Source organism: Lynx canadensis, chromosome A2 (assembly GCF_007474595.2).
Source record: "Lynx canadensis isolate LIC74 chromosome A2, mLynCan4.pri.v2, whole genome shotgun sequence".
In the NCBI taxonomy this organism is placed as follows: Eukaryota; Metazoa; Chordata; class Mammalia; order Carnivora; family Felidae; genus Lynx; species Lynx canadensis.
This window is the reverse complement of record NC_044304.2, coordinates 120,865,028-120,980,054: the sequence shown is the minus strand read 5'-3', so window position 1 is coordinate 120,980,054 and position 115,027 is coordinate 120,865,028. Positions and strand designations below refer to the sequence as shown.

Genomic DNA, 115,027 nt, shown 5'->3' with positions numbered 1-115,027 from the left:
TGTTCAGTGGGGAGCCTGACGTGGGGCTCCGTCCATTGCACGATCCTGGGATCATGACCTGAGTCCATATCAAGAGTCAGATGCTCGACTGACTGAGCCACCCAAGGCGCCCTTGTCTGCTCTGTTTAGAGATACGTGTAAGAAAAACTGTGCTTTGGTTTCAATTGTTTTGAAATAAGCATGAAACATTGAGAATCGCGGGCAACAGCTGCTAGTGAATTTTGGTACCAGAGAAAGTGTATGTGTTGGGTTTTATTCAGTGTGGTTTGGGTGGTAGTTCTCACTATTGTTTTCGTTTGGGATTTTACTTTGTCACAGGTAGACATTATGATGATTAATGCCTAGTGAGTGAGTGAGTGAGCACTGTAAAATGTAATTAAATGAAATGCTGGGTTGTCATAAAAATAACAAGAAACAATGATTTCTGATTCAGAAGGGGAATCAGCCATTTGAATCTTTGCTTGTGGAAATGAATTTGTACCCCTTCATGATATATAGGAAATTCTTTACATCTACAGCGCTGTTAGATATGAGCATGCTGTCTGTCCCTACTGAATTGAGCGTATGGATGATTTCTCAGCGTTGTTTGGAAACTGCAAGAGGAGAAAAAGGGACTTGGTGGAATGCTATGGAAAAAAATACATCTCTCACCCTTTTATTAAAAAAGGGACTTATCATCGTAATAATAACCCTGGGAAAAAAATAACAAGCAACTTATTTTCCAGAGTTGCAGAACACTTGGTCATAAGGGTGTTTTGATTTATTTTCTTTTTGTCTCTTACCCACTTCTGTTTGAAATGAAACCTAAAATGTCAAGCGTGATTATACATTCCTATGCCCATTTGGAAACATGAAAATTGTGGTACTTTTCTCTCTTAATATCTGTAGCATTCTATTTAGGAAGATTTGCATATTCTTTTCAGTACGATGAAATCCATACATTCTTCCATAAGGGTTTGGAGTCTATTTGAAGGGTAAATTCTTTTCTCTGTTTAAAACACTGCTTTGCCTTTGCTTTCAGCCTTGCCTCTGCTGCCTTCAGCTCCTTGCTCCAGGCTGACAGAAGACAAAGACCTTATAAACACTGGTTTCCTAGTGCCATCCTCAAATACAATGAGAGGCTTGCTTTGCTTCCTAAATGTTGCAGAAATGTAGCAGTGACTCAAAATTAGCATACACCAGAGATGCATGGTATATGTGTGAAATATGCAGATTCCTGACCCCTTTCCCCAGCAATGCTGATTCATTCTTGGGTTGGGCCCATGGTTCTGCATTTTAGCCCACTTGCTAGATGATGACACTGATGCAGGTGGTCTAAGATTCTTAATTTGAGAGATGATTCACGTCACCAATTCCCTGCCCTTGAATATACGATCTTCTATATTTTTCTTTGAATATTCTTTCTTGTTTTCTGTAAAGCATTGGTCATTGGGAAAACGAATTGTGCCTAAAACTGAATGTACAGTCAAAAGGGTAAGTTGTCTGGAGATACTATTTTCCCCAGGGTTAGGAATTTTTTATGACTCTAAATTCTCACAGCAAAAAGTTAGATCATCAGTAAGTATGTTTTTGTGAACATCTTCCCTACCAGAAGAGAGAAAAGAGACCCAAACTTTCCCAAATTATTGTTCTTTATTATTTTTTCAGAATTATCTATAGCCCACATGTTTAGAAGAATATACAGTCAAGAGATTGCCTTTAAAAAATAAATATATGTATGTGTTGTATATAGTGTATAAACTATGTGCCATGTATAATATATACATATATTATGAATAGATTATATACATATATATGAATATGTATATATATAGTTTCGTATCAAAGATTGAAATGTTCTCTCTAGTACATGATTTCCCTTCTCTGAAAACTTGTCTATACCATGCAGTTAAATTTCCTTTTGGTTGATTTGGAATCTGTCTTTCTGTACTTTGCCTATATTTCTATGTTTCACTTATAATTTAGGTAAAATTTCCTAGTAGTTCTCCATGTAAAACCAACAATAATCTTTTTTTCATTCCTTCAGCTTTGGTTTACCCAAGGGATTAAGTGGCTCATTTTGATATACATAGGTTATTGTTAAGGAAAAGAAAAGCATACAAACAGTTGGGAGATTCTGGAGATCTGAAAACACCTAGCACACTAATCAAGGATTCTTTTGTTTACCATTTCTTTGTGTTCCTGTACTGCTAATAAAGCCTCTGGCATAAAATGGATGACTGTAGTGAGTATGAGTCAGCCAATAATTTACAAAGCCAATCTAAGTGCCAAGGACCTAGACTAACAATTTTATTTTATGATCTAAAAACAGGGGCGCCTGGGTGGCGCAGTCAGTCAAGCGTCCGACTTCAGCCAGGTCAGGATCTCGCGGTCCGTGAGTTCCAGCCCCGCGTCAGGCTCTGGGCTGATGGCTCAGAGCCTGGAGCCTGTTTCCGATTCTGTGTCTCCCTCTCTCTCTGCCCCTCCCCCGTTCATGCTTTGTCTCTCTCTGTCCCAAAAATAAATAAAAAATGTTGAAAAAAAATTAAAAAAAAAAAAAACAAATTACATGAGATGTTTGCTGAGGTTTTTTACTCTAAAAATCTAGAGTAAAGTGAATGCTGTCCCCTTGGTCTTTATATCTCACTTGGGGATTTCTGGGAATTTACAAGTCATTTCTTTAATTTAAAATTCCACACTGCTGTAGGGATAGAGGTAATTTCTTTTCTGGTGAACAGTTGCAGTGAAAACATTTCACACGCAATGTGAATTGAGGTATTGGGGGACAGTTCTCGTTATTATAAAGAATGAAGTAAAGGTAGGGAGACCCTTTGGGCTTTAATTCCAGTTTCTCAGAACATTTTCTCATTCGTTGGCCTTGCTCTGCTGGAATGTATTTTATGTTAATATAACTGATAATAATTTTACCTCTGGGCAGGAGACTAGGATATTACAACATTCAACCATATACAGGTGTTTTTTTTTTTCTTTTCCCTTTATAATCGTATCTTGTATTGTTGTGTAGCTATTTTGTGCAGAAAACATTTTGAAACAGTCTAAATTTGTTTATTTTATATATTTTTTAAAGTTTATGTATTTATTTTGAGAGAGAGAGAGCAGGGGAGGGGAAGAGAGAGAGAATCCTAAGCAGACTCTGTACTGTCAGCACAGAGTCCAATGCGGGGCTCAAACTCACAAACCGTGAGATCAAGGCCTGAGCTGAAATCTAGAGTCAGTTGCTTTACCAACTGAGCTACCCAGGCACTCCTAGATTTTTTTTTAAAGTAGCTCTTAAGTTAGAAGCTAAATTAAATTAAATTGAATGGGTAAGGTACTTGTGTAGAATAACCAAGAAGAGGACTGATATTCATACAGGAGATTTGCCTTAAAGTAAGAAACATTTTTAAGAAAATTAAGCAGCCTACTAAAGTTAATTGATTCTTGCTCACATTAAGACTGAACGGTAAACCAACTCTGCTCCTTGGATTCTTTTTTCCTAACATTTTCCTACTATGGCAATAATTCTTCAAAACTATTCACTCTTTATCATTGACCTATATTTACTCTGAGCTGGGCAATGTTCAATGGTTGTTTTTTTTTGTTTTTTTTTTTTTCTTCTTCTTGAGGTAGGGCATTTTTAAAAAATAAAACCATGTAATACGGTGATTTTTTTTTTTTTTTACAATTCAATAAATTGTAGCATACAGAGTTGTGCAGCCATCACCACAATCCATTTTAGAATGTTTTTCTTATCCAAAAGAAACTCCCACACCCAAGTAGTCAATCCCCTCTTTTCCCCAACTCCCGAAGCAACCACCAATCTGCTTTATTTGCCTGTCCTAGAAATTCACTGGTAATTCTTAAAGCTCAATCCTTTCTTTATATTCACAGTCAAGAAAGATTGACTATCTGAGAAATTCATAGGACAGTAAAACAATTCCTGCTCAATTTTCGTTTCAAAAAAATATGATAAGATGCTTTTTGAAAATCAAAATGAACCAGACACAGATTCCAACTCCAAGGAATAAATCACTCTTTGTACACAAAAAGTTAAATCCTTTGCGCGTGTAAGAGCTGGTATGAGGGATGTAATAGTAAAAACCTAGGGCCTGGATTTTGACTGAAAAGTAGAAAGTCAATGGAAAGGAGAGTGAAGAATAATTAGGAATTTAAACACTCAAGTCTCTCCATATGTTAGATTATTTCCAATTATCTGAAAGCCAGGTAATTAGTCCAATAGGAAACAAAATGATACCAATCTTCTGCTCTTTCATGAAAGTTAGATGCATGTCCAAAACAACATACTCTTCCTCTGGAGTCAGAAATTTTATACATTCTCTCAATAGGTAGGGTGATTGCTGAATCACTGATAGCATGAAATAAGTCTTCCTTTAACTGAACCCAAAATTCCTACAGCAATTTAGACAAGACTTTGTTTAGTTCTCGGGAAGATTGGAAAATAATAACTTTTTTTTTTTAAGTTTATTTATTTATTTTGAGAAAGAGAGGGAGAGGGTGCACTAAAGCAGGGGAGGGGCAGAGGGAGACAGAATCCCAAGCAGGCTCCGTGCTGTCAGCGCGAGTCCAGTTTGGAGCCAGACCCCACAAACCACAAGATCGTGACCTGAGCCGAAACCAAGAGTCGGTCGCTTAGCCAACTGAGCCACCCAGGCGCCCCACTAATAATAGCTTCTGTTGAAAGTCCTGTATTATCTCGAGGGAACAGTGGTGTTAACATTGCAGATCTAAGAGGCTCAACGTCTACAATTCTGGATAAGCTTTCATCCATTAAAAGGTGGCCTCAGGTATCACCAGGATATTAAAAACAAGTTCTGTTTTAAAACTGTGGGTAGCATGGGGTGGACCTTTTCCACACACGTAAACTAGGAAAACATCAGGGGGACAGGATTAGGTTGAAGCTCCCAGTCTGGTCATAGAATCTTTTAGTCTGTTCTTTGATGATGACAAGACAAGGTCTTAGCGATTCTCCTTTAAATCATCTGTATGGTGGCTAAACCCATGAATGACTCCTACAGGCACAGAGCATGTGAAGCATACATAATTTGTTTTTAAAACCAGATCCAGAACATTTAGGAGCTGTTATTTCAAATTAAATAGAAGACATTCACTGAAATGACACACTTGAGTAATTGAATTTATAAGCCCATCACCTAGTTACAATAAATACAATTTTATACCTTTTGCCAAAGGATAATTTATGGCCGTCCAAATTACATATTCAAAGGGCTCGATGGATCATTTAAATTCTAAAGATAATTTAAAAATAGATTTCAGTACTTAAAATCTCTCAGTGTTGCTTATACTCGATATGGGCAGTAATTCTGTAAATTGATTTAAGGGCATTCAAAAGGTTTGTTTCTATGGTAACCAAATTCAGAAAACTAACCTCCTAAACATGGTTGTCATAGAATTAAGACAGGTGGCTGACTAATCTTCACTAGCTTTCTTTCTCATTTTCTGATGGCTTTGCTCTCAGCACCTCTTTTGATTCTCATAAGATTGCATACAAAGCAATTACACGGGCTTTCTTACCCTTATGTGAGTGTCTCGTTCACGTAATACTGACTGTTCATCCCCATGAGATCTGCCCAGTGACAGATCTTTTTCTTCCTGCTACAATTATACACCAGAAGAAGCACTAAGTGGAAAACACCTCTATAAGTAATGTGTTAAAGGCATTTCTCAATTACACACGTACTTCAGCTCCTCGAAATCATTGTATGGGGTTCTTCAGACAGTAACACTGCTTAGAAGAAAAGGCAACATTGTCATCGATAATATTTTTAGATGGTCTGTGTTCGGGTAACCCTCATTTATGATCACCTTTCATACTTGTTTACATTTCCCAATATGCTAGATCCACATATTTATCTGTGCCTAATTCTTATGTTACCCTGACGGGAACGTGGAATATATGCATATATTACCTTTCTACTTAATTTCTAATTAATTTCCTTGCCTGCCTCTGACTTCCTGAGAGGAGGGGCTACGATGCCTTTTACATCTTTGTAGCAGAAGTACAATTCCTGCTACAAGCGTTCCATAAATGTTTCTTGTTAAATTAGACGTGTTGAAGAACTTCTGGAAGTATAAATAAACTATGCATTTATAGTTTATTAAATAATGGGCCAGCTGATTCTGTATCAGTCCATTTGGTTCCTCAGAGGTATGAAGATTAGTGTTCCTGGCCTTCCACATCTTCCTAGGAAGGAAAATGTGCTATGGCACTTGCTATCCTGTTGTAAGCAACTAGAAAACTGGGCAAAATAGATGAGACAACGTGGGTCAGACATTGGTCAGCAGGCAGAGCGGGATTGTGATTCTCAAGAGAAAGGAAACAAATGAGAAGAGACCTACAATCGCCTTAGCCTTCTGTGTGGAGGCAATTCCTGAACCAGACATGGCAAAGACAAGGGGAAACAAAAACAGAGCCCAGTTGTTTTGCGCGGTTGAGGAAAGAGTGATCAGAGTCCAGGAAGGTCAAAGCAGTTGGAATATGTGGGGCAGAGTTCTGCAGAAAACTAAATGGAAAAGAAATTTAGAAATTTGCATTTTAGTCATCGACTGAATACCAGTTTATGCATGCAAATGATGAATCTCCACAAGGCTGAGGAAGAAACAACTACTGGGAGCTGTGCACCAAAAACTTTGCAGAGCTCACACAAAACTGGGAATTGTTCACGTTTCTACCAGCCAGGATCACCTTATCGATTGCATGGAACATTTATTAGAGACCCTATGTGAGTCATACCTTAGTAGAAGGGCTAAAGTAGCCATAGAGTTAAAGCTACCCCAGGGGCGCCTGGGTGGCTCAGTCGGTTGAGTGTCCGACTTTGGCTCAGGTCATGATCTCACGGTTTGTGAGTTCGAGCCCCGCGTCAGGCTCTGTGCTGACAGCTCAGAGCCTGGAGCCTGCTTCAGATTCTGTCTCTCTCTCTCTCTTTCTCTTTCTCTGCCCCTCCCTCTCCCCCACTCTCTCTCTCTCTTTCTCTTGCTCTCTCTCAAAAATAAACATTAAAAAAATTGAAAAAAAAAGTAAAACACACAGTATGATTAGGAAACCAATAATGGATTTAAAAATGGAATACTAAAAAGAATCTCAGTTCTTCAACGTTTATTTATTTTTGGGACAGAGAGAGACAGAGCATGAACGAGGGAGGGGCAGAGAGAGAGGGAGACACAGAATCAGAAACAGGCTCCAGGCTCCGAGCCGTCAGCACAGAGCCCAACGCGGGGCTTGAACTCACGGACCGCGAGATCATGACCTGGCTGAACTCGGACGCTTAACCGACTGCGCCACCCAGGCGCCCCAAATCTCAGTTCTTCAAAAGAAGGCAAGTAAAAAGCACCTGGCTGGCTCAGTTGAGTGACTGACTCCTGGTTTCAGCCCATGAGCTCATGGTTTCATGAGTTTGAGCCCTGCATTGGGCTCCGCGCTGGCAGCATGGAGCTTGCTTGGGATTCTCTCTCTCTCCCTCTCTCTCTGCCCCTCCCCCACTCACACTGTCTCTGTCTCTCTCAGATAAATAAATAAATTTAAACAAACAAACAAAAAACAGATGGGACAAATGGAAGTATCAAGATGTTACATTTATAACTCACCATACTGATAATTACATTAAATATAGATGGTCTGAATCAGAGTTTCTCAACCTCAGTACTATTGACATTTAGGGCCAGATAATTCTTAGTTTTGGGAGATCGTGCTCTGCATCCTAGGGTGTTTAATAGCACCCTTGACCTCCATGCACTAGATACCAGCAGAGACCTCCTCCACCTCTGCCATTTTGACAACCAAAAATATCTCCAGACTTTGCCAAATGTTAACAGCCGCTGATGGAAACACTCCAATTCAAAGGCAGAGGGTGTCTGAATGAAAAACAAGATCCAACTATGTTACGTCTTTGAAAAAAAACAAAACCCCAAACACCGACTCTAATCTAAAGACAGAAATAGGTTAACAGTAAAAGGACAGTTTCCTTGGTTGGCCTAAATGTGCAATAAGGTCCCTTTGTGCTCCAAGAGTATATGACCACTGCTCTGTCCTGCAGTACTTCCACGGATTCCCTCAGCCTTCTCCTACACTCCATTCACTCTTGGGGCAAACCACAAGCATAGGAATAACATTCAAAAGACATGAGAAAAGAATCTCCCTCCCTTCCCTGCGTTCTGTCACTCAGTTCTCTTTCCTGATGGCATCTACTATTACAGTTTATGATTCCTTCCAAAGATATTCCATGCATTTACAAATATGAGTACAAGCATATTTCTTGCCCACAGATAATAACACGTGATATTCTGCACATGGTCCTGACCCCCCACCTCCCTTGGTATAGGTTGCAAATCTTTCATATCAGTACATATAGACCGTCCCCATTAAAAAAAGAAAAAATTATTTGGGGGGGGGATGTGCAAGCAGGGGAGAGGGGCAGAAGGAGAGAGAGAGAGAGAGAGAGAGAGAGAGAGAGAGAGAGAGAGAGAGAGAGAATCTCAAGCAGGCTCCATGCTAGGCGTGGAGCCCTATTCGGGGACTGGATCTCATGACCCTGGGATCATAACCTGAGCCGAAATCAAGAGTCTGTTGCTCGACTGACTGAGTCACCCAGGTGTCCCAGATCCTCCCCATTTAAAAAATTTTTATAGCTGGTTTGCATTCCATTGTACTGATGTGCTGTAATATATTTAACAGTCCTTTATTGATGGACATTTGCTTCCAGTCTTTGCTAGCACAAATAATGTAGCAATGGGTAACCTTGTACTCATATCATTTCACACCTGTATCAGTGTCTCTATAGGATAAATTACAGAAGTGGAATCCTTAAAGACTATATATACATATTTGTTATTTGAGAAGATATTGCAAAATTGTCCCCCGTTGAGGTTATAAAATTTTATTTTTGCGAATCTGATGGATGGAAAATTCTGCCTTGTGTATTTGATTTGCAGTTAAGTGAACTTGAATTATCTTTTCATGTGCTGAGTGTGCGTTTGTTTTCTTCTCGTGAATTCTCTCTTCGTAGCCTTTGAGTTGCGCTTTTCTTGTCAATTTATAAAAGCGTCTCTATTCTGGTAACAGACGATGCTCAGGTCCTGACCATCAACACATCTGTCACCTGTCTGTGGATCTATTAACCCTGGGATGGAATCTGGGCTTTACTACTGCCTTGTGACCTTGGGCGAATTCCTTAACCTCTTTGGGTTTCCATGTCCAAGGACCCAGGGTAGGGTCTCGTTTATCAACATGACGCGGGACGGCACCTTTAAAACCGGGGAGTCGGCTAGGACATGTTTGTCAACAAAGTACAGGGCACGTTTTTCCGCGGGGAAATTTTGCTTGGGCACCGAGGCCCGCACGTAGCAACCCAACCGCCGAGTCCGGGAGTGCGCTGCGAGGGAGGGGGGGGGGCTGGCTCCGTAAAGCCCGAGTTCCCCCCTTTCGAGAGAGCCGCAACCCCGGACGTGACCGAGAAATAAAAATCGAGCAAAGAAGGAGCCACTTTCTGCGGCGACAGTCGCCCTCTCGGCCGCTCCCCTGCTCCCAGGCGCCCTCCCCTATCGGGCCGAGCGCGGCGCTGCAGCCCCGGCGGCCCAGACGCAGCGGGTGCGGCGCGGCCCCGGGGCCCGGGTGGGGGAGGCGGGGGTGGGCCCCGCGGTCACGTGAGCCGGGCCAGCTGTTAGCGGGGGGCGGCGGGCCCAGGCGCCGGGAGTCTGGGGAGGGGGAAGCGCCCGACGGCCGCCTCCGCCACTGCAGCTGCAGCCCCCGATGTCGCCGCAGTAATCGCGGCCGCGGCAGCACGCGTACCCTCGGCGGCCGCAGCATCCGCGCCGCAGAGCAGAGCCCGGAGCCCGCCGCCCCGCAGGTAAGCCGCGGCGGGCACGGCTGCGAGCGCAGGGCGTCCGCAGCCCCTTCTCCCCGAGCGTTTCGGCCGCGTCCGCCATCGCCGTCCCCTGTGCCTCGTCGCCAGCCCCGGCCCCTCCGAACCTGCGGGAAGCGCTACTCCGGGCGGCATTCCGGCGGGTGGTGGCAAGGGCCGGCTGGAGGCTCGGGGGTGGGGGACGGAATCAGGGGAGAGATGGCCTCTGCCCGGGTGGTGGATGACTCGGGCTAGTAGGTTGAGGGGGCGCCGGAGAGGGACGCCCCACCCCGGGGCGCGGGCAGTGCCGCTTAGTTTGAGTCCGTCCCCCCGCTCTACGCCCCAGCCCCATCCTTTGCCCCGACCTCCGGGCGCTTTTCCTGTTTCCATTTCCTGAGAGCCAAGTTGCTGCCCCGCTGGGGTCTGTGCCCGCACCCCCCCACACACACCCCTGCCACCCCTCGGGCTGCTCCCGGGGTTCGCAGCTCGCTCGGTGGTGGAGTGGGCCTGGCACCTTCCCGGGAGGTAAGGCACCTGCTACCCGGGTAGCGCGAACATGGCTGCCTGGTGGGGCCCGCTGTCCTTGACCTGGCTCTGCGCCCACGTCTACCCGGTTTGTGATCACGAATCAGGTCCAGGGCACTGCCCCCCCCCCCCCCCATTTAGGGCAAACGCGCAGGCTGTTGCTGTCTGTGCGGGCTGCAGGACTTGCCACAACTCCCCTCCCCCTCCCCAAGCCACCTCGGGGAGGTTCTTGGGGGTGGGGGGTGTCAGGGTAGGTACGCCGCGGCGCCGGGACACTTATTGGTAGAAGGCATCCTTGTATTTCTGCTACGGTTATACACTTCAGCCCTCGCTTCGCTTGTCCGTCCTGGAGCCGTTTACTTGGCGACATCACTGGTGAGGTCTGAGACGAGGGTGGTTTGCAGAGCAGGAGGGACGCTTGAACTTTAGAGAATTGATGAGAACTCGGATTGAGGGGTTTAAAATGTCCATCAAACCCAAGTGCATCCAGGGAAGCTGTCATTTGCTGTGACTCAAAACCGACTTGGTAAGGGTTCTTTCTGGATTTGCTGTTTAATTCTGACTTGCAGTTGTCTTGAATTACACTTGTGTCCAGCCACCCGGTGGCCTCCTGTGTTCCCAGCCTGACCAGAAGATGTCATGGGTTGCAGAAGAGACCTATGTTAATTTAAAATGGCAGCATGAAAAATCAGGCCAGGCAGCAGCAGTACAGACAGACCACAGCTAACATCAGCTACCCCTGACTGATGCCTTGGTGGGGAAATCTGCAGCAGGGAAGGCTCTCCGGGGTGTCGCTGTGGCTGGTCCTAAGGGGTAGGGACTGATTCTTGCAGCAGGCTAAATTTTAGCGGGCGGCGGGGTCCTGGGGAGGTGAAGTGGCAAGTTTAGGGAGCTGTAAGTATCTTCTCTAACGTACCAAATGTGGTGCAAAGACCCAATTAAAACTCCGTGATTTTGATCTGATTTTCTCCAGGCTCCACTAAGGACGATTTATGTGGCTGCTTATGTCTGTTCGATGCATAACTTCTGTGTGTTTTGTACCTACAAGTGGCTCTTAAACGAGATGACTGTCTAGTGTAAACATCATCCAAGAACAGTACATAACAAATGCCAGGTTCTTCAGAGCAAATTGCATTGGAAGTACTGATACAGCTCCATGAGCGAGCACCCAGGCACCAGAGAATGATACATTCTTGAAAGGTGACTCATTTTAAGATTTTTTTTTTTTTTTTTAAACAGCGTTTCTTTCCGGTTTCACTGCTGTGCCGTCAGCCATCTTCTCATTTAGGAAGGAGGGGATGCCTGAGAAGGCAAGTGTTTTCAGGGGTAACGGAATAGATGAAGATTAGTGCTCAGGTCAGGAATGGCGAGCTGGAAGCCACCTAAGAGAGCACTCTCCTGTCACCCCCCCCCCCCTTTTTACAGCCTGGGAGGCTGATTCCAGCAGGGTGATTGGGCTGTGCCCAAGGTCAGATGGCTGGTTGGCAACTGGCAGTGAGGATCGAACTCCAGGTCTCATAACTGCCCAGGTCATATTTAAGCACCAAAAACATAAGTTAGGCATATTCTTTAAGGGGAGAGATGCGTTCTCGGATGAAAAACATGAGTGGCTTTGTTTGTGGAGAACGATTAGGTGAACTGCTTTTTAAAAGAAACCAAAGTGGGATATGTGATAGCTTTTGAATACGTCTCATTTTAAGTAAAAGGTAAATAACGAGCCTGTTTTAAAAGAATGTTGAAACGGCACTGGGTACAGAGGGTTTTCTAGAATCTGAATTTGAATTCTCTTGGTCATATACCAGTCGCCACATCGGGAAGTGTGCATGGGTAAGTATTTGCGCAGAGGTGGTGAGGATATGAAAAATACTTCTGGGCATTCCGTAACGTTAACCCAAAGATCTGCAGAAGGAGGGGGTGCGTGTGTTGGGAACAGGGAGAATAGTTTGGGATGGTGAAGTGGATAGGAGCTAGGTATGGATAGATATGTGGAAGTGAAGACTGATGATGATGCCATGCATGCTGTTTAAAAAAGAATAACTTGGGGCGCCTGGGTGGCGCAGTCGGTTAAGCGTCCAACTTCAGCCAGGTCACGATCTCGCAGTCCGTGAGTTCGAGCCCCGCGTCGGGCTCTGGGCTGATGGCTCAGAGCCTGGAGCCTGTTTCCGATTCTGTGTCTCCCTCTCTCTCTGCCCCTCCCCCGTTCATGCTCTGTCTCTCTCTGTCCCAAAAATAAATAAATGTTGAAAAAAAAAATTAAAAAAAAAAAAAAAGAATAACTTGCATTAGAGCATGGTTGTCAAGATTCATTCACTTAAATTCCCCTGGTATGTCAAAGATATTTAAAGTCAAGCATTTCAGAAGTACGTAAACATGTGCGGTTTGTGTTTGTTGGAGAACAGTAAGCCAAAGTTATTTTATTTTATTTTTTTAAGTTTACGTATTTATTCTGAGGGGGAGAGGGGCAGAGAGAGAGGCAGAGAGAGCATCTCAAGGAGGGTCTGCCCCAACAGCGGGGAGCCCGAACCCATAAACTGTGAGATGGTGACCAGAGCCGAAACCAAGAGTCGGACGCTTAACCTACTAAGCCACACAGGCACCCCCGCCAAAGTGATTTTTTAAAAATTCACTCATGATCTCTTTATCCAGCAATAATCAGTCCTTAGGAAAGTTTGGGGCCATTTTCGTTGGAATGAGAGTCTAGGTCTGTGCTGTCCAATTCAATAACTACTAACCACTAGCTACTACCCACATGTGGCTGTTGAGCGCTTGAAATGTGGCTAGTCCAAACTGAGATGTGTGAACTATGTGCCAGATTTCAAAATTTATATGAAAAAAAAATTTAAAATACCTCATTAATAATTTGTATATTGATTATATATTAATTTTTTTTAAGTTTATTCTTGAGAGATAGAGATAGAGCGCAAGCAGGGGAGGGGGAGAGGGTGAGGGAGACGCAGAATCCGAAGCAGGTTCCAGGCTCTGAGCTGTCAGCACAGCTCAGACACAGGCTCTGTGTCCAGCACAGAGCTGGACACGGGGCTCGAACTCGTGAACTGAGAGATCATGACCTGAGCTGAAGCTGGACGCTTAACCAACTGAGCTACCCCTGAGCCCCTTGATTATACATTAAAATAATATTTTAGGTATATTCCAGAGGGACTCTGGAAACATTTTGCCGAATTTTTAAAAAGTTCAACTGAACTTGGGAAACAAATGGATGGAAGAGCCAAGAAATGTAAAAGAGTTATTGGGAATGAGATAGGATCTGTACTTGCTTTACCTCTGAGGTAGATTGTCCACAACCCTGTAGCACTTTGCACCTTCCCTGTACCAAGGATAGACACGTCCTTTTCCATCATTCTGTGTGTCTCTTCTACCCTCACTGTCATCCTTACCCCCAGTTGGGGTCTTATATGGAATTCTCTTCTCTGCAACTCTTAGGGATGGTTACAAAGCTCTTGTCAGTGGAAGGGATGGCTAAGATCAAGTGATCCCATTCCCGTTGTGACAGGGAAGCGACCTGGCATCCAAGATGGCAAGAGGGATGTAGCCATCAGTCACACCCTCCCATAGAAGCTCCCCACGTCACCAACCCAGTCTGGGATGGCGGTGCACCACACTGGATGGAATGTCACATCGCTCAGTCAGGGTGGCTGGAAGGGGAGGGAGGTGAGAGCCTCCCGGCTCGAGCCTTACCTAGAGAGAGGGAGCTTGAGAAGGTCAGTGTTCCCTTCTTCTGTTCTTAATAGTTATATGTTTAGCCTAAGTCTATCAGTGCTTGATATCCTCCTCTAAAGTGAACTGCACCTGCTTGAAAACTCCCGTAAGCATCTGCAGTCATTATTTTAATTTGGGTTGCTGCCCTTCTCTCTCGGTTGTGTTTAGGAGCCCCTCTTCTAGGTGATAAAGATCTTGAAAACATCACTTTAGTTCCATTTTCCCTTGGGTTGGGCGTAGTGCTTGTAGGTGGTTAGGGGCTCAAGATGCATCTTGGTAATTCATCCGACTTCTTAAGTATTCTAATTAAAATAATGTAGCGACCCAGGCTCTTCTGAATATTTTTGTCCTCTCAAAGTAAAATCTTAGTGTATTTTGAAATTGCGCTCAGAAGCGCCCTAGTGACCTGAAAGAATTAAATGAAATGTCTTTGTTAAGCACTAAAGGAATCAGATTTTTTAAAGAATGAAAAACCCAATAAAGTAATATGAGCTTGCTATAAATTTAAAATGACATAACTAGATAAAGTAAAATTTAAAGCTTCTTACTCTGTATCCCATCTTTATTTTCACTGCCAATTCTTAGGTTAAAAAATTTTTTTTTTTAGAGAGAGCAGGAGAGAGGCAGAGGGAGAGAGTCTTAAGCAGGCTGCATGCTGCGCATAGAGCCTGATGCGGGGCTTGATCCTACGACCTGGGGACCATGACCCGGGTTGAAATCAAGAGTCAGATGCTAAACTGACTGAGCCACCCAGGCACCCCTGTTAGTGACATATTAATCCATTAATCCTGGTCCTTTCCTTCATTCTTTCTTTCTTCCCTTCCTTCCTCTCTCCCTCTTTTGTATATACTTATATTTATATAAATGTATGTGTATACATATACATGTATATACACATCCATGCATATATTCACATATAAGAATATAAGTTTCTTTTGATAATAAAATGGGATACATTCCCTAATGGTAAAACAGAGCAAATGGCTCTAGCATTAACGGGTATTTACAAAGTAGTTTTAATTTTTTTTAATGTTTATTTTATTTTTGAGAGAGAGAGAGCACGAGCAGGGGAGAGGCAAAGACAGAGGGAGACAGAAAATCCCAAGCAATCTCCGTGCTGTCAGCGCAGAGCCCAGTGTGGGGCTCGAACTCATGAACCATGAGATCGTGACTTGAGCCGAAAGCAAGAGTTGGACTCTTAACCAACTGAGCCACCCAGGCGCCCCTACAAAGTAGTTTTTAAATCAAATTTTGCTAGACCTAAAAAAAAGTAATCTCTGGTTACTAGCAAGATTTAACTCTTATTACTTTATGCCTTCTGTAGAAAAGGAATAGTTAGCTAATTTGTTTTACAGGGACAGAGTGTAAATCACCATTTTAAGAATGATTGAGAAGAGTTTTTAAATCCCAGTTTGCAGAGTTAACAGGTACATATCAAATTACATTAATGGGAAAAGATCAGAAGAGACAATGCATTATTTAGATGGGAGAAGAAAACAGATGGTGGGAATAGGAAGGTCATAATTCAAAGCAACCTTGCCAAATTAGTGGACACAATGGCAGCAATGTTAGAAATGAGAACAGAAGCAAATGACAGGATCCTAGATGCGGCTTGCTTAGTAGCTTCTAGGTCTTTCCCACGGAGAGTGCTTTTGGCAGCTCACCGGATACCTGCCTATCTCGCACACGTTTTTCTTCCTCCATCTCCCTTATCATTATGTTTCAAGAACACTGTTCTTTAAGAACAAGTTAAAGGACCAAACCTTGAGTGTTTCTCTCTTCTAGATAGGCTGCATATATTATCTCATTTAATCTCATACCAGCTCATCTACATTTTATAGATGAAGACTTTTATAGACAAGAACTCCACTTTTAAATGGAAGAACTGTACCTGGAATTGGGGTCTGCCTGATCCTTTCTTAAAAAGCTATAACGTAACCTCTTAGAGAGTTTATCCTAACTGCACAGTCTCACCTGTATTGTTCATGCGATGCAAGCCATTTTCTTTCTTTATGTTACTATGAAAGATGGAAAACTTCTTCCAACCTATCATGTATTGGAAAACATCTTCTTTACCATGAACTCGATCTGACTATCTTTTTCTAACTTGGCTAGCTTGAGCGGAAAATTAATCTCTCTTGTGCCGCTTATCTACTCTTTCTTGCAATTAAAAAAAAAATTGTTGTATCCATGAGAAATAGATGCCATTCAACTAATCTCTCCTCTTTCCTTCCCTCTAAAATCCCTAAACGGGTTCTTCTTTTTTCTAGCTCAGATTTTCACTTAGTATCCAAGGTAGAGGAGTCATGATAGCCGCCAATCTTGCAGCCTGAGTTTTCTTTTAAGTGGTACCATATTTTAAATGCACTAGAGTGACGGACAGACCACTGGATGTGGTGCAGTTTTTGCAGATGGTCCTTGAATTCACGTGTGTCCCAACCTTGAAGGTACACAGACTAAATAATGAGCCATATATATCTGCACCACTGTTTTTCAAACATGTAAGGATTCTGTTGCCATTTAGTACATACAAATCCCTTGGAAGTGTTATTGAATTCGTAACATATATTCATTATGTCTTTCCCAGCCAACTGCAATGACTGTTAGGTGAGAGTTTCCATGAACATTTCTTGACATTTAAAAGTCGGAAAACATCATATTAGAATATTTTCTATTATAGAAAAATTCTGGAAGGATTTGAAGAATAATTTTGTAAAGTGACCATTTTACCACCTAACTTACCTTATGGATAAATGCAGGTTTTGATGTACAGCGTTCTAATTGACTATGGGTAGAAAGCTCTGCATTTCCTTAGTTATCAGTCTGTCACGTGAATCATTACGTTAGGCATTTTGCTTTATTCATATTTCTCATTGTGACCATATATCGCAAATGAAGCAGAATCAGATGTGGCCCAAAGTTAAAATGAGTTCATTGGCCATGACTGAGCTGTAGAGTTCTCCCTAATTCCCAAGCCTCGGCCCTATTGTAGTATCATATTTATTAGCTGCAGTGAGCTAGGATAATAGATTATTCTGATTGCCACTCTTCCTTTTCTTTTTTCAAAAAAATATTTTCGTTACAAATTCTATACTTTTACATGGGAAATTTGAAAATGCCTGAATATATAGAGGTTAAGAAACTGTGATTCTTGGGGCACCTGGGCGGCTCAGTCAGTTAAGCGTCTGACTTCAGCTCAGCTCATGATCTCACAGTTTGTGAGTTCGAGTCCCGCATCGGGCTCACTGCTGTCAGCAAGGGGCCTGTTTTGGATCATGTGTCCCCCTTTCTGTCTACCCCTCCCCAGCTCGCACTCTGTCTCTCCCAAAAATAAACAAATAAGCATTAAAAGAAAACGAATTGTGATTCTACAACCCAGAGATACTGCTACTCTTAAAATTTTTGTTACATTTCCTTATGATCTTCTTGCAACACCTGTCTAGATAATACACGTAACTTGAATGATACCGTATGTAATTTGCGTGACCTCTTCCCTTTCACCAGCTTGATTCTGTGTACTTATATGTTTTCCAGCTTTCTATGATATGTATAGATAGCCATTTACATGTCCTGCATCTGTTTTGTTTTGTTTTTTGATTCTTAAGATCATCTAAGCGGCTGTATTTTGGGGGAGGGGAATGCAGCAGGGGCGGTCCATTAAATTATTAGCCACCCAGGCACCCCGTGTCTGACTCTTGCACTCCAATTATTAGGGGTTAGGATGAAGTCGAAAAGTCATTAATTACCTGAACATTTGGTTTTACAGGTTTTAAAAAAAAAATTTTAATACATTTATTTATTTTTGAGAGACAGAGCACAAGTGGGGGAGGGGCAGAGAGAGAGAGGGAGACACAGAATCCGAAGCAGGCTCCAGGATCCCGGCTGTCAGCACAGAGCCCGACATGGGGCTCAAACTCACTAACCTTGAGATCATGACCTGAGCCGAAGTCAGATGCTTAACCGACTGAGCCACCCAGGCGCCCCAGGTTTTACAGCTTTTAAATAGACACTCTTTTCATTTTTTCTAGCTAGTCGCCTTTATTGCAGTATTTTTGGAACGGATAACAAGTAAGTGTGTTTGGAAAAAACCATCCAGGAGATATTTCTTAGCCATCTTACCGACTTAGAAATATTCCGTTACTTGAAATGACATTTAATTCTTCTTTTTTTCTGGCTCAGATTCTCACTTTCTGTCCAAGGCAGAGGAGTCCTCCAATCTTGCATCTATGTTAAATGAAGAACACTTTTTTTTTTTTTAAAGGCATTTTCATTTTTTAAATTAAAAAATTTTTTTACGTATTTTATTTTGAGAGGGAGGGTGGAGAGGAGCAGAGAAAGAGGGAGAGAGAGAATCCTCAGCAGGTCCCCCACTGACAGGCTCCACTACCCCCGGGATCATGACCTGAGTGGAAATCAAGAGTGGGACGCCTAACCGGCTGAGCCACTCAGGCGCCCCTAAAGGCCTTTTTAAAGAATTGGATGAAACTTTACTTCTTGAAAGTAGTAAAAATTGCAGGGGTGCCCGGGTGGCTCAGTTAGTTGAGGGTACAACTTGGGCTCAGGTCATGATCTCACAGTTGGTGAGTTCGAGCCCCACGTCCAGCTCTGTGCTGACAGCTCCGAGCCTGGAGCCTGCTTCGGATTCTGTGTCTCCCTCTCGCTCTCTGTCCCTTTCCCACTCATGCTCTGTCTCTCTCAAAAATAAAAAAAAATAAGAATGTTAAAAAAATTAAAGTGGTAAAAATTGTAAAACAGAACAGTTAACCATCCAGGTCTTCCTGATGATCATGTATTCTTATTTTATTATTTATTTACTTTATTTTTAGTTTTATTATTTATTTTATTTATTATTTATTTATTTATTATTTATTTTATTATTTATTATTATTTACTTTTTATTTTTTAACATTTTTTTTTTTTTATTTTTGAGAGACAGAGAGACAAAGCATGAGTGGGAGAGGGGTGGAGAGGGAGACACAGAATCTGAAAGCAGGCTCCAGGAGGCTCTGAGCTGACAGCACAGAGCCCGACGTGGGGCTCAAACCCACGAACCGAGAGATCATGACCCGAGGTGAAGTTGGACGCTTAACTGACCGAGCCACCCAGGCGCCCCTGATTTCTCCGTTTTAAAGCTAGAGACCAAGAAACGTAGCCTCCCATACCTCTGTTTGTCATACTAGGGAAGAGGAAATCCTGCTCTCGCAAGTTAACCAGGGATGGGTTTCACCCACCTTCTGCCCGAAGGCGGAGCGTATGGCCACCATTGATGTGGCTGAATTCAGCAACATGCGATTAAAGTTAAGTGGTTTCCTTAAAACTAAAATTGAGAAGCAAGAAGGCAGCAGGCTGATGGCCTTTGAGGCTGGTGGATGCCTTCAGGGGCTTTGCTGCACTGTTCTGTGTGTGCTGAAACACATGGTCAAAGAACCAGGCACAAGAAATGACGAATCCTTTTGAGGAGCACAGAGGTGAAGTAACCTGTACCAGTGGGTTTTGCACACCCGTTCTGGACTGGCTGCACCAGAATCACTGGGGCATTGGTTAGAAATACGCTTCCTGTGATCTCATACAGATGCACTGAACAGAATCTACAAGGAGGGGGGTGTCTAGGAATCTGCCATTTTAACAAACTCCCCAGATGATTTGGATGCGTGGTTAAATATGGATACCATGGATTGAACCACAGCATGGGAGCACCTCGGCCAAATTACGTTTTCCTGCTCTTTTTCTCTCACTGAAGATTAAAATACAGCTCTGTCCCTTCCCCTTCGTTCATTCAACGGACATTTATTGAGGTCTTATTAGGTGCCAAAGTGCCAGGGAAATGAGGGCTTATGTAAGAGTCCTTGCCTCATGGGTCTTACAGTCTGACAGGTATTTTGAAACTTGAGGGAGAGAAATAAAGCAAGGTAGTGGGATCCAGGGGCTCACTCCCCCCACTAATATACCTTGCACTTATATACCATGGCAAACTAAGCTCCCTCCCCAACCCCCTGCTCCAGTAATCCTTCCTCAAAGAGGTATTTGAGCCTCAAACAAGTTACGAGTAATAACTCCAAGAAAATATTCCGTCTTTGATCAGTCCAGTGCTATTTCTAACCTTAACAGAATTTTAAACATCTTATCATGTGCTTTACTTTAAAAAGTTATTTATTATATGGGGCACCTGAGTGGCTCAGTCAATTAAGCATCTGACTCTTCTTAAAAATAAAAAAAATTTTTTTTAATGTTTATTCATTTTTGAAAGACAGAGAGAGACAGAGCACAAGCAGGGGTGGGGTGGAGAGAGAGGGACACAGAATCTGAAGCGGGCTCCAGGCTCTGAGCTGTCAGCACAGAGCCCAACACAAGGCTCAAACTCACGAACCGTGAGATCACGACCGGAGGTAAAGTCAGACGCTCAACTGACTGAGCCACCCAGGCACCCCGGGTCTGACTCTTGATTTCAGCTCAGGTCATGATCTCATGGTTCGTGAGTTTGAGCCCCAAGTTGGGCTCTGTGCTGACAGTGTGGAACCGGCTTGGAATTCTCTGTCTCCCTCCCTGTCAGCCCCTCCCCCACTCGTGTGTGTGTATGTGTGTGTGTGCGCGCGCGCGCGTGTGTGCGCGCGCGCGCGCGCGCTCTCTCTCTCTCAAGATAAATAAACATTTAAAAAGTTACTTATTATACAAAGTTACAAACATATACAAAAGTAAAGAGAACAGTATAGTAAATCACTGTGTACCCATCACCCCGTTTCAGCCATTTTTGTTATATAGCCAAACTTGTGACATCTGAATGTTCACCCTTCCTTCCCACCTTGGATTACTTTCATCCTATCATTTCACAGGGAAATACCCCAGATTGTATCTCTAAAAGATTTGGGCTCTTTTTTCAGACATAACCAGTGTTATACTGTCTAAAACCAGAATTCCTTAATGACATCAAATATCCAGTCAGTGTTCACATTTCCCCAATTGTCTTATAAAGTTTTTGTATCATTTATTTAAATCAGGATCCAAATAAATTCCAGTCAGTGCAGTTGGCTGATACATCTCTTAAGTAACTTTGTCTCTTAATCTTTTTTTTTTCCCTTGCAGTTTTTGTTGTTGTTATAGAAGAAGTCAGATTTGTCCTGTAATTTCTCATAGTCTAGACTTTCCTGATTGCATCCCTAAGATGTTATCTGCATTCTCTGTAAACTGATGGTTAGATCTGGAGGCTCTATCATCCTAATTTGGTTTTTTTTTATAAGCTTATTTACTTAGAGAAAGAGAGAGAATGAGCTGGGGAGGGGCAGAGAGAAAGAGAGAGAATCCCAAGCAGGTTCCACACTGCCAGCATTGAGCCTGATGCAGGGCTCGAACTCATGAACCGTGAGATAGGATCTGAGCTGGAAAGCTAGAGTCGGCTGCCTGTCCGACTGAGCCACCCAGACTCCCCCTGGCCCGATTCTCTAAGCACATTTTAGTTACACCATGGAACGTGTATCTGATGTGCCAGGGTGCAAACCACTGAGGGATTGGCGTAATGGTGGCACACCATCACCAGTGAGTAAGAGCGAGGAAAGTAAACGTTTATTTGTAAATAAAAGTAAGCTGTGTACAGCCACAGGCCCCGGTGCCTTCTGTATGCTTGCACATAAATTGGAGTGCTGTGTTGTATGTGGGGTATTAGTCCCATTTTCACATGTGGAAACTCTGTTTCAGAGAGCTCATGACCTGCTTGTCTCTTACAGGTAGTGGGTGGATTCAGGATATAAACAAGGGCCTATTTATCTTAAAGTGTATCATTTTCTTGCCTGTGTACACATGGGGCTGCAGGGCCAAGCGGGCATTGTAAAGGAGGACAACTGACCTGACAATGAAAAAAGAAAGAACAAAAAAAGCAATAGCCCGTGGGTGATGCTAAGTGGCACTTTCATTGGCCTCCGTGTCAGGGAGTGGAGGGGACAATGGAGAGGACCCCCTCCTCAGCTCCAGTCTTGATGTCACACGGGAATGTGTGCCCAGTGTTGGCAGATCTTTTCTGAGATTTCAGAAGTGTCTGAATTTCTATGAAAAATCTCTAGAATTGAAAATGTTCTATTTTTTAGTTGTTTTTTTTTTTTTTTTGAGAGAGAGAGAGGGCACGAGTGAGTGAGGAGAAGAGAGAGAGGGAGAGAGAGAGAGAGAGAGAGAGAGAGAGAGAGAGAGAGAGACTTCCACGCAGGCTCCTGCCTGTGAACATAGAGCCCGACGTGGGGCTCAAGCTCACAAACCGCGGGATCATGACCTAAGCCAAAGTCGGATGCTTAGCCGATTGAGCCACCCAGGCGCCCCCAGAATCAAACATGTTAGCTGCTAATTCAGATTAAACAAACAAACAAACAAAACAAAACACTATCTAGGACAACACCCTGGGCCAAACCAAACAAATGTGCCGCCTGCCGCCCCTGTCCCTCCTCATGCTGCCCTAAGTTATGTCGGTTGAAGATTGGTTCTGCAGACCGCAGCGGGCAAGTGTGGCAGGGACGAGTTGCCCCTGAAATTAAAGAAAGGGGATATTAAGTAGCTCTTAAAAGGCATCCACTGGCAACGAGGCAAATCTTCAAAAGATGACAGAGCATTTAATACTTCAAGGAAAAAGCCAGTTTCTGAAGCCTGAACAGATCAGACGTTAACAAAGGAACAGCCCTCCTCATCCGTGTACCTTTTTCTCATCCTCGTGAGGCTCGAGCCCGTGCGGTGGCCCACATGGTGTTCTGAGCATTTGGTAAGTATTTGCAAGTCTCTGCTCATTTCAGCCCTCACCATAAATAACCCTGTCGTTACCCGGTCAGAGAAAGGTGACACGGGCCTGAGATTCACACCAAGCTTGGCCCCGAAGCCTGCTTACTTAACAACCTATATGGTCTTTCTTTTGTTAAATCGTTCCTCATTCAAAGCACAGAGTATTAGAAGCTGGGATTTCCTGGCTCTGGACTCCCAAAGCATATGCCCCACTATCTTGAGCTTTCAACAAAACACTTAGTAGGGTATTTCTTTCAGGCAGAGCTCGATGAGCCTTTCATCAGCTTCTGTTAGCATTTACATCCAATGTCTAGCTAGAGAATTCCTTTCCCGAACACCGTATCTATTCTTTACCATTCCCACAGTAGATACCCGACAGAAAAACCAATTTGTAAGCGATTATTAGCATTTGTCCTGTTTTCAGTTCAGCAAGAATGTCGATCATTTAAAAAATGAATTTATCAGTCTGTGAGTTCGAGCCCCGCGTTGGGCTCTGTGCTGACAGCTCAGAGCCTGGAGCCTGCTTCATATTCTGTGTCTCCCTCTCTCTGACCCTCCCCTGTTCATGCTCTGTCTCTCCCTGTCTCAAAAATAAATAAACGTTAAAAAAAAAATAAAAAAAATAAAAATGAATTTATCAGGAAATAAAATAACATCATAAAATAAGGTCTTCTTGGCTTTTCTGGAAGCCGGTAATTCACAGACGCCAGATTTAAGCCTACCCGGTCCGTTCGGGAAAGCTGGGAGCTTGGGGAGTAAGGAAGCCTGGCCGGACATTTGGGTTTCGTTTCTGTGTGCAAGTAAAGGCACCTTGTCACAGTTACTTGCGAGACAGTTAATAAGCTTCTAGCTTGTAGAGGTAGTCATTTTCTTCCTCTCAGGCAGTTTAAGCCTCTCTTATTACTGGGTAAGGTGACTGATGAGGGACACTCAGGAGCTTCATTGGGATAAAAGGGCAGGGCAGTCTGGCAGTCAGGCGAAGAAAACCCCTACCCGGGCTCAGAGCATTCATGCCCTTCAGTAACAACTCCCTGAACTTGAGGACAAAGACCTCTTCTCGCTTGCGGCTTCCTCCCTCCTTGTCTAGACATTCTGCAAGTGGTCTCCTAGTTACAGGGGTGCGGTGCGCCAGCCCTGCATGCCTGTACCCAGCCTGTGGGCACCAGCCAGAGGGTGAAGGTGCAGATTCCGCCCCCCCCCCCGCCCCCACCCCCTTCTTGTGCAGTGAACTCCAAGGAAGCTCAAATATCTTGTTCCCACGAGGAAGTCGGGACTCCTAAGAAAAGTTTGATAAGGAGGACAATGGTGGTTAGAAATTGAGCTCTGGGGGACCTCACCACAGCTGACAGCAGCAATCTCTAAAGCTGTGCACCTGCAGTACTGTGGCCTCTAGCCACATACGACCGTTTAATTAAATTTTTTTAATTGTGGTAAGATACACAGAGCATGAAGTTACCATCTTAACCATGCTGTTTAAGCGCACAGTTCAGTCGTGTTAAGGATATTCGCATTGTCGTGCAACCAGTCTCCAGAATTTTTTGTCTTGCGGGGCTGAAACCCTGAAACCCTATACCCATTCCCCCTCCCCCCACCCCTGGTAACCACCTTTCTCTATGAATATGACTACTCTAGGGCCTCATATAAGTGAGATTATATAGTGTGTGTGTGTGTGTGTGTGTGTGTGTGTGTGTGTGTGACGGGCTTATTTCACTTAGGGTAACATGGGCTATCTTAATTTTAAGTTAATTAAAAATTCAGTTCCTGACTTGCACTGGCCATATTTCAAGTACTCAGTAGCCCCATCTGGCTAGTGGCCACTGGATTGGACAGCACAAATACAGAACATTTCCATTATCACAGAAATTTTTTACTGGACAGGGCTCGTCTGAAAGAAGACAAGTGGCTTATACAGAGAAGTGGCTGGAGGCGGGGGCTGGGAGAAGGAAAAGTACCGGCTATTTTTTTTTCTTACCATTCCAGCTGATGAATAACCCGACTCCTTTTCTCCCCCACAGAAACAATAGCAGCTACCTTCTGTTTTAATAGTTGCAACTTGTATCCTTAGCCCAGCCTCCAGTCTTCCTGTAGCATAGGACATGAAGAATAATCCAGTTTGAGAAAATACACAATACAGACTACAGATAAATGTACTTTAAAACATTCTTAGCAAGTACGTTTTAGGAAGCACCTGTCAGTTTAACTATCCATGGGAGTTAAATTGCAGTGTTTCATTAATCGGAACTATTAGTTTATCGCTTACTTGGCAAGAATCCTAATTGGTATTTACCACAAAGAAGCCTTATTCAGTAGACCTACCCTTTAAGCCTGTTGCTTTTAAAGATTTTTGCTTGAGACCCGCAGTAAGAAAGAGAAATATTGTATCTCCTCCCAGTTTATGCACACACTTACATGTTTACATGTATATACCTGAACTTAAAGTTTCTTGTAACAACACTTACCCTTATTAAGTGTGATGCATATATTGTTTTATTAAAAAATGTTTGTCTATTAAAAAAAAACAAAAAACAAAAAACCACTGATCCTATCCACTGAGTCGATTTTGTAACCCTCAAAAGGGCCGCAACATGCCGTTTGGAAAACACGGCTTTAGGTACAGCTAGGTTCCATTTCAGGCCTGGGGTGAATGCTGCTCCCCATCTCTCATGGGATGACTCAGAAAGTGGCTAAGAATTGCATCTCAAGGGGCGCCTGGGGGCTCAGCCCGTTGAGTATCCGGCTTCAGCTCAGGTCATGATCTCACGGCTCGTGAGTTCGAGCCCGGCGTCGGGCTCACTGCTGTCAGCACAGAGCCCACTTAGGATCCTCTGTCCCTCCCCCCACCCCCGCCCCTCCCCACTCCTCCCCGCTCACGGTCTCTCTCCCAAAAGTGAAAAAACATTTATAATAATAATAATCATAATAATAAAAAGAATTGCATCTCAAAACAAGCAAGATTTTTTTTAAAAGCCATCAATCAGGCTTTATTTCTGAGGAACCTCTGTCCACTCATTTTAATGCCGGTTTAAGTAGAGAGTAGTTATGATAAAAAAAACCCGTTTTCAAATGGTTATACTGTTTTTTAAAGCCAAACATAAACAAATGAACACTTTTTCATGCAGTAAATTTCTATATTAGCATGTGCGATTGGGAGTTCATTGAATTTTAGTTTACTTTTCTTTGTGGAGGGGAATATCACATCATAATACTATATAAGGTTATTGAGGGGAAAGGCAAAAAAAAAAAAACCCTTAGTTTCTGGTGTCATGCATGAAAAATTGAATAGTTTATAAAAAATCTTGTAAACACAGATGTCAAAACGCATGTTTTATACGGTATGTAGACGAGTTAACTTGTCCGATTTTTTTTCTTTCATCGTGTAACTCTCCGGTATGTTAACTAGTGTTTTTGACAGATAATAGGGACAAAATGGAGTTTCCTTGAATCAAGTCCAGAAGCATTTCATCTCAGGGTCGGCAGAGAATTGGCTTCCTGAAGAGCCCGTTTTTCTTTTCGCCTCAACAGAGGGGCAACGCCGCGAGAGGCCTCCCCACTATTTGTGTGAATAATAGTAATGAAAATTTGTGTGCTCCTTGAGGAATTCTGAATTAGGCAGGCTGTAGAAAAAAGTGAAAGAAAGTATCAGAGAATAATTATGATAATGCCGAATAAAAGGTATCATCCTTAGGGGATGAGGGATGGGCAAAATGGGTGAAGGGGGTCAAAGGCATGAACTTCCAGTTATAAAATAGATAACTCCTGGGAATATAAGATACGTCATAGCAACTATAGTTAACACTATATATTATACAGTATTGCATATTTGAAACTTGCTAAGAGAGTAGATCTTAAAAGTCCTCATCACAAGCAAAAAAAATTCTATGTATGGTGACAGATGTCACCGAGATTTATTGTGGTGATCGTTTTATAATGTGTCCACATACTGAATCATTATGTCGTATACCTGAAGCTAATATAATGAACGTCAATTGCACCTCAATAAAAAAATGTCGTCCTGGGGTGCTTGGGTGGCTTAGTCGGTTGACCATTCGACTTCGGCTCAGGTCATGATCTCATGGTTTGTGAGTTCGAGCCCCACCCTGGACTGACTGCTGTCAGCCCAGAGCCTGCTTCAGATCCTCTGTCCCCCTCTCTCACTTCCCCTCCCCTGCTTGTGCTCTCTGTCTCTCAAAAATAAATAACATTTCTTAAAAATGTCATCCTGATAAGAATGTCATAACTGATAAGAATTTGCCAGTTTTGAAATTTTAGATGTGTCAGGACACAGAAGTAGAGACAAAGTGTTTTCTTTAAAATAAAATTCTAAAATCGGTACTGTCCCTTGGATTTATTTTTTAAAAACTCATTTTTGTGTGTGTATATAAAGTGTAAATACTTGTAGGAAAATTAGAAATTAAGGGAAAATATGAAAAAATTAGAAAGAATTCAGTGGTCAGGCTCCTACCTGGGCACATTTCCTTTTAGTCTTTTCTATGCATAGTTTTACATAATTAAAATAATTTATTTTGGATCTCCCTCCCCAGCCATTTCTCCATGCAGTTAAAAATTCTTCGGGGCGCCTGGGTGGCTCAGTCGGTTAAGTGTCCTACTTTGGCTCAGGTCATGATCCCGCCGTCTGTGAGTTTAAGCCCCATGTCAAGCTCTGTGCTGACAGCTCGAAGCCTGGAGCCTGCTTTGGATTCTGTGTCTCCCTCGCTCTCTGCCCTGCTTGTGCTCTGTCTCTCTGTCTCTCTCTCTCTTAAAAATCAATGAACATTGAAAAACTTCACAAACATTTGTAATGGCATTGATGTAGCATGAGTTTTCAGCTACTGTGATGCTGGACACTTAAGTTTCAGTTTTACACCTGTATAAGTACTGCTGTGTTGAACATTTTTGTGCATAAACCTTGTCCGTGTTCCTGATCGTTCCTTAGGGTGAATATATGGAAATAGAATTACTTGTCAACCCCTTCATTTACATCTAAGGAGCTCTTTCTGTCACAGCCAACTTCTTTGAAAAATTGCCAATGTGCCCTGGCTCTACCTTCTACCTAAAACTCGGCCTAAAAGCCTCCAGTGGGTTAGACATCCGTGTCTATCATGGGATAGACACTGAAATCCTTGCCGTGGTCTTCAAGGCTTAACATGGACTGGCCTGTCTCCCTGCTTCTCCAGCCTCTTCCCCATTCTCTCTGGCCTCAGCTCTGGCTTTTTGATTTATTAGCTCCTTGCCCTTTCTCCGGCCGCAGGACCTTAAAAGCTGCTTATCATATATCTGACACCGTCTTCCTCCCCCAGCCATCTCTTCTTTGTGGAGGAGGAGGTGAGATGTCTGCTCAGAGGAGGTGGTTGGAGGTTTGAAAAGAAGTGAAAGTCTCAAAAGTTCATTTAGGAGATAAAAAGTGGAATTGTTCATTTAGTTCATTTGGCGGATAAAAAGTGGAATTGACCAGAGAAGTATCCAAAAGATTTCTAGGCAGTAATGGGAACACACACATGGTGTTTTCAGGGTTAGGAATATGAGACTCACATCAAGGGAAATGAATTGGTACCCAGGGCTTTGATCACCTTCAGCTTCTTGAGAGCAAGTTTGCTTAAACTCAGTCCGCCAGGTGAGTTCGGTAGCTACTTCCTAATGTTTGTTTTCTGGGGTCTTCTCGAAGCGTGCTATCTCCTCTTTGGTAATTCAGTTTATATGGATGAGAGCGTATTTTGTCATTAGAATATGTGGAGTGCTTCCCAAGGAAGCACTTAAGGGATTATTGGAAGGCTTAATGTGAAAATCTTCATTTCTGGGTTTATTGCGAGGTTATGGTGACGCTCTGTCCAATAGCATTCCTATTACTTGGTAATGAGATGTGTGGCTAATTACATTTAAACTAATTAAGGTTGTTAATAAAAATTCATTTCCTTAATCACACTAACTATGAGGCTAATGGCCACCATATTGGACGCTGGAGGTAGAACATTTCCACCAATGTAGAACGTTCTTCCGGACAGCATTGATCTAGAGAGTGGAAAAGGATCCAGCAGAGTCATCTCTGGGGCTAGTAAGTGTCTAGAATGGTGATCCAGGAAAAATAAATGGACAATTACCCTTGGCTGGTTTGCTACTGGGTGTGTTACACAGTTTGCTGGTTCATTTAGCATTAAAAAAAAAAAAATAGGCATTACAATTCTGCTCCCTTCTGGCATTCCCAGTCTTTCACAAGATTCAGTGGAAAAGCCAGCCTCTCTGGGCCCACATACCCATGGGCTTGTGTTGCCTACAGCCAGGTCATGGTCACGTGACCCATACATCTCGCTGACCAAGCAGATGTCCTGACAGAAGAATAGAATAGGTGCTTGTCAAAGCCCTGTTTTATTTATTTCCTACAGATACAGCTGATAAATGCAAGACCAGTGCATTGCTACCATTTTTAAGGACCCCTGCTCATAGGGGAGACACCAGCACTTTTGAAATGACCCAATGATAGGGGAGGAAGGGGAGTCCTGTCACATAGGAGAGGCATTACAAACGCAGGTAAATACACCCCTTCTCCATCTTATCTTCCGGATTTGTTTCACTTTATCTGGCTCAGCCAGCAATTCTTCCCACCCTCAAATTCTAGCAACTCGCTATTGAAGCATTTTGTCTTCGAATTATTCTAGGTCTTTCTTACACATACGGACTTTTGGTTAACTTCTCCCTGCTTCTCAAGTCTGAAGATAATGCAGTTCTTGTGAAAATAGAAAAGGATAATTGGAGAAGGAACTGGAATTTTTTTTTTTTTTTTTTCATCTCCCCGCCGGTTCTGTCTCACAGCGTGAGCGGGGTAGTGTTCTGAGCTCGGAGGGGATTATTTTAGAGCTCTGGGCTCCTCCACTTGTCGGTGCCCTCGGGTGCCCAGTGCAGGGAAGGACTTTGGACAGCCCAGGGTGTGCACGTACAGACGAATCTGAAGCAGCCTGGATGCAGACATAGCAATACGGTCCCTCACAGAGACGTTGCCGACTCTGCGACTGGGTAACTGCCCCAGTTATGAGTGAGGTAGATTTGACTGGCTTGACTTGTAGAAGTTTTGAGATGCCGCTCTGTTTGAACAGTCAACACCCAAAGAAAATAGCTTATGCTCACGTAGCTTTCACAGCTTGTGAAGTATGTTCTCAAGCATCACGTCATTTGATACTCACGATAACCTTATGGCCTGGGGCAAAACAGTTGCAGAAGGGAAAACCTAGGCCCAGAGAGGGAAAGTGACTTGCTCAAGCTCACGCAGTAGTAGGTGGTGCGGCTGAGTTTTGAATCCCAGCGGCTTTGCTGGGATCATTGCTTTACTTCTCACTTGCATTTGGAATCATTAAATAAAACACATTGACGACACACATATGACGGTTGGCTTAATAGATAATGTTTGTCGAGGGCCTATAGTAGGGGTTTGGGAAAGGGGCTGCTGGGATTGGGTGGCCTGCGTCCTGCCCTCAGGCATCTTTATTTGAAACATTTGAAGCAGTACATTTACAGACAAATGCACATCATCTTAGAACAGACTGGAGGCCTTATGGATGCTGAGGAAATGAGAGTCCTTTGTAGAAGGCATCCTGAAAGGAAGGGATTTTGAATCAGATCCTGAAGGAAAGGCACAGACCCGGGCAGGGAGTCCCAGCCAGGTGCAGAGGCATGGTGGTGAGAAAAAGCTGTAGAGAGTTGGCTTCGGTTTTAAAAAAGACGAAAAGAGCACTTGTTTCTTATTTTTTGAAAATCTACCCTGCAGAAGACATTGCGCACAGCTGGGTTTACGGCGCTGCAAGAGAGACGTGGTTTCCCTGCCTTCATATTGCTTAGCCTTTGGGTGGAAAGACCAAGTGTTGATTGTTGGTAGTAAAATCATTACATAAAGATTTCAGGTGGAGATTTGCTATAAAGGAAAAGGAGGGGATTCTGCGAGAGCATACAATACAGCGATGTAAATTCGACTGATGTTTGGTGCGCGAAGGAGTAGGAGTTCACTAGGCAAATGGTTTTGGTATAAGGAACAGAGAGAGGAGTGCTCAGGAACAGGGGTGAAGCATGTGCAAAGGCCGTGGGAGGATCAGAGGGGCTGGAAAAGGGTCTGTGTGCTGGAGTTGAGAGAACAGAGTGGCGAGTGGCATGAGACGGGGCTGGGGAGGAGGCATGAGCTTGATCAGATTTTGGTTCTTTATTCTAGGAACCATGGGAAATCACTGAAGCATTTTAAGCAGGGTGACACAACTGACATGATCAAATCTTCCTTTTAAAAAACCACTTTGGGAAGCCCGGGTGGCTCAGTCGGTTAAGCGTCCGACTTCGGCTCAGGTCATGATCTCACGGTCCGTGAGTTCGAGCCCCGTGTCGGGCTCTGAGCTGACAGCTCGGAGCCTGGAGCCTGTTTCAGATTCTGTGTCTCCCTCTCTCTCTGACCCTCCCCCACTCCCACTCTGTCTCTCTCTCTCTCTCAAAAATAAACATTAAAAAAAAATAATAAAAAGATCACTTTGTCTGGCACGTGCCAGTGTTTTGGAGGAGGAATAATGGTGGCTATGCAATAACTTCTTACTACTGGTGGGGATCCAGGCTAGTATTGGAGGCTTGGTGCAGAGTGGTGGTAGTGGAGATGGGGAGAAGTGGATACTTTCCAAAGAGATTTACAAGATCGAATCTACAGGTGGAATTTAGTGGTATGTTAGATAACAGAGAAGCAGATGATAAGGATAGTTCTTGAGCTCCAGATGTTCCAGTGACATGGATAGTTCATTGGATGGCCAATGAGATAGAGATCTGTGGGAAGGGACCCAGTTTAGGGAATAAGAGGATGAAGCCAGCTTTGGGTATCAGGGAGGCATTGGGCCTATGGGTCAGGAGCTCAAGGAGAGAACGTGGCTGGAGTCAGATGTGCAGGTCATGGGCACCTAAGTGACCAATGGTCATGGATGAGTTTTTCCAGGAAGAAAAGAGCATTAAATGAGGAAGGAAGAATCAAGCAGTGAGGACGCTCAGTGGCCAGGTAGAAGCGCACAAGCCAGCCCAGAAACACTGGAGAGGTTGGAGGAAAACCAAGAGATCCTGGACTGTTATGTCATGGAGGTAGAGTAAAAATATACAAAACAGGGGGAGTATCTTTCACTTTATCTCTAGACCCATTTCCCCATCACCACCCCGAAGTCCGTTACATCCCGAGAAGCCACACATCTCGAGCTCCAAGACAGTTGGGGAGGACACTGTTACGAGTGCATTTAATGATTTTTCTATTACTGGGACAGATTGCCCTGTGTGGTTTCTGCCGGGAACAATAGCCTCCTTTCCGTTCTCTTACATCATTGCCCTTTGGCTGCCACTGCGGATTGTTGCAAAACTGAGCTAGTTTAATCCCACGGAGCACTAACCACTATCTGGTCTCCGCAGTTCTGCTCCAGGCGCCCTACCTTCCTGTGCCAGCTGGGATCTCTTAATGAACTAGCCGCACACAGTTCGACACTAAAACTGCTTTCACTGGTGAAACTGTCGAATGTTCCACCTTAGGGCTGTTTCCATTCTCTCCCTTTGCAGGATGGCTGTCGCTCCTCCAAGTTACTGTTTTGTGGCCTTCCCACCACGTGCTAAGGACGGTCTGGTGGTATTTGGGAAAAACTCAGCTCGGCCCAGGGATGAAGTACAGGAGGTTGTGTATTTCTCGGCTGCTGATCATGAACCCGAGAGCAAGGTTGAGGTAAGTCCTGTGCTACAGTCTCTCGTTACCACTCACTCTTGCCTCTGGCTTCGCCCAGCACACTTTCCTTAAGCCTGCTCACCGGTCAGGACTGTCCTGTTAGTTCTGTTGATTCCTGTTCCCACGTGGCTTTGTTCATAGCCTTAGAAACCGGATCGCGTGGAGAATACCACGTTCATTGCTGTGACCCTTGTTAAGTAAAATATTTACATGGCTCCAAAGTCGAATGTACAAAATAAGGTATATTCGTAGAAGTCCAGTATCTATCTTTGTCTCATTTACTCTACTTCCTTTTTCTCCTATAGATGTTCCACGTTTTGAAAAATATTTTCATTTGCGCATCTGAAAAACTACATATGGGGGCACCTTGGTGGCTCAGTCAAGTCCCACTCTTTGATTTCTGCTCAGGTCACGATCTCGTGGTTTGTGGGGTAGAGCCCCATGTCGGGCTCTGCGTTGACCGCACGGAGCCTGCTTGGGATTCTCTCCCTCTCCTCCTCCCTCACTTGTGCATGCTCTCTCTCTTGAAATAAGTAAATAAATTTTTAAAAATTTAAAAGAAATTATCTGTGTACACAGTTGTGCACGCGTGCTTGCACGTGCGTGTGCGCACACACACACACACACACACACACACAATTATCCCAGTTCCTCTCCTTTCTTGAATGGGTAGCATGCCCTGTACACTTTTCCCCACTTTGCTTTTTTTTAACTTAAATCATATCTTGGAGATCACTCCATATGGTAACTGGGGGTAGTATTCATTACTCACTTAGAGCTGTGGAGTGTTGGAGTCTATGGATGTATCATAGTTTAATCAGTCCCATGTTGCTGGACACTTGGGTTGCTTTCCAGCCTTTTGTTATTGCAAATATTTTCTTGTATTTTGAAGTGAATAATAGCCCGGTGTATCTGTCACAGTATCTGGTCTTGGTTTGTGTATGTGTATCGTTGTTAAAAAATGATCTATCCATTCCTGCCTTGAGTGCTGAAAAATCAGTTTTTGTCAGTCCTTCTTTGGGATACGTGCCTAGAAATGGGACTGTTGGATCACATAGTAGATAAGTCTGTAATTGTTTGGTTATTATCACATTGCCTTCCCTAGGTGGAGTACTTGCATTTCTCCTAGGAGGGTGACAGTGCACTTCTCCATATGCTCAGAGTGCATCGTCAAGCTTTCGTGATGGCTATTTTAGTCTGCTGTTTCACTACATTCTTTCACTGGTTGTCTCAGCTTTTATCGTGCATTCTCTTGGGTGTTCCAGGTTGATTGTTATCAGCACCTGCGAATAGAGTCTGAGTGTTCTTACATCTCTGCTTTCTTGTCTGATGGATTGGCTGAGCTTGGATCCGACGTTAATATTTAGTGGAGATAGTGGGTATCTTTGCCTTTGTTCGTGACCTGAGTGAGGCAGCCTTCAGTGTCTCTCCAGTCACTAAAGGGCTGGCTTTAGGACAGAGATTTACACAGTTTTATTTTAAGTATTTTAGAAAGTATACATCAGTTTCTGTTTTTAGTGGTTAAAAAGAACCCCTCAGGAGCAGGTGTTGAATTTTGTTAAAGGTTTTTTGTTTTTTTCCAGTAACATGGATTTTTTTCTTTCAACTTATATGACAAATGGAACCATCTTGTGTTCACGGAATAAACTTCTTGGTTATGGTATGTTTATTTGCGTGTGTGTGTGTGTTTTAATGGTAGGTTTTTTTTTAATTTTTTTTTTTTTGAGAGAGAGAGGGAGAGAGAGAGAGAGAGAGAGAGAGAGAGAGAGAGAGAATCTTAAACAGTCTCCATGCTTAGCATGGAGCCCAATGCAGGGATGTATCTCACAACTCGAGAGATCATGACTTGAGCCGAAATCACGAGTCAGAGGCTTAACCGACTGAGCCACCCTGGTCCCCCAAGGGTGAAGAATTTAGAGAAAAAACTTTGGGTGAGTAAATTAACAAGCTGTTTCCACTGACACAACTTCTGCTCTTTGGTGTTCTGGGTCTTGGAAAATAAACTGATTTTTCTGCTAACTGTGCTGGGTTTTAAATGGGCATCCGTCAATGCGTATTTTATTTTCTTACCTGAATCTTTGTCTGTTTCAGTCCTTTAAAAACAGCTAAGCAGCACCGGACAGCAACAGAACTTTACAAGGAGCTGCTTATGTTGGGTGAATGGAAAAGGGGCGAAGAAGCGGCCAGGCAGCATGGGGCATGACTTGGCATGGGTTGTGTGCCGTGGGGGAGGTGTAGACTGTGTCCCCAGGACATTCACCAGAACCACTCGCCTCTCCTCTCGCGCCACTAACTGGGTCCAAGCATCTAAGCTTCAGTAGGACATTTCTTTTATATAGGCGGAGAAAAACACTGGGTTCTCTGGCGACCATGCTAGGTTTTTCGATTCCTGAATGTTTGACTGTCCGTGTCATTTGGATTTGAATGTTTCTCTCTTCCTGGAACAGAGTGGACTCTGCGTGGATGAAGTTTGCAGGTTTGAGTTGTGACAGGTTTGACTTATTAGTGACCTTCCCTGCCTGTCTTCCCTAAATGTTTCTTTTTTTCCAAAGAGTCATACAGACTGAAACAATACTTGGATTTTCACGTGGGCAGATTTAATTTCCCAGAGATAGCTGCACCAAATCCCATCCTACACGCACTTCTTACGGTGTCATGAACACTCCTCCGTGGAGAGGTGAGGCTGATGCCCCCCTCCCCTGCCATGAGTCTGGGTGAGGGCTTGCGTTTGCTCTGACCTGCGTGGCATGCTGGAAGTGAGTCTTTGTGACCTCCAGGGCTGGGTCACGAAAGGATTTGGCGCCTACACGTGTCTCTGTCTCTTGGGATCTGGCCCTGAGAATCCAGGCACCAGACTGGAAGGAACCCAAAACCAGCCCACATACAGAGAGCACAGGGAGGGGCCCACATGGAGAGGAACCGGAGTCCTTCAGCCAGCGACCAGCGTCGGCTGCCAGATGTGCGAGTGAATGGCCCTTCAGACGGGTCCAGCCTCAGACAGTGTGGAATGGAGAGTGTCGTCTCTGTCGTGCCCTGTCCGATCTCCTGACCCATCGAGCTCGTGAGCATAATAAATGCTTGTTTTACACCACTGCATTTGGGGATCACTTGTCAGTAGCCATAGTAACCACAGCATCACACAAAAGCCACTTATAAATATGTCTGAAATAGAGGTTTTAGAAAAATTTGTTTTCTTTTGGGAGGGATAGGCTAAATAAAGCAATATTTTCCTTTCACGGGCACCGTCAAGTTTAGAAAATAGGCTAGATTTCTTTCCCTTGTTGACTCAGAGTATATTGTCACTCCCATGTGCTGGAGGTTACGTGATGTGGTTCGACGCACATCAGAATCAGTTTCGAAGGCAGCCTGACCTCTTTTCTGTGCTGCCCACCTGTGTCTGGAGCTGCCTCTGTGCGTTTCCACATCCGTATCCTGTGAGTAATAAAATAACGTCACGGTCAAAAACCAAGCTCATCTTCCCCATCTCCTCTGTTCTTCTTCCTCTGTCAGCACCACCATTGTCTGCCCCATAGTTTAATGTAGAAACCAGAGGGAAACGTTGACCCTCATTTCCCCACACACCTCTGGATGCATGGGGACTGCTGTCGCCAAGTCCTGTGGCTTCCTCTGCTGTGTCCCCATCCCCTCCCCACGGCCCCTAGCTCATTCGGACCCACCCCCACCTCTCTGCTGCTATAATCTGCTTCTTCATCCCTGGCTCTCTTTTTCCTAGATTCTTCAGCCTGCAGGGTCACCAGAATTTTCTTTTCAGAGCAAAACTCTGTCCCTGCCTTGTTTCAAAAACGGTTGTGTTTACAGGATGAGAGTCCAGGCTGATTTGTATGCATTTCAGAACTCTCTCTGACTGGCACCCGGCTCACTTTCCCTTTGTGTCCTTTTCTTTTAAATTGGTAGACTTAATTTTTTTTTTTTTTTTTTTACTGCAGTTCGCAGAAAAATGAACAGAAAGGACAGAGAGTTCCCATATAACCCTTCACCCTTTCACCTCCTAGTTTTCCTTATTATTAACATGTTGCATCCGTGTGGTCCAGTGTTATAACCCATGAGCCAAGACTGATACATTATTACTAACCAACGTCTATCATTTGCCTTAGGGTTGGCTTTTCGTGTTGTGTATTTCCATGGGTTTCGACAGATGTAGACAATGACGTGTATCCACCATTATAGCCGGCATAAGGTATAGAAAATATTGTCTACAGAATACTTTCTCAGCCCCAAACATCCTCTGCGCTCCCCCGATTCATTCCTCTCTTCCTGACCCCTGGCAACCCCTGATGTATTCACTGTCTCCACAGTCTTTGCCCTTCCTGGAATGTCATATATTTGGAATCCTACAGTCTGTAGCCTTGCAGATTCTTTCGCTTAGTCGTACTCATTGAAGGTTCATCCATACCGTTTCCAGGCTTGATAGTGCAAGTTTAGTTCTGAAAAGTATCCCCCTGTCTGGATACACAACAGCTTAGCCTTCCGCTCATCTGGTGAAGGACATTTTGGCTGCTTCCAACACTGGGCAAGTATGAACAAAGGTGCTATAAACATTTATGTGCACGTTGTGCTTTGTTTTGCCTTTTAGCCCTGCTCCCCTCCTATGTGCGGGTTTTTATACGGACATAAGGCTTTTAACTCCTTTGGGATACTTTTAACAAGTAAAGATGCTTTTTAATGTAATTTTACATTTTGAATCGGTAATGTATCCGTGTGGTATTAAAAAAGTTTACTCTCGGGCGCCTGGGTGGCTCAGTCGGTTAAGTGTCCGACTTCGGCTCAGGTCATGATCTCATAGTTTGTGGGTTCGAGCCCCGCATGGGGCTCTGTGCTACCAGCTCAGAGCCTGGAGCCTGCTACGGATTCTATGTCTCCCTCTCTGTCTGACCCCTCCCCTGCTCATTCCCTCTCTCTCTCTCTCTCTCTCAAAAATAAATAATAAAAAAAAGATTTAAAAAAATAAAAAAAGGTTTACTCTCCCGTATTGCTACTCAGTCTGATTCCCATCCCGCATCACCCTTTTTAGTAATTACTTGCACATCCTTCCACTGTTTCATGCAAATGCAAACAAGTGTGAATACTTAGCCTTATCTTCTTACTTTTTGCCACAAAAGTAGCACATTATATATACTATTCTGAAACTTGATTTAAAACAATTTTTTTAAATGTTTATTTATTTTTGAGAGAGAGAGAGTGTGAGTGGGGGCAGAGCAGAGAGAGAGGCAGACACAGAATCCGAAGCAGGCTCCGGGCTCCGAGCTGTCGACACAGAGCCCGACGCTCACAAACTGTGAGATCATGGCCTGAGCCGAAGTCGGATGCTTAACCGACTGAGCCACCCAGGCGCCCCTGAAACTTGATTTTTAAATATAAAATTTCAAATGCACAAAAAAGGTCTACATTTTTTAAGTTTAGTAAATCTTTTCTAAAGATTCTTCTACATTTGTACACAGAGATCATCTTATTATTATTTGTTAAGGATGCATAGTGTCCATTGTGGAGATATTCCGTAATTTTTCAATCAGTCCTCTATTGGTGGACACTGGGCCTGTTTTCTAGTCCAGAAGTCAGTCATGAAGAACCTTGTATGTAAGTCATTCTGTACATGTGCGGGTATAGTCTCTAGATACACCTGGCAGATGTAGGATCGCTGGGTCGTGGGGTAAAGTTTTTGTACTAATAGCCCTCCAGAAGGGTTGTACAATTTCCTGCTTGCTTTTCTGCCCTCCTTCTTAGTCTTCCTCTCCCAGCTTGCACCATAGGCTCCAGCTACATTGAGCTGCTCGTCATTTCTTGAACAAGTAACAGATTTGCATTTCTTTGTGCTTTTGTTAAGAATGCCCTTCCTGTCCTCTCCTCTCCTTGGTAGATGCATCCTTCAGGGCCCACATACCAATATCCTCACCTCCCACTGGCCTGCCCTCCTTCTGTGAACATGTACTTTGTGCCTGTTCTGCCATTATAAATCAATGGAAATTTACAATTGCCTGAAACCGGTGGGATGAGTCTGGCCTCAGACACAAGGGTCTTGGCTTCCAGTCTTGTCTTCCCCATTTCCTGCATCTTGGGTCTTTGAGTCGCTTTGAGACTCAGTTTACTCATTTGCCAGATGGAGATCATAACATCCACTGTGTCTGCCTTACAGATTTTTTGGTGAAACACATGGGAGCTGATATTTGAAAGTACTTTATAAACTCTAAGGAGAACATTGTAAAAAGAGATTTTTTTTTTTTTTTTTTAAAGAATTGACTAGTGCTGAGAGCTTCTGTGACTCCAGGTCTCAGTTCCCAGACTATCTTTAGCATTTGGTTCTGAATCTGCTTTTCAATTTTACTCTTGCCTTCTCTCCGCCCCCTTTTTAAAGTAAGCTCTACGCCCAACATGGAGCCCAACATGGGGCTTGAACTCAAGACCCTGAGATCGAGACCTAAGCTGAGATCAAGAGTCAATCGCCTAACCAGCTGAGCCACCGAGGTGCCTCTACTCTTACCCCTTTAATTCCTTCTGTTACTTTCCCAAGTACAGAATGGTGGGCTCTTTTCCATAGGTGGGGTTATGAGCCCAACAACTATCATGCAACTTTCATAAAAGCTCTCATTGGCATACAGAAATTATTTTTCTAAACTGTGAAGAGTGAGAACTTCCTATAAACTCCCATGTATTTCTTAGCCATTTCACGACATTTTAAACGTATATATTCTGCAGTTTCCCTAGAAACCTCATACTTGAGTTTTGAGGTTCCAGGAATTCATTTTCTGAGAATAACTGTGCACTAAAAGTCATCCTGATTACTCATCCACTGACCCGCCTACCCTTCCAGCTGGCCCGTCCTTCCAGGCGGTCCTCCCGTCCAAGTTGTCCACTCACGCACCCGTCCTCCTTCCTTCTGTCTGTCCATCAGTCTACTCAGCCACCATCTACTCTCCGTCACATTCTCTTTGCTTGAGACAAAGGATAAATGAATAAAGAATAGGATCCTTTAACAGAGTTCCTCCATTTCTAAAATTACACTGCATGTTTTTGTTTAGCTCCACAGTTGAAAGATTGGAGCATTTTTTAAGTGTTCTTTAGTTTCTCTCTCTCTCTCTCTTTTTTTTTTTTAACAATTTCACTTTGGATGCAGAGTAGCATGGATCCGTGTATATCCATTTGTGCTCTCTGAGGATGCTATACCACTACGCATCACAGAGCACATCTCGACTTTTCCTCAAGCCCTGCTCCTTTCCGTAGATAGGAGTGTTGAGGAAGCAGATGAGTAATTTCCTGGATCATGATGTTCTCTGTGTGTATGGGATGTGTGTGTGTGTGTGTGTGTGTGTGTGTGTGCGCGCGCGCGTGCCTGTAGGTGGGTATGTATGCCTATTTTCATATGGTTGGATTTTCAATTTTTTTTTTTCAACGTTCATTTATTTTTGGGACAGAGAGAGAGCATGAACGGGGGAGGGTCAGAGAGAGAGGGAGACACAGAATCAGAAGCAGGCTCCAGGCTCCGAGCCATCAGCCCAGAGCCTGACGCGGGGCTCGAACTCACGGACCGCGAGATCGTGACCTGGCTGAAGTCGGACGCTTAACCGACTGCGCCACCCAGGCGCCCCATGGATTTTCTATTTAGGAAAAAATGGATCCAACATTAGAATACTGCTCCAAAAACCAATGCGTTTCTTTGTTTAAAAAAATGTTTATTTTATTTTTCAGAGAGAGAGAGAGCGCCAGCGTAAGTGGGGGAGGGGCAGAGAGAGAAGTGGACAGAGGCTCTGAAGCAGTCTCTGTGCTGACAGCAAAGAGCCTGATGCAGGGCTCCGGTTCGCGAACTGCAGGATCACGACCTGAGCCTAAGTTGGACGCTTAAGTGACTGAGCCACCTAGGTGCCCCATACAAAAACCAGTGAATTTCAATTAAAGTTGACCTGATTTATATTTGGTGCCCAGAGAATAATTATGTCACCATTCGTGGAGACAGAATTCTTGACAGCCAAGTCAGATTTGGCACATCATGCTTTTTGAAAGAGTCTCATTATTATTATTATTATTATTATTATATAATAACCCTCTTCTCCATTTTCCCCCTTCCTTTAAAGTTTAAAGTCTTCATTGTTTCTTTCTCTCTTTTTTGAAGTTAGGTTTAATTTATTTATATTTTCCTCTTTATAAAGTTCTGTTTGGGTTCAGGACCCCCAGTGAGATTATACAACTTCCGCAGTTTGGGGCAGGCTTTTGGTAGATCACTTCCTTTTTTTCTTGCCCAATGAAAATACTTTCAAGAAGAATAGAAAATTACCCATTAATGATAGCTGGTAACATTGTTAGTAACATTGTCCAGATGGCAGCTATATTTGTGGTTCGTGGGATGTGTGTGTGTTTTGCGGGGGAGAGTGTCTGAATTTCATTTCCGAAGATTCCCTCTTACGGTGGGAAAGCACGAGTTATTCTGGAATCAAAGAGAGCTGAACAAAGCTCCATGTGGCCACCGGGGGGACTGGGTGCCGGTCTTCCTATCTGCTCTTTGTCCCCAGAGCAGGAGCCTCCAGCCTTGTGTAGAGCAGGCGCGTCCCCCTCACCTCAGGGGAGCGTGGCTTAGCAGGGAACTTCCTTCCACCAGTCCCCTGTCCCAAGCCTGTTTCCGACCCCAGGCCTTTGCATTTGCCCATTCTCAAAGATCTTACGTCCTCAAGGGAGTATAAGGCCCTGCTTCTAAAATGTGGCCGACACTCTGTTTGGTCATTATTTAGAGTCCTATGAACCTTAAGGGCACATTTTCAAAAAACGGGCCAAGTAGCCGGCAAGACACTGGGCTAAAGAAGATAAAAACAAACCCCAAGAACCTCAGTGATCATGAGCAGTGCTGCTTTAGAGTTGCAAATTTTCTAAACCTAAAAATATTCCTCCAAAGCGTCCCATTTTCCCTGCATCCCCCCCCCCCCCACCCTGGGAAGTCTGGCTGAGTCATCAGCTCATTTCAGAGTGCTTTTTCACTGGTGGTGCCAGGGCTGTGTTCACCATCTGAGTACAGTAGGAAAGCACAATGGTTGCATTTCATTAATTGAAACGTCTATTGTGTGAGTGTCTCTGTTCCCCTTTCACTGGGTGATATCCAGGAAGGGTGTGCACCGGAATGTGCAAGGGGTAGGCACCAGCGTGAAGCTGATTTTGCTTTTTCGTTTTTGACCCAATCACAGAAAATAATAAAGGGCTTGCCCTGCAGGGGAATTGTCTTTTGTCGCCGTCCCCAGGGCTTTGTCAGGCAAGGCTCATCTTTTCTATCCTCCAACCTGGCACGTGTCCCCTGGAGCCACCTGAAAGAGCGACAGGCTCAGTGCAGACACTACCTTTAAAACCTCAGTGATCAACAGCAGACAGTGCCGACATTTACAAGCCTGCCTCACCGTGCTCCCCGCTCCAGGCAGCCTTATACTGTTATGTGGCCTTGGCACCCAGAAGTCACACAGCTGACAGATTTGTTTTATGAGAGGCTGGTTGGGAGTGGCCGTGGGCAGCAAGACAATTTGCTCATCTCTCTCTCTCTCTCTGCAAACCTCTTAAGCGGCTTAATCACCGAAGCTGAGGCCAGAACCATCCCTGTAAAGATTGAGCTTTTGCGTGGTGAACGTGTTCTTTCCCCTTTTTGTGTTGGGTAGGAATTCTGGCTAGGAATTTTGACTTGAGGAGCGAAACTGCTTTTGTCACACTGAAAGAACATGTCAGGTGCATTTAGGATTTTTTTTTTTTTTTTTTTTTGGTGAGACCTTCCCTGCTGCCTGAGATCCCACTCCCGCTTACCGTCTGCCTCCTCAATAGTGATGTGGCCGTTGTGAAGATGAGTGAATTTTATTAAAAAAAAAAAGAAAAACGGTGACGGGGGCACCTGGGTGGCTCAGTCGGCTAAGCGTCTGAGTCTTGGTTTTGGCTCAGGCCATGAACTTGCGGTTTGTGAGTTCAAGCCCTGCGTCAGGCTCTGTGCTGACAGTGCAGAGCCTGCTTGGAATTCTCTCTCTCCCTCTCTTTCTGCCCCTCCCTGCTCTCTCTCTCTCTCTCAAAATAAATAAATAAACTTAAAAATAAAAAAGAAATGACTGCCTGCAGAGTTCATGTTCTAGATGGCTGACTTTACACAGTTTAGCTAATTATATCTTGTGTTAACGTTCCCTATTTACGAGGTTTGCTCCCAGATAAGGATTTTAGATAAGCAATCGTGACCATCCTCTTTGATCTGGGTGTGATTCGTCAGATTTCAAACACAATGGAGTGTGTGTGAATTGTAGCCACAGAAGGGTCCTTGTTAGGCCCAGGCTGCTGCAGTCCGTGACAGAGATGCCCTAAGGGTGTGTGTGTTACAGGCTCCGTAGGGCTTGGTGCACCCCCCCCCCCATCTCCATAACCCCTTTGCTCTGTAGCATATGAGGGGGATCTGTCTGGTGCATTGGCTTTCTGCCTGGTGTTTAGGAGGGGCCGATTCGGCCCATCTGGCTACTTGGGTATCTCTTTTCTTCCTCCTCCTTCCGAGTTTGGCTAAAAAGTGTCAAGTTGGCTGCAAATATTTTGAACTCCCACGAAGACCATATGGTCTTTTGGATTCAGTTTTCAACATTTTTATCAGTCAATACTTAACTGAGCTTTTGCAGTGCTGTTACTCAATGCCTTCGCAATAGCTTCTGTGAGTGGCACAGAGGGGGGAATGTTCCTGGCCCCGTCTCTGTCTCTCTTCCCTGGCTGTTACCTCTCTGTCAGGAGCATCTCGATATCTGGCCCGTTTTTTCAAGATCAACTCAAATGTCACTCATTTGATAAATCCTCTGGCCACTTAGATAATTTCCCTCTTTCTGTTGAACCTGTATTGTGTCCCTCTGTTCTTTGTTATTCACTTGTTCCTTCCTTCCTTCCTTCCTTCCTTCCTTCCTTCCTCCCTTCCTCCCTCCCTCCCTCCCTCCCTCCCTCCCTCCCTCCCTCCCTTGAAAAAAGATCTGTTGATGCCTAGTGTGTACCAGATTTGGGATATATCACTGAACTAAACCACAAATATATCTCCTTGTCCGTATGGAGCTTACCTTGTGGCTGGGGGAGATAACATACATAAACAGTATATGCAGTACATAAGCCAATTATACAGTATTTGGAAGGGGATAAATGGAATGGAATGTGGAAGAAAAAAGCAGGAATGGATTGCTCAGATGTACAAGGTTGAGGAGGGGGAAAGATGGATTACACATTAACTTGACAGGCCTCGGTGATACCTGCTGAGGTTGGCCTGGTGGTCATGGTAATTTGCATGTGTGCTTTCTCCTTGTTTCCCAACTGAAAGAACAGGGATTAGGCATCCTTCCTGATTTATCTGCAAACAGTGCTAAGCACAAAATGCCTTCTGTGTGGTTGGTGCTCTGTAAATAATTGGCGAAATGGAAACGAATGTGTAAAAACGAATTTGAGAACAGATAAATAAACCCATTCTTCTTTTTGCCCCCTTCTTGCCCGTAAAAATAACTTTATGATACATCTGCGCTTAAGAATCTTAAATTCCTGGGGCGCCTGGGTGGCTCAGTCGGTTAAGCAACTGACTTCGGCTCAGGTCATGATCTCGCGGTCCGTGGGTTCGAGCCCCGCGTCAGGTTCTGTGCTGACAGCTCGGAGCCTGGAGCCTGCTTCGGATTCTGCATCTTCCTCTCTCTGTTCCTCCCCTGCTCGTTCTCTGTCTCTCAAAAATGAACGTTAAAAAAAAAATGTTTTTTTTAAAGAATCTTAAATTCCTTCCATATTTACTCATTCTTTTCAAGACGGAATTTATCACTGGAACTGACTCAGTGTACACAGAGGGGTTTGGAAAACGTTGGTCGATGCCTGAACTGCTTTTTACTTGAAGAATACAATTTTAAGATATAAACTGCTATCACATTTAGAGGAGCACAGAGGACCGTAGTTTGTTCATGGCTCTGGCTAGGTTTTTGCTGTAAAAGAAGCGTTTTTCAAAGTAAACAACGTTCAGGAACTAGGGAAAACATTTCAAGAGTGCATTTCATTATCAATTTGCCGTGAAAAACTCAAGAGCCTCTTGACAGCCTCTGGATTTAATTAGCTTTCAGTCTTACCAGGATTTATCCAGTGAAATAACATCATCCCAGTGCAGAGCAGCACCTTCCATGGATTATGAAGATACATATGTCACCTGACCAATGAGTGTGCATGCTGCCCGCGTTTTAGCTCTTACCCGAGGCTTAGACGTTATGGAAAATCAATGCAGAGTAACGTCCCGGGCTGTGTTCAGTCGATACAACTGGGTCGCGAGTCAGAAAAAGATCCGAGGCCACAGTTGAGCCGATGCTTTCAGTGCCCAATTTAAAATGTAAATGGTTGCTGCAGGTGACGAATTTCTCCCTTGAGAGCCAAATAGCGCTGTGCAGCTTAGAGCCCTGGATTCCATGCCAGAGTCAGCAGGCGCCTTATGGGCCACCCAGGTTAACGTCTTTCTCATTTCTCCAAGGGAGCTGTCTGTGCCGTGGGCCCATCGTGGGGCCCACACTAAGCGTAGGCTTAGTGTGAGAATCAGATGGGACAGACAGGGAGGCACAGTGTATAAGAGAGCATTTAATGCATTAGTTAAACGTAAAGTTTTATCATCACGTTCCCTTTTCTACCACTAGAGCAAACGTGAAGGTTATGAAACTAGGTTCCAGGGAGCCCTAGGGATCATTGCCAGGAGCATAGGGACCCCCCCGGCCCCACCCCCATCTTCATCAGGCAACACATTTTCCTTTAATCTGCTTTCTATGTTAGGCCTCTGAGTAAAGTTTCTTCTATAGTAAGGTTCAATAACTTTAAAGAAGTTTGAAAGCCACTGATCTGGAAGGAATTTTGCAGATGAGAATAAATGGTTATGTTTGTGTGAAATGCTTGTGCCCTGAAGCATCTGTGCCTGCTGAAATGACCAGACAGTGTATTCAGGGCACAGATGGGCTGCATACCTGGTTCAAGAAGCTGATTGCTGGGGCGCGTGGGTGGCTCGGTCAGTTAAGCGTCCGACTTCGGCTCAGGTCATGATCTCACGGTCCGTGAGTTCGAGCCCCGCGTCGGGCTCTGTGCTGACAGCTCAGAGCCTGGAGCCTGTTTCAGATTCTGTGTCTCCCTGTCTTTCTGCTCCTCCCCTGTTCATGCTCTGTCTCTCTCTGTCTCAAAAATAAATAAACATTAAAAAAAAATTAAAAAAAAAAAGAAGCTGATTGCTATAAATGCGAGAGCACTGTGGATAAACTGGGCTTGAACCGGAGACTGAAACCTGATTGGCACAACTGCACCTCACTCTAGAGACCTCTGAGCTTGCGTTGAGACCTGGGGTATCTTTTAAGTCTTGTGTTCCCAAGGCCTTTCATTTTCTGGCTCTGTTTGCAACTGATGTAGTGGTTCCGCTTAAGTACCAAGATGGAAACTGAGTGGCTCCTGACAGGTGATGGTCCTTTCTTTCCTGTCTTTGTTTTCTAGTGCACGTACATTTCAATCGACCAAGTTCCCAGGACCCATGCTATTGTGCTAAGCAGACCTGCCTGGCTTTGGGGGGCAGAAATGGGAGCCAATGAGCATGGAGTGTGCATAGCCAATGAAGCCATCAATGCCAGAGAACCAGCAGCTGAGACCGAAGCCTTATTGGGAATGGATCTGGTCAGGTACCACACAGTCATTCTTTGAAACAACCGCTCAGAACAGGTGGGGGAATGGGAACGGGATTTATTTCCCTCCAAACCTCATATTTTTGTAACACGGTCCTCCCAAAGGAGACATGTGTCTTTTGATAAGTTTGAGGTGATAGGAAAAAACAAAAAAGGTGGATTACAGTGGAATATTATTAAGCAATAAAAAATAACCGAGTGCTTACACATGCTTCAACATGGTGGGTTTTGAAAACATGGTGCTAGGGGCGCCTGGGTGGCTCAGTCGGTGGAGCGACCGACTTCGGCTCAGGTCATGATCTCACGGTTTGTGAGTTCGAGCCCCGCGTCGGGCTCTGTGCTGACAGCTCAGAGCCTGGAGCCTGCTTCGGATTCTGTGTCTCCCTCTCTCTCTGCCCCTCCCCCACTCATGCTCTGTCTCTCTCTGTCTCAGAAATAAATAAATATTAAAAAAAGAAAGAAAGAAAGAAAGAAAGAAAACATCGTGCTAAGTAACAAAGCCAGACAGCGAGGTCGCATGTTGTGTGATTGCATTTACATGAAATGTCCAGAACAGGCAAATCCATAGTAGCAGAAAATAGATTAGTGATTGCCTGTGGCGGGGGTGGGAAAATGGGGAGTGATTCCTTATGGATATGGGGCTTCTTTTTGGGGTGTTGAAAATGTCCCAATTAGGTTGTGGTGGTAGATGTGTGAATGTACTAAAAATCACCGAACGGTGTATTTTAAGTGGGTGGTTCATGGTTTGAAATGTAGCTAAAATATACGAAAGAGGGAAGGCTACATATAAAATACATAACATATCAAGGAAGAAAGAAGAGATATATGCCCCTCCTGTCCTTCTTCATCTCACTTGTCCTCTTCCCTTTTCCTTCTCTACCGGCCACTACATAACAGGAGGCAGCAGGCGCGTTGTGGGCTCGGTGGGATGGGGGCCTCTCCTTGGTCACCACAATGCCGTGAGCACTGGGACTTGTGTGCCTGGCCTGCGGTGGCTGATCAATGACCGAGTTTGGAGTGAACCACCAAAGGCGAGGGTGGGTGGGACCGAAACGACACTGCGAACTGGCTTTCTTTTTTTCGGAGATCGTGAAATGCAACAGACTCATGGCCTCGTTGAAAGAATATTGGGCTGGGAGCCAGGGACCTTGGTTTTCCGTGTGAGTTCACCCAAGTTACAGCACCCCTCGGGGCCACAGTCTCCGCATTTATTCGAGGGGAGGCCTTAGATCGGATGACCTCTAAAGAACCTCCCAGAGCCAACATCTTACACCAAGCAATCGCGGTTTTGACGCTTTGTAGGACTTGCAGGGAGAAAGTGTGTATTTACACAGAGACCTCTGTGGTCCGTAGCTTCCGCCAACCGATGGATAGGTCTATTGACCTTCCAGGAATGGGCACAGTGGGCTTGACATACCTGCGTGAAAGTCATGGGCTGCAAGTAGGGATCCTTACAAGTAGTTTTCATAAAACAAGAATTTGAACTTGGGTGCATCTGACTCCAAGATCCAGAAAAACGTGGACCGAGCTCATATGTTCAAAGGATCTGAACTGCACTGAAGGTAGATGTCAGAGTGAGACTCTAACCTTGGCCCAGCTAATTCCATCCCTTTTCCTGCCCCGGTCATGCCCATAGTGAGGTGACGCAGCCAAAGGGAAAGTAGACATGGGACCAGGAAGATGCTGTTCTCATTTGGAGTCGTGTGAATTTGCCCCATCTATGGGGCCAGAGCACTGTGAAAGGCTTTGGAACGGGTCTCTTGATATCGGGTAACTTGTGGCCCTAGACTACTGTGGCCCGGGTGCACCTGTCCCCTCAGTCTTCCTGTTGTTTGCGTCCCGATACAGTGGAGCAGGCTGTCCTGTCCTTGGCCCATGGCACAGAGGCTGCCAGGTGTATCGTTTTCCTTGGTCCTGGCACAGAGGGTAGGAGGGTCTGATCAGAGTGGTGTCTGTGGATGAGTGCTGAGGTCCCGCTGCCGACGCCATACGCAGAGGGCACTAAGGAACCTCCCGGAGCCAAGGTTCTTGGCTTGTGGGAGGGCAAGTGCGCGTACTGGCGCCTCAGTGTGGAATGCAGCGGGCAGAACGGCAGGAGAATGAGCTAGAAGCTGCAAAAGAGAAGTCACGGCTTCCAAAGGTGGTGTGCCCCTGGCTAGGTATTCCCACGCTCCTAGCACGTGTTTGCCTGGGCAGATTGGAGCCCTGTGAAGGCCCCGGGACAAGGCTTCTGCCTGGAATGCATGCATGAGGCAATGTGACCAGAGGCTGCTAGGCATCTGTGAAAGGAAGAAGGGGGCCCTCCTCGGGGCACAGCTCGGGCAGATCAGAGAGGTGCTCATATCGCATGCTTGTTTCCTCTGGATCCTCAAGAGCAGATGAGTGCTTGCTTCTGTCGGTCCTCTTTGGAGAAGATGACACCCACCAACAGGAAAGTCTGCTTAAGCCAACCATCTCCTAAGTTTATTTTGTATCACTCTGCTAAGGTCTTAGGGTTCAGCTTTGCAAATCAGTGCCTTTTCACCAAGTCTTCCTAAATAAGCTAAAATTGAGAAATACCCAATAAATGGATGTATAATTATCTGACTACGAAGATAAGCCTGTCGCGAGAGCAAGTCTGTCGGGGCGCCTGGGTGGCTCAGTCAGTGAAGCGACCGACTCTTGATTTTGGCTCAGGTCAGGATGTCAGGGTTTCGCGAGTTCAAGCCCCACGTCGGGCTCTGCGCTGACGGCCTGGATTCTCCCTCTCTCTCTGCCCCTCCCCTGTTTGCATTCTCCCTGCCTCTCCAAAATAAATACGTAAACTTAAAAAAAAATAGAGAGAGAGAGAGAAATAAGTCTGTAGCATTATCTTTTCCTCTCCCTGGCAGGACAGTGGAGGTTCCTTCAGCAAGAATCAGGCTGGGTGAGTTTTAGAGACGATTGTTCGCATGATGAAAATTCCCACAGAGCTGGCTTATGCTGCTATCTTAACGGGCACCGTCGTCTCTGTTCTAAGGCGCTTGTGTTCCTGCCGCTAGAATTATGATTGGAAGCAAGAGATGAGTCAGTGGACATTTACTGAGTACATTTCAAGTGCCATCCTCTCTCACATCAGCCCGAGAGGGGCGTAGTCCCGTTTTGACATTACAAATGAGAAAATCACGTTCCCGAAAGGTTATGTTACTTAAGGTCACACTGCCAGTGGGTGGCACACATAGAATTGGGAGCCAGGTCCCTGTATCTCTGAGCCATTGTTTTGCGGCCACAGCGTGCTGCCTCTCAGACCTACTGACCCCCTTGGTCCTGGGCAGTTGTGTTTGTATTTTCACAGTCAGTATGTCGTACACCTGTCTTCATAGAGCCCAGGGATTAGGTACCTGTTTTATAGGTGACATAACGCGGAGTTCAGACATATTATGGGACTTGCCCGAGGTCATGCAGAGGGCCGTATCTGTGCCCTCTGTAGGGGGCCGATTACTTGGAAGGGCTGGGAGCAGACTGCTGTTTCGTTTCAGAAGAAATAGGTACTTTTTGATAAGTGACGCTCTAAGCCACGCCAGGAGAGGCAGGCTGATAGGTAGGAGGAGAGATACGCAGAAAAGGATGGATCACGTCCTACCAGGCACCCATTCCCTGTGAGATGACGGAGTAAAACCTATGTACCGAGGACAAGGGCTGGCAATGGAACCCTTTGTTACCAACCAAAATGCCTGGTGTAGAGTAACAGAGATCAAGGCTGCCCTGCGCACAGGTGTCCTTTTGCCCGGAGGCAGGAAGGAGAATAAGTCACAGAAAGGGGGTCTTGACACGGCTAGAGCTGAGCTGGCCGGCATCATGGGAGTCAGAGTCAGAAAAGAAACAGAGCGTTGGCTGAGCTGCCTTTCACGAGGGAGAAGCCACTGGGTTCCTGAGTCTTCTGTTTGTGTGTGTGTGTGTGTGTGGGGGGGAGATGGGGGGTGCCCAAAGACAGAAAACACCCCCACGATTTGGAACCGAATGCGTGAGAGACACATTCTGAGCTCAAGTGCCGTGAATCTGCGGATCGGCCTGCGTATTTCATACGTTTACACGTGACGGCGTGCTTCATAACTCAGCTGCACCCCAGGCTTTGGTTACTGTGGGGAGAACCACAGCGTACGAAAGGACTGAGGGAGACTTCCGGTCTTCTTACTTCAGGCTTGGTTTGGAAAGAGGGACAACAGCCAAAGAAGCCTTGGATGTCATCGTCGCCTTGTTGGAGGAACACGGACAGGGTGGCAATTATTACGAAGATGCACATGCCTGCCACAGCTTCCAAAGCGCGTATCTGATTGTGGATCGTGAGGAAGCCTGGGTGTTGGAGACCGTGGGGAAGTACTGGGCTGCTGAGCAGATCACAGGTGAGCAGTGTGGACGGGCGGGGGGCGGGGGGGGGGGTGGTGCTTAGAGGGCAAGAGAGGCTCAGGCGGATGCTGCCTGGACGCGTAGGAGTCACCCTGGTGCGGCAGACCCCCTCTGTGCCGTATCCTCACTTCTGGGCTCTGCTTCTAGAAAGAACCTGGGCTGCAGAGGTGTCAACACTTGGGAGACACGCTCGTGACATTTCTTATTTTCCGCTTGCTTTCTGGGCAGGACCCGGCTGTGGCTACCGGCCGTTTTGTGACCCAAATGGTTACTCTGTGACTTGGCCAAAGGAATGGTGATTATCCCATTCCATTTAGTGAGTGAACCCCTACAACAGGGAGCTGCCCCTCATCACCCGTAGCCCTGTGGCTCCTCACACTTGGAATGTTCCTCGAAAAGAGGCGTTCGGATCTGTGTGAGGACCGTGGACTGCCTCTGGGACAAGCTCATTTCTCTGTGAGACAGTGTTTCTAGAAGAGCACAGGCCTAGGGGATCCATTTGGAAAGATCTTGTGCCCACACAGTTGTGGCTCTGTGCTCCCTGCAGCACTTTGTTCTGAGACAGTTCCGAAGAAGGAGATGTTAGAGGGGGTTGTGGTTGTCCTGTCTCATCACTTGGCAGCCTCATATTGGAGACAGGATGAGGTCCCAGCATGGGTTAAAGGGTTTCCGAGAGGACGAAGGAATTCTAGGAGAGAATCGGCCAGTGAAGCCCCCCTGACGCTCCTCAGGACTGGATGACAAGTACCTAGACCGTGTGCCGCCATTTCTCCCCTCCTGTGCTCACGGCACACGCTGCTAGTGGATCGCCACCCTCTTCTCGTGTTGAACCTAAACTTGGGCTTCAGTTTCTCAACTGAATTTGTCAGGAAGTCTCTTCCAGTTCCTCAGAATTGATGATAGGGATGAAACCTGTTTTCCAGACCTACCTAAGGGGTGATTGGAACCAAAGCTGATCTGAGTTAGAAGCAGAAGATCTACTGCGATAGTTGAGAGTCAAGGTCTTCTGTGGCCTGAGTCAGTGCAGTGATGAGGGTTTCTGTGGACGAGGGGTGTGTTGGATGCTCTACGTGGCTGGCTTGCGGCGCTTGCCTGGAGGAGGGTGGCTTCTTCGCATTCTCACAAGGGCACCGAATGGGCTGGTGGCACCCTTGCAACAGTCTCAGAGAGTTTCTTCACCCCCACGTGCCCAGCATATACCTCCTGGTGCCTGTGCCCCATCCCTATGGCACTTACAGAACTGAGACAGCCGGTGTGGCTGCTGGATCACTGAGCCTGCTGCAGCGCAAGAACTTTAAACTTTTTTATCAAAAAAGTTCTAAGCTGAAGCCTTACTCTCCAGTGTTTCTGGCAGGAGGGCTAGTGGTCCATGCTGAAAAAGCAGTCATATATTGCTTTTAAATAGAACTTAAAACTTTTTGATCTAGACCTGCATTTCAGAAGCTCAGTTTCTCTTCAAGATGCAGCTTAAAAAACCCATCTCCTCAAAATGCGTGCTTTCACTAAACATTGAAATAAAAGCTCAGCCATTCATTCCTTGGACTCATTGATCTCATGCCCTCTGATCCCAGCAGCAGTGTGATTGCAATAGGACTTGATGAAACTAGGCCCTGAATGCTAACATTCTTGGGAGCAAACATATATTATTTTTAATGTTTATTTCCGTACTTTTGAGAGAAAGAGAGAGACAGCGAGTTGCGGGGGGTGGGGTGGGGAGTGGAGAGAGGGAGAGAGAGAATCCCAAGAATCTGTGCACAGTCAGCACAGAGCTTGACTCAGAGCTTGATCATGAAGCATGAGATCATGACCTGAGCCGAAATCAAGAGTCGGACACTTAACCTACTGAGCCGCCTGCGCGCCCCGAAAGCAAACATACATTATAAATCAGCCCTTTAGGAAAATAATACCTGTGGCGTTGCTCACAGGATTTTTGTGGATAGCTTAGCATGAAGAATGCCAAAAGCCCCTTTTTAGGCCAAAGCTCCTTTTTATTTTTATTTTTTTTAAGTAGTTTTATTCTTGTGTTGTCCTCTGAAAAGATGAGCGGCAGAAGGCCAATGCCCATCAGCTAGGAATACTTATTTTGGAAGAACAAATCAGTGGAGCAGAACATACTGGAAGAACCCTATCCAGCACTGACCTTGTCTCTAGAAACTGGTTTTTAGGCAGTAACGGCTTGCAGCTTGTGGTTTGATCTCTCTCTCTACTTCATTCTCCCAAGAATTTTTAAAAGATCAGCACGCTCTCTGGAAGCAGCAAGTACGGATGGCCTCTTTTGAGCTACAACTCATAACTTCTTAGTGTTCTAGACAGCATCTTGAAGAATGAAGTCATCCTCAGTGTATTTGCAGCTGAGGCTTTGGAAGAAGCCACAGGAAGCCTGCCAGCCGATAGGGGAGTTTCATCAAGCTGGAGTGCACTCAGCATTCATGCGCTCCCGACTCTAGACTCTTTTAGCTGCACTTATATTTTTATGAGAAAAAAATTCCCATAGAATTTCTGCACTCATATACACGTACACGCATGGACACACACACACACACACACACACACGCTCATACTGATATCCTCAGAGACATATATTCGCAGGTACATTCCATTCTTTTAAAACAATTCATTATCAGTACCACTGTGTTTTTCTAAATGTTGGGACCTGAAAAAAAAAAAAGTTGAATGAAGAGGTGCCATCTTTGTATTTTCCAAAAGTGATGTTACTTGGGCAGAGGGTGGAGGCATAAAGTGTTCCTTCAAGTGGAGGAAGCCTAAATTGGGGAAGAAGCAGGGCTATAGTTGTGATGTTCGTAAGTCTTGTAAGTCGCGTCATGTCTCTTTCAAGAAACCTTTCATTTTTCCTATGGTTAATAGATGCCTGGGGTTTATTTAGCCCTAATGAGAGCTGCACAGGTTTCCTTCTGAGTGTGAGTTTTAGATCCAGCGACCATTGCTCCTTTAAAATGTGGTAGTGCCCGGTCAGGACTGGTCAAACCTACTGGGAGGTCTTCTTACAAGAGGACCAAGGATTGTGTTTCTCTCTTCAAAATAGAATCATTTCCTCTCTCTAAAGTCGAATTGCAGAGAAAGGATTCGCTGTAAATTTCCATTTCTTGATTAAGTCCTTCTAAGTATCTTTCCAGCTAACCGGACTTTGCACTCTCTACAGAGGGAGTGAAGTGTATTTGCAATCAGCTTTCGCTCACCACTAAGATAGACGCGCAGCATCCTGAGCTCAGGAGTTATGCTCAGAGTCAAGGCTGGTGGACGGGAGAGGACGAGTTCAATTTTTCCGAAGTTTTTTCTCCAGCTGATGACCACCTAGACTGCTGTGCAGGCAAAGACAGCTTAGAAAAGAAAGAAGGTGAGTTAGTATATCCCTTATGATTCTCCCTCTCATACCTGTTGTCTTGCAGCTGTGTTTCAGAGAACTTGTCTGAACTTCGGGGGGTGAGCAAGGAGGTGGAAATGAGAACGGACCTTGTACATAGAGACGAACTTGTGTTGATGTCCCTGATGTGCAGGCAGGATGACGTATATCTATTGTTACAGGATGCTTCCTCATCCACGAGGGTTTTTCCTCCTTCTGATTCAAGTCATTGTACTCGTCTTCGTGACAACTTCTGTAGCCTTCCTTCTACCTCAGCGTTTGTGTATTTCACTCATTGCCTTGTCTTCCTGTATTTTCCTTTCTCAGTGGCCTGCTGAGCCTGGAGGGCAGGGCACTGTCTTTCACTCATGCTGGGATCCCCTCATGGTGTCCATTATAGTCTTTTGCTCCGTGAACATTTGTTGAGTTGGAGCTGTTGTTCTGAATTCTCTTCCCGAACCCTCTATCTCGCACCTAGCTGTTGACTTAATCAGAATCCATGTTGAGGCAAATGTGGTGACTGGATAGCTTATTACTTCCGTGCCCGAGCGGAAACCCTTCCAAGTAAACCACTGAGGCCACATTTTATAGTTGCCAGTGATACATGCGTTTTGTAAGTTAGACCTGTGATCATTCAGAACAGGGGTCAACAGACTGGGACCTGCTGGCAATCCCCTATTTTGCAAATAAAATTTTACTGGAACACAGCCGTGCGCATTTATCTAGGTGCTGGTTATGACTGCTTCCATGCCATATTGGCACAGTTGCAGAGTTGCGACAGGTAGGTTACAGCAAGGTGGTGGGGCCCATAAGCCTGAAATATTTACTGTCTGGTTCTTTAAGAAAAAGTTTGCCGATGCTTAACGTAGAAGAAGACGTCACATTTGCTGTAGAACTTAATGTATTAAGGGTAGGAAGGTAGGACAGTGATCCATTTTAAAATGGGAACTTCATGGGGCGCCTGGGTGGCTCAGTCGGTTAAGCATCCGACTTCAGCTCAGGTCACGATCTCGTGGTCCATGAGTTCGAGCCCCGCGTCGGGCTCTGGGCTGATGGCTCAGAGCCTGGAGCCTGCTTCCAATTCTGTGTCTCCCTCTCTCTCTGCCCCTCCCCCGTTCATGCTCTGTCTCTCTCTGTCTCAAAAATAAATAAACATTAAAAAAAAATTTTTTTTTAAATAAAAAATAAAATGGGAACTTCAAAAAAAACTCCAAAAGTTAAAAAAAAAAAAACAAACCCAGCTTGATAAAAGTATATAATACCATGTATGAAGCAGTCTTGCCAGAACATCAAATCTAAATCTGATGAAGCCTCTGGACCTAGCTACTGGTTTTCAGGAAATGCAGAAGATGGGAGGACATACTAAGTAACACCAGGGGCTGCTGTCTGCAAAGTGCAGACTGTGGGAAACTCTATAGGAGAAATGGCCCCACAAATAAAATGCAAGGGGATAAAGTGAGAGGCAGAGGTCAAAAGAGATTTCGGCTGTTATTAACCGACTGGGTCCTGATTTAAATCAATAAACTCATTCGTAAGACAATGAAAAATGTTTAACACCGGGTAGTTGAAGAAATCAAGGCTTTATTAATCCTTTTAGGTATGGCATATTACAATTGGAAATGTACAAAGAGGACGTGAGTTGTGTTAGTGAAGTTTAAGGCACCTCTTCTTTGTGTGACGCTTTGATTCCATCTCTGTGAACATAGACGGAAAGAATAGTGTTTTAACGAATCGTGATCAGGGGGAGAAAACGTAAAACCGGGGTCCTTTGTAGCCAAGGAGTTGTTTACGCATTTATCTGAAGTCAGAGCCAGTACTCAAAATGGCTGTGAATGTTCTGCATATTTCTGTGTGTCTCTTTCCCACTGCAGAGAGGTCATTCTCCAAATACAGTGCTGACTGTAACCAGCAAGTGTGTATGAGAGAACTTGCTTAGTGGATTGTGCATAGATTGCACATATTTTCCTATGGATATCGTTGTATTGCATACTGTACTGGTTGAGAAATTGCTAAGTGCTACTTAGCGCAAAGAGGCTCCAAAATAATATGGCTTCAAGAAAATGGAAGCTTATTTTTCTCCCGTGTTTATGGTCTAGATGTATATGGCCAGTCCAGGGCTGGTGGGTTACCCGGCACCAGAGGACAGCCATACGCGATGTTTGACTTCCACCTGTGGTCCGACTTGCGGGCATGTCCTGGGCGGCAGAAAGAGGGGCAAACAAAGTGAAGGGCGAACCATCCCTTGTATGGAGGTGACGAGGAAGTTGCACGTAGCATTTCTTCTCCCACTGGTCAGGATTTATCATGTGACCCCGCCCGAGGCACAAGGGAAGCTGGGAAATATAGTCTGTAGCTGGGCAGTTATAGTCCAGGGTTCTGTAACTAAGAAGAAAAGGAAAAAATGGATTTTGGTTCACAACTTGCCACTATTAAAGCTTCTCTCTCTCTCTCTTTCTCTCTCTCTTTTTTTTTTTTTCTTTACAGAAAGCATCACTGTGCAGACTATGATTGACATCTTACGGGACAAAGCCGGTGGAGTCTGTATAGATTCCGAGTCCTTCCTCACCACAGCCAGTGTAGTGTCCGTTCTGCCTCAGAATAGAAGCTCGCCGTGCATTCACTACTTCACTGGGACCCCAGATCCTTCCAGGTTTGTTTGAGACACAGTCGTGCTGGCAGGAAGTATGCGCTCCTCGAAAGCTCATCCAACGCGCCCGCGCTGCGTCCCTGTACCTCTCTTTTCTATAGCCGAGTCACATTTTTCAGTCGGCCCCAACGTGGCCAATGCAGCACAAAGAGCTTTGACAAAGGGGAGTTCTTGGCTGGAGTCATATCATTTTTATGACATCCGTGGAATCAAATTGGTTTAAATTCAACCGATATTTATTGAGTTGATATCATGGGTCAGGCGTTGTGCAAACATGCATGAGGGATGCAAACATATATGAGGGATGCAAACATACATAACACACAGTGAGACAGATGCAGGAATGCCCAAGATTGATCAAAACAATCAGTTCCTGTAAGTTAGAGGACCAAATAGCCCGGAGGCACTGCAGATTGAGGCAACGTCAAGGACACTGACCACTTCTTTTTTTTATTTTTTTATTTTTTTTTAATGTTTTATTTCTTTTTGAGACAGAGAGAGACAGAGCGTGATCAGGGGAGGGGCAGAGAGAGAGGGAGACACGGAATCCGAAGCAGGCTCCAGGCTCCGAGCTGTCAACACAGAGCCCAACGCGGGGCTCGAACTCGTGAACCGCGAGGTCATGACCTGAGCCAAAGTCGGACGCTTAACCGACTGAGCCACCAGGCGCCTCTGGGCACCGACCACTTTGTAAGACATTGTGTTTTAGGGAGTTGCTTTCTGCCTACGTTCAGCAAAGGCATTATACTGCCCAGTGTTTAAGAACACAGCCTCTAGAATCACCTGTCAGGATTTTGAGTTCCATCTCTCTCACTGAGTGGCTGGTAAGTTACTTAACCTCTGTAAGCTTCAGTGTGCTGTACAGACCGGGGGTCCTGGGGATAATGTCAGCTCCTACTTCGTATGCTTGTTGGGAGGATTAAATGAGATAATCCAAGTAAATAGACAGTAGGCTTAACTTTTATTAAGACTATCTCTGATTTGCCAGGCAGACAGCAGCCCCACTCCCTGGTAACGTTCGGTCATATACACTGCAAGTCATGGCATCAGTGGCTTAGACACAGCTTTCCAGTGGTTTCTAATTCAGTTCATTATCAGAAGCACTTGGGGGAGCTTTTGAAAAATACACGTGCCTTGACCCAAACCTGTTGTATCAGAATCTTGAAGGTGGGCTTAGGAATGTGTCAGGTTAAGACTGACCCTCAGCCTGGAAAACCATGAAGATGTCCTATTCTGATAGTTTCAGTGGTATTTTTTAGGGGTTCTCTTGGCTGAAAACACTCATCATTGTTTGTATATCGGGTGTCAGATCTTTGACTGCTATCAGGAAATCTGCAGCTGTTCAATTTCATTCCCTTTTCGGCTAAACATATTTATTCTCCTCTTACTGTTTCAGGAATAGAAGACAATGATGGTGTCTAGCTAGGGATGGTTTCTTAGATGACTCAGGGGAAAAGCCGAGTACCTCTCTTGACCTGTCGGACTTACTTTTAAACTACTGCCAATATCAGTAGATCCTTCTAGCAGGACCTGACTATTAAATTCAGTATAAGCTATTCCTAGTTTTTCGTCCACTCATGTATTCATTCAACAAGCATGTATGAAGCATCTACTGTATACCAGATATCATGCTTATTGGGTATTAGGGATGAAGTGTATGCAAGGTAACAGGTGGCTTGGAGGAGATGATGAAGGAGCACGCTTCACTGAGGAAGGATCTCTTGAGCGCCGGGCATTGTGGGAAGAGGAAGAGTTTGTTAGGAATGAAAAGCAGGAATGACATTTTGGGTAGAGAGACAGCATGGACACATGCAGAGAGCCATGAAACGGTACCCTGTTGTAGATTATGTTTCCATCTCTCCTCTCCCCGCCACCCCCCACCCCCCACTCCTCCAGTAGACAAGCCTGGCCACCCTCTCATGGCCTCCCACAGTGAACCTCCTCTCCATGGTATTCCAGTCGACCTCCCGGGGTGCGCTCCTGGTTGACCCCGGCTGCTTCCTTTTGACCTTATCTCAAAGCTCTGGATGCTTGGTCTCATGGGTGGCCCTGCTCCCGCCCTCTTGTCCGTCCACCAGCTCTGGGGCGCGTCCTTCCTCTCCCTGTTGTCTGGACCTCCCTTCATGGACTCCGACTTAGCTTGCCCCGAACACTGGTGGCTCAGCTGCCTCTTGGGAGCGCTCTGTGCCGCACCACAGGGGTACACGTGGGCACTTAGAGCCCTTCTGTAGAGTGACTAGAATGCCCTGCCGTGTTCTTTAGCGGGCAGGAGCCTTTGAAGGAGTGGGTTGAGCTGAGGAAGGCCTGAAGTACCCGCCTTGCTCTTCATGTCTCAGGCACCGGCCCCCGCTGCGCTTAGAAGACAGGGCTGTGTGAGGCCAGAACACTAACACAAAGGAATGCCATTTCCTAGACTGAAGTACATGGCCCAGTACGGTTCTAAAAATGGGCTGGGAAATAGCCTGCTTATATTTAATCTGGAAGATTTCAAGTAATTTTAAAAGAAAGTTATTCATGGTTAAATTAATTGAAAAGAGCTTGAAGAAGATTAAGGCATTCATTTTTTATCTTTCAGGGCTGAGGGAGCTGCGTTTCCTACTGTGACTGTTCGAACTGTCACAGAATCTTTTCTCCTATTCACCATTTCAGTGTTTCTCTGTAATTGGGCATGTTTAACATTTTCTATTTTGTCAGCAGGAAGCATAATTACCTCCTCTTGGGTTTTTAGGTAGTAAATGGGGGAGATTTTAGCTGGCTTCTGCTGACGCTGGGAACAGTAGAGAGATGTTTTCAGGAAATCATTTCAAAGCAGGGGGCTCGCGAAAGATTATGATTTAAGAGCGGGACCGTGTTCTTTATCCCTCCCGATTAATGTTCGGAACCAAAGGACACCATCTGACTGTTGCTCAGTCTGCTTCGACACGTCTCTGCCCTTTGCTCGGTGGACTCATTACAGATCCTTCTCTGGAAATAACTTGTTCTCGCGCTCTCTTTTCCTCTTTCTCCGCCCCTTCCAGGAGGGACCAGGTTCTGTGCAAGTTTGAGGGCTGGATGGAGGTGCAAAAGTCAGAGTTTGAGAGCGAAAGAGGGAGATGCAAAAGACCTTTAATTAAATTTTATTGAGGAGGCAGGTTCTGTCCTATTAATATTCCGTTGAGTCAGCTGGTGCCTCAGTTATCCACGTGGTGACAGCGACTGACTTCAGTGCTCTGGTTCTGACCTTTGGAAGCCATTTCCTTCGTGGAAGCTGGCACTTGCCAAAGCCTCACTGATGTGAAGAATTGGAGAGGGAAAGGGGAGAGAGGGACCTTAGCACATTGAGACTGTGAAGTTCGGGGTCCTGGAGCCCGTGAGAGCCGAGCAGGTGCTTCTCTTCCCAACCCTGTGTTCAGTGACGTCACACCGGTAACGTGACACGGGTCACAGTGGGCACGTTCACACCACAGAAGCCGGCAGACGCCATGGATCGGGGCTGATTTTTTTCAGATACGGTTGCCAAACCGGCACATCGCCAAGAGGCCCCCACATCTGAGAAAGCCCACAGAAAGCCCACTCGGGGTACAGGATGGAGAAACCAAGAGGGGGAGAAAATTAAAAAACTTTTCCATTTTAAATATTAGAAGGCTGTGTCCCAACCCATTTCTCTCATCGTATGAGGCTGTGGACTTCGGCCCAGGAAACAGAAAATAGGGAAGAAATTCTAGGAAAATGGGATGTTGGGCCTAATTTAACTAGCGGCCAATAGCTGGGGAGTTGCAGGGGACCTGGTGTGTGTTTGTGTGTGTGTGTGTGTGTGTGTGTTCTCTTCTCCCAGTGTGCTAAGTTTGAGAGGCGAAGCTGAGTCAACTGAGACTGTCTCATCTGGTTAATTCAAATGTAGTGACGAGCGGCCTGTCTGTTGGTGGAGATAACACTTAACAAACCTGAGACGCGGCCGCGTAGGTAAATACGATCCCTGGTGCTGTTCAGGGAACAACCAGCAGAGACGTACCCAGAGGTGAGGGCCCCGTGTGAAATAGCACCCCCGTCAATTTCAGTCTGAATGCGTACGGCACCAGCTTCCTCCTCTCTCCTGCCCTTTGACCTCACAACCTTCCAGAGCATCTGGATCCAGCCCGAAGCTCATCCCATGCCCCAAATGTACGAGTTCTCTTTCCCTTTAAAATAGAAAGGCCCTTCGCTGATAGGTCCTGCCCTCAGCCAGATGCGGCTGAGATCGTGTGATTAAAGTGACCGACAGTAGAGCTGGAGCGACCCATTCAAGAGACGCCTGCAATTGAGAGAAAACTGGTTATTTTGGGTTATTTTGAGCTTGGTTGAACGTTTAGCAGATTCACCCACGCAGGAGCCTTTTGCTGCCCCGATCTGTGCCAGACTCCCCTCAGTGGATCTGGGGGACTCCAGGGCGCGGGATAAGCCTGGCTGAGTGGCTTGGGGAGTTTCTGCACCTTCCTAAGGATAGAGCCATATTTGAGGTCAGAAGTGCCGGCTGGCCACTGATGATAAAATCCCAAAGCACCAAAAGGCTTTTCTTTTTCTGCACAGTGTGTATGAAGAACCAACAGAAGGTTAATATAACGGTGTGAGGTCGTGGGCGGAAAACTGACCTCAGTTTAGAAGACCTGAATTTAGTTCTCCATCTGCCACTTACTAGGAATATGCCTTTGGACCCAACACTTAGCTGCTGTGAGCCTCAGTCTTCTCATCTGTAAAATGGGATGGAAATGTTTTCCCTGCCTTGTTCATTGCTGTATCCCTAGTACCTAGAATGGTAACGGGTACTCAATCATTACTCAACACGTATTTGCGTGTTGAATGGATAGAATAGAAAAGTGAACGAATAGAAAAATAGGGGTACTAGGAGAACTGAATGCAAGCGCTTTGAAAGTTATGACACGCTATAAAACGTCAGGGGTTTCCATGGTAATTATGCTTTCTTGCCAAATGAGAAAACAAATGACAGGGAAACATTTTTTACACTGGGTCGGCACGTGCGTCACAAGATTCTGGAAGACAGAAGGGACAGATGAGGCCAGGACGCCTCCCAGGGAGCAGGTCTCTGGGCTCGAAGGCTAAGATTCTGCAGACTTCTGAGACAGAGCGTGGGAGACCACGCTCTGGTCCCTGTCATCAGACTGTGCCTTAGATTTGTCTCAGGGAGAGCTGAGGGTCGTGGTCATATGGTTTCCTTTATGTTGCTCATGGCTTCCTTTGTTTAATTGTCCCTCCTGACGGTGGATTGTCCCTGTAGAGTCGCTCAGCCGGCCTTAAACCTCCTCATTAACCAGCTGATGGGAGACTCTTTGCCGCTGGAAGCACTTTCCCCTTTTGGGCCTATTATCCTGTGTTCGTGTCACGGCACACAATGCAGGGGCCGAGTGACCCGGGGTGAATTCCGGGTTAGGAGGCTTCTTTGAACCGGCTTTCTGGAGCCCTCTCAGGTGTGCCTCACGTCAGGACCATCCCTGGGACACTCTGGGAGGGTTCCACAAGTGTGACAAAGTGTGCCCTGCCCTGTTCCGGTGGCCTGGGAGGGGTGTGCCTTGTGACTCAGATGACAGTTTCAGCTTTGCCGCTGGCTGGATATGTGACCTTGGTCAAGTCATTTAATGTCCGGGTCGTTACTTAGCATACATTTGATGAAGTGGCATTTAAGAAGCTACCATCTGGGCTTTTTTAAAAAAAGTTTATTTATTTTTGAGAGAGAGAGAGAGAGTAAGTGGAGAAGGGGAAGAGAGAGAGAGACAGAGAGAGAGAGAATCTCAAGCAAGCGCCGAACCACCAGTACAGAGCCCGATGCAGGGCTCAAACTCACGATCTGTAAAACATGATCTGAAACGAAGTTGCACGCTTAACCGCCTGAGCCACCTAGGCAACCCCGCGATCTGAACTTCAAGTGTGGGAAAATGTCAGAAATTCTCCTCACCTATTTGTATTGTTAGTGTGATTTTTTATAAGGCTTGGCGAGAAATCAGAAGGTTTGGGAACCACTGAGTTACCCACATTCTGCTTTTTTTTGGATACATAGGCACAAATAAACCCTGAATTATAATTCCCACATTCAGGTTTAAATAATTATTAGTGTTATTGCAGTTTGTTATCAGCAGTAGTTTTTATTTATTCAGTCTCAAAAACTCTCCCTTTAACCACTTGACAAATCTATGCTTCATGTTTGTAGCAGTTGAGGGTGCTGACTTCCTTACAGACTTTGGGGGAAAAATCCTTGGAGAGCTTTGGCTGCATTAGAGTATTATGGGAATCCCATCGTATTTATTATTTATTTTGAGAAAGAAAACTGATAGATGGATAACTAGTAAACATACGGTACTTTCTTGCTTTAGAAAAGCCACTGGGCACCTTTATTGAGGTGGAGTGGGTTTGCAATTCCATCAACTGGAATGTTCTGATTTTTACTACCCTGTTATCCTATGTATTGGATGCAAAAGACCATGACTGTGCTTAGCATGAACTTCTTGTTTTTAATGTTTATTTTTGAGAGAGAGAGAGAGCATGCAGGGGAGGGCCAGAGAGAGAGAGGTGGACAGAGGATCTGAGAGAGAGAGAGAGAGAGAGAGAGTGCAGGGGAGGGGCAGAGAGAGAGAGAGAGAAATGGACAGAGGATCTGAAGCAGGCTCTGTGTTGACAGAACGAGCCCAATGCGGGGCTCGAACTCACGAACCGTAAGATCATGACCTGAGCCAAAGTCAGACGCTCAACCGACTGAGCCACCCAAGCGCCCCAGCATGAACGCCATGAAGTCAGAGTCACAAGTTCATGAACTGCATGACATACAAATAGAAATTTATAGGTTTGGAACCTGGAAGGGAACTTCGAGATCATTTTAGTACCAGTCAGAGACAGGGAGCACGAGTGCCCCCACAGCTGGTCAGAGTAGAGAGGAGTCGCATACCCTCATTCTGAGGCCCAGCCCAGTGCCCTGCCGCCGCTGTCACGAGTCAGGCAGATCTGGGATCCGTGCTCAGCCCGACGAGTGATACCAGACTGTGCCCCTCCTGGCCCCCCAGAACCGTGGTTCTCGCCCACGGGGCCACCGTGGCAGAATGGTCCTGAGATGTAAAGTAACGCCCTCCCAGTGACTGAGCCTGGCCACCTCATTGCCCAGCGTAAGCCTGTGGAGGTCACGACTCTGACCCTTTCTGGCCACGGCACAGACCCTGCGGCCCAGAGGACGTGAACTGTGCGGGCTTGGGGCTGCATAGCAGGAGCGTCAGAGCCAGGGTCCCACAGAAGGGTCTCTGCGCTGGGCCAGGAGGCTGCAGATTAACGTCTGCTGGCAGGCGGCACGATGGGCGCCGACTTTTCAGGAACTCCTTGTGCTATCAGGTCCTGAAGGATGGGATGCTTGCCTCCTGTGAGGCCGCTGTGTTGTAAGAGACCAGAAGGCCCCAGAAGCCATGTCTGCCATGTCTATGCCGGACTCTTTGCTCCCCCCCGTTTTCCTCCCGCTTCCCCACCCTTCCCCGTCTGTTACCAAAGGGACCCCTCACCCTGCAGCCCTTTTGCAGAATCAACTGAATGACTAATTGGATAATGCAGCATTGTATTGAGCATTCAGTAGAAGGGCCAATGACCCATGGATGTTCAAGAGGCTGTAGGAGGTGGCACTTCGTGGTCCCTCTATGAAAGGCAGCCCCCCCCCCATGTCCTGGGGAGGGAAGGTCCATGAACAGGGTACCTGGCACCCATCCTTAACCAGGCCCACCCCACTTCCCCAGCTTGGAGTATGAAGGTCTCGCTGCTTGTAATAATCAAATCAACTTAGCCCGAGCCCGGTCTTGTAGAGTGAGTTCGGTGTCTTGACTCTCTTGACCCTCTTTCCCGCGACCTCCTCAGGGAACTAAGAGGTTACTTCTCATGACAGATTTCCCCCGCTATCTGCAAGTTCTTTTTCTGCCACGCCCCTTTTACAAAAGACGTGCGTTAGTACAGTACCTGTTTTCACTAACCGAAAGAAATCCCAAGAGGCTTCTTGCTCTTATGAAATGGTAACTGCTTCTTTGCTCTATACCATTTTGGCTTACAAGAAGTTTCATAGAACATCCTATCTCCAGATAGCGGGCGTGGGGCGGTGGGGGGGGGGGGGGCTTCAGATGGGGGAAGAGCCCGTCCTGTTGTCCCTGTAGCCCTGCTCCTCAGACTCCCCAATCCCCTGGGGACCTTGTTGACGTGCACATCCTGATTCAGCAGGATGGGGGCGGGGCCTGAGGGTGATGCCAAAGCCCCGGGTCCAAGGACACAATTCGGGGAGCCAGGGTCCCCGGTTCCCAGTTCTTTTCAGACTGTGGCACACCTGAACGTATTTGTGTGGCACACTGGCAGGGCTTCCCTGGCCGCCTCGAGCCCCGCCACCTCAGGGCTGAAGGAGTCAATATCCCAGCTCACTGCTAACCCACTCGAAGCATGGTGGCCAGGGCACCGGCGTAGAGGAGAGAAAATAACCCGGATCCGACCCGTACACCTGGGGGTGTGTTTGTAGTCCTCTCTCTCCTATTGTTATTGCAGGTGCTCCCCCAGGGTAGAGAAAGGCAGACGCCTTTCAGCCTAGATGGATGGCCCGTTGCACCCTTTTCTCCAAACGCCACGCGTCTGTTCGCCTTACTTTTTTTTTTTTTTTTTAATTTTTTTTTTTTAACGTTTATTTATTTTTGGGACAGAGAGAGACAGAGCATGAACGGGGGAGGGGCAGAGAGAGAGGGAGACACAGAATCGGGAACAGGCTCCAGGCTCTGAGCCATCAGCCCGGAGCCCGACGCGGGGCTCGAACTCACGGACCGCGAGATCGTGACCTGGCTGAAGTCGGACGCTTAACCGACTGCGCCACCCAGGCGCCCCTGTTCGCCTTACTCTGTACAGCCGAAAGGGGCCTCCCAAACGTTCTTCCAGGAACAAAGCAAGTCTGTTTTGATGTCTCCTTGCTGCTCATAGAAGAACTTGCAGCTGGCAAATGACGGCTTTACTAAAATATTTACTAAAATACGCAGTTGTGTCTGTCTCGGCCCCCACCCACCAGCCGCCGGGAGCTGGCTCAGGAAGCGTTGGCCTAACGAAAGGACAGCCTCTGGTGTCCTCACGCCTCAAGCTCAGTTGGGCTGAAGCACCTCTCCTTTCTCTCCAGGTCCATATTCAAGCCCTTCATCTTTGTGGATGATGTGAAACTTGTCCCCAAAGCACAATCTCCCTGTTTTGGGGACGACGACCCTGCCAAAAAGGAGCCTCGGTTCCAGGAGAAGCCAGATCGCCGGCACGAGCTCTACAAGGCCCACCAGTGGGCACGCGCTGTCATCGAAAGCGACCAGGTGAGCCTAGGGGTGGGCTGGCGGAGGGGGGCGCGGTCTGCGCTCCAGGAGGCAGGAAGGCGTTAATCCCGCACATCGTTTCCCTCCTCGCCAGTACGCCTCCTTCCAGAAACCCGGGGACCTGAGGCCTTCCGAGAAGGCTGCTGTTCACTTTTCCGGCCAGTCCCCTGAAACCTAACGAAATGAAGCCTCCACGTCTAATGTTGTCCTAGAACTCAGTGGGCCGGGAATATCCCTCTTTCATTTACTGTTTCCCTGGGAATGATAGATGTGTGCAGTTCTGGTGGGGGTAACTGCTTTTCTGCTGTCCAAAAGTCTTTGTGTACCTTTGGGGGTAAAACGTTGGTACGAGATGGCAATACCTTAAAGACGCAATCATGTGTTGTTTAAAAAAAAAAAAGTAGGGGCGCCTGGGTGGCGCAGTCGGTTAAGCGTCCGACTTCAGCCAGGTCACGATCTCGCGGTCCGTGAGTTCGAGCCCCGCGTCGGGCTCCGGGCTGATGGCTCAGAGCCTGGAGCCTGTTTCCGATTCTGTGTCTCCCTCTCTCTCTGCCCCTCCCCCGTTCATCTCTCTCTGTCCCAAAAATAAATAAAAAACGTTGAAAAAAAAATTAAAAAAAAAAAAAGTAATCCTTCAAAAAAGTGCTGTAGACGGGGGTGGGGGGGGGCGGTGCACAGTAGTGCAAATGTCCTTATGCCACTGACCTCGTACACCTAAAAATGGCTGCAATGGCAAACGTTGTGTTATGTGTATTTTACTATAATTTTAAGAGTTTTTCAAAAAAGATTCTCAAAGTCCTAGTTTTTTAAATTGAATTCAATTTTTATCTGAGAGAGAGAGTGTGTACACGAGCAGGGGAGAGGGAGAAAGAGAGAGAGAACCTTAAGCAGGCTCCACACTCAGCTCGGAGCCCTCCACAGGACTTGATCCCACGACCCTGGGATCATGAGCCAAAATCAAGAGTCGGACGCTCAACCGACTGAGCCACCCAGCCGCCCCAGATTCCTAGTTTTTAAAAAAAGTTATTCTCCAAGGTGCAGCTCACCCGCCCCTCCCCGCAAAGCTTTGGCAAATAAAGTTACAAGACATCAATTCAAACAAGACCTACACCCAATATATGCCCACAGCAGCCACTAGTGACGGGTTGCGTATAAAATCCAAGACTCTGTTTTGCTGAAGGGAAGGGGAAGGAACGTGGCAGTTAGACGCCCCTCTGCTTCCCAAGCATGTATTTGCCAACTTGCAACGAGTCTAGTTTGTCCTGAAGAAAGGGACACCTTGTAGGGAAATTGGCGTTTGCATTTGCGTGGACCGGGTGAGCTTTTTTTCTTGTGCTTGGCATGGTGGACTATATAAAAAGCATAGAAAGAAGGGTGCCATCAGCAGTAAACCCAAGGGATTTCAGAAAGCATCTCAGAGAAGGGCAGTCTCACCATCCATAGGCTTTGCACTTCCGTGCCACAGAAACGTCCATTTTGACATGTCAGAGTCACCTGGTGTTTTCACCTCCGTCTTCCCTGCCGGATGTTTCCGTGGAACCGTGCGTGCTTCCGCTCCACCGCACTGACTTTTGTCTGGGGCTGTCTATTGAGGTTCCCAGCAGTGCCTGTCTTCCAGGTGGATGACAGTAAGCCCGGAGTGAAAATGCCACTCGGTGCGTCGTTTCGGGGCTCGCTGGCAACTAGAAGGTGGAGGGAGAGAGGGGCGTGTGTTTGAGCCCTTCTGCACAAAATGCCACGGAGATGAGACGGACGAGGGTGGGTGGGCTCTGACATTGAGACATGACCGTTGCTTTGAGTCAAGGCCGTGTTAGGAAGTGGGGGACGGCTGCTGACGGCGGCTTCGCCATTCTGGGACTAACTGGGCAAATGGAAGCTTTTCACTGTCACACACTCTAAGCGAGTGGAAGAAGAAATCTCAGCAGCTCAGAAGAATGTACGTCGGGCAACAGACACGGCACGTGTTTATTCACTGATCGTTCGTCCATTCAGCAAACATTTACGGGGGTGCCTCCTGTGTCCCAGGCGTCGAAGCCTGGTGATGAGCCCAGTTCTCACTCCCGGGAGATCGTGGTCCAATGGGGGACACGGGCAAGTAGACAGACCCTTACAGGACAGGAAGAGAACAACCACGGCAGAAGTAAAGGCACGGACAGTGAGCCCAGAGGAAAGGTTCAAAGAGGCCCGGAGATGGGTGCGCGTTGACCAAGTGCCGAGGAAGGGCAAGGTGGAGTATCATGGGTTGGAAGAGTGCAATTAATTCAGTTTGGCTAAAGAGAAAGGGAGACTTTGGGGGGCCTGGCGGGAGGTGAGGCAAACAAGAGCCTCGTACTCAGGTTACAAAAGGCCTCTCCTGAATGTCACTCAAGAGTCTGGATTTTATCCTAAAGGCAGTGAGGAGGTAGGTATGCCAAGCAGAGCAGTACCATAACCGCACTGGCATTCTAGAATGATCCCTGCGGCAGCCCTGGGGAAACAGATCGAATGGGGTGGGTAGGCCCCTGAGAGGCTTCCTTGTCCATCGTAGTGACTCTCGCTATTCCCGCCCTTCCTCAGGAGCAAGGTCGCAAGCTGAGGAAGACCATGCTGGAACTAGAGAAGCAAGGCCTGGAAGCCATGGAAGAAATTCTGACCAGCTCTGACCCTCTGGACCCCACTGAAGTGGGGGATCTTTTCTATGACTGTGTTGACACTGAGATTAAGTTCTTTAAGTGAAGTAAGCATTCCCTCTCCCCTTCTTATTTAAACGTTCCCACCTTACTAAATTACCAGCAAAACAAACCACTCTCCTGTTTGAGTAAAACGAGAAAGTTCAGACGTGTGAAAGTCACACTCTTGTGTTCTGCCCTCAATCCCAGCAACGTCCCCTTCTTCTACAACGTAGCTCCCCCTTTGCAGTGTAACGTGTATCCATTTGCCTGTCTTTCGATTGTGTGACTACTTGTGGATTTTCAGCTGCTATCGTTGTATTTCAGTGACCGTGGACACACTAGCCTTCTCACGGAGGACGAGCGTTCGTCAGGCCTTCACAGGGGGCTCCACAGTGCTGAGTGTGCAAGAAAAGCAAAATCTATTGAAGTCTTAGTCATTCTTTCAGTAATGGTTCCTTTCAGGTTACCAAAAGGCCCGGGGCTTTTGTGTGTGAACTTGAGGGGGAAGCTTCCCGGCCTCCCCTTCACACGAGTGCAAGCCCGTCGTGCAGAACGTCTGCAGATGTGTCTGCTGAAGGACACAACCAATGGGAAGGAACAAAGGGGGCTCCTCTCTAGTCGCAGCTCATCCTGATTCTCGTGGTTCTAAGGGGCCTGTCCTCTGTCTGCTGCGCTTGTGCGCAGTGGACCCACAGACGGCTCCTGAGCACGGGAGAGCTGGTTAGCGGAGTTAGCTAGAACTGCCCGTGTTGGAGATTCCGAGGCAGCCATGCGCGTGGCCTCCCCACATCCCCACGTGGCTCTCCCCAAAGGCCCGAGGCTCTCGCTGCACAGCAGCACGCCCACCCCTTGGCCTTGCGTAGAAACGATTTCGGGCCTGGTTATGGCCATCTACTCCGGGATTAATTAAATGGCCCTGTGGCGTGGTTCTCCGCCCCCCCACAAAGCTGCGTATCTCTCCAGCTAACGAGGGAGAGAAAAGGAGAGACCGTTGGCTGTTCAGATGCTAGTTAAAGTAGCTGGAAGCCGAGCAGCGACTACATTATCTCAGCGGAGACTTTAATTAAACTGATTTGTTTCCAGTGTCGCGTTCACACGAAGTATTTGACTTACCACCAGAGCACAGAAGAACATGTGAGGAAGACCAGATGGGCCGGGCATCGGGGAGACAGAGGGCAAGGAGGTGGCAGATGGAGGCAGAAGCAGGTCGCCGCAGGGTAGCGATCCAACCCCCAGCCTTTCTGCCCGGCTTGTTATATCCCACAAGGCTGTGTACGATGCACCTGGCTCTCCCTGGCCCTCCCTTCGTTCCTCGTGCCCCGTGTCCTGGTAGCTGCCCTCACGGCGAAGGCAGCCGCGGCGGGCAAGGGTAGGGGGGGGCTCCCCTCCAGCTAGCAAAACTCTCACCCACTCCGGAGATGGACAGGGGGCAGAGATGACGAAGGGACGTATATGCGGGTCAGCAGCTCCTGGAAGAAGGGCAGCCCCACTATTCCAGCCTCGCCCCCACCGCTGGGGCCCCGTCGTGCTCCGTCACTGGTAGGAATTTGCAAGTGGAAATACTGGGAGTGTCAGTAATCTTTGAAGTGACCTTGGGTTCGGGACTCTGCACCGACAGCGGTGCACGACAGGCAATAAGGGCCGGAGGGGACGTGGGTCTCACACACAGATGCAGACACGGAGGGTCACGGGTTTTATCGGGACACAGCTGGTTTCTCTACCAGCTCCCCTCCAAGGGTGTAGGTATAAAGGCACCGCGAGCTTTCGGTTCAGCAGTTTTGTGAGTTCTGTACGTAAAATCACAGATGACAAGCGGTGGGAGACGGGAGGGACGTTTGAGAGCTGACAGGGTCAACACGGCCATGCGTGGCGGCTCGTAGCTGCCGTGACCCAATCAGGGCTTTCACGGGTGACGAACTCGGGGTCTTCTGGTAGATGGAGCAGCCACTCTCAGAGCATCTGTCTACAGGTGCTAAGTTGGGGGAGGGGAGGTTTGGAGGTGACGTTTTCGGTGCCTCACCCCGCCCAGGTCCACCTGCTAGGTGGTTATTTAAAACAAGGGGATGTGTTAAGCCACCCTAAGATTTCACCAGGTGGTTTCACCTCTACCTATTATAGAAACATTTCATCGGACCTGACGTGCCTGAGATACCCAAGGTGATTTGGCGTTTACCAAAAGAAGTCTGGTGAGAATAGATTACACAGGGGTCTGCTTTCATTATTATGGGCCAAACATTATTGTGGGCCAGCCAGTCTATGCGATTTCCTAACCACCATGAAGTGGGAAATACAATGGCTACTTCTCTTAGGGGACGCTGACCTTTGTCCAGCGTCTCAAAGAAGGGCCAACGCTAAATGAGAATTGTCTGGGCTAATGGTGTACGTCACAATTGTGGTGCCCCAGTCTTGGGCCACCATGGGCCATGGCAGCCCTCCATGGCTAGGCCGGGCAAGAAGTTCAACGGGGGCTGGGACACTTCTGTCAGGCACAGAGGGGGTCTATGTACAGTCAAACCCCCAATAATAGCGTGGGTGAATTCTTTGCGCATTTGGGCGGTGTGGAGAAAGACGAGAAGAGAGTAGAGAATCTGTTGATGTGGCTGGACTCCCTTCTAGTGACTTCTTTCTACTTACGTCCACTGCTTGAAATTCGTTCTTGGATTTTGAACAGGCTGTTGGGGGAAGATATGTTTCTTTTTAAATTCTCCAAACAGACCCCGCTTTTGAAAAATGCTTATCATTACATGGATGAATTCTTGACCAGGGATTGCTTTTCTAAAGGCAATATGGAGAAAATGAATATTCAAGAGGAACTAAGAAAACAATGGTTAAAGGTCAGCGTGTAAATAGCTTCCTGAAAGAACCATTTGTGTGTCCATTAAGACTTGGACGGGGGAGGTGCGCGTGCTTTGTGCAGCAAGAAGACATGACCGTAAAGGATGGCATTTCTCCCCCAATCCCATGCCCTGTAACCAACCATAAGCCGCTTAGTCTTGTCTAGTAGATGGCATTGCCGTAGATGAAGACAGCCCTCATCCTCTAAGGGAGCAGAGGCTCCAGTAAAAGTAAATTAGCAAAGCAGAGGTAGTACTCTTCCTTCTTGGAGGTGGTTTGGAACTTTCAGTAGAATAAGCATATACTTGAAATTCTGGTGAGTCTTTAGTGCCCAATAACATAAGACACAGTGTTCTTATTAGACGGTCTTCCTTACAAGCTAACAGAGCAGGTGTGTGCCTAGTAGATACTAGCAGTGAAGTTCCTTCACTATTGGGTGAATTGCTAGGTATAAAAAAAAGAATTGCCAACCAGGCAAACTACTTTGCTCCCTAACTTATGTCATCCCGCACTGGTACAGGTGTCACACAGCTCTGGCCGGCCCCAGCAGGGAAGCCGGGTGGGACCAATGTGTCTGCTATGAAACCACTCACTGCATCCTTGACTAAAGAACAGTCAAGTCATTTGTCGGGGAGGTCTTCAGCTGAGCTCGCAGGTTTAGGCAGGAAGCACACGGAAGAAGGAGGGAGGGGGGGAGCCCCCCTGGCTGGCCGTTCCCGTACGGAGGGGGTGGGGTGGCAGGTCACGTGTATCTGCTGTCCCAGCACCACCCTGTGCCTCCCTGTGGCTGTGGCGTTTCATTCTGCACGGTCCCAAGCCCCAGCTCTCCTCCTACGGTTTGTGCCAAACGTGCCGTATCTGACCGACTCCCAACATTCCGAGATGTCACCTGCAGATTTCTCATGGGAATGCATTACGTATGTGTTTGCAATCGTGCTGTGAGAAGTTCCATGTGTGAGCTGGAAAATGCTATTGGCAGGGAATACTGACAAAGAAAATCTTTCTGTTTCCTGCAGTGGGAACCGACCGTGTAGTCTTAACAGCCTTTTGTACAAATATCGACAAACCAGATAACTTCCCTATCCAGTGCTTGCCCTTGGAATTGTCTCTAAATACATCAAGCATACAATAAAAAAAAAAATACTGAAATTAACGTCCTTGTGTTTCATGAATAAATGTGGGCATCAGTCACAAAAGAGAACATGTATGAAGGGGGATGTGTTTTTCTGACCGGACTCCTCATCAAACCCAGTCAGCTCAGTGTTTCCAACATGGTGTACCGTTTGGTGAGTAGCTTCACTCTTTGCAAATAAACACAAAAGCACAACCCATCGGGTTGGCTACCATCAAAAAGCAGAAAATAAGTGTTGGTGAGGATGCGCAGACATCGGAACCCTATATGGTACTGGTGGCCGTAAAAAATGGTGCAACCGCTGTGGAAAGCAGTATGGCAGTTCCTCAAAGAATCGGAAAAGTGGGATTATCATATAACCAAGCAATTCTGCTTCTGGGCATATGCCCCAAAGAACTGAAAGCCAGGTCTGAGGTATTCTTACGCCCGTGTTCACAGCAGCAACATTATGCCCAGTGGCCACAGTGTGGAAGCAATGAGAGTATCCACTGAGATTATTCTGAGTGAAACAAGCCAGTGTCAAAAAGGCAAATATTGGGGCGCCTGGGTAGCTCAGTCGGTTGAGCGGCCGACTTCGGCTCAGGTCGTGATCTCGCCGTCCGTGAGTTCGAGCCCCGTGTCGGGCTCTGTGTTGACAGCTCGGAGCCTGGAGCCTGTTTCAGATTCTGTGTCTCCCTCTCTCTGCCCCTACCCCGTTCATACTCTGTCTCTCTCTGTCTCAAAAATAAATAAACGTTAAAAAAAAAAAAAAAGGCAAATATTGTATGATTCCACTTACGTGAGGCCCCAAGAGCAGTTAACTCACAGAGCCAGGAAGTAGAATGGCGGCTGCCAGGGGCTGGGGGGGGCTGGGGAATGAGGATTGTTGTCTGAGAGGTAGAGTGTTTTAGTTTAATTTAGTTTCGTTTTTTTTTTTAAGGTTATTTATTTATTTTGAGAGACAATACGAACAGGGGAGGGGCAGAGAGAGAGGGAGAGAGAGAATCCCAAGCTCTGTCAGTGCCGAGCCCGCTGCAGGGCACGGTCTCACGAACCGTGAGATCATGACCTGATCTGAGATCAAAAGCTAGACGCTTAACCGACTGAGCCCCCCCCCCCCCGCCAGGCATCCCTGAGCTGTGCACTTAAACATGGTTATGGCGGTAAGTTTCCCTGACGCATATTTTACCACAATTCAACAAAACCACACTAGAAACGGGAGTCGAGCTCGTTAGAACGGCTGCCGCCTTCTGTGCCGAGCATCTTCAAGGCTAAAGCCAGAGCAGCCCCGAAAGAGGAAACGATGCCACGTAAGAGGAAGGCTAGCTCTCTCCACTCTTGCGACCTAGAAATGCCAGGTTGCTTCCATGATTTGGTCTCTGTCGTGACAGGCAAAAAGCAACTGAGTGTCTTGTTTGTGAAAATAGGACTTAGTCACGGTCACAAGGTGACCTGTGTCAAGGTCAGAGTGGATGACTGCCTCGTTGATACGACAAGGGACTGCTGGCTCTTTAACCTGTATCTCCAACTCTCGTCTTCCCCACAAACGCGACATTGTCCTGCAAAGCTCCAAGGTGACAGAGCACGTATTAGTTTGCTACGGCTGCTGTAACAAAGCCACCACGAACCGGGTGGCTTAAACAACGGAAGTTTATTGTCCCACAGTTCTGGAGGTGAGACACCCAAAACCCGGGTGTCGGTGAGGGTGGGGTTCCCTCGGAGGGCCGTGAGGGGGAATCTGTCCTATGCCTCCGCCCTGGCTTCTGGGGGTTTGCTGGGGGTCATTTGGCATTTCTTGGCCTGCAGCATCTCCCCAGTCTCCGTCTTCGTCTTCACACAGCGTTCACCCAGTGTATGTGTCTGTGTCCACGTTGCTGTTATTACAAGGACACCGGTCATACTGGATTAGGGCCCGCCCTGCTTCGGTACCCCCTTATCTTCAGTAGCTACATCTGCTACCCGATTCCCCCATCGATACCAGAGATGATGGAGCGAGGACTCCTCCATATGGATTTCTGGAAGACATCATTCAACCTATAACAGAACAGGTTGATGAAGGACGCCCAAAACTCTGGGACGCGGTGTAAGAATTCACATCTTGCTTCTGGAGTCCACAGCCCTTCCTATGAAGCTGCTTCCCTCACCCTTCTAGGTACCACCTTTCCCACCCTGAAGTCTATCAGAGGTGCCTAAAACGACAGCTTCTTCACCTCTGCAGCCCATGGCTTTGAAGTTCATCATCCCCTTTGTCAATTCTCTTTGGCCACTGCTTTCCTTCTCTACTCACGCTGGCCCTTTGGGTCATTAAAGGGCTTATCTCTACCTCTACTAATAAGAGGGCAGATAAAACAAGTCAGGTCCTTAACTAATTCGGATGCAAAGTGTGTGTAGCAGCTAGCTTTGAAATTCGCTTCTAGATGAGATTTATTCCGGGAACGTCTATGAATTCTAACGACTGCGCTCTCCTTGTTATCCAACGGCAGAGCCAGTGGAGCGTGGTCTTTGAGCTTCTTCGCTACCATCTAAGCCGAAGGGCTGGGGTGTGGGTAGCCAGTGACGGCTCTGTTTGTGACTCGGCAATGTAATGAGCCCACTGCTTGTACCCTAGAGCTGGGCTGTGCCGGTACCTGGGTCTCTTGGGACCCAGGGGTTAAGGGCTTGTCTAGGTCTAACTTCACTTCACCACTGTATGCTTAGGTACCTATTTGTGCCCCCATTTTACAGGTGAGGAAACTAAGGCGCAGACGGGTCACATAACTTACATCCTCCAACTCGTCACAGGCAAAATAGAGATTCAGCTCTCTGTCTGGCCCCAAGCCAGCTTACCTAGCAGGTGAACCGCATCTCCTCTGTGCCACAGGCCCCCTGAAAACACCACAGTGCACATCAAGGTGACACTGCCTCGTAAAGATTCTGTGAGGGGTTTGTGAAGTTGGGGGCAGGCACTAAGTGCACTTAAGAGCAAAAGTGGTTTCGTTTTGACACGAGTCAGAGGAATTCCATAAGCAACAGTCTCTGCTCATTTTACATTAATAAAACAATACAGTGTTACTGATTTTTTAGGGCAATGTATTTGAAGGGCACCTCGTGGCTCAGTCAATTAAGCGTCCCGACTCTTGATTTCGGCTCAGGTCACCATCTCACGGTTCGTGAGATCGATCGAGCCCTGCGTTGGGCTCTCTGCTGTCAGCTCAGAGCCTGCTTGTTATTCTCTCTCTCTCTCTCTCTCTCTCTTTGCCCCTCCCCTGCTCATGCTTGCTCTCTCTACTTCAAAATAAATAAGTAAATAAATAAGCAGTGTTTTTTTTTTTAAAGGGAAAATACATTTGAGAAAGATTTTCCCTTGGTTGCTTTTCCCAAATACCCATCCGTTCCATTGAGCCACAAAAGCTAGGAAAACACCATGTCGTAGGTTAGTGAAAAGCGTCAGCTCAGAACAGAAAGGCCCCATTTCGGACACAACATGTTGCAGCAGGTGTTGGTTCCCGTGTGAGTATCTCCCATTCCCTGCCATTCTTAGAATAGAAGCCCTTCTAACCCTTAAAAATGGTTGGCCTAGATTGGTACTGGTGTCCCTCGACGGGGTTTAATAACAAGGACACGAGCAGAAGCATTTTCACTTATTAAAGTTTATTAGGTACAAAGAAAGGAGTCTGCGGAGGGCACATCAATAAATACAAAATACATATGAAACACGGGGTGGGGGTGGGGCACAGGCGACAGTGTTAGCGAGACGCTTGAGAGCAGTGAGGGTGCCGTGATTCGTCGCCTCTGCAAAAGTTTACGGTCAAGGGGCTTAACCTGTCCTGCCAGAGGCAGGCACCACATGAGTTGAGTTCGAAGGGTGTGAAATTCAGTGATAGGTCTCGAGGAGAGGTGTGATGCCAGATTCCTGAGATTCCTCCCTAATTGCAATTTTTGGTTTCTGCTCCTCCCTTCCCTCTGTCCTTGATGGCTTTATTTTTCATTTCTGTCCCAGTGGCGTGGAACATGAGTGTATAAACACCTCATCAGGGCAGTCAGTCTACTCTGAAGGTGGAATTGTCTTTGTCTTTGGCCTTCTTAATCGTGATCATTAAAACCCTTGTAATTATTTTACGCAACTGGGAGGGAGACGGAGGGGATGCCGTTATAATAAAGAAATTCTGACCTTTTGGAAAGCTTCCGGAGCCAGTAAAACAAATCGGCGATGCCCAGAGCCAATGACCTGCAAAAGCTGCTTTTCCATTGATTTAGCAGTTACAGTTTGGCATGATTGATTCCCCAGAGAAGGGCACTTGACCTTGCTCAGTTGTAGGACGCCATCTTACTCTTTACTCTGGACAACAGCTGAGTGTATGCACTCACGTCTGCCAAAACCCTCCTAACCGGAAACCTCTTTTGGATGGCTTGGTCTGGGCACGCTGTCCTTCAGGTCTGAGCACCTGCATGGGTTGTTCTAAAGGACATTAATTTTTCCACTGCTCTGCCCGCCTCTCCCTCTCGATTTCCTTTCATCTCCACCTGTTTTGAGCACAGACCCCGGGGTCAGTCTGTTTCCTTCTATGTTCTGTCCTCCTTCTAGTATAGCTTCCCCTCCAAGGACAGGGGGCATTTGGGGGTCAGGTGCAAGCAAAAACACACTTCTGTTCTCTTCCCAGCTCAAGAAAAAGGGTGCGAGAACAGCAGTCAGAGCCCGTCCAGACCAGTTCCATATTCGGGGGCCGCTGTACTTCCACCCTTCTCCCTCACAGAGAAGTGCCTGCGGCAGGGAAGGGGGGATTTGCTCTCAGACCAGTCAGGTCCTCTTGAGCTCAGAAGGGAGCTGAAGAAGGGAAGGGAAGCCTGGCGGGTGCTTCCAGGGTCCCTAAGGGCGGGGGTGAGGCACCAGGTATGTGAGGCAGATATTTGCTAACATGCTTCGGTCTATACTTTCTCGTGTCATATTTTCCATGGAAATCCTGCTCCCGGGGCGAAAGATAAAAAACAAAAACATCTCTGAGATAGACTTTGTAACTGACTATAATAAGGAGTTATGTATGTTTCCAACTTGCAGAAAAAATGCCAAAATCTCATAAATCTCGCCTTACCCTGGCTGCCAGGACTGGGGCTAGGGGCTTCGTGGGACAGGAGGAATGGGAACGTGGGTGGGGAGGGGCACTGTAAACGGTAAAGAGCACTGGCTACTTGTAGGGTCATTCAGTTACAAAAGGGCCCTGTGGTTGGCATTGGAGGGGCCACGCCCACTCTTGCCTTAATTTTGCGTTATATTTACATTAGGCAGAAAAAAAAAAAAATCCCTGTACTGCAAAACGGAAGCGAGACGTGGCATCTCGTTCACTGGAGGCTGTGTGGCATTGTCTGGGTGTGGGGATACACTACTGTCTCTGAGCTGCATCATTTATAAGGCATTATTTGGTTTGATTTTGCGATTTGTACGATGAGAATATAGAATCATGCCAATAAGAAGCTGTCATGGATACTGCGACTTCGGGACTACTTGCAAACTAAGGAATCTTCTAGAAACGGTTCAGAATCTAGGAAGGGCCAGCCTGCACGCATATTTACAGTCATGGAATGGACACCACGGGGTGGGGACAGGGCTCTGTCTGCACCGACAGATGGATGACAAGATGCGTCTTAAAAAAACTGGAGAAACATAATGTGTGTGTGTGTTTAAATTACTCAAAAGTCGACTACCATACTGACTTAAAGCCTGTGCAAACTACGTATTTACAATAAATAAATGCTCCACTCTGAGCTTGTGTGTCAACTGAATTACAACTCGAGTGTGGTGAGGACAGACACGTTGTCCTGGGGACGCCCATCTGGCAGTATGGAACCCCAGGTGGCTCACAGGACATGGGCTTCATCTGCCTTCTCACCGGAGGGTCTTTAGAGATAACTGCGGAAAGACAAGAACATTACCAGGTGGACCGAGAAGACGCCTCACACACAAACAACCCACCCTGGGACTGGGCACCAAAGCCTTTCTGCATCCACGTAAGGCTGCCAGGGCCTGATGCATCATACGCAAGGGGCTGATTTTTACCAAGGGGGCTGTGGGCGGACGCGGGATGAAATGGGACATGTAATTGATGGCAAATGAAGGCTTAATGCCATCTTATAGACATTTATGGGACCAAACACCAGTACCTGACAGAAACTCAAGAAAAGCCAGGAACTTCTGGGAGATCCCAACACAAGGCAATGGGAAAGAGAAAGGGCCCCAGGCCTTCAGATTTCCAGCTCAGGTCTCCCACCCTGGAATGGATCACTGGGGCCTCCTAGCCGGAAAAGAAGAGTGCCCCCCTGGGGCAGTTTGCTTTGTCTACAACCCTGTGATCCCTCCGGGTGATAGCTTTTTGTCTCACTGAAGTGAAAAGGAATTCACACGGTGTCCAGCTAGACGTAAAAGAAGATCATCTTGACTACGGGATGCCCAAGAGAGACTTCACAATCCATCCTGGACCAGACTTTCATGGGCTCTGGTGACTTAAGTGTGTGCCTGCCATGAGGCCAGAGACCGGACGCTGCACCATGGTTAATCATTCTGGCTGTGCCTGAGGGTGAGGATAACCCCTATCCTGGTGATTCGAACACACCAGGAAAAGCAGAGAGGTACAGCGGGAGGAGCACCGCACAAGGAGTCAGAAGTCTGGGCATGTGACCTCGGGAAAGTTCCTTAGCCCCTCGGGGCTCAGTTTCCTTGTCTGAAAAAAAAAATGTCATTAAAGGCATCTCTCCAGCTTACATCAGAAGGTACCTAAAAGGATCAAAGGAGATCACATATGCAAGTGATCTGAAAAAATGTAAAGAACTTTATAATGTGGGGGCTATTATTTTGATTATTACTATATTTTTTCTGACCACAAGAGTAATGTATTCTCTGCAGGAACTTCAGAAATTGCAGAAATGCGCTAGGAAGAAAGTAAAAAATCAACTCTCATCTCCCAGGGTGCCTGCCTGTTAATTCTGTGTCTATTCCCTCTGTCTTTTGTCCTATGCATATACGCTTCTCCCTTAACTACAACCATACACCCAGTTTTGAGCCTGTGATCATTTGAGTGGTTATCACAATTCTTAGACGAGTTGTGGTTTGTTAGAAAAGGGGGTGTTCGTCCTCCTGCAAGGAAATCATCCTGGCATCCAGGACCTTGTTCCCCTTCTCACGTCCCTTGCCATGCTGTCCCATGTGGCTGCAGAAGGGGCCAGTTTAACAGGAGGCCACCCTCTTTGCCACACAGAACTGTGAAACGGGAGGAGGCCAAGGCAGGACTAAATGCTTGTTTGCAAAGTGATAAAGGGCCTTTAATGATGAGACCCTGTTGTGGGCAGTGAGAGATGTCACTTCCGCCCAGGGGCAGGAGATAGTCTGTCCAAGCTGCTTTGTGTGAGAAGGAGGGCATTTTGTCAAAGACTCTCTTATCCCACAAGAACCTGTCTGGTTCTCTTCCCAGCTTTCCTCCAGCCACCAGGACTTGAACTGTGACTAAATTTGGCCAAAAGAAGCTATTTTGTCAATGGGAGAAAAACCCCGATGGGTGCGCTAAGATACCCTGCATTCTATGGACAATAACAGAATCTGAATTCAATTGGATACATGTCACAGGGTTTTGTCTCCAGGCTTCTCAAGCCATCGGAACCAGGGAAGAATGAACTGGGGGGGGGGGGGGGGGAATGGGGGCACTGTTGCAGAATGACTCGCAGGGGGTTCTGGGTTGTCAACCTTGCTTCTGGATGTGATGGGGATTCCCCCTTTCACTCTTCAGAGCTTGAAACTGTAAGCGTTTCATTCTAGCTGCAAACAAAGGTTGCACCAAATGGTCTTCCCTGAGGAAAAAAGAGTCTGTGCAAAGATGTAAAGTTTCAAGGAGAAAGCACACGCTCAGCATTTCTGGGGGCTCCCGGTTTTTACATTCAGAGACCCGAGGGACGCGTTACCTGAGAATTTCTGCCTTTGATGTCATCCGAGCTCTGCCCTGCCGCCTCGGCATGGAGCCAGGGACCAGGTGTCCGGCCTGAAAGAAGAACGATCTCACCGTCTCTTGGCCCGGGGACCGCCACGCACTACACGGAGAAAACGCAGACTACACGGGCGCTTAGAGCAACAGCAAAGGAATCAAGGGTAACACGAGCCCGTCAACCCGAAACCTTCGGGCTCCTGGCCCTAGACTGCGTTTCCACCCACTGCTTCCATGTCACAGACCGGATGCCCAGGCATCTCGACCAGTCTGCTGGAAGGAGAACCGGTTATTAAGGCCTGTCGTCTAAATGCACGTGAGCGCTTCTTAGCTCCAAACGAGCCACCCCCTCCAGACTCGCTCATTTGTCCGGTAGCCCAAATGTGCCAAGCACCGTGCTGGGGCTGGTTAAAAAAAAAAAAAAAAAGGAGTAAAAGGTAAGTATATGCTGAATAAATCAGGCTCCATTCCGTGAGGATCCAACTCATTCTCTAAAATACACTTTGTTTAAATATTACACGAGTTACACATAAATATATTCTCATTAAAGGTTCAAAGGATATAGGGAAATAGGAAATAAAAACGCAAAACAACCTCAAGTGCGTCTTTGCCTGCCCTCTTTCTCATCCTATTTTCTATCCTGAAGTCACCACTATTTAACGCTTGGTGTTTATCCCGCTAGATTTTTTTTTTTTTTGGTACTGACTTACGTATATGTGTGTATGTGCATATATATGGGTTGGTTTTAAATCCACATTCCCAGGCCTTCCGGGACTTTTCCTGTGAGTCACGTGTTCTAAATGGTGTCCCTGATGCCTCTTTGCTGCATGAAGTATGAGGCTTTTCTGTCCTGCCTCTGTAACAGACTCCGAATTAAACAGGCATTGTCCCTCCAAACAATCCAGGCTGCTGTGCTACTTACAAAGCAACTGAAAAGCAGAACTACTCATCACAGATCATTTATGGTAGTGAAATACTGATAACACCCTGTGTTCAACAAAACTATTTAGGAAATCCAGGGTTCACAATTTCGGACGGGGTATGAAGTAGCCATTTGAATGTTTACAAAGGCCCAAGTAATTTGGGGTGATGTTTGAAACTTAGGAGAAAAAAAGCAGGCTAGAAATTGTTTAAATAGGATGACCGGAACTATTTTAAAAATGGAAATAGGGGCGCCTGGGTGGCGCAGTCGGTTGAGCGTCCGACTTCAGCCAGGTCATGATCTCGCGGTCCGTGAGTTCGAGCCCTGCGTCAGGCTCTGGGCTGATGGCTCAGAGCCTGGAGCCTGTTTCCGATTCTGTGTCTCCCTCTCTCTCTGCCCCTCCCCGGTTCATGCTCTGTCTCTCTCTGTCCCAAAAATAAATAAACATTGAAAAAAAAAATAAAATAAAATAAATAAAAATGGAAATAATATATTGATTCCTCCTGGAGGTACTATTTTTTTTTGAATCTCTTGAAAATACTTTAAAGTTTTCTACAATGAACATGTAAGTCATCTTAAGAATCTGTTAAGATACAGGTTTTTTGGGGGGCGCCCGGGTGGTTCAGTCGGTTAAGTGTCCAACTCTTGGTTTCGACTCAGGTCATGATCTCACGGTTCGTAAGTTTGAGCCCCACGTCGGGCTCCTGCGCTGACAGTACAGGGCCTGCTTGGGGTTCTCTCTCCCTCTCTCTCTGCCCCACCCCCGCTCATGCTCTGTCTGTCTCAAAAATAAACAAACATTAAAAAGATTTTTTAAAAATAAAATAAAAAAAAAGAACTAGTTTATATTCCTACCCGATCCCATGCGTCTAGGGCCCTGAGAGCAGCCTGAGTGACCACTGCTGAGGCCTCCTAGCAAAGAGATGGCCCCAAGTTACTGACAAAGCTTTGTTTATTTCATAATCCAAGCCAGCCTGCGCCTTTTTGCAGGCATAGAGATACTTTCTTTGTCTTTTTTTTGGGGGGGTGGGGATGGTGGTTCCTGGTTTATTGTGTACTAAAGGATAAAGATGAACAGTGAAAAGAAGAGGTATGTATATAGGATGAGGTCAGGAAGGGCCCAGGGAGCAAGAGTTTCTGTCTTCGTGGAGTTGGGTGCATCATGGATGCACCATTTTCCAAACACACGGATGTGTTCACCAACCTAGAGGCTCTCCGAAGCCCCTACGTTTGGGATTTTTATTGCTGGCTTCACCTTGTAGGTAGACGTGATCGTTCATTAACACAACCTCCAGTCCCTCTCCCCTTCCAGGAAGAAGGGGGTTGGGGCTCAAAGTTCCAAGCTTCTAATGATGGCTTCATCTTTCTGACGACCCACCCCCACCCAGGATCCCACCAGGCATTGCCTCATTAGAACAAAACAGGTTCCTATCACCCAGGATATTCCAAGGGATTCAGAAGCTCTGTGTCAGGAACCGGGGTCAAAGACCAAATATTTGAACAAAAGGTGCTGGTAGTATTCTTATCCCTCAGGAAATGACAAGGGTTCTAGGAGCTTTGTGCCAGAAACTGAGGGCACAGGTGAAATATACATTTTCTATTATTTCACAAAATACAATTCAATCCATCACATTCTCCTTTCGAGAGCGGGCTCCCGGAGCTGTATTTATGCCAGTATAGCTGGGGAGGCCCAGGAAAGTCACATTTTTCAGGAAGGATGCCTTCGGCATAGAAATACTTTCATGCCAGAGGGGGGGAAAATCATTCTGTAGCCAACAGGAGGCTGGACTCTGCAAGACCTGGAGAAGGGCCAGGGAGGATTTACAGACGGGGCTGGCCGTTCAAGCTGGGTCTCTCTGAGAGCCTTCCAGAACTCCGGCCAGCCTTGCAGCGACTCAGCATGCTGAGGGGGGTGGGTTAGCACAAGGGTGGACTCCTAGGAGAAGCACAACTAACTGGCAGCCTGGGGCCAGGACGGGCTCTCCAAGCTGAGGTCCACGTGGCACCAGGGGGAGAGGTAGGAAGGTGTGCAGAACACCGGACACGGAGCAGAGACCTTGGTGCGAGCCCCAGCTGTGACCAGGGGCAGGGCACTCGATTTCTGCCCGGGCTTCTTCAGCTGTACGTGAAGGAGTTGGTCTGAATGACCTCAAAGGGCCCTTTCGTTCCGATGCTGGAGGCCTCTCACAGTCTCCAAACAAAGCAAATGACGGGTTTCGCTGGAAATGACAATTCTAGTATTTGCCAGATTTAAACCTTAGAAAGTGCATATCTGGCCTTTCCTCTCCTTCCCCGCCATGACGTCATGGTTGAGGTTGGTGTGAACCCCGCCACTCCTTCCTGGACCACATCCGCTTGTACAGAACTTAGTGGGGTCACCCTGTGTACCGTGGGGCCACACTTCCCCTCCACAGGTGCTCAGGCCAGGGACCGGCCAATCAGATTCTCTCCCCCAATAACCTGGAGTTCTTTTTTAAGTTTATTTATTTATTAAAAAAAATTTTTTTTAATGTTTTTATTTCTTTTTCAGACAGAGACAAAGTGTGAGCAGGGGAGGAGCAGAGAGAGGGGGAATCGGAAGCGGGCTCCAGGCTCTGAGCCGTCAGCACAGAGCCCGACGCGGGGCTCAAACTCACAGACTGTGAGATCGTGACCTGAGCTGAAGTTGGACGCCCAACCGACTGAGCCACCCAGGCGCCCCTATTTATTTTGAAAGAAAGAGAGAGTGCACGAGTGCAGGAGGGGCAGAGAGAGAGAGAGGGAGAAAGAGAATCCCAAGCAGGCTCTGCGTTGACAGTGCAGATCCTGTGGGGCTCCAACTCAAGAACTGTGAGATCAAGACCAGAGCGAACCTGAGAGTCAGACACTCAACTGACTGAGCCACCCAAGCGTCCCTCCCAATAAACTGGAATTTTAAAATTAGCGTTAATGCTCAAAAAGTAATAAGTATTTGTTACAGGAAACTTGGACAAAACAGTGAGGCATAAGGACAATAAACACCACCCAGCATTCTACCTCTGAGTGCTAACCACTCTCAACACTTAGTGTATATGCTTCTGGCCCCTTCTCTCTTCTGTTGATTTGGTCAACAACTTATTCTCCCTCTCCATAGATTCACAAAATGATTTCTATTTAAAAAAAATTTTTTTTAATGTTTATTCATTTTTTTTTTTTGAGAGACAGAGTGAGCAGGGGAGGGCAGAGAGAGAGACACACACACACAGAATCTGAAACAGGTTCCAGGCTCTGAGCTGTCGGCACAGAGCCCAATGTGGGGCTGGAACCCACGAACATGAGATCATGACCTGAGCCAAAGTTGGACGCTTAACCGACTGAGCCACCCAGGCGCCCCCACAAAATCATTTCTTAATTGAAGAAGATGATAAAGCAGAAGGAACAGGAGTGACGGGGCAGGGAGGGCTATCAAATAAAGAGTGGTCAGGGAAGAAGTGTCTGATAAAGTGCCATTAGATCAAAGACCCAAAGGAGGCAGGGAGGAAGTCTCATGGATATCAGGGGAAAGTGTCCCGCAGAAAGAACAGCAAGTACAAACCCAGAGCCCAGAGGTGGGAGTGCGCTTGGAGTTTTCTACAAGCTCCAAGTTGTCTGTGCTGTTGGAGCGAAAGGAGGTTTTGTGGGGAGTGCGGCTGGTTGTGTGGGCACTTCATGTAGGTCTGATGAGTCAGGTGGGAATTTCTAATGGATATAGAACGAGACAGGAATCCAGTGGAGGATTTGAAGCAGACGGTGGCCTGACTCGACTTGGGCTCTAGACAAATCACGGGGCCTGCAGTATGGGGCAGGGAAGCCTGTTGGTAGGTCGCCTGCAGTCTCCAGATGAGAAATGACAGTGGTTTCGGCCGGGCTGAGGCGGAAGATGAGGCGACAGAGATCAGATCGAAGATATACTTCAGAGGAGGAGCCCCAAGATTTTTCTGGTAAGTTGGATGTGGAGCAGGAGAGAAAGAAAGAAGCCAGAGAGGACTCCAAAGTATTTGGTGTGCCAAAAAATGGGGAGGCAGCAAGCACAAAGTGGAAGGAGGGAAGAAAGCGAGGGATGCCAGAAAATCTAAGTGAAGATGTGCTTCAGAAGGAGGGTGTGACGGACTGCGGCTAATACATCTGACCACTGGCTTTGGTGACATGGAGGTCCCCTGGAGGTCTTGCTAAGGTCTCTTTCCATGGGGTAGGGGTGGGGGAAAATGCCTGAAAGGGAAGAAGGGGAGGAAGAAGGCATGGCACTGTCTGTGAGCAGAGAAATAGCCCAACGACCAGAGTAGGCCAAGGGAGATGCTTTATAGGCACGATAACACCTTTGCCGGTTCAGAGGAATAAAGGAATAATCTAGAAGGACAGGAGTAGTAACAGAGTGGGATGTTGGAAGATAGCTTATGAACGAGTGAGGTCAACAGTGATGATCAGGCACGGCTAAGATTAAGCCCAGGGCGGACTCCTCACCGCCCTGCGGCCCTCCGCAAAGGCAGTAATAGATGCTCAGCTTCTGTCAGTGTCTACGGATTCTCTCAGTCTTGGGACATCTAATCCTTTGATTTCATGACACGAACCACCCAGTACTGTTAGGGCAGCACTTAGTGGACAAGTTTCTTTGCTAATGGAAATTGTGGTGGCTAGTTTTGCCATAAATGTAAAGTAACTCTTTTATGTACTATTCTTTAAAATTTTTTAATGTTTATTTTTAAGAGAGAGAGAGAGAGGCATCATGAGCAGGGGAGGGGTAGAGAGAGAGGGAGACACAGAATCCGAAGCAGGCTCCAGTCTCTGAGCTGTCAGCACAGAGCCCAACGTGGGTTCAAACTCACGAACTGTGTAATCATGACCCGAGCCAAAGTTGGACACTCAACCGACCGAGCCACCCGGGCACCCCAGTAACTCTTTTAAAATAGGAACTGGAGGGGCGCCTGGGTGGCGCAGTCGGTTAAGCGTCCGACTTCAGCCAGGTCACGATCTCGCGGTCCGGGAGTTCGAGCCCCGAGTCAGGCTCTGGGTTGATGGCTCAGAGCCTGGAGCCTGTTTCCGATTCTGTGTCTCCCTCTCTCTCTGCCCCTCCCCCGTTCATGCTCTGTCTCTCTCTGTCCCAAAAATAAATAAACGTTGAAAAAAAATTAAAAAAAAAATAATAAATAAAATAAAATAGGAACTGGATCATAACAAGGTACCACTTCACGACTGTTAAGTAGAACAAAACACAACCCAGAAAATAACAAGCGTTAGCGAGGACGTGCTGGAGCCCTTGTGTGCTGTTGATGGGAATGTAAGATGGAAATCAATATGGTGGTTCCTCAGAAAATTAAAAAATAGAGTTACCACATGATCCAGCAATTCTGGGCATATACACAAAAGAATTGAAAGCAGGGACACAAAGAGGTATTTGTATATCCATGTTGACAGCAGCGTTATTCACAATAGCCAAAGGTGGAATCCACCCAAGAGTCCATGGATGGATGAATGGGTGAACACATGCCATACGTACATACAATGGGATATTATTCAACCTTAGAAAGGCAGGGAATTCCGACAGATGGTACAAAGTGAATAACCTTGAGGACATGGTGCTAAATGAAAGAAACCAGTCTCAAAAAGTCAAATATTAGAGGGTGCCACTTATATGAGGAACCGAGAGTAGTCCGATTTTAATGGGTTTACTGGGTACGAAGCTTCAGTTTTGCAGGATGGAAGGAGGTCTGGAGATGGGTTGCACAACAATGTGAACATACTTAAGGCTGTTGAAATGTACACTCAGAAGTGGTTAAGATGGAAAATTTCATGTTTTGTATTTTCAAACCATGAAAGTTAAAAAAAAAAAAGGAGTTGAGATGTAAGCAAATTTCTTTTTTTTTTTTTTTTTAACGTTTATTTATTTTTGAGACAGAGAGAGACAGAGCATGAACGGGGGAGGGGCAGAGAGAGAGGGAGACACAGAATCGGAAACAGGCTCCAGGCTCTGAGCCGTCAGCCCAGAGCCCGACGCGGGGCCCGAACTCGCGGACCGTGAGATCGTGACCTGAGCTGAAGTCGGACGCTTAACCGACTGAGCCACCCAGGCGCCCCGAGATGTAAGCAAATTTCTAACCAGCCACTTTCTCACTGACATGACTGCTGGGAACGCCAGACTGAAATGTTGGGTTAGGTGTCTGCCTCTCCTCCCTTTCTCCATCAGAATGTGAATTTCTTGAGGGCGTGGCGGGGGATCATTTATCTGAATCTCTCTAGTGGGTAAGGGCCTCAGTAGGTATGGATCAATATAATGATAACTTCACTCTTTCTATCAACACTATGTTAATAAGCATTTGTGACCTACGCAATTTCCCCCAGAGATCCCTCCTGATGGCTTATTTTTTCTTTCTTTCTTCTTATTGCACGAAAATGCACATAACGTAAAATCTGCCACTGATGGCCTTTCGTACCTTCACGATGTTGTGCAACCGTCACCTCTGTCTAGATTCAGGACAGATTCATCATCCCCAAAGCAAACCCATACCCATGAGCAGTCATTCCCCGTTCTTCATACCCCCAGCCCTTGGCAACTGCTAAATCTACGTTCTGTCTCTAAGGGTCTGCCTGTCTTGGGTATGTCACACAAATGGAATCATACAGTATGTGGCCTTTTGTGTCTGGATTCTTTCCCTCATCATGACGTGTTCAAGGTTCATCCGTGTTGTGGAATCTATGGCACCTCATTTCCTTTTAGTGTCGAATAGCATTCCATTGTATGGCTATATACTTTCTTTGTCCATTCATCAGCTGATGGACGTTGGGATGTTTCTCTCTTTTGGCTATTGCGAATAGTGCTGCTGTGAATGTGTGTAGGAGGTCTTGTCTGAACCCAGATCTTTTCACTGTATACCCAGGAATGGAGTTGCTGGGTCCTATGGTAATTACATGATTAGCTTATTGAGGAACCTAATGCATTAAAAAAAATTTTAGTGTTTATTTTATTTATTTTGAGAGAGAGAGAGAAAGAGAGACACAGAGAGAATGCAAGCAGGGGAGGGGCAGAGAGAGAGAGAGAGACAGACAGACAGACAGAGTCCCAAGCAGGCTCCACCCTAACAGCGTGGAGCCCAGTGTGGGGCTCGAACTCACAAACCACGAGATCATGACCTGAGCCGCAACCAAGAGTCAGACGCTTAACTGACTGAACCACCCAGGGGCCCGCTAATGCATTTTGAGAACATTAAAAAAATTAGGTAAAATCACCCTGTCAAAGGAAGAAAACAGCTAACACCTGCAGGGCGGAGACAGTGAAGAGAACAGGTAGAAAAGCTAAGCATTAGGGGATCTGTGGGCTGTGTGTGTGTCAGGAGCAGAGAGAGAAAGCGAGCAAGCGGGAGGAGACAAAGCCAGGATTGCTACAAAAGAGTGTGAAACAGAACCAACACCGTCCCCCAGACATGAAGAACGCGAATCTCGGGGAACCAGGTCAATGGGGAGAAGGAAGAGAGCTGTAAGGAGAGATGTAACCAGACAGGCATGAACTGTATCAGACTCACACTGATAGAATTAACAAGGTTCTACCCTACCGCTCACAGGGATGGCAGGAACGTGCTAATTTAATTGTGCTAGGAAGCCACGGGAGTATTTTATGCCCGTCAATGCCTCATCAACCTAAAACCATATTTTATTTTTGAAACTGCAAATACCCTTTCTGGTCTGTGGGATGTCAGTTCGCTTTCTTTCTCGTTTCCTCTTTTTTTTTTTTTTTTAACTGCATCTTCCTGAGGCTCAGATTATCTTTTTGTGCGTGGGCACTGATTTGACCCTCTCTCTGAGATGAGAGGAACGCAGTGCAGACTGCCAGCTGTGTCCTCCTGTGGTGGCTTCTCTTCCATTCTCAGGGAGGAGACTGGGCACCCTGGGCTCAAAAGTACGGCTAACTTTAGAACTTGCTGAGTCTGAAGGTCGAAGGACTGCACAGCACGCTACTGAGAAAGGCCGCACAAAAGAAGGAGATTTCGAAGAATCCGCTTTTCTGGAACAATTTAGTGCAGCGATCAGCAAAGTATGGCCGGCAGACCAAATCCAGCCAGCACCTGTTTTTGTTAATAAAGTTTTATTGGGAGACAGCCGTGCCCATCCATTTATGTGTGGTCCGTGGCTCTTTTCAGGTCAAAATAGCAGGACCGAGTCGTTGTGACCGAGAACGTGTGGCCTGCAGAGCCCCAAATATGTCGTTTCTGGCCCTTTAGAGAAAATGTTTGCTGACCTCTGGTTTAGGGTAGGGGCCACGTGTCACATTCACGTGTTACAGTCCGGGTATAACAAAGAACGGTGGGATTTGGGGCAGGAAGGTGGCCGGTGAGCAAACCCTTGCTTAGGGAAAGGAAATGAGCCTTGTACTGACTTCATCTTTGGCCCTCCATTCTGTCCTGCTCTTCTCTTCCTCCTCTTTCTCTTTAAGTTCACAGCAGTAGACTTTACATATTATTTAAAAAGCACACAAGGCGGGGCGCCTGGGTGGCGCAGTCGGTTAAGCGTCCGACTTCAGCCAGGTCACGATCTCGTGGTCCGTGAGTTCGAGCCCCGCATCAGGCTCTGGGCTGATGGCTCGGAGCCTGGAGCCTGTTTCCGATTCTGTGTCTCCCTCTCTCTCTGCCCCTCCCCCGTTCATGCTCTGACCTCTCTCTGTTCCCCCAAAAAATAAATAAACGTTGAAAAAATAAATAAAAAAAAAAAAAAAGCACACAAGGCCACTTCTGTCTAAATGTGCAATCCCACAGGCCAGCAGAAAAAGACCTGCCCAGGCTGATTCCAAGGGCACCTGTGACCTGAGCAGGGCACAGGCTCGAGCTCCCTGGTCTGCCTGCAGGGAGATGAACGCTGGAGAAGAGCCTTTGCCAAAAGTTCCTCTGAAGGAAGAGGTCAAAGAGCCCAGTTCACGGTCTTGGGCTAACCCAGGACACTGACGGTTTTCCATGCTAGTCTACAGATGTCTGGGATTGGGGGCCTCACCCATGCTGTGGGGTGGGAAACATATGACCCTTACCCCATGTTGCCGTCTCTGTCCCCTCTTACCAGCTCCTGCCCAATCGGATTGGCTCAGCACTGGACCAGGTCTGGCTCATATTAACTGACAGGCAGCATCACTGTGTGGTTCACAACCCATCTTGCTTTTCTTGGCTTCCTGTTTTCCTAAAGTACTTGCCTCCCTGCCCTTTTGGCCCTGAGGGGCAGGCCAGACTCTTTCTCTTCCACTCTTTGGGCTAAACAGGTAAGCAGAGTGCAGGCTTCTCCTTGGAGGCTGTCCACACGATGAAATTGGGAGAAGGCAGTTTCTCCCCAGGCTGAGATTTTTCAGCCTTGGCTGCACATTGGAATCACCTGGCAACTTTCAAAAATATGGACACCTGGATCCCACCCTGCATATTTTGATTTAGTTGGTGTGGGTGCAGTCTGGCCGTTGGGATTTTTAAAAGCTCTCTGGGTTGTTCTAATGTGTATTCAAGGTTGAGAATCATTGACCTAAGGACACTCCCCATTTCACAGTCTGCTAGAGTTCTGAATTGGGGTTTCTAAGAATCTTCTCTAGTTATTAATACAAAGCTCCCGTGTCCCACTTTGCTGTTGTCTCGGGGTGTTCAGCTCCCTTGTCAAAAGCCCTAAGGCGGGGAGGGACAAGTGGTGAATCTAGGCACTCAAATCCGAAGCCAAACAATCAATGCTGGAATAAAAAGCTTCTAAATGAATCCTTGGGGGCCAGGAAATGTTCTGACGCTTGCAGAAGCATGGATAGCACTGTACCCTTGAGTAGTGAAATCATGACGTCATCCTTTAGGCAGCCTGTAGCCCATCAGTCACACTAAGCACTTAATTCTGTATAAACCAAGAGGCTTCCCAAGGTGGTACTTACTTCTGGGGATCTTGCTGGGGTAACTCTTCTGGCATGGTTTATACTCATCTGGAGGAGGAAAGTCTTCCACAGTATGAAACGTGAATTTCGACTCAAAGTCATCTGCCCACGTGGAAAACAGCAAAATTACTCTAGCTATTGTGATGACCCAAGTTTTGAAAATTTCCAGGAGCACACGGGTTTGCCTGCCCAGTGCAAGGGTTTTAACGGCTGGGCGATTGCCCCCTGAGACACCCATCTACCTCTCCGTGTTTGCTCGTTAGCTCGGACAAGGGGAGTCAGGAAAAGCGGGGTCAACAGACTCTCCCTGATCACCCACTCCGGTTTGCTTTGACCAACATCTTAAGGGAGCTTCTAAAGGCAGAAGTGCCACAGGGCTATCGAGGGTCCAGAGTCGGAGGTGGGGAACGTGACAGCGACACGGCACCAGCAGAGTCCCTGTGGCCTGAAGCTACCCCTGAGCCCCTGGGGAGGCCTTTGTTTGGGAGGGGCGAGCAGAACAGGAGTCCGCAGCCCGGCTGGTGGGAAGGAGCACGGCCTGTGTCTAGTCGGGGACGCGGGCTCCCCAGGCGGGGACGCGGGCTCCCCAAAGCGAACAGGATTTTCCCTGAGCTCCTGACTGCAAGGGGACAGGTGGCGTTCAGCCCTTTCATGAGCTGAGTCCCTGCTTTGTGATCTAGGCTTTGTATCTGAGCCCAGAGAACCTTCCTTCCTATGTCCAAATTTTTGCCCTACCTCTCCCTCTGTCTAGTGGGCCTTCTATTCGTTCTTTCACCGTTTCCAGATCACTCTATTCTTTTTTAATCCAATATGCCTGGATTTCTCCGTGGAGACAGACACATACACGCAGACATGCGCAGCTTAAATGTCGGTATTCTTCCCTCTTTCTCATCTCAGACAGATGGTTAGAGGAATGGGTTCTGGAACCTCCCAGAAAGCCTCGCGAGAAACCCTATTTCACCCAACTTGTGGGCTGTTTTGTGCTAGAGTGAGCTCCTGCTTGCACCCTGAAGCATGCACCCTGAAATGGTGGGCCGGCAAACTCCCTCCAGGGGCCAGGGAAGCCCCTTCCTCGCTGGCAGCCGGCACGGGCCGAGGGCGGGCCCACTTACCGATGATATGCAGGCTTCCGTTCCGCAGCTGACCTCCCGGCTCCGGTGTCGGGGTCCAGGCTGGGGCCTGCTGGCTTCTGCTGGAAAGCTCCGTGGTGGGTGACCTCGCAGGCGGTGCTGGGGGTGGATTTAGCTTTCCCCCACTGGTCCCTTATAGAAAAGATGCCAGAGAATTCAGAGACAGGAATGGCAGAGGCTATAACTTTCGGTGGGAGGTGAGGTGCTGAGATCTCTGGATGTAGTATGCTACGGTGAATGAAAAGGCAGCCTCTGGAGCCAAACTGCTCAGGACCGAATTCTAGTTCTCTTGCAGGGATAATGACACAGCATCCTTGCGCCTCAGTTTCCTCAACCGTGAAATGGGGATAACAGTACACCCACCTTCTAGGGTTGATGAGAGGGTTGAATGAGTGAAGTCAACTGGCGTGTAGGAAGGGCTCAATAAATGTTAGCTGCTGTGGCAATGTTAATGGTGACAACAACCTTCAGTATCAGACGGCACCGTTCAAAGAAGGGGAAACCATCGCCCAGTCCGAAGAAAGGGAGGGACTGTCTGTGGGTGAGGTGCAGAGGGAGGTGGGACGAACAAGCTGTCGGGGCTTGCTCCTATCCCCGGGGTTCTGCTCGCGGGGGTTCCCCTGCACGGCAGACACTCTTTCTCCTTCCAGTCAATACCTAAACCCACCCCACCCACCAGGGCCCAACTCAAGTCCCACCTCCGTCACCAAGCCCTGATGATGCCTGTGGGAGGCTCGCTCTCCCTTGTCAGTACTCTGTTGAATGACTCATTGGCAATTAAGAAGGAGCACGTCAGTGTGGGTGTTCTACTCTTCACCTATTGAAACGATGACCACCACACCGCTATTACCTGTGACAAAATGCCCACGATTACAACCTCCTTCTCTGCCCCCCAGTTGGCCTGAGGCAGAAATTGCCCTCATTTTGTTCGTGGAAAACTAAGTTTCACATCCAAAGACACAAGGAGACGGGCCAGAACAGCATCTGCTCCTGGCCTTGGGCTTACCACCCCGGTCTTCCCTTTCTCAGAATCAGGACCCACTAGGATTTACTGGCTCCCGTAAGCAGACTAAAGGGGTGAAGGGGCTACGGTGGCTGCTGACTCCTCTTCTGGAGGAAAAACTGTCCCTTCCTATGGTAAGGAGATGACACAGTGAGCCCCTGCTCTACACAATGCACTTCAGGCACATTCTCTCACTGAATATGCGTAACGATCCTCCATGAAAGGTGTTATCTCCATTTGCCGCCCCCCCCACCCCCCCACATAAAAGCAAGGTTCAAAACATTTAAAAACTGGCAAGAGATTACACAGGAGTGGATGGGGAGGCCAGGTTGAATTCAGATGTCTCTGAATCTAAGGCGTTGTTTTCACCATCCCATGAAGAAATCATGGGCAGCTGTCTCACTACTAGGAATGCTGGCCTTATGGTGACCACTCAGTTGAAAACAGAATGCCTCAAACCTTCTCTCTCATGACCAAGAGCTTTACACATACACTTGCCCTGGGGCGCCTGGGTGGCTCAGTGGGTTAAGCGTCCAACTCTTGGTTTCGCCTCAGGTCATGATCTCAAGGTTCCAAGAAGTCGAGCTTAGGCTCCTCTGCCCCTCCCCTCCCCTCAGAACACATAAATAAACTTAAAAAAAAAAAAATATTCTTGCCCTTTGTATCAGGAATTCCTTATCAGGAAACTGTCTTTTCAAAATATACAAAAGGTAGGTGACAATTGCTACAAAAGTATTTCCTGCAATACTATTTACGATAAAAATATAGAAAAATATAGAAAAAAATAGAATCAACTTCATACTAGAAATCTGGTATATACCGCTGATCATATCAATATGCTTCTGAATAAACTTCAATGGTTTGACAAGACTGCTTTCGATGGAACATTAAACAGAAAGAGAATAGAAATATTTGAATCATATATTCAAGATAGTATTAACTTTGTAAATACGTAGACATACTCAGAAAAAAAAATGATGGGAAGTACACTGAAATGGGACAGCTTTTATTTCTGGGTGATGTTATTTTGGTGATTTCAGTTGCTTTCTACTTGCTCTACAATGAGCTTGTATTATTTCTAATTCGAGGAAACACATTTCAGAAAGCTTCTGCATCAAAAGATTTTCTTAAAGACCGAGGAATATGTATGTGTGCATGTGGATGTGTGTTGGCGTGTGTGTGTGGATGGTGTTTATGAGCATGTGTGTATGTGTGTGTATGTGTGGGTATGTGTGTATGCTTTCCATTCAGAAGGACACCAGAGGTGAATGAAGCCTCCCCAGTATCTGGACATCAGTTAAGGGTACGCATGCTCAATCCAACACCCTCTCTGCTAGATATGTGAAGGAATTAGTTTTACTATTTGGCTTGAAATGCAGACCTTTAGTTTTCTTGAGTCAGCACGAGAACCTGCCAGAAAGAAGGCAGAACGCTAATCCAGTCTGTGGAGGGCCAGTGCGGATTGTGGCTGGGGGCCAGCTTGTAATAACTCAGGCAGAAATTACAGCAGAGACCTGGTTCTGGAAACAAACTGCATCCACAGCCCCCTCCACTGCAGAGAGGAGATTTGGGTAAATGAGCGATGACAGTAAGAATAAAAAAACCCTTCTCTAGAGCTCAATGTTGCCAGGCCCTGGTCCAGCAACCACACAAGGTGGGAATTATTGGTATCCCCATTTAACAGATGAGGAGAAGAAAGCACAGAGAGGCTAAGGAATTGTTCAGGGTCACACAGCTAGTAATTGCAAGGTGATTAAGGCCAGAATGCCTGGCGAGGGGTTTGCACGACCTTGGACAAATCTTTCAACCCCTCTCCCCCTTGGTTTCCTGTCTCTAACATGAATACAACATAAAGTCCCATACAGCAAGTTTCATCGTGCTCCACGAGGGGTATTGATAGCTCGGTTCTAAAACAAAATCCTAAGAATTAAGACATCTCAAGGTGTCCCCAAGTGGCTCCTAGAAGCAGGCCTCTGGCTGTGTCCCTAGCACCTCCATAATTACTGGCAGGGCTGGGTGATCCTCTGATATGGCCACCCTGGACCGGGACAGTGGTGCTCACCTGGGCCTCGTCCGGGCCTCTTCTTCTGCACGAACGTCTGGGATCCCGGAGGGGCTGGAGGTGTAGGCAAGGCTTGAACGCTGGACTTGGGTGGCTGGGCCTGGAAGCTGGGAGACTTGGGGGGCAGCGGGGGCGGGGCTTCACTGCTGTTGTTAGCTCCTGGCAAAGGAGGCGCAGGCACAGAGGACCTCGGGGTACAGGAGGCATAAAGAGGGGGTGGGGGTGGCGGGGGCGGTGGGGCGGGAGGCTCCCGCACATCCTGGGCGGGGCTGGTAGCATCTGCACTGAGCCCCGGATACCCACAAGGTGGGAGGAGGGGGAGTGGGGGTGGGATGGGTGGTAGGTGCAAGGGGGTTAGTTGAGGCTTCACTGCCTTGTCACTGAGAACGGAGGCCAGGGGAAGGGGGGGTGGAGTTGGGGGAGGGGGGGGAGGGGGAGGGGGAGGTACGGAGGGGAGAGGGGGTACAGCCACTGGGGGGTTCCCTTTGGTGGGTGGGCCAGGTGGGGACACCAGCGGAGTTTTGGTGGGGGAGGAAGGGGGCAGGGGTGGGGGCAGGGGCGGAGGAGGTGGGGGTGGGGTAGGAGGCGGTGGGGCGGGCATGCTGGGGCGAGGAGGGACTGTCCTGGCAGCGCCGTGCACCTCAGAGGCATTGCCTAGCCTGGGAGATGCAGGGGGGTTAAGCGGGCCACTGATAGTTTTGATAGGAAGCCGGGGAGAAGGCGCCCGGGAGCCAGGGGCCTGCCCTGTCTTGCCACCTGGAAGTAAACAAGCTCTGAGTTAGGTCAGCCACAGAGGACAGAGGAACCCGAGTATGTGGGCGGCTGTGACAGATGCCGTCCAGCGTGATGTCAGCCAAATGCATGGTGGATGCTCTCTTCCTGCACGCTCACGGGGAGACCTCAGGTGCGGCAGCTGTCCCACGAGAGGGCTGGCTGGACCCGCCCCAAGGTCCTTGCAAGTGCCAGCCTTCCTGTTCCAGCCCATCTCTGCCCGCACCTGCCAAGGGCCCACAAGTCTCCCAGCCCAGGGCACAGGGCTGCTCTGACCCTCTCTGCCTTCCCCTACCTCAAGGCCACCCTCACACTCATTCACCGTTACCGACTGGGTCAATCCAGTCGGGTACCCAGCCTTTACATCCTAGTTTGGATCCTCAGCCGTACCAACCAGAAGCTCCTTGCTAGGGAGGTTTTCCTCATTTCCAGCATTTCGTGAACAAGGACTTCGGTTTTGCATCAAGACCAGAAGATCCATCATTCCTCGAATATATAAGTAACTCAGAAGTCAGTGGGAAGACACACAGCCTTGGGGATCCAGGTCCGACGACCTTGAACCTCCCAGTCCCACGGCTCTGGAATTTGAAAGCCTCTTTTTCCGAAGACATGTCCATTTCCAATGGGCTCCCGGTCTCCTGATCTCCTGGCTCCCTCACCGCACAGATCCACGAACCCCAACTTGAAACCCAATGCCCCTTTGGAAGTCAACAAACCTGGAGTAGCATGCCGCTCCCAGTGATGTGTGTTTGGCATACTTCATGGAAGACTGGGGTGGAGGTGCTCCCTAGGAGGGGCCTTGTCGCTCTCTGTGCGCCCTTTTGCTGTGCTCCTTACCCTTTTGTCCCTCGCCGAGGACAAAAATGTTCCTCTCCTTGTTTAGTGCATGGAAATTCTGCAGCCACTGCTCTAATGTGTCTTTGGAGCATCACTGTCCCCTCAGGAGGCTCGTTACAATACTCCTTCTAAGTAAATATAGTGCCCTCCCTAATGGAATTCTAGGGAAGCCGTATTTTCCTATTCTTGCACCCCTGTAATTTACAACCCCCTTGAAAACATGTGGCGAGCGCTCGAAAAGATGGTCGCTTCTCAGACAGCTTCCTGGGTGTTGCAGAATAGGAAACACAGCTGCCGAATCAGATTATAAACCCCAGCATCAGGCAGCGGTTCGGAGCTTTCCTGCTGGTGCGTCCCCGGGTGCGTTCACCCAACCAGGTGCAAGATGGTACCCCAACACACTTGACCCCAAAAGCCAGGCCATTCAAAGGAAGGTGTGGTGGCGGCGACGCTGGGGCTGAAACTCGGTGGGCAGGATGACAGTATCGGGCTTTCCAAAAGGATGGTGACCCTCCTCTGGCTACGATGTGACAGTTACCCGGGCAGCACTGCTTTTTACACGTCTCAGCTACAGGATGGCTGCTCTGAAGGCAGGGTGGTGGTGCCATTATTCCTCTGCTGAGGATTTCCTTTGGGGGTGGTTGTGGAAGAGGCAATGTCTTCGCACGGAGGCATCCACCCTGGCTGACTGGATCCCCTCGGGGCCTGAGGCAGGCACCGCCATAACACCCGGCTGACCGTGGCCAGGAGTGAGGGCCTCCGCCTGGCCTTTCCAAGGACAGGACCTACCGCCCCCTGCGATTCTAACATTAGACATTTCATGTGAGGTCTAGGGCAGGTGTCAGGCTCAGGGATTCCTGCCTTCAAGGTCTTAAGCCTGTTCCCATAGCACACAGAGATGAAGACAGAGGACCAAGGCAGGTCCCTAACCAGGCCGAGGCCTCCCTATATGACTGCTTGCTCCCTGAACTTTAAAGGAATAGCAAGTTTGAGGAGGAGCAGATTCAGCCACTGAGTAACCAATCCTGACTTTCTAAGTGACTAAGGACACCATGTCTCCAAGATTCAGAAACGCTCAGAATGAGTCAGTTAAAAACACAGGAGCCTCTGCTGACTAAGCGGCCAGGCGAATGAGACGTGGGCAAACCTATCTTTATTGTGACATGAACAGCAGAGGCAAGGAAGGCACAAATCCTCATTCGGCTTATGCTCATGCCCACTCCAGGATGAAGCAGACAGCTGGCAGCACACGTGTGAGGTGAGGCCCCCAGGAGAGAGGAATTAGCCTGCGTGCAGGCCAGGAAGCCAGGTAGCAGGGGGCCCGTGGAGAGAGCCAAGGGGAGTAAGTGCCAAGGGAAGGAAGGAGGAGGTTTTCCTTCATAACATAGACGTTAACCCTGGAAATCCAAACAGAAACACAAAAAGAGGCCAGAAAGCGGGTGGGGAAAGGCCAGCTTGAGTGCATCTAGAGCCTGGGGGGTTATCAAAAGATGAAACATGTTTTGGGGCACCCAGGCGGCTCAGTCGGTTGAGCTTCCGACTTCGGCTCGGGTCATGATCTCACGGTCTGTGAGTTCGAGCCCCGCGTCGGGCTCCGTGCTGACCGCTCAGAGCTTGGAGCCTGCTTCGGATTCTGGGTCTCCCTCTCTCTCTGCCCCTTGCCTGCTCATGCTCTGTCTCTCTCTGTCTCCAAAATAAATAAACATTAAAAAGCATAAATTTTAAACAGATGAAATATGTTTTCCTTCTTCAATCTGTGGGTGTTTCCAGAAGATCTCGGACTGCGTGGAAGTCTCATTACACGTTCCATAGTACCCAGTTTACTCATCCTATCTTATTTTAACGGCCACTCCTTCGGAGCGCTAAGCCAAGGCCACATTATGACTTTGGAGGACATTTTAGGGACGTGTTGCCATAAAGACAAATAGAATCTTTGACCCTAAAAGTGATTTTAAAAGAAATCCAAACATTTTCACGGACTCCCAAAAGTACTGTGAGCACTAGACTCTGTGCTTTCTGGGCCTCATGGCTCTCTGCAACCATGCTACCTATGTATACGTTCCACTCAACAAATATTTACTGAACACCTACCATACATCAGGCATTTTTAAGGCAGTGAAAAGAAACACAGCTCCTGCCTTCACAGAGCTTATATTTAGAGGGAGACGACAGAAATAAACTAACGAGTAAATATATATCGGATGGTGAAAAGTAATACAAGAAAATTAAATCAGTGTAGAGGGGATATGGAGTCAGGGGGTGGGACTGATATTTTTTGTGGGCTGGATGCATAAAGCCTCACTGATAGGTTGATCAGGTGCCACATGAGCAGAGACCTGAAGGATGGGAGAAAATGAGCCATGTGGACACCCGAGGAAGAGTGTTTCCGGTCAAGAGAGCAGTCAGTGCAAGGGCCCTGTGGCAACAGCATGCCTGGTGTGTGCAAGAACAGCAAGGAGGACAATGTGGCTGAAATGGAGGGCGTGTGCTAGCAAGAGCGGGAGGCAAGACCATGGAGAGGTAGCAGAGACTAGAGCCCTTCTCTCTGAATGCCCAGGAAGCTGATGGAAGTGTTTTGAGAGAGGAGAGCCATGGTTGGTCTTACTCTGACATGACACCCAGCCCATGCATCTGTTTATTGTCTCTGTCTTTGAGATTCCATCCTGTAGCATGCATCACCAGTCACTTCATTATGGATTTCTATCTCCTCTACAGAAATCAATGCTTGTCTTCACAGAGTGGCTCAAACCCCACTCACTTGTGTCCTACAGGAGACAGGTAGGAATGGAGATGACCTGGCTTCCTTTGGCTGGTCCCTGTTAAACCTGACTGGGTATTTCTCCTATCTTTTCTTCTGTGAAGAGAAACTAGTGGACATTTTATACCCTACAGGATGTTTATTTGCTACCACTCAGGAATTTGGGAAAAGAAAGCGGCCTTGAGAAATGTCAACTCTCTTTGCCAAGCCCTTAGCAGAAAAGAGGAAATGAAATGGCTTCCGAGAGGGTTTCAATTGGACCTCAAAGCACCCTAGTGCCCTTATCTTTGCTGGACTTTATCAGTAGGTGACAGCAGCAAATGCACCTCCTTATGTCAAACAGCCACAGAACCCCCCCCCCCCGCCCCCCACCACCAGCCAAAGGTTATTAGCAAAGCCACATGGTAGAAGATTCTATGCCAGCAATGCTTGGGGCTTGATGTTCCCTGATTAATGACATTCTTGAAGTTTATTTCAGCTTGCTGGCTAAAGAGAACAATAATAGGAAAAAGTATTCCCATTACCCACAATAAATATATATTTGCCCAATTTTAATGCAATGCTTTCAAAACATCTGATATCCACTAACACACAAATGGCTGCAGTAGACTGGTTGCAGAAATGGCCTTGCTTGTCCACTCCCTCCTGATTCTGTATCTTTGAAATGTGATTTTACGGGGCGCCTGGGTGGCGCAGTTGGTTAAGCGTCCGACTTCAGCCAGGTCACGATCTCGCGGTCCGTGAGTTCGAGCCCCGCGTTGGGCTCTGGGCTGATGGCTCAGAGCCTGGAGCCTGTTTCCGATTCTGTGTCTCCCTCTCTCTCTGCCCCTCCCCCGTTCATGCTCTGTCTCTCTCTGTCCCCCAAAAATAAATAAATAAATAAATAAATAAATAAATAAATAAATAAATAAAACGTTAAAAAAAAGAAATGTGATTTTACAGATTCTGTCATCAAGAGGTGAAGTGTCTTTCTCCACCCTCGTTTCTGGGCCGGCCCTGTGGCTTGCTTTGGGTAAGAGGATGCGGTAGGAAGAGATATTGTGCCAATTCTCAGACTAAGTCTTAAGAGACTTTATATACTTCCGTCCTCTTGGAACCCTGCCACCGACGTGCACAAAATCCCAAATAGTCTGCTAGATACCGAGAGACTGTATGGATCAGTCAGGTCTGTCATTTCAGCTGAGGCACCAAAGAACAAGAACTGTAAGATTAGCCAAAGCCAATTACCCAAGCTGGAGTTAGTAGAGGGGGCCCAGCTGAGACCACCCTAAATGGCCAACCACAGAACCATAAGCGAAATAAGTGGCTATTTAAAGCCCGTAAGTGTTAGGCTATTTTGTTACACAGCAATGCCTAACTGATACAATGACTCACATTACAGTGATGTCACTATGATTTTCTAACGCGATTTATACCCTTCATCTGTACTTTGCCGTCTGAGCCCCAGTCACAGCTTTGCGAAACACTACACACTATGGCAAATCATTCTTCAGTAATTACAAAGGGATGACTTACAAGACCCCTTGAGCATGATGCTTTGGATACTTTCAGTACGTGCTCCCCAATCCATGATCTACTGCTATACGACTTTTCACTAAAAACACGTCACCACCCTCCTGGCACGTGAGGATCGCCCTGTTGGTTCCACACGTTAAGGAGGGAAAGACCACGAGGCAGCCAGTCTGAATTGTCCCTTACCTGCTGCATCCCTCTGGCCTGCTGGACGCAACACTGGAAAGCCACCGGCAAACAGATCTCCCAGGGCTGGGGGTGTGCTTCCGCCTCGAGAGTTTGCAGAACCTCCTCCTTCTTTGTTGCCTCCCTTAGAACCTTTGCAGAGAAGAGGCAGGTGGGTGAGGACTTGTGAGCAGAGCTGAGCCGCCAGTTGTCATCCCGGGCCCGTGGTCCAGCACCGCCTGGGGCAGCCTTCCCGTTCGTTCCCCCACCTCCAGCCTTCCCCTTCTAGTGGGCATCATTCCCAAACGCCCTCTGCCCGGATGCCCCGCAGACTCCTGCAGCTCGTGCTGTCTGCTGTTCCCTCTGGACCTAACCACGCAACTGACCATCAGCAGCCGAGTACCCTGAAGAGTGGCCGAAACAAAGGGGCCTAAACGCTGCCATTCCGTAGGTGCCGGCAGGGGAACCGGCAGCACCTTTCGAATGAGAACGCTCACACACTGCAGGTGTGGCGCCGGCCCTATTTTCAACTCGACGGTTGTTGTGGGAGGACCAGACAGAGAAAACCCAGAGATTCAGTTCAGCCGGTAATTTTAACTTCTCGTCCACAGAGTCTGGCCCAGAATGGCAAGCAGGAAGTGAAGGTCTGCAATGATCTGTGCTTTGGCATTTTCCTTCTCTGTCTCCCTGGCTCTCACTCCCTGAGCCCCCTACCCTTCCCTGAATCTTTTCTTCTACAGGAGAGAAAGCTCGTGAAACCCTGGGGGACAGGGGTCACTAATTCCAGCCTTCCAGACGTGTGTGATGACCAACTGTGTACGATGAGAAGACGTTCGGCTGAGGGAAGAGTTCCTAGCAAGAAATGTTCAGAGCCTGCAGCTCACTTGCACAGAGAAATCAGGGCACAGTGCCCACTGGTGGATGAATGGGTTTAGATTATTCTGAGTATTCATATACATTTACCTATTCACTGGCATGATTAGGAAACGAGTGTTCCGATCAAATGGGTTTGTCTGGTAACTGGGCTTAACCAATTAGATAGCGGGTCCAACTGGAAACTAATTTTCATGGCAACTGCTGAAAATACTCTAAAATAATTTGTCTATCCTTGTGTATTAACACATATAGTTACAGATACTAGATACAATTACACTTTTAGGACTATCCTTGGGAATTACCATCACGTGCATCATTGAAAACTACATGAAGACATAATGAGAGACGACATTGGTGAATAGTTCCGCATGTATTATTTCAACCTTCAGCAATCTTGATGAAAAAAAGCAAAAAAGCAGGTATGATCATCTTCCCCCATCTCGTAGGTAAGCAGACTGAACCTCAGAGAAATCCCCAGATTTGCCGGGTAGCAGAATCAGGCCTCAGCCTGGATCATCTCTACTCTATACATAGAAAGCTGCAGTCATCTGACCCTAGGAGAGAATTCTGAGTACATCTTTCTCCTCGTGAAAACAAAAACGTGGCATATTTTAATGATGACACTTTAATTTTTCTCTCACTGAGTTTGAGGGCTATGAGGATGCAGGGTAGGTGATCTTTAGAGGTTATCTCACGGTCAATAAACGCAAAGTGAAATCGCCAGACAGTGGAATATTAGTCAACAGTAAAGCATTGGCACGTGCTATAGTATGGATGAACTTTGAAAACAGCGTGCTAAGTGAAGGAGCCAGTCACAAAAGGCCACAGAGTGTATGATTCCATTTATAGGAATAGCCCAAGGAGGCAAATCCATAGAGACAGAAAGTGGATTTAGCAGCTGCCAGGGATGGGGGGGAGAGGCAGAATGGAAAGTGACCGCTAATGGGCGCGGGGTTTCCTTGTGGAGTGATGAAAACGTTCTGAAACGAGACAGGGGTGATGGCCGCAACCACACTGTGGATGGGTAAATGCCACGGAATTGGACGCTTTGGTGCTTAACACGGTGAATTTTATATTATGTGGATTTTGTCACGGTTAAAAAGAAGCTATCCCACCACGTTTTTGTTTGTTTAGCGTTTGCACAGGGGTAGAAGATACACCATGGATCATCTGCCGACCTGGAAAGGAAGCTCCGATTCTCTCACCCACGTGGCCTGTGCATTGAGCAAGTCTGCTATGGCCCAGAGTGGGTGCTGGGTAACTTCCCTGAGCAGGCCAGCGGTGCCTGGCTGAGCCTCCCACGGCCTGCCCTCGCCTCACAGCAGGCCTAGCCCCGCCGCTCACTCACTCTCAATTTGTGGGGCACTGCGGTCATTGATCTGTGTGACTTTCCGTAGGCGAGTTCCCTGCTGGATATCAGCCAACAGAGCGCTCCGACCTTTGGGGTCTGCCTTTCTCAAGCTGGAAGCGTCTGTACCCACCTGTAAGGGAATAAGAGGGATCCGATTAGAACCGCACGTAATAACACAATCCGCTGTTTGCTAGTATAACTTCCTGCGTCGGTACTTTCTGCCTGTAAACGTCTTTCGATTTGCACAGCTTCTTGGGGCTCTCTTCTCTCTGCTGGATGGGATGCAGCCCAATTCATGGATCGCTGGATAAAATAAGATCTTTAACATTTACTCTGTTGAATCTCGTTGTTCTTTTTTTTTTAAACACTTCCATTTTTGCGTGAGCTGACATGGTAGGGGTCTCCACGGGCTTGTAGAACCAGGGAGCACCAGAAAGAACATATGTAGGCTGGTGGCAAATAAGAGGAGGGGTTGGGTTGTGCTGGAAGATAGAGTCCGGAGGAAACACAGTTAGAAGGTTTATACTATGTGAACCGAGATCTAGTTAAACATTTCTCAAAGCCAGAAATACTTCTTAGCTCTTGCTATTTGGGGGAGACCATGTGTCTTCGGTGTTTGGCTTAAATAGCACCACTTCAGAGGCCTTTTTTGACCCCCCCCCCAATCTAAGCAAGGCCACCCAGTGTTCTCTCTAAAGGTACCCTATTCCTTTTTCCTCTGCTAACTTCTATCGCCTGATGTAAACTTGTATCTGTCTCTCCTCACGGAAAATTTCCATCTGTGGTTACGAGTTGAGGGTTCACCACCCCCAGAGGACTCTGTCAGGAAAAAGACCTTGTTCGTTTTGTTCACGAATTATTTCCAGAGGGTATAACAGGACCTGGCCACAGGTAGGCACAGCGGCTACCAGACGAATGAATGAGCGCGTGAACTAGACCCAGGACGTAGAGTACATTGACCTTGCTTTCAAAGGCATTGTGGGCGTGCCAGGGAGACAGGGCACACATGCATGGAATTAAGCCATGACATCGTAAACGTATGATGCAAGTCCCACAGAGAGGAAGGTCACCGAGAGTTCAGAAGGGGCCATATTTGCCAGGCTGCAAAGGAAGGTAAGAGACCTTGAGATGGTCCTCGAAGTAGAGACAGGATTTACAAATCCTTGCTGTAGCCATTTTCCGTTCAGAAAAGGACAATCCAGCTTTGTTGGCTATTTAGTCAGAGACTCTCCAGTGTCACAGACTAGAAACAAAGGCAATTGTGGTTTTAGCTAAAATGTGCTGAGGGTGTATTTTCACTGGCTGCCTCTACTGCCCTGGTGATGTATCTTCCATGGGCTTTGAAGGACATAAGCTTCAAAGTTGGGTTCTTGCTGCCCGGAAACATGCTTTTTGAACCCTTGAAGGGCGGGGGCTCATGGACAATAGTCAGTAACAGAGCTGAGCAAGGGGCCCCAGCCCTGATGATACACGTTTTTAGAAAGCATTATTAATGCACACGTACAACAGGGCATTTCTCACACAACATGCTTTTAAAGTCTATCGATAGAAACCATTAATATCCATAAATCCTTTTAAACTGCCAAGTTTTGAAATCTTTTAGAGTTTCCTCTCATTTTATTTACAAGTAGTTCATGGCAGGAATAAAAGGCCAAGGGAAATATCATGACCCAGTCAAGAGGGTATGAAAACTTTTGCAAAAATCTAGCATCACAATCTCAACATGTATTATTTTCAGAGGTTAGGGAGAGAAAGCGCTTTGGAGCTTTATTCCTAGTTACAAGATAAATAACACAGTGCATTATAATGATAGTCATGGCTCAACTCAGGTGACAGCCTTGGGGACGGCAAGGGTTAGAACGGTGTGTTCTTCTGTTCAAAGAAGTAGCTGGACCCAGGAACAAACCTTGTCGCTAATAATCCCGCTGTGGGCGAGTGGGTCATCTTATATAATTTTTTTTTTCAAATATTTATCTTTGGGAGAGCTCAAGCTGGGGAGGGGCGGAGCGAGGGGGACAGAGGATCTGAAGTGGGCTCTGCCCTGACAAGCTGGCAGCAGCTAGCCCGATGTGGGGCTCGAACTCATGAACCACGAGATCGTGACCTGAGCCGAAGTCGGACGCTCAACCAACTGAGCCACCCAGGTGCCCCCGATCATCTCATCTAATTTAAACTTGGTTTTTTAATTTATCACCAAAATGTGTCCCCTACACCCTGATCTTGCCCATCCCAAACTTTTTAGGTGAGGGTTATGAAGAACATTAAGAGCCCTTGAGATAATGACTTTGAGTACCTACTTAGCACAGGCCTCAATATATTCTTGATGATTCCACATGCCAAGATTTTTTGATAAACATTTTCCAAGTCAGCAGGAGGACATGGCGAGTCACATCATGTTTACATGCTGCAGTTCAACTTGCGGGACTAAATGGAACGTTCCTTCTTTGACTTCTTGGCTTTCTTTCCTGCTGTACTGTCTACCCTGATGATTTTCCACTAGAGGGCTCTCCCTCCCCTGATATGGATATGGCATCAGTCCGTCCTCTCTGGTGAGGTCCAGAATGAATAACTTCAGGGCTAAGGGGACCATGTAGATTTAGTCTTCATGGGTTTTGCACAAAAGGACATCTAAGGACATATTCATTTGCACACTGAAAACTGTGTTACTCAGTGGCAGTCGTTTCTACGCCATCTGCAATATTTATTAGCAATTCAATCATAATTTGCTTCTTAAAAAACCCTATGAAGTCTTGTTACTGTGGTTACAGGGCACAGAAACAGAAAAGGAAAGATTTCCAAATATTCACTGGTTCTTTTATTCTCTGCAAATCCTGGTTATTAGCAACTCACTAAAAATATAATCAACAGAGAGAAAGCCACTCCTGGACACCTGTCCTGTGACAAATATAGCCACCAAACATGTCTCCCTCGCCCCACGTGCATGTGCAAGGGTGCACGTGTGTGTACACACACACACACACACACACACACACACACCCGAAACCAAAACATTCCTTCGATGTTTGCTGTTGTTCTTTCTTAACCTTGTTATTGAGTGTGGCAATTTGCTGAGTTCCACATAAACCTTTTGTGGACTCAGTTCCCCAGTAGTAAGCTCCAAATGCAATAGCGTGAACCCCAAAAAGATGCCACGTAGCAGAACAGCAATGCAAATTAGCCCATCCCGAGCCGTGCAAAGGCTGAAGAACCCAAGTGAGCCAGTAAGATCACAAAGACAAAAACAAAGATAGTTCTGACCAGGCCAAGGTGGTGAAGTGTCTGTCCTCCCCTCTCGATAAATTATAAAAGCGTTTGCATGTCCCTTTGTCATCTCAGCAAATGAGTCCATCAGGTTCCAGTGGGGTTTGGGCGGGGGGTGGAGGGATGGGGTGGGGGATGGCAGTCCAGCCCAGATCAAAACCTTGAGCTGCATGTCCTGCTGTCTGTCGCTTTGCTGCCATATGCCATTACCGCATCTGTCTGATTCATGCCGATTTCTGTGAGAAACACCAATTAAAAAAACCCCAGCCAGTTAATCCAAATGTGGCAGGCTGTCTATCTCAAGGATGCTCTAAATCCTATCGTATTTGCACAATGTCAGCCTCGCAGCTTCCTAAAGGTACATTCTCCAATGTGGCTGCTAAACCTAAAATTAGTTCTCGGGTGTCCAGGCACACGGCCTGCCCATTACCTCGGCCCTCAGCCCACTCCTGCCTTCTCCAAACTTGGGGGCAGCCAGCGTCCTGGGGTCCCGTTACCAAACCTGAATCCCCAGGACAGCCAGCACTGCCTCCCGCCTGCCATTACCATCTTTATGTGGGAGAACACAGAGAGCCTGGGATCCCAAAGAGAGACACAAAATATTTTCACAGAAAATTAACTGACACAATGTTCCTGACACCCCAAATGTGCATAAGTCAGGCTGTTCCAGAAGGAGGTGTACTGGGATCCAACAGCGGTAGGTCTCGTTTTCAGAAATCCAAATAGGCAATTAAAATCCACAAGCAAGAAGAATGGACCCTCTAACCTCCTTTACGAAAGACTGGTTTCCTGAACCACTGCATGCAGACCGTGACTGGTCCCTAGAGGACAGAGGTACCTCGTGCAGGGCTACCTCCTTTAAAGGGAGGGCTAAAACAGCACAACAGGTCCCAAACGGAGCCACTTGTCCCCAAGAGAGCAGACCAAGACAAAACTGCAGTCTCAGCCCTTCCTGGGAATGTGAACTTTCCCCAGTCGATCTGGAATTATCCTACCAGCACCCATAAGGTAATTTGTGTGATTGATCCCTGCCCTTCCCTTTGCCCTTTGCTTGCCTGAAACATTCCTTTCCTTTGTTTATGACTTCCCTGTCCCACCCTCTTTCTGCCTTTACCACTTGGTACAGCTCCGCCCATCTCCTTTCTATTTGCTCTAAGGGATGCTCCTTGATTCCTGAATCACTGAATAAAGCCAATTAGATCTTTATGTTTACTCAGTTGAGTTTTGTGTTTTAACAGGCGGGAAAGCAGAATTAAAGGCCCCTTCGTTGGGGCTCTAGGTGTATCTGTTCCTATTCTCAAGCCCTCAGTGAAGGACATCCCCTGCAGTCATCTCCTCCCCAGGATGACTGACTGCTGTAGGCTGGCAGCTACTTTCTTGCCCAGGGGCCTGGAGGCCATCTCAGACCCTTCCCTTTTCCTCATTCCCAACAGCTACTCAAGTCCCAAGCTCCTACGGATTCTTCCTGAGTGATCTCTGGAACCTGGTTCCTTTTCTGCATCCCTGCGATGCTGACTTAATGCAGGTGATGGCATTCCTCCCAGGCTGCTCCAAAATATACCACTTTGGCATATTGGTTATTTTGAATTAAAGGGACATAGGAAATCGCCAACGCAAGGACACTGACCGTCCTTTGTTCCCCTGTTTGCAGGAGATAAATTTCCCATGTGAATAGTACCCTCCTTGTACCAGGAGGAAAGGAGGCACCCTTATCGTCATCGATAGGGAATTCAAGGCTGAGAGGGCTGTGTAAACAAACCTTGTTACTTCTTTTCCAATGAACTACCCCAAGCCTAAACTTCCTTGTCTTGTTGCTTCTTTACAAACATACTGCTTCTTCGTCTAAAAGGTCTACAAGCTGCCTACCTACCCTATGACCCAGCAATAGCACTGCTAGGAATTTACCCAAGGGATACAGGAGTACTGATGCATAGGGGCACTTGTACCCCAGTGTTTATAGCAGCACTCTCAACAATAGCCAAATTATGGAAAGAGCCGAAATGTCCATCAACTGATGAACGGATAAAGAAATGGTGGTTTATATACACAATGGAGTACTACGTGGCAATGAGAAAGAATGAAATATGCCCTTTGTAGCAACGTGGATGGAACTGGAGAGTGTGATGCTAAGTGAAATAAGCCATACAGAGAAAGACAGATACTATACGTTTTCACTCTTATGTGGATTCTGAGAAACTTAACAGAAACCCATGGGGGAGGGGAAGGAAAGAAAAAAGAGGTTAGAGTGGGAGAGAGCCAAAGCATAAGAGACTCTTAAAAACCGAGAACAAACTGAGGGTTGATGGGGGGGTGGGAGGGAGGGGAGGGAGGGTGAGGGGTATTGAGGAGGGCACCTTTTGGGATGAGCACTGGGTGTTGTATGGAAACCAGTTTGACAATAAATTTCATATGTTGAAAAACAATAAAATAAAAGGTCTACAAGCTGCCTGCTTTGGCCACTTTCTTGAATTTCCTATTTCTATGAGCTTCTGTACATTCAAAATAAACTCGTTTCTCTCCCGTTACTCTGTCTCATGTCAACTTAATTAGTACACCAGCCAAAGAACCTAGAGGGGGAAAAAAAGGAAAACTTTCTCACCCCTACACAGGCCACCATCACCTTGGGATTCCATCATCTGGTCTTCATGCCTCCTGTTTTCTTGCTCTCCTCCACTCAGCTCTCCGAATGAACTGCATAAGGGACATGTCGCTTGTCATGGCCTTCCCCACCACAAAACTTTCTGCTGGCTCCCCACGGCCCAGCAGATCCCTTGATCCCTCAGGATCAAGTTCAAATACCTTCACACTGTGCGAGGCCCTCCACTTCTCCAGCATTCCCTGCTGGAGCTCACCCCTGGGCCTTTGCTTGAGCTAATCTCTCTGCTCTTTTTACACTTGTCTCTTGGCTATATTCCAGGAGGACTTCTGATCCTGGAAGGCCAGGTGAAGAGTCCTTTTTTGTTCCTAGAGCAACACGCTCACCCTTAGAGCACCTGCCACCCGGATTATGTCACTCTGCTCAAAACTTGCAGTGTTTTTCCATCTCACTTGGGACAAAAAGTTCAAAGCCTCCATTAATATGCTCTGCTGGGCTTAACTGCATTTCTGTAAGCTGAGTTTACCTATAAATGCCAGCATTTTCCTACCCACACCAGCTAAGCAGTTCCACTATATGGCAGTCCCTCCCTAATTATAAGCTTTACCTGTGGTGCTTGTTTTGGCAACACTGATAAGTTTGATCGTAATATGAATTCCAAGTTCCTTCAGTAGGGAATAATCGGAAGAAAACAGAAGAATACAGGTTGGGAAAGGAAAGAGTAGCAATAAAGAAATACGGAGAAAGAGGGATCTGAGGCGTGTATCAACAGGGCCCGTGGGATGGGTTTCAGAGGCAGGGAGTAGATATTGAACTACACCGGAGCCATACATTTAAAAAGGCAGCCGACAGACGGATAGTGGATGGGACGCTGGGCAAAAACACAGCTTTAAATTATAAAATAAAATAAAAAGCTATTTTATCCGCATCCAAGCAAAATGAATCTGTGAGTAGTTTACAGAAGTTGCTGGAGAGAGGGACCCTGAAAAGAGGGCAATCAGAAATAATAGAGCAAACCTGTTGGTTATTAATGTGACTCAATAATATTTAAGATCTGAGTGCCGACTCTGTGCCATTAGATTAGGAGTTGGGGACGCAGTATGGGTGAGACCGCCAGGATCCTGTTGTCAGGGAGTGTGTCTATGTGTGTGTGTTTACGTGTGTGTGTATATATATGGTTGTATACGTGTGTACACACGTATTGCATATACACATGCACACATACACATATAGGTATCCCCCACTGTTTGAAAGTCCCCACTACATCACTTTTACAAAAGACCTACATTAGCGCCTACTTTGACTAAATGAAAGAAATCAGAAAAGGATTTTTGCTTCCACGAAGCAAGGTGAAAAGCGAAAACAGCGCGCAGTGTTGGTTTTGTAACAAGCCTTACAGAGGCGGCGTGCACCCCGAGCGGCGAGAACCGCCCCGCCAAGCTCCGTCCTGAGAACCACACTCAGCATCTCAGCAGCAAGCCGCCACAGCTTTGAACTGTGCCTGTGAGCACCTGTGCTTTGTCTTGATTTATTTTGTGTGCCCGTTGGTCAGACGTGTCCTAAGGTATCAGAAAAGCCTAAGAGAGGTTGTATTTGGGGTCTGGGAATGCTCAAAAGTGGCCCTATATACACGAATGGTAATTGGTGCCTCAGTTTACAACATTTTGGCTTACAAAATGTTTCGAAGGAACTCCACCTTTGGATAGCGGGGTAAAACTGCATTCTTTGTTATTTATTTTCTGGATGTGATCCTCTGGTCTCCACAACTCAGATCCCAGTCTATTCAAGGCCACCCTCAGATAATTGCATTTAAGGCACCCATTGTCTGACTCTCCTCAAAATGCTTCAGTGACTCTCCATTCTGCCCCAAATCAAGGAATCCAGCCACATTCCTCCAAGGACTCTTTCAACCTTCTTTTGTATTTCTCGAGGAATTAAAACTGCTCCAGATTTCTCCCGCGTTCCTTTTCTACTTCCAAGGCTCTGCTCACGTTTCTGACTCTTCTGGGAATGCACCCCTGGCCCCAGCCCTGCCATACCTCCCAACCTTGTGTTTCTCTTTTAAACTCTATATCAAAACCAAATTTACTTTACAAAATCTTTTTTCTTGTAAGCTTCTCCAAATCAATCTTTTCCTTATATGATCCACACATCCTCTCCAAAGCACACTGTAATTCTCTATGGCACTACTCAGGTCTTTCACATATTAAAGGTTTAAACAATTTTTTTTTAAGTTTTATCTTTTTATTTTGAGAGAGACAGAGAGAGAGAGAGAGAGAGAGAGAACATGAACAGGGAAGGGCAGAGAGAGGGAGAGAGAGAACACCAAGTGGCCTCCATGTTGTCAGCATGCAGCCCGATGTGGGGCTCAAACCCACGAACTGGGAGATCATGACCTGAGCCCAAATCAAGAGACGCTTAACCTGAGTTACCCAGGTGCCCCTCAAATATTAAAGTTTTTGTATACTGTTCTTTCCCCTCATTTATTTATTTACCTTTACTCTGGGATTCCATTCATATGACGTTTTAGAAAAGGCAAAACTAGAGACAAGGTCAAGGTAAACATATCAGGCATTCTTTGGAGCAGGGAGGCCCAATCGGTGACACATTTCCCAGATACTTTGATGACAGACAACTGCCTTTACGCATCTGTCAAAACCCACAAACTCTTATAGCGTAAACAGTAAACCGTATGGACACAAATAAAACTAATCATTTAAGAAGTTGGAATATCCCAGGAAAGAATGCAGAATGTGACAAAATTATCCAAGAGTATTACAAATGAATGAAATAATCTCACCGTGTGTTGTACGAAAAAAAAAAAAAAGACAGTGATACAAGTAAATGTGTAAATGAATCAAAACTTTTAAGAATTAAGGTCAATGAATTCTATAGAAATCCCAGACTCTACATGATAGTGTTATTTCCCACAGAGGGAGTGGCTAGCCATTTTGAAACTGCTATCCATGCATACTGGTGTCCTGGAATTGGACAGTTTGTCGGTGACAAATGGTGGCTGTAGGCCAACTGGTCGTTGGAGTAGGAGGTTAAGGATAAGCGAGAAAAAAATGTCTGAAGGTCCAGATGAACACCCAGCAATGAGGAGGTGCGGGACGTAGTTCACTTTGGACAGAGCATTGCCAGAATTTGCACGGAGGGTCTGGCAGAAGCTTGGGTCTCCGAATTCCCAGGAACAGTGCTGATGGCAGTGCTTGCTCAGCTGTTGTTTCTTCTCTCCAACAAGGTCAACGGTACCCAAATTAAAACAATAAAAATATCCAGCGCCAGAGTTCCCGTCACATCCTACTAAACTCTTCAGGTCCCAGGTACAGTTCTTGGAAATCTGTGTATCTGGAAACCCATGTCGTGGCTACACTGATAAGATATCTGTCCCAGCTGCTGTAGAACATGGTCATAAAACTCATCCAACCTCCTAATCTGGACATCTCATGTTTTGTCACAGAACTTTGCGTTTTGAGTTCCAGGTGCTCTGCTCCCCGCCTCTTTCCCCTGAGGAAAGCATCTTACCACCACAGTCTTAAGGTTTGTTTAAGGTGCCTCCGGATTTAATTACAAAAGAGCTAAAAGACCAACCGTCACTTCTCTGGAAGTGAGATCATTTGTTTTGCATTTCCCCTTATTTTTGAGTGGAAACTCTTTGCATGCAAAAACCAAGCCATTCCCCTTTTAGTACCGGCACATCTAGCTTTTTTTTTTTTTAATTTAAATTTTATTTTTTAAAGTTTACTCATTTATTATTTCTGAGAAAGAGAGAGAGACAGAGAAAGAGAGGAGTGTGAGTGAGTGCACCGCGGGGGAGAGGCAAAGGGAGAGGGGGAGACACAGAATCCGAAGCAGGCTCCAGGCTCTGAACTGTCAGCACAAAGCCTGATGCAGGGCTCGAACTCACAAACTGCGAGATCATGACCAGAGCCGAAGTGGAATGCTCAACCGACTGAGCCACCCGGGCGCCCCACCAGCTCTTTTATTTTTTTTTTTTCTTTTATTTTTTTTTAAAACGTGTGAGTAATCTATCAGCACTTCATTCAAATGAACTTTATCTAAACCTTAGCCCCTTGCTCTCTGACATCTGTCTGCTCATGCAGGGGCAGGAAGGGAAGCTGCTGCCTTTATGCTGAAGCCCCTATTCCTCAAGCTGTCTTCACCCCTTTTAACCTTTGGTTACTCTGTCCTGAGAGATGGGAATTGAATTCAGCACCCATCTCCCTTTTTCAGTGATGCCCATATTCCCAGGCTTTTAAGACTAAAATTTAAATGATGAGAAAACCTGATTTTAAAACCTTGGCCGGACCCAGAAACAACAACCTTGAAACTTAAAAAATAAAAAAAAGAAAGAAAAAAGAAAAAAACAAAGAGGCCAGCATTAGGAGACCAGGGCTTGGCACCAGGAATTGCTAATAAATAAATCATAGTTTGAACAGTGTCTCAAAAACAGGTTGAGGTTTCATACCTTCCTTTTTTTTTTTTTTCCAGACAAAAAGAACAACCAAAAAGAAACATGCTCTCATCCCACCAGATTATCTGCAAACTAATAAATTAACACTGCTGTCAAAGGGAGCACATCACTCCGGCATCCCTGTTTCCATTAAAGGCTTTCTCTCATTCACCCCAGCTGAAACCTCGGATTCCTTCCTCTCTTCCTTTTGAAATAGACAACTTTCGCTGAGACCTGGTTCCTTCTTTTTACTCCGCTACGCACACGGGTCACTCTGGAGTCTGGGTCCAGAGGCCGCAGCATGCATAGGGTGACAACAATGACAACGGCAATGAGGAAAAGAAACGGGAAGGCATTTGCGCGCGCCAGGCATCGTTCCGAGGGCTTGACATGTATTAACTCATGTAAAAGGCACTTGCCCCGCCCACCCCATGATGTAAGTACTTGTTAAGGGGGTTATGTCCACTTTACAGATGAGGTGCACTGTTTACTGCTAGCGAGGGCAGAGCGGAAAGGTGAGGCCAGGCCAAGTCAGGGTCCCTTGGCCACCAGGCCCTACAGTCTCTTAGTAATGACACCACCCGGGCAAATATTGAAGGTGAAAACCCAGGAACGCATGGTAAGCCTGCAGCTGGGTGGGGGAGTGGTCCGATTATCCTCTGGCCTGTGACCGAGGTAGATGTTGCTTCACAAGGAGTGTGACAGCCAGCGCAGGAAGAAGGGGGCAGGGAGGGGGTATCGGAAGGAAAAGGAAGGGCAGGTGTTGGTGCGTAGAAGGCTGGGGCCCGAAGAGCTAAGTGCTAGGCCTTTGCCAGGGCTGAGTGATGGACTCAGAGCAGTCTGATTGGTGCCTCAAATGTGAGCCAGCGGCAGTCTTGGCAGGAGTACGACGGAGGGCACTTAAAATGGAAACTGCACAGGGTAACCCTAGCTCCGAGGCTGATACCCGCAACCGTAAACAGCCTGTACCTGAAACTCCCTCGTCAGGTAACATGGAACCTCCTGTGGGTGGACCATACTG

General features: G+C 46.9%; 2 protein-coding genes and 1 long non-coding RNA gene across 5 annotated transcripts; 2 read left to right on the top strand and 1 right to left on the bottom strand.

The window, feature by feature from the left end:
* Nucleotides 1-9,713: 9,713 nt before the first annotated feature.
* On the top strand, nt 9,714-72,537 carry SCRN1 (secernin 1). Of its 3 annotated transcripts, none has more exons than XM_030308166.1 (8): nt 9,714-9,860; nt 32,394-32,553; nt 46,024-46,205; nt 50,367-50,569; nt 53,734-53,928; nt 56,419-56,584; nt 65,718-65,898; nt 68,455-72,537. In XM_030308166.1, the coding sequence occupies exons 2-8, from the start codon at nt 32,395-32,397 to the stop codon at nt 68,611-68,613; spliced, it is 1,245 nt and encodes a 414-aa protein (XP_030164026.1). In that variant the 5' UTR covers nt 9,714-9,860; nt 32,394; the 3' UTR covers nt 68,614-72,537. The 3 variants fall into 3 exon arrangements, with proteins under 3 accessions (XP_030164026.1, XP_030164027.1, XP_030164028.1); XM_030308167.2 differs by lacking the exon at nt 9,714-9,860 and adding an exon at nt 10,659-10,905; XM_030308168.2 differs by lacking the exon at nt 9,714-9,860 and adding an exon at nt 11,402-11,579.
* Nucleotides 34,417-37,278, top strand: LOC115509032. Its single transcript, XR_003967201.1, has 3 exons — nt 34,417-35,614; nt 36,669-36,751; nt 36,870-37,278. It is a non-coding gene; the product is annotated as an uncharacterized LOC115509032 (long non-coding RNA).
* A 3,568-nt stretch (nt 72,538-76,105) lies between the features above and the next one.
* On the bottom strand, nt 76,106-104,701 carry WIPF3 (WAS/WASL interacting protein family member 3). Its single transcript, XM_032592500.1, has 8 exons — nt 104,575-104,701; nt 103,691-103,876; nt 101,488-101,619; nt 95,424-96,179; nt 92,341-92,490; nt 91,229-91,330; nt 80,419-80,495; nt 76,106-78,379 (listed from the first exon to the last, which is right to left on the bottom strand). The coding sequence occupies exons 1-8, from the start codon at nt 104,699-104,701 to the stop codon at nt 78,356-78,358; spliced, it is 1,554 nt and encodes a 517-aa protein (XP_032448391.1). The 3' UTR covers nt 76,106-78,355.
* Between the last annotated feature and the right edge of the window lie 10,326 nt (nt 104,702-115,027).

Coding starts and splice junctions, on each gene's coding strand:
- SCRN1 (XM_030308166.1), top strand. CDS start 32,395: ATGGCTGTCGCTCCTCCAAGTTACTGTTTTGTGGCCTTCCCACCACGT. Junction 50,570..53,733: donor GGCTGCTGAGCAGATCACAG/GTGAGCAGTGTG, acceptor CACTCTCTACAG/AGGGAGTGAAGTGTATTTGC. Junction 53,929..56,418: donor CAGCTTAGAAAAGAAAGAAG/GTGAGTTAGTAT, acceptor TTTTCTTTACAG/AAAGCATCACTGTGCAGACT.
- WIPF3 (XM_032592500.1), bottom strand. CDS start 104,701: ATGTGTGCCCTGTCTCCCTGGCACGCCCACAATGCCTTTGAAAGCAAG. Junction 101,620..103,690: donor CAGTGCCCCACAAATTGAGA/GTGAGTGAGCGG, acceptor TTCTCTGCAAAG/GTTCTAAGGGAGGCAACAAA. Junction 78,380..80,418: donor TCAAAGGCAGAAATTCTCAG/GTAACGCGTCCC, acceptor GTCTTTCCGCAG/TTATCTCTAAAGACCCTCCG.